The sequence below is a fragment of the Serinus canaria genome, chromosome Z (assembly GCF_022539315.1).
Source record: "Serinus canaria isolate serCan28SL12 chromosome Z, serCan2020, whole genome shotgun sequence".
In the NCBI taxonomy this organism is placed as follows: Eukaryota; Metazoa; Chordata; class Aves; order Passeriformes; family Fringillidae; genus Serinus; species Serinus canaria.
The window spans coordinates 6366169-6508326 of record NC_066343.1 but is presented as its reverse complement, the minus strand read 5'-3'; the positions used below and the strand labels follow the sequence as shown (position 1 = coordinate 6508326).

Below are 142158 nucleotides of genomic sequence, written 5' to 3'. Positions count from 1 at the left end.
AGGAATATTTACTGAACTCTGAGTTAGTACTGCTGTGCAAAGGATGAGGTAACTTTTATCTGAGAAGTACAAGCAGAAAGTTGTGGAAGAAAATGCAGAACTCATATTTTGGGTTCACTGGGGCTGTGTAGACAGGAAGTGAGTCAGCCTACATGGAAAAGGAGCCCCATCATGGCTTCTTTGTAAAAAAATTATTTTCCTGATTTATCTGATTTATTAATACCTCAGTCATGCTGCAAAACTTATTCCTTAGGGGGCAATCTTGGGCAAAAGCTGAAGAACTACAGAGTCCTATTTTTTACTGCCTTCCTGTTAACTAGTAGAAAACCAGTATTTTGGGAAAACAGTGTTAAGAGTTAATGCTGCTTTACAGATTTTTAATTCATAGCTGAGTGCTAAGAAAAGGGCATAAGCACTTCATCAATACAATACTACTGTAAACAAAATAACAGATAAGGTAATAAATCTGGATTGAGGCTGATGATGATAAAGTGCAGTGTTAGCAGTAATTTATTTAAACTGGAGAACAAAATCAAACGGGCATGACTGAGATACAGCATTTGGGGTCTCTTTTTACAAGTTTTTCCTTATATTTCAGGGAAATCCAGCTTTGATGCTGTGATGTCCCTTTGGTTTGAAATAAGTGGAATCTTGCCAGGAGGCAAAACTGAGGTTCAAAAATTTTGTGTAATTATCTGCTCAAGGACTTAGGGTTTGTCACAACAGAACAATAATCACGATTCAAAGTTTATATCCAGTACAGCTCTAATTCTTTTAAAATGTGCCTAGGACTCTTCAGCCAGACAGTACAAATCCATCAAGGAATCACACTTTGCAGTTGTAATATGTAATTTTAATTAGCAGTTCTTCAGTCTAATGAGCTTCCAAATGTTCCTTGCATTTGCTGAGTTTTCATAAAACCATGTGAAGTTTTAAGTACCTTAAATCTCAGGTTTAATCATAACCATGTGCTCTAAGCATGGGTACAGAATGACATCAGGCTTGCAGACATTTTCTTCAGTTGTGAATTAACATTGTCTAAAAAACCAGTCAATTAAATAATTGGAATAACATTTTTCTCACTGTCTTTGCATCTCTGATTACTTTCAAGGGCTGAAATTGTGTGCCCATAGACTCTACAATGAGTTATTATTGCTACATTTGTTATTTTTAGTAGTACTGCTCTTACATTTGCCTACGAGTTTTGGAGGGGCGGGGAATTTTAAAGAATTCTATGGAATTACACTAGAAATACTGTATGTTACTGAATACCAACAAAATCTTTCTTAATGATATTTATGTTAATTTTTTCAGGCAGGTTAGAAGTTCATAAAGAAGGTAATTATGTATTTAAATCGGAATAAGTGCAAGATAAAAATAATTTTATCTGCTTATGCTTTAATTTTTATTCTAGTGTTTGCCACCCCTCAAGTTTTAAATCCCAAATACCACATAGGTGCTTCTCGTATATTTTAACCCAGCTAATCTCACTCTCTTGCACTCCTAGCATCTGTTTTGGAAGTAAATATGGCAGTGTTCTACCCCATAGTAAAGTTACTTGAAAGGTAATTTTTTTTAAATTTAAAAATAAAAAAATGCCACGAGGAGGTGCTGAGGCCGGGTTTCCACTCCTGTTTGAGAACCTCAGTAAAAGTTGTGGGAGGTAGGTTCCAGTTCTTAGCTGAGAAGTGTAAACAATAAAAATTAATAAATCCAAAAAATTTAGGTGAACGGCAGTGAGCTGAGGTAGGACAATCTTCTATTTGTCCAATTTTTACAGCAGGTTATGGAAAAGTAATTGCATTCTCCTCAGCAAGGTAGGTATTTAAAAGCAGGAGAATTTGCTGTTCCTGGAAATTATCACTGCAAGGCATTACAAAATCAGTACAAAGATGAGGAAGCACTTCATCACTTCGGGATGACTACAAGAAACAACTGCAAGGCACCACAATTTTCCTAACTTTGGGGTTTTTATTTGGTTATAAAGTGGTAGAATAAATAATTTCTGTTGACCAAGTAAAAGTCAGTCTCTGCCAAGGCCATTTCAATACAGATTCACTCAGTCAGTGCAGACCAGTTTTTCTTGAAGCAACGCTGAGAAGAGCCATCCTCATCTCTGTCCCAGGTACAGAAGGACAAGGCTGCCAAGAGCATATCAGAAGCTCAGGAATTAGGCAGATTTTAAATTAGGAACTCAGTGCATAACACCAGAACAGGTGGAGCTTCAAGATCTTGGGGGGAATCAACTTCAAAATGTTAGGAGCCTGTCTAAATACAGCACACATTAATTAAACCACAGACTAAAGCATCTGATCAGAATTTTGTTCGGTGTTAAGAGCAGAAAGGAAGAGTTGTTTGGAGCTTGTCTGGCTCTGCCTCTGCGTTTTACTCCCTTCTGTCGTTCTGCTCATGCCGAATTTCACTCCTCATTTTAATCATTTCACTGATTGCACTGAAGCAGCCGTACTACGCCCCGTAATTACTCAAGGAGAGTCATCGGGATGCAAAAATCACTCCTCAGGTCTTCCGAGGTTATCACCGCAACTTTTCCTGTTGTCCCAAATTCACCGGGCAAGTAAAATGCAGGAAATGTTCTTTATTTGGCAGAATAGCGGCACCCTGTGGCTCCTGCTCGACCTTGCCTTGAAATACTTCAAATCTTTCCAACTTCTCTCTTGCATGCTGGTTATTATTATTATACAAGCTAGAAGTTACTTTAGCCCACGAAAGGCAGCAGATTTCTTTTTAGAGACCCTGATGCTCTGCTCTTATATGAGATAAGAAAGAGTGCACTGGGGGCAAGGATAGGATTCTATCTTCAAAATGCTATTAAAATGAAATTTTGGGTGTGTTTATTTTCATTATTCACAGAATGCCACGAAGCCATCTCTGAGGTATTTACAGGCAATTATATGGCCTACAATATGGAGTAAAATTAGTCAAACTGACCTGGACCTCAAGTAGTGCCTTGGGTAGGGCTTTGTGAACTTAATACCCTAATGTTTAGAAACCTAACGTATTATTTCAATTTATTTCTCAAATAAGCCTGCTGCTAATTTCTGCAGGCCTTGTGTTCTGCTGGTGCAAGGGACTCTCAAAAATGAGGCAGCACTCTGACCACCTTCCACTATCACACTCCTGTGCCCCCTGTGACACCTCTGAGTGACACTGTCACTCACAGCATCTTCAAAAACTCCTACAACATCTGCCAAAAAAACTGAGGCACTGACACCAAATAAGCCACAAAAGAAGTTTAAACTCTCACTGCTCAATGGTTTAATTAATTCTTTGTTAACCCTAATAACACTACCATTTGTTCTACCAATGTGCCAATGTGATGATTTTTCTTTAATAAAAAATCTCTGCAGTGGTCAGTGCTATGCTTGGAAAGAAGTGAAAATGTTGATGTGCTTCTGTTTTTTCCTGGGCACCAAATTTTCAGCACTCAGCAGGGCTCAGCAGAAGTCCCAGGTGATGGGTTTTGCTCCAGCAGCACAGACATGTGCCTTGGCCATGCAATAAAAGCAATAATCAGCATTTCTAGAAAAGTAAATCTCAACTAAACCACACAGAGAAGTATAAAGGATTTCTGCTGAGTTTTGGGTGGAATTTCAGCTGTGTAGGTCAAAACAAAGCTTCACTAAAGTCATGCTGCCCAGAACCAGACCAGCCTGTGCATCTCTTCTGCCTGCAGGTTGTTATGTAACTTTATACATGCTTAATTTCATGTGCCCCATCCTGATTTTGCACACGTATTTCAGGGTTTTGGGTTTTGTCTCAGACACTGAAGCAGCAGCTGAACAGCCCCTGCGAGCTGACATTTTTTTCTCAGATATACTGAAATGAGAATCACAATTCCAGAACAGCAATTCACCCTTCACTAGGGGCTGGGGTGCAGGCAACACTATTAAGGCAAGAAATCCCAGAGCAACCTGATAACAAATATAAGAAAACAAGAAAAAAGAGTGCAGAGAGAGTGGCTGGTGGGTGTACAATAGCATAATAAAGAAGAAAGAAGATTCTTTTGTTTTTCTTTTTTGACTGTTTTTCTTTTTTGAATCTGAAGTAAACAGATTATCCCCACCTCTATGCAGAAAAAATGAGAGCAAAACTGAAGATACTTGACTTGCTTTAAAATTACTACATTCATCTGGAGCAGGTGAGATCCAACACTGCAGAGCTCAGGGGGTAATTTGCCCTAATGACAAGTAAATTGGCATGTTTAAATACTAACAGCTGCTGATGTTGCCACCAGTATTTACTCACGGGTTCATATTTTCAATAATCAATGATGCCAATAACACCTTTCAGGTTTGAGATGTTGGATATTCCATCAGAGGCTTAGGAAACAACTCCAAGGCAGGAAATTTACTGAAGAAATCCTGAAAAATAAATTTCATTTTCCTGAATTTTCAAGTGAGGTTGTGAAAGAAGAGACATGATTTTTAAATAAACATCAGGTTCCATACTAACATTTGCAACTATTTATCCACTTAAGATTCTAATGCAGAACAGAAATAATGATTTTGACACATTAGAAGAAAGCAAAGTGAAATCTGAAAACTGAAAATCTGTCAGTATGACATTTCAGTAACTGTGCTCCATCCTGTCTGCAGATAATGTGGGATGGATCATTAGCAGTTCAAAACTCTCTATATTTAGGTCCTCTGAATGTACACCAAAAATCTGAAAAGGGTGCAGAAGATTTTTAGGTCAAATCTGCTTGCATTTAATGTGAAATGTACAAAGGTGATAATGAAATAACAATCAAAAAGAATTCCAAATATTCAAAATACAGTACACAGTATATATATCTTCTGGGTTTCAAAATTAAAAGTTATATTCATGTTAAAATATATTTTACCATTAGCAGTCCTCTAGAGTTTCCTGTGTAGTGCAATATATAAGGGGTAACTAGTAAACAGGCTGGCTGTGTTATTAAAAAAATCATTAGAAATTTAAATGAAGATTCTTATGCTTTCTAACATAAGAATGGAGCTTATTTCTGGGGGGAAAAAAAGAAAAAAATATTAAAACTGATTTATATATGTAAAGGTATCATAGACCTAATAACTGCTTTGCAACCATCAGGCATTTAATAACAGAAAAACCTAACTATAAAGTTACTCTGATTTATATGTTCTGTCTGAAAATTTCCTGAAGAAGTGTTTATTTTTCTTCCTTCATAATCTGGGGTTTGTTTTAAACATGTTATTCCACAGAAAAAATACTGAGGTATGTAAAGTGCCACAACTTCACCAGTTTGGCTGTAAAAATAAATACTGGTATTAGGAGTTATATGCATTATAACTGGAAGAAAACTAATTGTAATCTGTGGAAAGTTGCTCACATTCAAGCCTGGACGTTCAGTTTGAGGAAAGCTAACAATGAGAGATTGATCTTTCATGAGAAACTCAGGTTAGGTAAAGCACAGAAACATTTTAAGCAAAAGCACTTTTTATTTTTGGAAATGAAAAAAATCTCCCTTTATCTCCTCCTTTTCTGAAGGAGGAGAATAAAACCTCCTTAAACTATGGCAGCTTGGAAAATTTTTGTCCTAATTTGAAAAATGACTCCTCAAGAATTTTACTCAGTGGAAGTCTACAGAAATGAATAAATGAATGTAAATAGCTGCTTAACTTAATTTTATCTACAGGTATCTCTGCTTCACTATAACAGTGGTTATTACATTTATATCATTAAAAATTAGTATCTAATAATATCTAATTAATGCACTTACTGATAGTAATATTCTGTTCCTAGACTTTTGCAGAGAACAAAAACTAAAGCTGCAAAAGAATCCTTTTGCTGTAAAAACACTAAGAAATGTCTTTCAAAACAATAACTCTTCCTCTTGAATATCTTTTTTTTTTTTCACCTAGACTTCTCAGTAAGACAGGAATGTCTGCTTTAGAGTGTATTTTGGAAGCCATACTTCTGCTTTAATCCAGAGCCTCTGAACGGTGCACTGCAAACACAGAGAGCAGTTTCAGCACAAAATCTGGCTGCCAGTGAAGCACCTGGAGCTAAAAATCAACATAGAGGTGTACAGGCTGATGTTATTTCCTGTTAGATTTGCTTACTGCAGCCTTGGAGAGGAACAACTGGTAGTTTCTACATAACAGCCTTGACTCCTTTCACCTGGAGAAACCACTCAAAGAGTCCCCCTTGCCCCTAAATGGTTTCCATGAATTTTGATTGCTGTGTGTACTTTTATGTATTACAGCACCTGGAGTGGCTGCAGTCCTTCCTGAGACAGCATATACACAAATACATAAAAAAGTACCAGGCAAGTGTTTCCATTCTGTTTTATCTTTTCTGGTTGCGGATCTGTAAGGCACCACATCAGCTTCTGCATACTTCAGATGCTTCAGTGTAAAAATAATCAGTAATTTCTGCTTTATTATGTGGGAGAAAGCAAAGGTGATAGCCTACTTTCCAGAGTGATGTGAACGTAATACATAATTGGAAAAAATACAGGGTGAAATAAATAAACAAACCCCCATGGTAATAAATAGTTATAAATTAATATTGACCTGCACACACACTCTGTGCCTGATCTATTGCCCCCAAGAGCTCAGTGATTTTGTTATCAAGAATGCATAGCTGTAAATATAATTGCCTTATTGTTTTTTCTCCCCTTAGGTACCAATATGAACAGCAGCAGAGGACAGCTGTGCTAAGCACAGGCACATCTGGCAACACCTCAGAGTTCCAGCACCATCTCCACGTTTTCTCTGCAATCCTATTTCCATGAGCTCTGAGACAAAGCAAAGCTGTGACAGCCAATAATCTGTGGCATCTAATTGAACTTCAGATTACTGAATTATGGTGGAAGCAATGCGGCAGTATTTCCTATTTCTGCTTCTTTAGCCTGGCAGGCATTTCCAGTCTTTCAGACTTTCAGCTCTGCCAGAAAATGCAGCTGCTAATACACACCAGTTGTGTAAAATTGGAAGAACATCCCCTTAAGTGTTTAAGCTGAATTCAAAATGCAAGAAGTAATACCAAACCCCAATTATCTTTTGAAAAAGTAAATAAGAAAGCACTATAAAACCTTGAGGGGATTGATTAAATCCCCCACCCTTTTAAATGCTAAAGGATGTTATATTTAAACTGTGAGCTAAACACACGAGGGACCTCTGATGATTCCCAGTGCAGCTGGCAGGGCATTTGGTGCCAGGTAGGTGTAATAGGGAATGGAGTGCTTTTTTTGTGACAGGTTGGAACACCTTTGTATTTCTTGTAACTTGTTACAACTTCTAAGTTGTAACTGTTCATGCACTTTGGCCAGAATGAGTTTGCCCACTTCAGACATCTCTTCTAGGGAAGCTCATCAATGAGGTCCAGATCTGGATTTTTCAGTCTAGCAGTTTAATTCCTGCTTTTGTGGCTTATTTACTTTCTAGACACCTGAAATGGTGCAATTCAGGTTGAGGAAGAACCAAGTACAATGTGAGACATGCAAATTGTCATAGAGTCATCAAGGGGTAGAGATAAGTTCTGCCAGCAAGCAGGAGCACTGCCCAGGAGGCACAGGAGGGTTTTTCACAATAATTGAGGTGGTAGAGGTTGGCTTTAGGTCTTACCATGAGCCCTGTGTTTTATAGCTTGATAAAAGCCTGATCTTTGCACAAACTCTTTGTCTCCCTTTAGTCTGTACAAAACTGCCAGTTATATGGGAATTGCAAAACTCCACAAATATGGAGTTTGGTTAGAGAATCAGACTGCAATCTGCCCCTTGATATGCAGAAGTTTAGCAAAATTACGCTGCTAGGTAATAAGTGCAAGAACATTTCTCTCAATTCCAAAATAACTCTGCATTTTCTGCCAGCTGTGGAACTGAAGCTAATGAAAAGCTGCTTTTCTGTAATGCTCAATGCTGACTCCAACACCATACACGTAGTTTTTTAGGTAAGAACTGACAGTACTTTCATACTACTCTCACACATTAGAACCAGGTTTAAACTGGTTTAAAAATAATGTTTTAGAATCGTGCTTTTAGCAGACTGGATGTTTTATGAATAGAAACACACTGTATTTAGGTGTTTGTCATGAAAGAAGGAAGAAAGAAAGGAGGAAAGAAGAAAAAAGAAGATAAGACTGTGGCTGTGGTTCCTGCTGCTGCAGCTTGGGACATTGGACTCTTTGCCAGGGAACAACTGCTGCTGCTGTTCCTGCACAGAACCTAGGACTCCATGCCAGGGACTCTATGCCAGAGAGCAGCTGTTGCTCCACGCCAGAAAGTTTTCAGCACGAACTTTTAATATTTAGAACTCTTTCCCTTCGACACTGATGTATTCATGCAATAAGGAACTTTAAAGTAACCAACAACTGCTCTTGCCTCTTTGAAGACCCCAGACCCAAGGAAAGCCTCAAAAGGAAAGTAACAAAGGACATAGCACTTCGAAGACATCTCATGCTTGTTCACAGGACCTCAGATCACTTTTATTGTCATTGCTAATATGTGAGGGTGTGTGAGAGAAAATGATATTCCATTCCCTTTTAGACATCCATGCTAAAGCATCTACAGCTGCCTTGCTGTGCCCTTGAGGGTAGCTTTTTGTCAAGGGTGAGGCATAACTCCCTCTCACAGAGATAAGGAGCTGAAGGCCATTGCTGCAGTTGGTGGCCAGTGTGATTGTGGTGGATGATAGCTGGAACAGCTTTTAGGTGTGGGACAGAAATCACACAATGCTGGAGGCAGCCAGGAAGGGTGCAAAGGACGTTGCAAGAGCGGGAGCTTTGCTGTAGAATCAGTCTGCCACAATTCACGCTATCATTCCATATCACATGGACACTATGCCTGAAACAAATCTTTACTCCTGTTGAGACCCTTCATGTACATCCAGTCTCCATCTCCCACTATGCTACATCTGCATCTCAACTACCACTCTGCCCATCCAGGGCCCCAGCCAGGACACTTCCCATCCCACCTGCAGGTCACATGTGACCTCTGGCACCAGCTGTTGCCCAAACTTGGGGATGCAGCACTTCTCAACACTTCATCTCCAAATGGAGACTTGGAGGCCAGGTCTCCATCTCAGAGCCACTGGGCTCACCAGGCTGCACTGTGTCCTGCTGAACCTCCCTATCCTGACAAGAGCTACCAGTCCTGCAAGAAATCTCAGGCACCCCCAGCACCTTTCACCAGCAGAGCACCCGTAACCTGCCAGCCACAGGGCAGCAGCAGCTGCTGCCCCACCCGCTCATCCTGCAGGTGAGGGTACCCACATCTTGCAGCAAATGAAGCAGCGCTGGAGACATCACAGCAGCCCCTCAGCAGCATGCTCCAGGCTGCGTGGCAACCCCACAGCTCTCAACTGGGGCAGGGATGGGGCATTGAAACTGCACAGCACATGCAAGCCTGGTGCCACAAGGTCTATCTGTGCCATAGCCTCTGTGCAACACAGTATCACTCTGCTCTTCCAAGTGTCCACTCGGAGTGTCCCTGATCTCTCCAGCACACCGGACGGCAGGGGACACTCTTCAGTTCCCTCGCCAGGCCAGGAGGGCAGCTAAGGCTTTCACCTTAGCTGCTGCTGGGGCAGGCCTTTCTCTCCTGGCCTCCAGGAGCAGCTCCTGGCAGCCTCTCCTACAGCAAAGCTCCTGCTCTTGATGCATCCTGCCCACCCTACCTGCCTGTCCCCAGCAAGGGGTGCTTCCAGTCCCACACCAAAAAGCTGCTCCTGCTCTCATCAATTCACATGGGCCAACAACTGCAGGAAAGGTCGGCAGCTCCTTACCTCAATGAGCAATGGTTCACCCTCTATAGAAAAGCTGCAGGAAGTACCATGAGAACTCATCAGCCATGAGGTGTGGACACAGAGCTTGCTCCTCAGGGTTGTGCACACTCATATATCGACAGCCATCCCTCTCCCGACACATCACACAACCTGGAGACACAGAGAAAGTAACAGAGACAATGCCACTGACACAAGCCCTTCTGCAGGGACAGGCAAGTGTCCATGCACCATCAGACCATGGCCCTCCTCTGTCCCTGCCAAGCTGCCTCATGGGCACAGCAACATAGCCCCTGATTCCCTCAGCACCTGCCCATAGACCAGCCTGCCTACAATGGACACATACAGGTGTCTCATGGACCACAAGCCTGGCACCCAGGAAGCCCACACTGCCTGGGGACAGCACCCTCTGCACTTCATGCCCTTCAGGACAACTCGCTATGGGCACTTTATTGGACCACATTTTGCTTCTCTGGGCAACTACAGGGCTCTTGCAGATGTTCCTGCTGGAGATGCTTCCGCCACATGCCCTGCAAGTCCACAACACCTCTCAGCCAGGGCCCAAACCACCAACACACACAAGACCAGAGGCACATCCACAACATCCAACAGGCAGGAACAGCCTCACCGGCTGCCCTGCACACCTCAGCAGCAGCACTACAGCACTTCCCAGGATAAGCACATGAGCAACTGGCTCTGAGCACTCAGTGCCGCAGGCAAGACGTGCCTCAGCTGGGCCATTCTGCTCACACATTGCTCCACAAGCCTGTGGCCGAACACACAGCCTGGGTACAGCCCAGAATTGATGCTCCAGCAGCTCAGCCCTCTCATTCCTTCTGCTTCCTGCCTCCCTGGCACAGGCACATTGCCACCATTGCCCCAACCATGCCTCTGATCTCCCAGTCCCAGTCTCAGCCACTCTCCAAGTTGGGGCTCTGCTGGAATACAAGGGGACACAGCCTTCAGTGCCCAAGTAACGCCCAGAGCCAGGCATTGCCTGCTCCTCTGATCATCCCATTTCCACCTCCTCCTGGGAGCACAGCACGAGAGCCTTGGCACAAAAGGCAACAGGGCCTGGGCTGGCACTGCCCTTGGTCTTGACACCTGAACACTTGGAACAAAACAATCCAGGCTCTTGGAGAATTGGATCCCCATGGTGAGCACTGTCCAAACCAATGGCTCATTCTGCTCCTGACATGGCTGGGAGAAAATGCAACAATGCAGAGCCTGTCCCTGGCTGCATCTCTGATGGTACCAGGCATCACCGTGTGCTGGGCAAACCATGGTTTAGCATGAACTTTCATGCCCACTATCTCCAGGTAGATGATATATCCTGGGCTCACCAGGCTGCACTCTGTGTCCTGCTGAGACTCTCTGTCCTGACAAGAGCTACCAGTTCTGCAAGAAATCTGAGAGACCTTCAGCACCTTTCACCAGTAGAGCACCCATAACCTGCCAGACGCAGGGCAGCAGCAGCTGCCGCCCCACCCACTGATCCTGCAGGTGAGGGGACCCACATCTTGCAGCAAATGAAGCTGCGCTGGAGACATAAAAGCAGCCCCTCAGGAGCATGCTTGGGGCTGCGTGGCCATCCCACGGCTCTGGACTGGGGCAGGGATGGGGTACAGCCACTGCAGAGCACAAGCATGCCTGGTGCACCTGGCTCCTTCTCGACACAAAGCTTCAGGAGTGCCACAGGAACTCACTGGGTAGGATGCGTGCACTCAGAGAGTTGTATTGCCCTAAATAGTTTATGTAGTTATTGCTGTTGCACTGGTGATAGGCAATTTCTACTGAGCGTGTTGGGTCAAGTAGATGGGATTTCTCCTCCTCATTACATGGTCTCCCCCTCACAGCCCCCTCCGTTATACACACCTGGCCTGTCCTATAGGTAATTCGCCCCTCCCCAATGGCATCCCATTGGCTCCGGTCCTCTCTCCCCTACCCCCATCCCTAGGGTGTAAAACCTCCTGTGTGAGAGCTCCAGACCCTCTTTTCCTACCTGGGTGACCCCATCACCAGAGTGTCTTGCCACCAAGCCAATAAACAAGATACTTGCACCCATGTGGAGAAGAGCGCCTCTCGTCTTTTACTTTGGTCTATGTGGGTCCATGTGGGCTAGAGTCTTAAGCTAGCCGGATTGGACTCATACAAGGCCCAGGAAAACCACGGATTACCGCAGGTGGTGCCCCACGTGTTCATCTCCCACAACGGCCACAAAGGAGCTGGTAATTCCACCAGTGGATTACGTTAGCTTTTGGGACTTTCGTCTGCTTCTGACTTCTTCGTCATGTTTTGGTCGGCAAGTAGTCTAGAGGGTGGGATCGAGAACCCGCCATGCCCACGGCAAACCAATTCCAGACGAGGACTTCTATAGAGCTCTCACAGCCAGCCACAGTCCCCAGGCGGGGTGAGTATACCCCGCGAGTGTTAGTGGGACCCTGGGGGAGCCCCTGGAGGATGGGAGTGAGCTCCCGGTGAAGGGAAAACCCGGTCCCGAGGAGGTTTGTGAATTCCGCGCAGTCTGCACGGGTGGAGCGGCTCCGGCGTTGTCCATGTGCTGTCTCGGCGGCAGCGGGGTTCCATCAGCAGGTTTCCATGGCTCGCGGCTCCCAAAAGCGGCGGCATCTCTGCACGTGACGCGATTCTGCAGCGCGGGCGAGTTTGCGGTAAACCCAGTGCTATGGGCAGCTTTCGCCGCGGTGGCGCTAGCAGTGGCAGAGGAGCCGTGGCTTGCGTTTTGCCGTGAGCGGTCGCGCCCGGACAGCGGCAGACCCCAGCAAGCGGCGGCAAACCAGCACGGGTGGCTCCGAGCACCCACGTGGCCATCACGTGGCGCAGAGGAGCCGGCAGCTGGCGCCCACCATTTTAAAAGCCGCGCAGTTTCTATGCAAGCAGTTCATCTCTCCCCTGGAGAGGAGGGGGAGAGAGGCTGCCCGGATTCTTTCCCGGATTGGCTATGGACTCAGTGCTTTCAGTTTTTGTTTGTACTAGCTGTAAAGAAAGTAGATTGAGCGCTGCAGAAAGCAAAAATGGGTGGTAAGCTTTCTGCTACACAAAGAGGCATTTATACCCTAGTTTTAGACACCCTACGTAGTGGAAATGTTACAGTCTCCAAAGCAGTTTTGAAACAGTTCGTTTGGTGGATTTCTTTACATTTCCCTCAGTTTACCCAGCAGAATGTTCATTCTGTCTCTGCCTGGGACAAAATAGGAAACTTGTTAACAGCAAAAGCGGAACAGGGAGATGGGACAGTGTCTCAGTTTTTTCCTGTGTTCCTGGTGATTCGGAAAGCAGTCCTAAAGAGGGATTCTAAAGGATGGCCAGCACAAATCTCCACTCCCGCAGCTCCTCCCACTCCCTCTGCCCCTTGGCAGCCCCTGTTCAATACACAGGTGGTAGGGCTGGTCCTAGAACCCATCAGCCTTTCTCCTATCACACAGAGCGTGAGTTATGTAAAAGTCAATTAGAATTTGGGAGAAATAGTGAAATTTTTAGAAGCATGATGAGAGCTACGTTAACATCCCTTGAATTTGTTCCTACTGATTGATATAGTAGATCTTTTCCGGTGCCTGCTTACCCAGTCAGAGTTTGATCTATGGGAAAGCTCCTGGAAGAAATCTCTGAGAGATCTTGTGGAGGAAATTAAACAAACCCCTCAGGATGCCAAAGACTTAGAAAACAATAACATTACTTATGAACATTTATGCGGCGAGGAGGAGTGGGATAAACCTGAATACCAAGCTCGGGTGTTGTCTGTTGTGGTGCGCGGTCGGTTTCTAGTTATGTTATCTTCCCTGTTTTGTACTGTTCTCCCTATTCTGTAATGTTTCCCCCAGTTGTAACCCTTATTTGATTTGATGGTTCAGTCCTGGTTCCCCCCTTTCCTTCAAATGGTGTCCTCCCTGTCTGGGCTCGCTGCCAAGCCCTTGTCTCCACCCCCGTTCCCCTAGCAACTGCCCCTTTCGTTACATTTTCCCCTCCTCTCAGGCTCTGTCCATCTCCCGGGGCCCTGCCTATTCTTCCAGAGACTTCTCCCTTCCCCAGGGAGTGATTGGGCAGGTGCTCTGGGTCCCTCCCTGGCTTGTGTATCATTTGTTGCCTCCAGTGTCAGTTATGTTCAATGCCCCTCCTCAGTTTTCCCTCATTGGTTAATGCAATGTATCCTTGCCTATGTTCCACCCCCTTTATATGCTGTTCTCTTTCCTTAATCCCTGCCTTTGCCCCATTCGATTTCCCTGGAGACAAATAAACTCTCTGGACTGCACCAATGGGGTGAAGAACCTCTTTTCTTCGACTTCCTCCAGCCTTTGCCGCTCCTCACAACGCTGCTCCAGCCTGCTGAAGGCGCTGCCTAGACGCCCCTGGCTCGTCAGGGTAGTGCACCCCGCTGCTGGCTGCTGCAAGTGCTCACGGCTAGTCGGCGCTCCCTCCTCCCCACCGTGTGGGGAGTCGAGGGTCTTCGACGCAGCAGCGCGGCAGTTGTCCAAATTTATTCTAGATAAGATTTCAAAAGCTGCATACAAGGCTTTTAACCACCTACCAACTGTTGAACCTAGTGGTAGTTTTCTTGACATTAAACAGTCTCCTTCAGAAAGTTTCTTGCAGTTTGTCGACCGACTCCGTGCACAGGTTGAGAGACAAATAGGGGACCCCAAGACACAAATGGAGATAGTGAAAGAGATGTGTCTTGGTTTTGGACTGGGCACAATGCCAGTGCCTCCATGAAAACACATCCACGTAGTGTCTACTGTGAGATGTGACCAGAAACAGAGCAAACACCAATTTAGGAATAAAAGGAAAAAAAAACTTTATTAACACACACACACACACACACACACACACACACACACACACTCACACACACAAAGAACAGAATGGAAATCTTTCAAACACATTTCTCCTCCCCCTCCCAACCCACATTACAACATACAATACGAACTCAAATCTTCCTTCAGTCCCCATCTCCCAGGTGTTAATTCTCAGTCCATTATCCTTCTTCAAACAATCAATACATTCTATTAAAGAGGAAGGAGTCTTCTCCTTGTGCCATTTCTTGACTAACCCCTTTCCATATTCCATGCTCTCACCATGGAAATGGACCAGAAGATTGCTTTTGGGGTTTCTCTTTTTAAGGATACTTTGGTCAGTTCCACAAAACGACAGTCTCTCCATTTTGGGATAACAAAATCCCCCCCATTTCCCCTGGGGCAAAGGCTTCACGACAGAAATCCTCTCATTTCTGATTTCTGCCCACCACTACTCTTCACTGCCTTTCTTGGGTCTGAGCCATTGCTTTCCCCCCAAAACCGCAGTCTCTGTGTTACAATAGAAAGTTAGTCCATCCACAGCCGAAAAAAAAACCTGCTCCTCCGTTTATCTCTTCCCAAGTAAATTCTTCTCATTAACTCCACTACTCCCTACTCACACAAACCTCTCATTTCACTTGTCCATTTCTTCTTTTTCTTATCTCTGTCCTCCGGGAGGATCAACGTCTGGAAGGTTTCCATCGTGAAGGAAAAAAAGTTAAAATCATCTCTAGGTGCCAGACTCTCTTCTCACTCTTGGCCGACTTCCAGGAGCTGCCCGGCGCGTCTTATCTCTTTTCTCTCTTCTCTCTCTCTCTCTCTCTAGGAAGCGGGGTGAGGGTGGGGGGGGGGGGAATTTGCTCGGTGCTTTCACTACTTCCATCCCTCCATCCTTTCACTTCCCCCCCCCGGTCTCTCTCTCTCTCTCCAAGGTCCAAGGCCTCCGGCCCAGCTCACGCCGCCTCGTGGCCTTTTCCCCTCCCCCACCCGGCCTACAGCCGGAGGGGGAGAGAGAACTGACCTGATCCCTTTGCTGACCGACAAGCAAGAGAGTGTCACTTCCTGGGAGTTCTACCTTTATACTCTGTGTTCTCAGAGGCGGAACCACCTCCTCATTGGTCCAAACAGGTGCCAATATTCACACCTGAGCCCCCACTGGGCTAACTACTGTCTCCAAAAAAAAAAAACACTTCCTTTCAAACCAGGACAAGATGGCACAGAGGAATGCCAATGAAGTCTGCACCAGGGTGCTCCTGGGACTGCCTCTCAACCCCCCGCCTACACTGGCAGAGATGATCGAAGCCTGTGCTAGGAAGGCGGAACTGTTTGCTGCACGGGAGGCATGGTCAAGGCCGACAAACCCAGAGATGGTGGCAGCTGTATCTCCAGGAGTCAGGAGGTGACAGATGTCACCAGAACAACTTCAACATGTCATTTGCTTCATATGCAAAAAACCAGGACACTTTTCCCAGGACTGCCCTCAAAGCCAGCAACAAAAGACACCCTTCACACTAAAAAACTCCGAAGCCAGCATGAACCCACCCAGCGCCACGACATAAATGCGGCGGGCTTCCCTAAAGGGAAAACCTCCCTCAAAACAAAAAGGGGGGGATGCAGGAAAACAAAATAGCCATTTACAGGATAAAATCTGGTGGTCTCACAAGCATTTCAAGCTCATGACCACCAAAGCTTTTGCTTTCAGGTCTACCCAGTGGATGGTCATTGGAGTGGGCCTACCTGAGGACTCGCAGAACTTGACAAAAGATTGCACAAAATTGGACAGTGAGTACTTTATTATTGGGGACACTGCACAGACATCCATGGAGATTGAGGTGGCTCCCATGACCATCAAAGGGGGCATACCTAACCTCATTCTCCTGGCGCGCTGTCCACAGCCACCCTCCTATTTGGCCAAGGGGCAAATCATCACCCAGGCCATTCCTGTCCCAGCAGATTTTTCAGTAGATGACAAGGCACCCGGTGTATACCGGGCAGAAGTGGTTGGCGAGGACAAACCCATCATGGGATGCAACCTGATGCGTGGAACAGAACATCTCCACGTGGAAGGGTTGCTTGACACAGGGGCAGATGTGACAATCATACCCGAAAGGTTATGGCCGTCACATTGGGATTTGCAGCCCATGGCTGGCCAAATCCAAGGTGTAGGAGGAGTCACATTGGCAAAGATATCAAAAAGCATCGTGCAAATTGAGGGGCCAGACGGAAAATTGGCCAGTGTCCGTCCATTTGTTACCAATTACAAAGCTCCCTTGTGGGGTAGAGACACCATGTCCCAGTGGGGAGTCAAACTGGTCATTCCTAAGACACCCCAGGATTTTTAAAAGCGGCCGCTGTGGAGCGCCTCGCCCACAAGTTAACATGGCTGAAAGATGACCCCAGTCTGGGTAAAACAGTGGCCACTCAGTAATGAAAAGATAAAGGCGCTCGAGGAGCTAGTGGAAGAACAATTGGCTAAAGGACACATTGAAGAGACATCTAGCTGTTGGAATTCCCCGGTTTTTGTAATAAAAAAGCCAGGGAAGGATAAGTGGCGGCTCCTCCAAGATTTAAGACAAATAAACAAGAGAATTGTGGACATGGGGTCTCTCCAACCAGGGATGCCTTCCCCAACGATGCTTCCCCAAAATTGGCAATTGGCTGTCCTAGACATCAAGGACTGTTTCTTCCATATTTCTCTACACCCGGAAGATGCTCCACAGTTTGCCTTTTCGGTTCCTATCACCAATCAAAAAGCCCCAATGAAGCGCTACCACTGGAAAGTATTGCCACAGGGAATGAAATGCAGTCCATCCATCTGCCAGTGGTGGCTTCATTGCTGTCCCCAGTGCGTGCCCAGAAAAAAGAAGAAATCATCCTACACTACATGGATGATGTGCTTGTGTGTGCCCCCGATGACCTAATACTCCAAGACACACTTGACCTAGTGGTTAAAGTTTTAACCTCTGCTGGATTTCAATTGCAGGAAAACAAGGTTCAGAGGATGCCACCTTGGAACTACCTGGGCTTGCAAATCACTGCGCAGACCATTGTTCCGCAGAAATTGGAAATTAAAAGTAATCCCAAAACCCTAGCAGATCTCCATTCCTTGTGTGGGTCTTTGAGCTGGGTCAGGCCTTGGCTGGGTTTCACTAACAGGGACCTAGCTCCCCTTCTCAATTTACTGAAGGGAGAGAGAGAGCGAGCCTCTCCCAGGGAACTGACCCCAGAGACAAAAACCGCCCTCCAAAAAGTTCAGAAGGCTTTGGCCGAGAGGCAGGCTCATCGTTATAAGCCCGAGCTGCCTTTTGAATTCATTGTTTTGGGGAAGTTACCACACATACACGGATTGATATTCCAGTGGTTTAAAGTACAAAAAGATCCACTTCTAATCATAGATTGGGTTTTTCTCTCCCATCGGAGATCCAAAACCATCACACAGCCACAGGAGCTGATAGCTCAGCTGGTCTGGAAGGCCAGGTTAAGATTGCATGAGCTGGCTGGTTGTGACTTTGAGTGTATTCACCTTCCGGTCCATCTTGCTAAAGAGGGAAAGGGCTCTCCTGAGAAGTTGACAAAGAAAAGGTTCAATGACCTACTCCAGAACAATGCTAGTCTCCAGCTATCCCTGGATAGCTACAGTGGACAGGTATCAGTCCAGGCCCCGTCACACAAGCTGTTCAAAGAGGAATTCCACCTCATTGCTCCTGAGGAGTCGTAGGCCACTCAAAGCGCTTACAGTGTTCACTGATGCATCTGGAGCATCCCACAAGTCGGTGATGACTTGGAGAAATCCCCAGACCCAGCATTGGGAAGCTGATGCTGAGTTTGTGGAGGGGTCGCCCCAGATTGCTGAACTGGCCGCAGTAGTGAGAGCCTTTGATAAGTTTTTGGAGGCAATTAATTTGGTTACTGATTCAGCCTACGTGGTGGGAGTAGTGTTTAGGGCGGAGCAGTTCTCAAGGACATTGAGGATGAGCATCTCCACAGGTTGCTCTCAAAACTAATTTATTTGGTTTCACAGCGGGAGCACCCTTTCTATGTGATGCACGTGAGGTCACACACCCATTTGCCAGGCGAGATCGCAGAAGGCAATCGCAAAGCAGATTCCCTTGCAGCTCCAGCAGAAATGGCATGCCTTCCAGATATCTTTCAACAGGAAAAACTCAGTCACCAACAATACCATCAAAATATTCCAGGTCTAATCCGTCAGTTCCAGCTAACACGAAGTCAGGCTTGAGCCATTGTGGCCACCTGTCCCAACTGCCAGCTTCAGGCAGTGCCATCCCTGCTTGTTTTTGGGGTTAACCCCTGAGGCCTTGGCAGCTGTGAAGTGTGGCAGACAGACATCACACACATTCCCAGTTTCGGTCGCATTAAATACATACACATCAGCATAGATACATACTCAAGTGCAGTTTATGCCTCTGCCCACACAGGGGAAAGGGCTGCGCATGCTAAACAACACTTGCTGCAAGCCTTTTCAGTATTGGGGGTCCCTAGGGAGATTACACCGACAACGGCCCTGCGTATGCATCCAAGGAGTTCCTGGAGTTTGTCCAGAAGTGGGGAGTGAAGCATAAAATGGGCATTCCCCACTCCCCAACAGGTCAAGCTGTGATCGAGCGTGCCCACCATAAACTCAAAGAAGTCCCGGCTAGGCAGGGAAATTCTGCAGTGTGGATGACTTCACAACAAAAGCTCTGTAAAGCCTTGTTTACCATCAATTTTCTGAATTGTTCATTTGAAAACATGAATCCTCCAGTAATACATCATTTCAATAATAACTGGTTTAAGTTGTCACAGCATCCACCAGTTCTCATTAAGGACCCAGAAACCTGGACAACCAAGGGTCCTTACGAGCTCGTCACCTGGGGGGCGTGATTATGTATGTGCATCCACCCCCTCAGGCCCTCAATGGATACCACAAAAGTGGGTAAAACCTTTTCGTCCCTAAAAATCCAGCTCCAGCAGACAGGGATGAGAAGCAAGCAGCTGTAGCCTCCAAGAGAAGACGCCACTGGAAAAAGAAGGAAAAATCATCATAGGGAGAGTTAGCTGCATTCCGGCAGACCCATGAACTTGTATGTGTTTTCTTTAAAAAATTGTCTGCTTTCTTTTGTAGAACAGGAAATCTACCTCCCACTTAACGTCACGAAGAGCCCTGTCCGAGTTGTGATCCTGTTCGCGCTGAGCAGTCTGACAGCTGCGTGGATCGTTCCTCAGCCACGCCAAAACATCTGGGTGACCCTGGCACAGACGCTCCAAGAGGACTGTGCTGCATGAATCTAGTATCAAAATCACCCAACATCCACACAGCCCTCCGAGAAGTAAAAAGCCTCATCAGACAAGTCAAGCAAGAATCCAAGGACTGTTCAAGGACTGGGGACTATCGGGGTGGTGGACAAATTTATAATCAGCAGCAGAAATAGTCCAACACATCTCCTTTCAATTTTAGTTAACAGAAAAGGTGGAGGTGTTGTATTGTTCTTCATGGCTGTGCACCCACAAATACCGACATCCTTTCCCCCACCAATACCTCACACAAACTGGGGACGCAAAGAGAGAAACAGAGCCAGTGTCAGAGGCATGAAGTCCCTCTGCAGGGCTGGGAAAGTGTCCCTGCAGGATCATCCCACAACCTTTCTCTGTCCCTGCCATGCTGCTTAGGGGACAGCAAGGCAGCCATAGATGCCCCAGCAGGTGCCCACAGCCTAGCCTGGCCCCGCTCGTCCCACATAAGAAGCGTACTGACCCCACTTTACTGACTTTACACCTGACACACACAAAAACACCGCCAAACCCTGACATCTTACCCAAATGTAGCAGCAGCCAACCAACCTGCAACTTGTCACTCACCTCTCAAACCCACAAAGTCCCATAAGCCCATCTCTGACACCCACCAGTGCCCAATGGTCTGAAAGAATCACCACTTAGATCCCCAAACCAGAAACAACCAAGAGCCAGCAAGAAAGCAGCAAAAAGCTGCTCAGTGCTTTGCTCCAGGCTAGACTCCCGCACTACTCTGATGCTGAACCCAAAACAGGCCTGGTGAGCACAAAGAAAAGGGAACACGTCACGGACATGTTTTATGAAAGATCCTTTCCTTAGGATTTTTCCCTCCTGAGAAGCTGAGAGGCCTCAGGAACAAACTGTAAACAATTCTTATCTGCTGCTGTGGAATGCACCATGGGGAATCTGTGACTGGTCTCATCTGGTTGTTTCTAATTAATGGCCAATCAGAGTTTCACGTGCCCAGACTGTCTCGGTCAGAGACAAACATTTGTTATTCATTCCTTTTCTATTCTTAGCTTAGCCTTCTGATGAAATACTTTCTTCTATTCTTTTAGTATAGTTTTAATATATTATCTATCATAAAATAATAAATCAAGCTTTCTGATACATGGAGTCAACTTTCTCATCTCTTCCCTCATCCTGGGAACCTTGTGGACAATACCACAGGAACACCCAAACATAGAAGAGCTGCCGGTTACAGTGGGGCCATGGACACAGCAAATGGAGGTGAAGTCCTCAAAGCAGAGAGAGGATCCTTCAAATGCTTGGGGGGGGGGGGGGGTGGAGGGAGGAGGCACACCTGTCACCGTGTCTTTTGTGACTGTCTGGTCACCCCTGATCAGACCTGACACAACAGACAGCAAGAGACACTCTCCAGTGCCCAGGGGGTACAGGAGGGTGGCTACGCTTGCGAGCCCTAAGTCAGAGGTGCTGGCAGACAATGGTGGAGGAGGAAGGAATTGACTCTCCATGGGGTTTAACCCAAGGTTTATTGGGAACTCCACGAGAAGCCCAACACCACAGAGTGACCCAGGGCGAAGAGCGCAGACTGAGCTCCTGCAACAACTTTTAAACGGGGGTGGAAACAAGGGAGGGATTCAGACAACCACCAAGGGGAAGAACTGGGGGTGTGGAAAACAGCAAGATAGATAGGAGGAGACACAAATTGGGAAGAACCTTGAGGGAGGGCCCTGACCTCTGACCAATCACTTGACACCCCTGATGGAAGGTTCTGGAAAGAGGGAATGGGGGGCCAAGTGACTGACAGAGGACCAGGGATGAGACTGGGGAATGAATTCAGCAGAAAATTGTGGGTGGTAGGTGGGGCGTAGAGAGGATTGACATGGGAGGGAAGCAACTTGGGGTAAACCATCTTTGGGAGAGAACAGAGATACATAGATGAAACCATTACAAACTGAAATAAAGGTAATAAAATCACAACACAACACACATCAACAACACTGACTGCCATACAAACCAATGTAATTTAATTAAAGCCTTAAAGGCTGATGCAAAACCATGGTCATAAAAGGTGGAACAATCATTTTCTGGACAAGCCTCTGGTGGTCAGTCACCCTCCCTGCACTGTCCCCCTTTGCTCTGTGGACTTTTTGTTATGAGTAGAACTTTTTTATTTAACTTATTCTCGCTTGGTGTCTGAATCATTTAAAACAGTAATGCTATACAAGGGGTCAGAGTTATCTCAGGAGAAAAACGGGACACTGGGGATGCAGCAGTCACCACTTGATCTGCAAACATGGACTTGGTTGTCAGGTCTCATCTCATGGCCGTTGGACTTACCAGGCTGCCCTGGGACTCATGGTCCCTAACAACATCGGGCCTCAAGAAAAGCTCCAACCTTGCAAGAAATCTGGGAGACTCACAACCCCCTTACACCCGGATGGGACCTACAACCTACTTCGAAACACTTTGCTCAACATCCCTGTGTCCCTGCAATCCTATCAAAGGGAAGACTTCAGTGCCAACTGAACGCCACAGCCATCCCAAACCCACGCAGTCCCTCTGGCCACTTGGTGTCCCCACATCTCTATGGTATAGCTGCCATGATCTCCCTTGACACAACATCAGCTTATTCTGCCTCAGATAAACTCCTGAGAGCTACTGCAGGCTCAGCCCGTTGATTCACAACTTGGCACCAGAAAGGAGCATCCAGCACCTCACCCCCAGCACCAGCCATGGATAGCCCCAGTTCCTGCCAGGCACCCCTGCACTCTGTGAGCTCCCGCCTTGGAGACCGACTCCCACTGCCGGGGTCCCCCTTGTGCAGGCCCGCCGGAGGGCTCAAGAGCCATTTCCGATTCCCGCCTGTGCCTCCTCAGGTGGCAGCACCGCTGCTTCTCCTCCTCATGCCGCTGCGGGCAGCGCCCACCCAGCCCGAAGGGACCGGAGACGGTGAGCGGCAGCCGCGCCCAGGCACCCGCACAGCGGGCACTCACAGCCCGGCGGCAGCGCCCACACGCGCGGGCACTCGGCCTCCCCACAGCCCAGCTGGGGCAAGCCCGGCTCCAAGGAACCCCATAGTGCCTGGGGGACACCACCCTCAGCAGCCCCACGCCTTATGGGCATGGGGAAAAAGCTGTATGGGGTGGCATGGTCGGGTTTAGCATCGTGAGGTCTGGTTTAACTTCTCAGTTTCTCTCCGAAGTTGCTGGAATGTTCCTCCCTGTCCCGCAGAGCCAATGGCGCCGGCTCCAGGACGGGCCCGCCGCTGGCCAAGACTGCGCCCTATAAACGCCTATAAACCCCTATAAACGCCTCTGCAACTATGCTCAAATATGGAAAAAAATAAACTAAAATAAGAAGCAATGCTTCTTGCAGAGTAAAAATCTTCAATTTTCCTGAATATACTGAACTGCAAAAACCACCATGCCCTTCCTCTCCGTAGCAGCTCTGGAGAGGAGCACATGACGTTTCCTTTTCTGTAAAAATGCGTCTCCTGAGGGGGCTGAGGATCAGCCCCTTATTGCTGGTCCTAAGCATTCAGTCGTTTGAAAAGACGATTTCTCTCCTCGATCATCTGCTGGGTAGGTACCTATCATTCACTAGGCCGAACAGAATGACCTCTGAGATCCCTATGTAGCTCGCACTTAGCCCGCGAGTGAGTGCATTGCGACAAGTCCGGCACCGAGGGAAACCACTATCTATTCCCGACCGCGCTCCGAGCGACAGTGGCGCAGGGAACGCGGCTAAGTGGTTAAAAATGTCTGTGGGTCTGCCCGGGGGCGGTCCGGGGCAGGCGGAGGAGGGGCTGATCCCCGCCGGCCCCGCCGCTCACACCGCCCTCACTCAACTCCCGGCGGCAGCGGCGGCTCCCGGCGGCGGCTCCCGGCGGCCGGTCGGACGGGGAGGGCGCCCGCGGGACAGGTAAGCACTGACCGGACCCGTCCCGTCCCGTGCCCTGCCGCAGGTGCCGGGTGCGGCAGCCTCGGGGAGGAAGCGGGGGTGAGGCGGCATCGCTCCCTCCCGGAGCAGAGTTTGCTCTCGGCAGAAGCATCCTCCGGGGAGCGGGTGGGATGTGGGGCCGCCCGCGGTACCTCCGCCTTTGCAGAGCATCCAGGCGTGTTTGTCCCCGCGTTCGTGCGGGGTGACCGGGATAGTGGGGCGGGATTCGGGAGTGTTCCTGCGGTCCTGAGCCCGGGCGATTAGGGTCAGGTTCTTCTCAGAGTACTTCTGTTTATTTATTTATTTATTTTCTGTAAAGTGCCTGTCTTTAAAGAGTATCCTTCGTTTTTCTGGAAGGCTTTTGGCAGTCCTGAGCAGAGAGTGGAGCGAGTGTACACACTGGAATAGAGGGATGCTTGTGTATAGACGTAAATTAGCGTGACCCGCACGTGAAAATGCACATCTGTTTAATACCTTGATTTCGTTCCAGCATATGTCCCTCAGCAGAAGCTGCCTAGAGAAATTCTCAGTTGTGTGGTATCCTGCACAGATTTTCTTTTGGCGACAGTAGTAGTAGCGTAAACATTTCCTACTTTGTCTTTCAGCCAGGGAGTAGGTTCAATCTGGAAATGTAGGCACAAATCAATTAGGAGAAATACGCAGCTGCTTTTCCTAGAATGAGCTGGGAATGGACAACTTTCAGTAATCTTATTAATTACTTAAATGTTGCTGCAAGTCATTGAGTACTGAAACGTAGTCAAAGTGAGCATGCATCTCCTCGAATCACATACAGCTCTGAAGTTTTTCCAAAGTACCAGTTTCTCACTATAGAGCAAGTTTAAAACTTCACTTGGAATGTGTCTTTGGTATAGAAGATGCTTCATAGCTTATTTTATCAAGTTGGTAACTGAGCTTTGGCAGCAGTGTTTTAGAAAGCTGATTAACATAGTGATTCTATATAGGAAAAATGTTTTATTCCAGCATCTTGGAAGAACAAAGGAAAAAATCTAAAAAGACAAGTCTGGAGAGCAGCATTTGTTTCTCAGCAGATAAGCTGCAGACCTTTGTTGAAAAGTCTCAGATTCTTTGATTGAGCAGCATGTCTGATGTGAGACTGAAACTGAAAGCTAGTTTCAGTTGCCTTGTCAACATCCCTAAATGGTATTTGTGCCCAACAGTACAATACTTGGAGGAAAGCATATGTAATTAGGTATGTGTGTTCTTCTTCAAGTGGGTTGCAACCATCTGAGCTGGAGACAGAATTTAGCCAAATAACTATTTAGGCCAAATAACTATTGCTTGCTAGTCACTGGCCCTGCAAATGAAGCAGTATTAGCTTGTCTAGTTTGATTTCCCATCTCAAATCAGAAAAACCAGTGGGGCAGGTGTGCTCCAGATTTTTAATAAACTGGACAAACTCTAATTTAGGACCAGGTTTCTACTTGTTTGCCGATGTAACTCATGCACCTGTGCAGCATCAATATATGGCACCTTATGTAATAAACTTTATTTAAATTTTCTTACAGAGCCAACCATGTGGCCTTGTCATACAATCAAATTTAAGCATGCATTGCTCCCTCAGGGGGTGAATCAGTGGCATCATATTAGTAGTGATTGTTAATATGCTGTGGAGATGCCGTTGCTTTGTGTGTGGTTCCTTGGTGTGTGGTTGAAAGTCAGGAGTGTTACAAGTTTTTGACAGAGCAGTTCACAGTACAGGCTATGAAATTCATGTTCTTGCTTACTGATTATAGTCCAAATCTGGCAAAAAAAATTTCTAAACTGCAGGCAGCTCAGTGACCTGTGTGAATTCAGCTGTATCTACTTAATTTCCCTGGAAACAGTTATCCTTTTCTGGTGTATCAGTTCCCCTTATCTGGTGGTAAAATGGTCCAGAGGTGGCACAGCTCTCCAGGGCAGAGCTGTGCATGCCAGGTTTCAGCTCCAACAGATGGAAATGGAAACTGTATTACTCTTGCATTAGGGGAAGATGCCTTAGCCCTTTATATATAAATTTTACCACTTAGATGTCTACTTAAAACTGGGATAGCTAATGCCATCATTTTGAATGCAGCTGGTAGGGTGGGAGTGGGCACCTGGAGGACCTGTCCAGGGGTTACAGTGTTAAATGAGCTGTTCTGAGATGAGCAGAAGGGTTTAACCAAGTGAACAGTCCTTTGATGACTTGCATAACCATGTTTTCCACAATCAGCTGCTCAGCTGTATGGGTACATGCACTCCCCCCCCCCCCCCCCCCAAGGAAGCAAGTGCAGTTAACAAAAGCAATTAATTCATCTATGCAGAGATCAGGAACTGTGCATTACCATACTTAAGTTTGATTAACATCTAGCAGAGTTTGGAGTGGGTTTTTGACTGCAGCTGGTAAGGATCCCTTGAATTTATATTCAGATTACTTGGCAGGAGTTTTGCATGGTTTCTGTATGTTTCTTTTTTTTGTCTAGGCATTTTCATTTCTTGTTAGGGAAAGCAAGTGGCTTTTGAGGAAGGTGAAAACCAGCTTCTTTGTGTACAAGCCACAGTCTTAGTCTAACCAAAGATGTGTTGGTTTAAAAAACCCAAAGTTACGTAGATAGTACTGTAAGATGGATGTGATCCTATTTTTTTTTTTATTAATTTAGCACAGTGTAGATGAATACTGTTTCTTTAGGTATGGACAGGAATGGTGTAGTGAAATGACAAAGTTCTTACATCTTTACTCCTGTTAAGTGGTGTCTTCCTTGATGAATGATGCCAGTGGAATCAGATTTCAGTATGCTGTAGTTGTGTTACTGACTCACTGCCAGGAATTTGATCCTGATTTTTAATACTAACAGATTAGTTTGTCAGTAATTAGTACTGACTTCATATGCTCCAGTCAGCATAGCATAAACGTAGATATAAGTGCAGTATTTTTTCATCTGTGAGAAAAATCTGTGTCTTGATATTCCAAATGTTGATTTTTTTTGTTTTTTTACTTGTGAAAAGAGTATGTATCATCTAAAGCCATCTGTCAGAAAACTAGGAGAAATATTCTGGGGTGGGATTTGCTTTACTGGAATAGCTTTATTGATTGTGTCAGCATTCATGTTAATTAACCCATTCAAACTGTCTGGTCTATAATTGATGTTTTGCCTGTGTAAGGATTTGTGGTTCATGCCTTTGGATGTACACGTTAAGTTTGTATTAAAATGTGGACAGCCATCTCTTCCAGTTTTATCAGTGTTTTGTATCTGATTGTCAAAGAAATTAGCCTATAGTCAGCAGTGAGATACCAATTCTGAGCTCTTTTGATATGCAAGACAATGAAAACATACAGCAGAAAATACAATTTTAACTTTGACATTGACTTGCTGTGTGACCTCAGGAAAGAAATGTAATAATTTTTCTGTTCCTGTAAAAGAACAGCCTTCTCAGCCTGCCAGATCATTTTTGTTGAACACACAGAGGTGCAAGTGTGTGCAAAATTATTTTTTCAAAGAAACATAAAGACTTCATATTACTGTGTCATTTTGGACTTAGGATCACTGGCACAAAGAGCTGCAGCTTCTATGGCTCAGGTGTCCACTACTGCAGCCACAGGACATGTGCAACAGCACAAGAACAATAGCAAAAAATTATCTTTCCTTTTATAATCTACACCCAGGACAAAAGGCAAGAGGAAGTAAGGAGAGACAATGAAGACAATGAAATAATGAAGACAGGTGTCAAGCTGAAGTCATGTTATTTTTCACCAAAAGTCAACGGAAATTAATACATTTAAAGGAATTAATAATAGCTCCTTTTTAGATGAGAGTCTTCAAATAGAAGACAGTGAAGAACTATTTCACTGTAACACCACTATATTGTCAATGATGGCTGGAACCAAGGCCTCCCAAACAAAGAGTTAACATATTGTAAAATACTGGAAATGCTGAGCATGGGTAGAGACCATCAAAGGCAAGGGGCGTCTCAGAGAAGTCATGACCTTAGGATGATGCAGAGGGTGAATTTGTCAGGCTGGACAAGAGGGGACCAGCAGGGATTTATGGTCTATGTAGAATTGTCCAGGCAAGAGTCAGGGTGGCCATGACCCATCATGGTGGTGTTTCTCTGGGGCTGTGCTCAGCTGGAAGGGTCTGCTCAAAGCAGCAATGGAGAAGGAGGTGAAGAGGAGGAGGAAGGCTGGCTTCAGCTGCTTAATAAAGAAAAATGATCCAGAGGAGGGTAATATGTATTTAGGGCACCTGGCACATTTATGAGCAGTACCAGGGTGGAAAACCAAAGCAGGGCTCAGAAGAAGTTACATTACTTTGATGGACTGAAAAGGAAAGAAGGATGAACTGGACAGAAGATGATACATCAGCTGGTAGTTTGCTGTTCCATGCACAACCCCATTTCTTTTGGGAAGAAGCCACTGCTTCCCAAAGTTTTCTGCACATCACAGGCATTCTGTCATTAATTCTTCCCACAGTGCCTGTTTATTTAGGTGTAAGTCCTGTAAGTCCTCTTCAGAATGCGGAGTGCTGTATTTCAAGAGTAGTATGAGACAAAAATTATTCCAGAGAATGTATGGGCAGGAGAATATTTTTCTTAATATGGTTTGGTCTCAGCCCTGTGAGACTACTTTTCATTAATGAAAACAGAGACATCCGTACAGGGTTTCAATGAGTTCAGCATGTTTAAAGCAACTTTTGAAGTTTCTTCTATGCAGAAGTCTTGTCTATCTATTTTTCAGAATATTTTTTTGGCAGGGGAAGGGCTGGGTGTTCTTGGTGAATTTAAAAGATTTACAGAGCAAGTAGTAAAATAACATTGTCACTTGGCAAGTTGCATGTCTTTGTTCTGTGAAAATGTTTTGATTTTATGTTGCAGACAAATACTCAAGGCGGGGATAGCTTGGACTTGTGATTTTTTTTTCCCATCCCCCACTTTTATTTGGAGCACAATTCTCAGCTGTCGTAGGGTTTAGGAAATGTGATTTAAAGTGATGTAAATAAATGATGGCTATGTTACATTACTTGCCCTGCTCTTCACGTGGCCCATAGAGAAGCTTCATAATCGCTTGATTTGGATGAGAGCTTTTGAATCCTGACTTTTAAAGTTTCAGCAGTGCAGGGCTGATTAACTAAGAGCAGCAAAAGAGTTTCGATGGCAGGGCTCTGCCAAAAGGAGCCCCCAACGTGAGTGTTTTGTGTGAAAGCATGCCTTGCAGTTTGAGCCCAGAGTGACAATGATTGTAACACAATGCTGCTCATGTGACAGTGAGACAAAGAGGCCATTATGCACGGCTGACTGGCATCAGATCCTCCAAAAGCCAATAGTCAGACCAAGCTTGATCACCCTGAGAATGTGAACACACTGGAAGCACTTGCATGTTAAAAAAAAAAATAAAATAAAAGGACATGTGTGTTTGTGTGTGTGAACGCCAAGGCCTGGTTAAGTACAAAATGACATAACTGGTTTGTTTGTTTTTTGGAAGCTGCTGTCAGTAATCAGCAAAAAACATGTAACATAGCATCGAGAGCAGACATAGTGGGAATAAGATGTAGTATGCCAGCAGGCCAAGTGGATCTTCCACTTCCTTTGCTTCTTTGTTCCATTGCTTCCTTCTGTGTGCTTTTGGGCATGTGTAGCTAAGTTTTCATTTCCTCTGAAGTGTTTACAAAATTTTGGACCACATTGGTCTGTCAGTACACACATCTCACGATCACTGGAACTTAAGCACAAATAATGACTATGTGTGTTTGTGGGAAGCATCTGTTTGGTGTCTTATAAACCCTCTTCAAAGGGTTCAAGAGCACTTGATACATGAAGAAATGACCCTGATGACTTGTTAGCTGTGGCAGTCTTGGTCCCAAAGGCAGCAGGGCTGGAAATCTTCTGAGTAAATAGGATACAGCAGCTGGAGTGGAGAGCTCTTCAATTAGAAAGGTATTTGTTTAAAAACAACTTGTTTGCCTTTGCAACCTTAAGGGATGGATTGACTTCTCCAGAACATCCATCACAGGGGAGGTGGCACTTGATGATGGCCAGAGTTACTGGTGATCACACCCTGCAAAGAGGTTTGGCCTTATTCCCTGACTACTGCTGTATGTTACTTTTCCTTTTTACTGTGTTTCTACCATAAGAAGAATTTCACAATCTGCACAGGCTGCCTGAATCCATCACTCTGTCACCACCAAAAATCTGAGGCTGCCTCTTTCATATCCTCTTCTTCCCTGTGGAAACCCCACTTAACTCTCTGGTCACCTTCCTTCCCAACTTCCTCCTGCTTAGACAGTGAAAGTATGAAAGCAGAATGATGATTTGGGCCCCTTTTTCCAGAGATGTGTGTGGGCTCCTCCGGATCTGGAGGAGCCCCCTCGGGATGGAGCACTGGACAGGATATTTACCAGCAGCTCCCCTGTTTAACTCGTGGCTCTGTTTGCTCCGTAATGGAGCTTTCCTGCCTTTTTAATCCGCGCCACATGCGGGTGACCCGAGCAAACCCTGTGGGAAGACAGAAGCCCTGTTGTGTGTTTGTAGAGCAGTTGCTCGGAAGCTGATGTACAGCTGTGGCCGGGCTTGTTTGGAAGTGAAGAGTAACTTGATCTTTTAATCTTTTTTTTTTTCCCCCTTTGTCTTCTTTTTTTTCCTCCCCCCCTCCCCAGACTGATATTGCAGATAACAACTGTTTCTGAAGGGTACCTGCCAGAGAGATCGAAATGTGTATTTTAAATTGGGGGGTAGGGTTCATGGAGATTTTATCAGTCTGCAAAGAATGTCATTTCTGTTTGGGGTATTTTTTTAATAAATTAATTTTAGCTAATTTAATTTCTTTTAAAATAAAAGGCGTAAATGTTGAGAGGCTGAGAGTTCTGTTTTCTTACTTGCATTGAGTAAAGCAGAAGTGACCCAAGTGAGATCAGAGTAGCTGAGGTGAAGTTCATGATGCCAAACCTATTGTTTGTGCATTTTAGGATCTGTGAAGACACGCACATCTGTGTCATCCAAATATACCAAAGCTGCCTCCACCAAAGCCAGAACAACTGACTCTTTTACTAGATAATTAAATTTTCTTTTAGAAAAAGGCGGAACTGCCAGCACTGTGATGGACTCTGCTGAGAGTGCCTACAGTGTTCTTTCTGCTTTGGGATTGGTTTGGATTAAAGGCACTGCACGTTGCAGGTTCTGCTGTGCAGGTATCCACAGGTCTCCATCACCTTAAAAGAGAAGATGATCTTGGAAAAAAAAAAAATCACTACTTCCAGGGAACTTGTTTAATCTCTGAACCCACAAAAGACTATATTTTTAATTATTGAATAGGAAGATCGGGTGAGTAGTTGTTGAAAGAGTAAAATAAAAACACAGCAAGAGAAAAGCTTCCTTGTTTTAAGTATCCCCACTACTTGTCAGTAGAGTTTTCAATCTCCATAACCCATTTCAGGGAGCTGTGAGACTTAATCTCATCTCTGGAGCAATATTGTTCTTCTGCAACTTTAATGCACTTTTAGAAATGCTCCATTCTTTCTTGCTGAACACTAGTTCATGCCAATTTGCATTATGTATGAATAATGACAACCAGGATATGCATTCATGGTAAGTGAACCTCAAAGGATGCAGTGGTTTGGGGTTCTGGTCTGCACCACTAATATGCAAGAAAAGATTTTTTTTTTGTGCTTTTGCAGATTGCTAAACTTTCTGTGCATATTTTGACAGTGTATCAACTTCAGAAAAGAGATTTTTGTTTGGCTTGTTTGCTGAAGTAGTGTGGGGATGCAGGGAGGAAATGCCCTTTCTCATCTAGCAATGAGACAAGTTGTGAAAAAACCCTGAGGTTGCTGCTGCTGCCTCTTGGTCTGCACAAGGGTTTTTTTTGAAATTAATTAGAAATCCATTGCAGTCACTCCAAAAAAGTCTGGTGTCACTGAGTAATGTTTCTGGAGCCTGCCGTCTAGATACACACTTTAAACTTTTATCTTCTCTTGTGGGAGTCTCTCAATAGACTTTTGAAAATTATCCTGCTTCGTGTTTCATGGCCTATCTTCAGGGAAATAGCAAAGCTTTAGTACATGGATGTTTCTTAGCCATATGTGTGTATTTTTTCTTCATTGCTGCTTCCAACAAGACCACCAGTGGGAAAAACAAGCAAAAAACCAGACTGACGGGAGGGCATTATTGGCCTTTTCAGAGATGACCCAAATCTGTAAAAACATTTCTCTCAGTCGTGACATTGGGTGTGGTGGTTCCTTTGTAAATGTTAAGGACCCAGAAATCTGTATTTCATTATTTGCTACACCCGGTTAGTACCATAAGAATGATGCTCATGTCATTGCCATCATGGCTGGATATCAAACTGGAGGCATGGATCCCAAGCGTGGGTTGAAAATGGAGACTAACAGACCTAAATTCTGTTTTCAGCCCTGCTGTTGACTTGTTTTGTGAAACAAGATTAAGCACTTAGACAGACTGGAGCCAAATACTTTCTATGTACAGTGTGGTTATTAAGAGTAGCCTCGTGAATGAAAGGCCAGTGTTAGAAGAAGTGTTGTAGATCTTATAGGGAATTTTGTCAATTAAAATACCGTATGTGAGATTATTACATAATGCGTCTCTTAAATAAATGTGCCAAAGTGAGTGCTATTTTTTGCTGTATTTACTAGGTTGAGGGAAACCAGATATTTGCAAAAGAAAAGAGATCTCAAAGAAGAGTGCCATGTGGAAACTTTCTGTACCTCCATGTGGCATGGAGCAGCCTTGAATTCCTGAGAGTGCAACAAAAACCTTCAAACGTCGACCAAGAGCATCTGCCCTGGCTTGTCTCACCCATTGGGGCAGACTCCTTCCAAAAAACAGTCACTTGCTCTCCTGGAGGGGGAGAATCAGTGTCCCAGTCTGCCCTCCAGAGAGAAGAAATATTTATACATGGATTAGTTCAGTGGGCAGCTGACAGGTTGGGTCAGGCAGAGTGCCCATTGCTTGTCCAGGCCATGGTGGTCAGCTTTACTTCAGCTTCCTTTCAGGAGTGGATGCTGTGGTATTGGTGTAGTTTTTGTTGCTCTTCCACCCATACTTTTACCTTTCTTTGCACTCTGTGGAGCAGCGCAGAAAATTGGTAAGGAAGGTCAAATAATCCCTTGCTCCTTATTGGATGAAGTGGATGAAAAGTAGTTTTCGGCAATACTGCAGCTGGCCTGTCTGTCTTCATGCTTACAATAGCAACATACATTTCTGTGCTCTTGGTAGAAAGCCTGTGTGAAATTGGAAAAAGAAGTTAGCTGAGGGAGAAATTGTCATTTTGCTATGTCAGGACAGTAGATGCTAAGAGTTTGGGTTCTAGAGCAAAAAGAAAATCAGCTGGTCATAAAACCAGTTACTGGGCAGATCAAGATAGCTGGGATTTTCACCAGGTGTTATGATCTGTGGATTTCAGAAAGGCAGTTCCTGAGCTCAGGTTTCATCCTGAGTCTCCATGCAGATCAGAGGAGAGTGTCCATTCCATTTTTGCTCTTCCCTCACTATGATTGTCCAGTCCCTTTTCAAATGCTGTGCTATTTGTCACTGTCCCCTCAGCCCTTTGCTCATCTGCTGGCAAAATAAGGCAGCAGGTGCACCACTGAATGTGAAATTTCATGTGGTGCAATTTCCAAATTCTGGTTTGCTTTCATCCATTAATGAGAGATGACACATTCACACATTCAGGTAACCACTGCTCTTCCTTCTGAAAATAGGGACTGCTTTTAATTTATCTTTAAGAAAGAAAAAAAAAAAGAAAAGAAAAAAGGAGGCACAATTTGCAATCCTTACTTTAATTTTTAATGAATGACTGAACCAAGGCCAATGTTCCTGTAGTTTTAACTGAGAGGCAGCAGAAGCTGTAACAGAGATGCTGCTAGTGCCAGTTGGGCTATAAGTTATAAGTCTACTTTACAAAGTTTGCCTGTTTTCTGGCACAGTGTCTGACACATACACTCCAGTCAATCAAAGTAAAGTGCCTAATAACAGATGTGGCAATTAAGCTGAAGAATTCTGTCTCTCTCGTTTAATTTTTATTACAGAGAATAACAGAGTACCTCATTAAAACCAGCATCATAGAGTTGGGTTTTTTTTTAAATTTGGCATACAAATGTCTGCAAAAATTAAATCTCTGAATAGGGTGCCTTGTTACAAAAGGTGCTTTGTCAGACAATGATATGAACAGATCATTTTTGTATGACAAATATGTGTTTGTGCTACTGCTGTCCTTTTGCACACTGCAGAGGTACAGGCTTAAAGAAGTCAACATGTGTCCTAAAGGATATTTTGTGGGATTTAGGGCCTTGTGTTCAAGTTGATAAGAACATGGTCTTGATTCTTCTGCATTCAAATTGCACTGCCCTCAACTGAAATCAGCAGCAGGCACTTAAAAAGATTTCAGATAATCTGTAATGCAGGTAAATTAACATATTAAAGTAAGAGAAATTTCTTGATGAACAGTATTAATTGCAACCTGAAAAAGTTGTCTTCTGATTGTTGAAGCTTTGAAGTCATTTGCCATCATTAACTTCTTCTACTGATGCATTGGGCAGGCTTTTTAAAAAGGCCTCTGATTCATCATTAGACAAAGTTAATTAAAGAACTTAATGACTTGAGGTGCTCCAAAATTTACAGTTAGAGAAGACTGATACTGATATAAATCAGAACAGGAAGCTTTGTTACAAAATTACTCTGTTAGTATGAAAGGCATAAAATTACAAAGTTTTTTACTTGGTCATTCTTAGAAAGAATCTTCTTTTTTACTGCCTGCCACAAGTGTTGGTAGCAGTTTTATTTCTTGGTGGTTTTATTTATTCACTGAAGCACAGCATCTTGTCCTACAGCTGCAGCTGATTCTCTAGGGGTGTATTGAACCAGTTTGTGCCTGTGTACATTCACCTGCATGTTTAGATATCCTCAGTGTGCAGAAAACTTGCAGACACCACTGGCACCTGGCAAAGTTGAATTTCTCCCCTGGAATTTTTTTTTTTTCTGGCAGATAGGGAGTACTAGAGTATTTAGTATTATTACTAAGTACTAGAATTACACAGCTGCAAGCATGGTTTTAAATTTGTATTAATGTTTACAGAGGATGTAATGTGTTTAAGCCAGTTTACCATGAAAACCACATATTTTGTATGTTGCTCACTCTGTTGACCTCTTGAGGTTGTGTTGTAATCCCCATGAAAGTCCTTCAAGGCAGAAGTTTTTCAAGACTTAAAGATAGGATTTATATCTTTAATTGTGGGTTTGTTAAAAAACTAGAATTAACCAGTCACTTTCAGTTTTGAATTATGTCTTCCATTTTCCCCTTTGAGTGCAGGAGTACTACATCCATTCCAACCTCTGCAAATCACCAGAATAAAAGATGGAACTGAGTGAATGAACTGTCAAAGGAAATGCTTTTGCCTTCCCCATTCTTCTGCTAAAATGTTTTGAATTTCTTTTGTATGGTGGTGGTGGTGGCATGTGAGGCTTTGTGCAGTGAATCACAGATGCTTTAATTGCTGGAGGTGGAAAAACTGATCCGTAATGCATTGAAATGTTTCAGAAGCTGTTAAGGGGAAATGGTTTCAGAATTAATTAATTTTGGTTTTTTAAGCACATCATTTGAAACATTAAGTTTTTAAGCTGGGATAAAGATTTACAGAAGTGTAATGCTTGGTGTAAATCATGAAAACAGGAGCTAGCTGGAAAGTAACTTTATGTTCGTCTGGGTGTTATTACATGCAAAATGGCATTTCACTAGATGATTTACAAGGACAAAGGTACTGAAGCAAATTTTTTCACTATAGCATCTTTTAGCAGCTAGAAGTTGTAAACAAATGCAGGAGTTCATATGTCTGATCTTTATAATGAGGGGGTCCAGTGAAAGGCTGTGACAAGTGCAGGGAGCTGCAGACTGAAGAATTTTACCAGTGATAACAGAGGCTGTGTCTAGAAAAGGAAAGAATCTAATGTATGGTGAAAATGTCTGTGGAAAAATAGAAAGTGCATGTCATGGGGGAGGGAAGGAAACACAGGCTGTCTTTGAAGAGGGCTGAAAAGCAGAAGACTTTTAAAGGAAGGTGGGCACATTTGAAATGATCCTAAATTGCATAGGAAGCTAAAGTAATTATCTGAGTTCTTTGACTGTGCTCTTTTATATCCTGGCAATAAACTGGAAGTGACACGGTGTCTGGAAGACTGGTAATAGGAAAAGAGGGGTCACAGAAACTTTGTTCAAGAGAGGGTAAAACCATGAATGATAATTTCCACAGCAGTGGAACCAGGGCAGTGGTGTATTTAGGCAACCACAGGATTGTCCCAGGCAACTTGTCAGCAACCACAGAGTTTTCACAGTTACATCCACAAGTGCAATGTCCTTTTTTCTATGATTAGCATTATGAAAAAAAATAAAAATTGTCAGAAATCTATATGCTATATGGCTGAGGGACTATGACAAAAGTTTGATACAGATGTCTTTGTCACATAACTCAGTAATAAAGCTTTCATACATGCTAGTAGTACCTTATTTCAGAAATAATTCTCCTTTAACATGTGCATTTAGCCATTTTTACTTAATCCTGTAGTCTTCTAGCCCTGTTCTATTAAAATAGACTTGGTGTTAAAATAAAGAGATGTTTCAGTAAGGAGTACATTATTTGAAAAAAACATTTTTAAATATGTTAATTTAAAAAAAGAAGGGAGAGGGAGTGGGGTGGGATATGATTTTTGTCTTAAGCCTATACTGTATAGACTCTACTAAATTATGTTATTTGCCTTTTCTGCTGAGGATTAACTGTTAACTCCCAATATCCACCCTGGGAAAGATGCCTAGGGCTGAGAGGTGCCATCTGTAGACCTGACATAGTTTTTTATGTTTCACCTGAAATGTCTTGTGTCAAACAAGAAAATCAGTGTTTAGGTTCAAGATGCTGTTTCATCTTCTCAAAGTGTGCTTTTGAGAAACTTTGGTTTGGATTCTGCACAGTTTTAACTGTCTTTATTTGGTAAATTTTCATTTGGGGGGAAAAAAAAAGGCAGCAAATTTAGTCAAAAGATTTTTAACAACTCATCCTGCTGGCTACCTGTGGAAATAATCTTTAAACATACAATACCACGGGCTATATGTAACCTTAATGGTTGAACACCTATACTTGCTATCTGTGTAAAAAAAAAAGGAAATACTTTCAAGTGAAAGGGCCCTAATTTATCAGACAATGACAGCCACAGTGAAGTGACCCCATGTTTGTGATGTTTGGCAGCCTTCCTCTGAGGAATAATAAGTCCATCTGCAAAGTATCTGGCATGCTGGCATTTGTCTTTACCATGCCTCCTTGCCTTGTGCAGACTTGACTTGCACTGAACTGTCTTTTCCTGTCCTTTTAATGCTAATTTGAGGGAGAAGAGGACTGATAAGTGGATATATGGTTCCTGCCAGCTTAGCAGCTTCAGAAACTCTCACTGAATGGCAGCGAGTGAAGTCAGCGGGCTAAAGACAATCTTGCTTTTCAAGAGGACAGTTCCTAGAGGAAACTCTCATGATCTTTTGCATTAAGAACAGGTCTCGTAAAGAATACTGCTGAGTGTTCTGCAGAGAAGGACAGAGTCCTTGAGGACCTTCCTGCAATATTCCTGTGCTTTTGGGACTGTGCTGCAGCATGATCCATGCTATCCAGCCACCTGTTGCATCTGGAACCGTGTGGCATTACTAGGGCAAATCCACATATTTGCTGGGTGGTAAAGTTTCCTGTTTCTTTTCATGTTTGTAGTTATATTACTACAAAACAATGTGCAGTGTGGCAGCTCCCAACCTCTCCAGGTTTCCACCAGAAAATGTTTAAGCAGAAAAAAGAAAAATTAAGTTTAACTCCAAAATTTACTCAACAATTTACTCCAGTTTACAGTTTTAGTATAGTTTGAAGGCTGCTCTCTGTTATTTAAGATCAGGTCATATATTGTTGCATTTCTATTTAGTAGAAATGGTAGAGAGATGCATTCTGTGAAATTATAGCATTACTTAAAAGACTGTGATGATGTAGTTTTCAAAACTGGTAATTTAGGGGTAAATAAAGTCTGGTCTCCTCCACACTTGTGCATAATCACTAGATTCTCTGGAACTCTAGGATTCAAGACTTCTTCCCCTCTCTTTCTTTGAGTGACCGGTAAATTTACAAGTTATTGGGCATGAGGCCAGAACACACAAACACTGTGATTACATAATCCTCATTTTCTTAGAAGCCTCTGATAATTGAAGAGGGATGAAAAATAAAAATGATCTCATCTAATAACCAAAGAGAAATGGTAATTGATTACTGGTTTGTTTTTTTTTTTTTCTTAGCAACATAACTTGAAAAAAGTAGCAGCATATCTGTGTCCATCAAGGAGAGTTGTTCCAGCTCACTCAGCCTTTGATTTGGTTATTCTTCAGACACCAGTCTAAATGAGTTCTTTTCCCCACATCCACACTTAGCCCATCTTCAACATCTTTGGACTCAACAAATGTGTCAGTCTGTTTCACAGTGAGGTTTGGAAGTAAAGCAGCCCAGGTGAAGAGGGTCAGATCTGATTAAGCTGCATCAAGAAGGGCTCTTATAATCTCTGACCCTTGAGGGTGTGAAAGTTTAGGGCACTGTTGGGTTATCCTTTAGCAAACTCTCATGCTGGGTGTGCAGATCCCACACATTTTCTGTCAGGCTTGGTCTGTCCTGAGCTTCCTGTGACAGTGACAATCAGTGCTGCCTTTGGAGTGATATGTTCTGAGGCTTTGGGAAAAGACCAGTCAGTTTCCATTTGCTGTGACTGTACATCTTCAGCCAGCCTAGGGTCTGTGTGATAATGCTCCTAATTCAGGTTGTTTTGTATTTGCTTTATGAGCGAGATTTCATGTGACAAGGTGTCAAACTGATTTACTGATTTCCAAAGGGAAAATGCCTTCTGCTCTTCATCCATTAATTCTCTAATGTAATCGATAAAAGCAATCAGTTGTGGATTATTTTTTTTTCATGGAAGCTAACACAGGATTAATCATCATTGACAAGATTAGGTCAGATTCAAATTTGGCTTTGCCTGACATCAGTCGTGAGAGAGATGTTTTTATAAGCAAATTGTGTCCCTGGTAAAGAGCTGAGCCTCAGAAGTGAAGTGTTTTAAGAAAAAAACTCTCGAGAAAGTGAAAGACCAAACAATTCTTTGCCCAAAAACGCTTACAAAAGCTCTTTTTTCTCATGTGGAGCTGTAATTTCCAGTTGTAGTCACCAAGTCTGTGTGGGGTGCTCTGGAGAGAGTGGGGGCAAGGACACTTGCAAGAGGCTCTGCACAGATGACTGTGGTTTACAATTCTGTCTGAAATTTGAAGAAATCTATGATGAGAAGATTTCCTTTGAAGTAGCCCTTGCTGTACATGCAGGTTGATGCCATGTCAGTGCAATTAAGAATAGCCCATGGGTTTGCGGCGCAGAAAACATTTTGATGTCCCTGTGCCCTATCACTGCAGAAGGGTAGGACTGAGTGCTGTAAAACCTTTGAGATGCCACAACAGAGTATGAAAGGCTCTCACTGCTCCAGAGTTTGTCTTCTAACTCCTGCTGCATTTTTCATTTTTCAATGGTAAAAATGCTTTTGCAACAGTAATGGGAAAGCTGCATCAGCATTTCCCTTGGTCTTGGGTCCATTATGTCATGTTAGCAACTGTGTCGTACTATTCTCTGTTGCTCATGCAGTTCTAATCCTGGGTAATTCTCTGGCAGCACTTGATTTTGCTGACCAAAAAATATTTGTTTGCAGCCTTGAGCAACCTTCACTTCTTTTTCAGTGTCCATCATATCTTCCCCTGCCCCCCCCCAGCTCCACCCGCATTTAACTTTTGTTGCAAGAAATCTGAGGGAGAGCTGTGCACCCTCAGCTTTGCCCGTGGCTCTGCTCTGGGTGGGTGGAGAGATTAATTTGTAAGCATGTTGTAATTTTCACCTCATAAAGAATAATCTTTTTTTTTGCTGCTTTTTTTTTTTTTTTTTTTTTGTGTGTGTGTTAACAGTTCTCTCTTTGGTTTTGAACTCTCCATGGGGAAAAAAACCCCAAACCAAATAAAAACTGTCAACACAGTTACTAGTGGCAGAGAAAGTGCCTAAAAATCTCAGATATTAGATATTAATGGTTAACTGTCTGTGTTTACATAGTGCACATACAGGATTTTACATCAGCTTACTAGTAAGACAAATGCAATTTGTATAGCTGCTCAAGTTTAAATGTATTTTAGGGGAGTATCTGTAATTTATGGGAGTATATTTTGACACTTTTTGTACCATTTTAAAATGAGCTTGTTAGTAGTTAAAATACACCTTGGGGTGATAGGGTTTATTTTTTAAAATGACTGTTATTGATGATCTGATTTTTTAATAAAATAAATACAAAATTAGTTTTATTTCCTTAATTAGCTCACAGAGATTAAGAGAGGTACTCTACAGTTGTTTCATGCAGCTGTACTGCTTTCCTGTTAAAATTTTTAAATCATGGGCATGCATTAAAGTTGAGGGAAACAGAGAAGTCTGACCTGAACAGACATTGGTACTGCCTTAAAGTTCCTGGCTGAAATAGGAATAAAGATAAAGCTTTGTCAATGGGAGATTTTGCCTCAAATGCTGTAGAAAAAAATAACAGGCAATTGGTGGTGAAACACCAAAGATTATCTTAAATTTGTTGGGTTTTTTTTTCCCCTGCCTCATGTATATACTAATTTGCACAGGGAAGGCATTCCTCAAAATGAGCATTTTCAGTACTTAAACTACAGGTTCTGTGTACGTGTAGGTAATTGAAATACTCATGTGTTATTGGGTGAGATAATTTGAGCAATATATGGTATGAAAAGTGAATCTCTGAACAGTTGTTCTTGGTGCAAACCATAGGCAGTAAGAGTTAAATGAGTCATCTACATCTTTTATTGCTAATATCAACACTTCAGCAATGCTAATCAGCTTTACTGATTTTCTGTTTTGATTTTCCTTAATAATTAAGCAAAAGATCTGGAATGCAATCAAGTTTTACTCTAGGGGGTTCATGCAAATTTATTTTTTTCAATTTTAAATTTTGTTAAATGTATCCTGCAAAAGGAAAGTTGCTGAAGTCAAGAATAAAAGAAAGAAAAAAGGGAAATACCATTTACAGTCTGCTTAATCAGAGTGAATATTTTCAATGAAATCACAACTTCACTGCAATTATTAGGTGAAAATACAGCTGCTGCTGAAATAACTGCACATTGACTGCTTTGCTGCATGCAGAGAAATAGTTACAGACCATGAAATACCTTTCAGCAGCCTGATTTTTCAAGAACAGTTCAGCAAAATAGGATCACCTCTGTGTCCTCAGGTACCTTAAATATAATAATTTTGTGTTGTAAGCTTTTTTATGTTGACTTCTGAAGTAAGAGTTAAGTAATACTGTTTTGTCTCTTTTTTCCCCCATGGTCCTGTGGTCGTCTTTCTCATATAATATAGTGATTGATGTAATTTTCTTTATTCTGTTCCATAATATTTAAAGTAAGAAATTGCTATTTCTGGATTAATGTACTGTGTTAAAATATTTTTATTAAATCAAACATATTTATTAGAAATTACTGTCTCATTATATTACTGATTGGACTCAAGAGTCTCATTTTTTTTGTTATCTCTGTAGCCACATAATGTTAGAATCAGTATGAAAGTGAGGAAATAAGGTCAAATGTCACTGAAACAGAAATGTAGCTTAAGTCATTACAAATAAATTACATGTTAATAGCATTCATTCGGGTATTTGTGGATTAATGACCAGTTGGATTAAGAGTGTTTCAGCATGCAAATTAAAATAATTTGCTTAGTAAGAGTGTTAAGATAATCTTTTCAGACCTTCATGTTAATACAACAGCTTTCTTTAGTGAATGTTTATTCTGTTTGGAAACTGTACAGCTGGCTGAGGAGGGGGAATTAAATTCTGGGGACTCTAAAGAGCAGTGACAGTGCAGGGTGACATGTGAGGCTGTGCTGGCCATGGGGAGCACGTGGGGAGGCACAAACCCTTCCTGTAAATGAGGGACATGCAGGGCTCCTGGTGCTGTGCCACAGCTGAGCTTCTCCACTCTTGTGGTCTTGAGCAAGTGCCAGCCTTTATTGCAGATCTCAGCTCTGGCTCTCGGAGTGGGCAGAGCCTGGCTGAGCACACCCAGGCTGATGGCTGCAGCTGGAGGGGACTGCAGGACCTCTGAGATGCAGTCTGTCCACCAGCTGACCTCATGGGAAACGGCTCCCTTTGGGCTCTCCTTCCAAAATGGGCATGGTGTTGCTGCTGCTGGGCAAGCAGTGTGTGTTCCTTGAAGTACCGCTTGCTTCAGATTGATTATAGATGGGTCAGCATTATTAGCTACTTTATATTCTGTATGGTATTACTAATGTACTTTTTTTTTTTTTTTTCCCCCACAGTTATCCCTTTGGAAAGATGGTTCTTCATTTCATCTCCCTCTTTGGCTTCCCTGTCATACTCCTGTACCACTGGATGGGTTCAGCTGTGTCTTTGAACCTGGAAGATCCCAATGTGTGTAGCCACTGGGAAAGGTAATACTTTCCTTTTGGAAAAATAAGTGGCATGAATTCTGATATAATAATTTTGCTTTGTTTTGCTTGGCATGCTTCAAATTACTGAAGGCTTTTAGCTGAGTTTAAAAACAGGGGAAGAGAATTCACTTTACTCCCTGGGCAGGTGAGTTAATGGATAAGTAGAAGACTATTTACTAGTGGGCTGAAATGCATCATTGCATTGGGGTTAGGATGCAAAGAACCACTACAGTGGTACTACAGTGTTACACAACCATCTGGGTACTAGAAGTGAGTAAAAATAGCTCTTTCCCATTTAGGTGAAAAGAAATTTTGCATATGCAAAATACAATTAACCATATTGGAATTTGGCCAAATTTGATTATGCTGATTCCTTCCTATTCAGCACTCACAGGATCGGAATTAAGATTTGTTGTTTAATTATTTTGATGAGGTTCAAAAATTTATAACATGCAAAATGAAATTCATCATCAATGTAGTTGGTCTGTTTGTTCATCCAATTTCATGTGAATTGCAAAAAGCCACAATGAGCTGGGAGAGGTTGAGCCTCAAACATCTGCTGAACTTCTCTCCTTGTGTAAAGGTTATGACAGTGAAAGCAAGACTTCTGGTCTCATTATAACTGTTGTGCCTGTGATTGATCAGCTGGTCCATGAGATAGACTTAATTTTCACAGTTCACTTGAGGACATCAGTATTTCCTACACTTAATGTAAACTGTGTTGTGTGCTTAGTCATGGGGAGTGCTGCTGAGCCACTGTACATTTATTCGTGATTGTTACAGCTGAATCTTTACAAAGGAAATTGAAACTTGTATTTACTTTATTATAAAGTCTCTCTATTAAAAAAAACAAACCCAACACGTTAGAACATCTCTTGGGAATTTACCTCAGCTTCGTGTAAAGTATTTGGCACCTCTGCCTCGTCTGCTGTGTACGGTTCATGCAACAATGTGTATATGAAGTTGTCACCATATTAAATACCTGTTCCTAGTAGCCAGGAATTTGTCTACAGTGTTACTGGGTACTGTCCTATATTTCGTGTGTTTGGTTTACAGTTTTTGTCGGTAGAAGTGGTTTAGGGGGAAGCTACAACATAGTGAAAGCAAAATGGGAAAGAAACTCCGAATATAACTATTTACACTGCATAATATAATTTAAAACTAGCTAATAAAGTCTGCAGAAGGAAAAATACACCAAAAAATGAATTTAGCAAGCATGCCCACTTTGTTGCATGAACTTCTTTTCTTTCTTGTGCTATCTCACAAACAGGGCAGAGCTCCAAATAAACAGTGAAACGTTCATGTTGTTGCCCAAAGCAGGTGACAAAGGGACAGAAGCATGAAAGGGCAAGGCCCCAGACAGAAGCTCTTGACTGCCTCTGTCACTGTTGTATGCTTTAAATAAAAAACAGACCTCAGTCAGTACTAAAATGGTCTTTACAAATGGTGAGAAAGGGTAGAGAGTGCCCTGCCTCAGGGTATGAGCACAGAGCCTCAGGCAAGCGCCAGCATCCCACTGATGTTTTGTTGGGCTGGGACAGCTGGGTGGATTAGGGCTGCTTGCCTTCATGCAGGAAAACAGGGAGTAGGGTGTGTGCATTTAGGGGTGAGTGGCTCTGGAAGTGCTTCCCCTTGGCATAGATGGTGACAGCAGGATGGGGAGACTGTGGCTGTCCCCCTGCAGTGGGGGCTCAGAGCTCAGAGAGGGTGTGAGTGGAAGAGAGGGAGAGCTGGGTGAGCTGTTTAGTGTTTTTGGCTGGTCCTGGGAATCAGTCCTGCTGCAGGAGCTTGCCACGCATTCCTGTATTTTCAAGCTCCCTTGCGCAATCCAGGACTGGCTGCCAGCACAAACAGCCTCTCAAAGAGTTTTCTAGGATGATTCAATATTTTCCCCTTTTGAGACAGGGCTCTGCTCCTCTCGTCCTACTGACAGCTTTGGAGGCTCTCAGCGTGGATTTGTTTCTAGGACACTGTACAATTGTGCAATTTGGCAAAAAGTAATAGTAGGATTTCGTATAGTATTTCTGGGAGTGTGGTGTGGGTGGATCTCTTTTAAAAATTATCCAGTAAGCAAAATAAACTATGGTCTTCAGTATTCATTAATTTCTGATTGCTGAGTAGACTGTTTGGTGGTATGCCTGTAATGTAATTTTTCAGTAATTACTACTCAGGTGTTTTTCTGTGTTAACATTCACTTAGTATATAAGTGCACTGGTTGTCTTCCTGTAGGCCCAGTTTTTTTCTTATAAAAACTTCATCTGTATAGGATCAAGTTTTTACAAGAAATTTCTCAGAATGTCCTTTTTTTTTCTATTTGGAGTGATAATAGAAGAAAACTAATTTTCTGTCTCCTTAATTAGTTGTTCAGTCATCCAGTTCATTAATAAAAATTTCTACAGGAGCACACCTAATACGCATTACTTCCATTTGCTGCCTATTTCAGTTACAGCTGTTTTCATTTTAAAAAAAGTTAGGCTGACATTACATTTCTTTAAATGTCGAGTAGTGGAATTTCATCAAATGTGTTACACAGTATAAACATGATGACTCTCTGCATGTTTATTTTTCTTTGCAAGCTTTCTGTGTCATTTTTTTTAGACAAGAGTATTTTGTTATATTTTTTCCATTCTGTAGCAGGATTCTGTAAAAGACTTCATTAAATGAGGCTGTACTAAAAGGACTTGCTTGATGATCTCCCTTTTTTCTCTCTGTCTCTCCCCAGTTACTCAGTTACAGTGCAAGAGTCATATCCACATCCTTTCGATCAGATTTACTATACCAGTTGTACTGACATCCTAAACTGGTTCAAGTGCACACGACACAGGTGATGTATCAATCCTAATATTGTCAATTTGCTGATATTGTTAAGAATCTTGACTCAAAATCATGCATGATATGTAGGATTTTTTAGCTGTAGTGTCCTGCCTGTCTAACTGCTGTGATCTGTGTCAGCTGGAAAATGCCTGTCCAAGCAATGTCACATAAATTTTATTAGCAGGTTGGGGTGTACCATCCCATGGAGTACTAACAGAAAGCAAAGAGCTTGGGGAAAACTAAATTCTCCAAACCCTGCAAGGTGTATTTGTTCAGAAATATTGCAGGAAACCCTTGTTGCTTGCAGTGCTGTGTTCTGAGGGAAGAAAGTGTATGGTTCTTGAAAGAAAATTAAAAGGATTTGTTAAAGGAAACTTCCTGTGCAAGCAGAAAGCAAGCAAATGTTGAATGATTAAAAACTGGTGACATCTGTAAAGAGCATTTTCCTCAGAGGAATATGCCCATAAGTATGAGCCATCACCAGTGGGAAAAGTCCCCATTCCTTTCCTGCTTTCTGACCACCCATGAACCTAAATCATGTCAGCAAACCCCTTGGACTCTTAAAATTAGCAACAGATAAATCAAGACAACTTGGAGCATTTTTTTTCTTTTCTTATGTTTTTTAAGATGTGTAAGAATACATCCTGTCTTGCTTCTGAACCAAGGTATGTGACAAACACTCCTCCTCTCTTTAGGATCAGTTACCGTACTGCCTACAGACATGGTGAGAAAACGATGTACAGGCGCAAGTCCCAGTGCTGCCCTGGCTTCTATGAGAGCAGGGAAATGTGTGTCCGTAAGTTCAGCTTTTTATTATTATTCTTTTGGCTTTGGAACTCCATCACTGTGCTGGGGTGACTCCTCTGGAATGGGTGGCTTGTGGAGGCTGAGTTGCAGGAACTGAGTTACTCACCGCTGATGCATGTGCAGCTCTTGTTGGAGCCACTTGAGGCTGAGCAGATGCAGGTGACAGGATGGTTGGATTTCAGGTGTCCAAGTGGCCAGCCAGCCTTTGTGTGGTTCTAGCTAATGATTGTGTGGAAAATGCACTCTGCAAGCATCAGTGTTTTAAACACAAGGTTTAAAACCACGAGGGACATAGAAGTCTTCTCCTTGGATCAGACCCCAGCAGGTCCTCATGCTGAGCCTCTCTTGGGCATACAGAGGTCTGTAACAACTCTTTGGAGGTCTCAGCACTTTTTTGGAGGGCACATACCTCTGTCTCCTCATCTAACCCAAAACTGGGAAAATTTGTGGCTGGGGGGATCTGGAGGCAACCTTGGCTCAGTTCTTTCTCTCTCGTTTGGCCTTGTGCAGACCTAGGGAGTTCTTAAAATGATATTTGATAAGAATGTGTTTTACGTCCTGGAATTTGAAAAAAAAAACAAAACTTTGATTCAAAACATTTTCTGCTTATGCAAAAGCAAGGTCAAAATATTTTTTAGAAAACTAATATATCTGATAGCAGATTGGCAATGATTTTAACTTTTTTTTGTAACATGTATATATTAGACTTACAAGAACCAATTTCTGACTACATTGGGTTATTATACAGCATGTGTGAATAATGATATTTAATTTTTTTATTAGGTAGAACACTTTTTGAAGTGTGTTACAGTTTGACTCGTGATGACAGGTGTGATGGTGATTCTTTTATGTGACAATAGCTTTTACATAGCTATAGCATATGTAGTAAATTCATTGTGTTAACACAATGATATTCAGAACCTGAAAAATTCAAATACCATTGGACATACTAATTTTTCCTGTTACTTCATGAAAATATGCTTGATAGTGATACTCAGGACATATCTGCTCCTTCTTCTGAAGTGATAGTGGAATGCCTTAGACTTCAAATTACGTGAAAATACAGATCCTTCAGTGTAGCTGAGTTTGCATTTATTTGACCTTGGAAGAAAGAGAGAGCCCTTCAGTCTTCATGATCTCCAGCTGGAGCATTTCCATTACTGCAATTTTATTTCCATGCCGTGTGGATTATTTTGTTCACCTAGTGGAAAGATGTTGGATGGCTCTAAAAGGCTAAAATCCTTGCGTTGTTGTTGATACTTTGTTGTTTGTTTGTTCCTTTTTTGACTTCTCAATTTAGAAAGGTAAATTAGAAAAGTCTGCTGGTTTGGTTTTGATGTGACTCAGCATTGCGCGAATTGATATTTCATTGCTGCTTCTCAAAAATAATAGGAATCTGTGTCATTTTGTCTTTAGGTGGGTTGACAGGAAATTGTATTTTAATTTTAAATCCCACATTATATGCAGTCAGTACTTGGACTGTTTGTAAGAGTGTAGATATTTTGTTACTAAGTACTAATTCACTTTAACTAAAAAATGTGCTTTTGTGCTATCCTCACGAAACTCCTCTTTATAGAGGATATAAATAATGCACAAATTTCTCACCTCTGTCTTCACTATTGCCAGCACCTCTGGAGAGCAGTAGGTGGACCTCAAGTTTTTATTTTACTCTTATGTTTAGACCTGATGCACTTTCTGAGATAAACTACATGCAGTTTTTATATGCAGATACAAAGGCAGAACAGTAATTCTGTAAAGTTCTATTAAGGAGCTTAGTCCTGGCAGCTCCACCCCAGGACAAGTGATTGACTAAATTTCTTATTTATTCCAAAGAATTTCCTGCCATTTGTCTGCTACTATCAGTGGCAATCCCTGGTAGATTTGGCATATGAATACTAGGCTTAGCTACACACTAGAAACTTTTTCCAAAAGTGCAGTTTTAGGGTTTTTTTAAGCATATTTCTGAAAAGGAAGATTTCAAAGGTTTTAAGACATCTTCTAGCAACTTCTAGTGGCTTTCTTGAATTTGGACTTACAAGCAAAGGTTGATTGTTCCTGGTAGCTAGAACATTTACATCACTTAGTTTCTAACATTGTAGTACATTTCAAAGAACCTTAATGGAGAACTATGCCTGTTTTACCTGCCATGAATTTCCTCAAAACATGAAAGAGAAAATGTACCATCTATCTTAAGGTATAATTGGATATCACTCACTTTACTAGCAAATAGCCATCAAGCACAGGAAAAAAAGGATCAAACAAGGGATATGTTCTAGCATACAATGTAAAAGTTAAGGATTTATTTGAAAAAAACATGTTTATAATGTAGTTTAATAGATAATTTATTTTTTCCCGTGACAAATGCTTGTTTCAATTAATTTGGAGGAAGTTGGAGTTAAATCTTGCAGTCATTTAATTTATGTGCATAATTACATCCTAAGTGTTTCAATTTTATGTTAACTGGTTTATGGCTGGCTTTTCAAAGTGTTAAAGAAACAGATCCTAAAATGCATGCATAAACTTACATGAAAGATAAAAATACATTTTTTCAAGTTTTAACATCAGAAAATGAAGGCAAGAGTGTAGAAAAGATCTTGAAAAAAACAATAAGGCACAAAAAAAAAAGGGCAAATAAGATGTAAAAGCCAACATCAAGAGTAAACCCAGATTGTTTTTCATACAATAACTGAGCTTTTTCTTGAAAAAAAAGAAGACATGGCGATTGGTGCCAGGGAGTTTTTGGTGCTTCTTCACACTGGTCAGTAAAAAAAGAAAACTCTTCATGTTAAGTTTTTCACCTGTACCTGCATACAAGTATTTTTTTTTTTTATGTCTTTTCAGCTTCTTCTAGATTATTTTTATGTTGTCCTCACCTCTTTGTGGCTCTGTGTAGTAAATTTTGGTTCTCTCATCCCTGTGTCCACTGCAATATTTTTTTTTTTTGCATGTGCTGTCTCTTAGAGATGTAGGATTCACTTGCCAAGAATCAGTTAGCCCTGAAGGTGTCTGGAGAATAATTTCTTTTTGGTAGAGAATAGGTTTTTATGTATATCCAGAATGTGGATCCGTGTTCTGAGCGTGGCATGAGGGGCAGTGCAAGGAGGTCGGTCTGGTTTCTTGCAACTTCTTTATTTTTCTGTTCTGCTCCAGCTGCCTCACAGAAGACGTGGTGGAGCGTTGCCTTATTGTACTTTAGGCTCAGTGCTCAGAAATTTGGGCTGAGCATGTTTGCATTCCCTGGGTTATTCCTACAAGTGCTCACACTCCATGTTTACGGTGACCTGCTGTTGCCTCACAGCTTGCTGGCAAGGTTTTTCACACATTTCATTTGTGAAGAGCCTCAGTGCCCAAGGCAGGACTAACTAGGAAGGAATCTTCAAAGATACAAGTGATCCACGTCAAGTTACAAGACTAATGGAAAATTGTGATGTATTATTTAAACTCAGTCTTTCCATAACACATAAATAGGCAACAACGCTCTGTGTTAATGCCTTGCTTCATCAAATGTTTAAAAATTATTATGCTCCCTGTTGATTTCTAATAAATATCATTTTAATGTACATCTGAAAAGTAGCTTGTTAGAAATAGTTGAGAATAAGAACTAAGGGCTGTAAAAATAAGCAGTTAATGGCTGGGATCCCATATAATAAAAAAATTTTTATTTTATTGATCTTCGTGTGCTTTTTCTTTTTCTTGGACCCACTAAATGTAAAGATGACCAATGTGCTTTGTCATCTTTAATTGAGAAAAACCCAGAACATCTGCAAGTGTTTTACCTAAATACCTAATTACTCTTAGAACATTTTCAGTCGTTCAGAACCAGTGATTCACATGTAGCTTCATTAACTTCTTTGTCTTTTTCCCCTTGATAGCTTTATATTCATTTGTATATCAGTCAGATTTAGTTTCTCTGGACATGTTGGTACAAAGAAAAATCTTATTCTGTGCACATTTTCTAATTTTCTTGTTGTTTAGAGTAGAAGGAAATTATTACAGCGCATATATTTTGGAAAATTAGGGGTACTTTGTGATTAATATGATGACCGCAAATTGTTGCTGGTCAGAGGTTTTTCCTCTTGGGTGTATTATAGTCATTGATATTCTGGATATCAAAGTCATTTCAGTTTTTTCTTAGATGTTTCAAACAAAAGGTCTGTTTCAAAGTAAGACTTACCTTAGAAACATGTTTGCAAATCATAAAAAAAAAAAAATTAATTTTTTTAAGTAAAAAAATTTAATTTTTTTTAAGTAAATTTAAGTGCACCCTGTTTAGCACTTAGAATAAAGGTTGCAGTGATTCATAAGGTTTATATGTCATGCTTTACTTGAATCACTGTCACAGTTTTTGTTCTTCAATTAAACTGTTCAATCATTTGGTGAAGTTGATACTAAAATATTGGTGTGTTGCAAATCATATTTTATCCATGCTGTTGCAAAAGAGCATTTCTTAGGATGCCTGCTGAAGTTCCCCTCTTTTTTCTTGGCATGAGGGTTTGCTGCGAAGAGTCACAGGATGGTTGAGGTTGGAAGGGACCTGTGGAAGTCATCCCATCCAAGTTTCAGGCAGGGCCAGCCAGAGCCTCTTGCCCAGGACCATGGTCAGATGGGTTTCCAGCCTGTATCATATTTTTGACTCTTTTTTCATTAAATGTGGACAATTTCCTCTGAAGTATTTGAGTAATACTAACACATTTTTAGCTGGATTCTTCAAACTTAGGAGAAATGGAAGACATTGAAGTGAAATATAATTTTAATAGGTGCCACCAAATACACTGGTATTTATTTTGCTTTTAAGAGGTACTTGAGTCACTAAGAACTGGGTTAGGGCTATTTATTTATTTATTTATTTTTATTTATATTTAGAGTATTTTAAAGAATATTTTTCCTAGTGGTAGGAGTTCTGTAATTGTTCTTTTTGTTCCCTTCTCTGACAGCTCACTGTGCTGATAAATGTGTCCATGGCCGTTGTATTGCTCCCAACACCTGTCAGTGTGAGCCTGGCTGGGGAGGACCCAACTGCTCCAGTGGTGAGTTTTCACCTGCTTCTGCCTGTCTTGTACTCTTTCCATGGTATTGTCCTCTCTTTTGGACAGATAATCATCAGTTCTGTGCTTGGGCTTCTGCTCTCTGATCAGGGCTTTTTTCTCAGTTATCAGGTTACTCTGTGTAACCTGATTTTTCTTCATTTACTTGCAAACACTGTTCCCACATAGCAGCACTAATGAGCTTTTTTTTCTTTTTTTTTTTTTTTTTTTTTGTGCTCAGAGACATGCAGATTGCACAGTATCTGGAGTAAAGACATAATTTTATTTTACATGTAAGAAAATCTCACCGGTTTTATTTTACTAATGTGTGAAGCTTGATGGTGCCAGGTCACATTTGAAAGCTATGAGGAAAGCCTTCCTAGCAACTCTGTCCTCCTTATTCACTCTGACACTGACTCAACCATTTTTCCCTTCATTCTTCACTCCCTGAACTCTCAATGTCTTTCCATTGTTCTCTGGTCAAATTTTTCCCACTTTCTTCTCCTTTCCCTTTGCATGTACAGGAGATGAGGAAAGTAGAATTGTGCAGAACACAAATAATTATCTTTTCTTCCCTTTGGCTGAAGTACAGTTTCTCAGAGTAATTTTCCAATTTATTATAATTCTTTATTTATTCCAGCCTTGTGGCTATCTTTTTAAAGTCTTTAAAAATGTATTTTTGATGCTAATATAAAACCACATATTTTGGTGGTTTTATATTAGCACATATATATTGTTACACTCAAGTTCAAGGTGGATCTCTGCTAGTGAATGTCCAGTTGAAAGAAATGTATTTTAGCCAACAATAAAAACAACTGTATTTACAAGTTAAAGTACCTTGTAAATCTCTAACAAACAAATTGCAAAGATATTACAGTGCTAATTTACTTAGTACGTGATTCCTATAAAATTAACAACTCCCATGATCTTTCTTTAAAATAAACGGAAATGTTCCTAAATTTTCAAACATGTTGCTATCATAATTCATCTGGAACTGATCTGTTGTTCCAGCAGCATATTTGTTGGCATGAGGAAGAATTTAACTATTTTAAAACTAACTACTACGTTTGTTGTGTAGTTTTTGTGTATGCTTACATGGGATTCATACATAGCTCCAAAGAAACACCCAAGTTTTGCATAAGGCATAAAACTGAAAGAGCCATTGTTCTTTCACAACAGAGTGTTGCTGCAAGACTGGTCTTAATCTAATGTACTGAATTGTCAAAATAAATTGTCAAAACATGCTATCTTTCTTTCTGAAAACCTTATGCATTAAGCTCTTCTGTAACTAATCAAACATGCAGAAGAAATGTGAATCATTAGACAGCACAGATTGCAAAAATACTGTTATTTACTGAGATTTTTCAAGCCTGAAAGTGTGCTTTAGATGAGACAGGAATCTCTAAATCTGCCTTTGGAAATAATCCTTCCTCTCACAGGATTTCTGTCTGGTATAATTCATTGTGAGTACACATGCAGCTCTGTTCCTCTCCTTCTTCCTCAGCTGGTTCCCTTTTGTGTATCTTTGAACAGTGACCTCTGGAGAGGCTGGTGAGCCTCTAAAGGCTCCTGGGTGACCTTAGGGCTACCTGGAACTGGCAGAATTTGTTTGGGATTACTGGTGTAGCCATAGGAGAAGAGGGGTAGGCTGAGGAGGGGGATATTTCTGTGCATGTGCTACAGGAGCATTTTTTCTGGGATTTATCCCCTTCTGCACGGACAAACCTCAGAAAGTTGCTGATTTCACTCATTTGTCCTTCTGAGCTTGAGAGCTGACATTTGCTGCTCTCTGTCCATGATTTCCTTATCTGAAGAGCAGCAGCACAGGTCAAACTGAATTGAGGAATAGTGGATGGTGTTGGAAGTAACAGAAAGTGAGAGGGGCTTGGCTTTGTGAGCTTTCTTATTGCATGCCCTACGTAAAAGATTTTGATGCTCTGTCTTCAGTTGTGTTTTCTGCATGATCCCCAACTTGGTTTTAGTTTTAGTCACAGAAAGGTACCATGATACAAAATAAAGATCTGCGCTTTTTTAAATAATATTTTTATAGCAAGTTATTAATTCAGTAGGAATATATGCATATTGCCCTACTGTAATAATGTCCATCAAATAATCATTTTCATTACTTAACTGAATGGTGGAACCATATTTGAAAGACAGGCCACTGTCTTTGTAAAGCAGAGGTTCAGGGATTTTATGGCTGCTGATGACCAGATAAAAATGCCCTGACTCAAAAGTAGATATTTTCCTCAAAGGATGAGGTATTAGGCCAACTTCCAGATGGAGTTGTCTGTTCATTTTCATGGATTCACACATATGGGAAGGAACTGTTCCACCTCGGGACCAAACATTTTGTAAAACTGCAGAACTAAACATTTTCTTCCAAATTGCTGTCCTATCTCTATTGGAATTGTTTATTCTCCTTACAAAGGAATTTTATCTGCAGGTATCTGAGAACAGATTTAGTCCTGTTACAGCATCTGCCAGCCCCCAAACTGATTTTTATCTGTTGTTTCTCAGGAGGGAATAAATTTTTTGGGTGACTCCCATTTCCTTTTGTAGCAAATATTACCTCCTTGCCAATTCCTGCATGGTTTAGGTTAGTGGCTGCCCTCAGTTTAGGGAAAGGAGGCCTAAGATTTCACCAGAGTGCTGAGACTGTCTTTTTTCAGTGCTTAATTCTAACTCAGACTATAACTCTGCTCCTCACCACATCCTCTGCTTTTCTGAAAAAATTACATCCCAGCTGAGTGGGAAACAGGATTGGATCTAGTCTTTAGCAAGGAAAATCTGAGTTGTGGCTTAGCAGTTTTGTTACTTAAATAATATTTCCTAGGGGAACATTTCCTGCACAATGTGTAATTTTTCTTCAGGTGTTTTCTTTTTGTTAAATTGAATAGAGTGTACTAGGCAGTGTTTGCTTGCAGTGAAAGTCAGTGTGAGGTGGGTCAAGAAAGTGATGATAATGTGGATGTATCTGAGAGGAAACACCCTTTGAATCAAGAGATCACTCCTTTGCAGAACATTGCATTCTGGTGGGAGAGATGGCAGTCATGCAAAACAATTTATTCTAATAAAGATTTATTGACTGAACACAATAGTCAGGACAAGGGAGTGGACAGAAGATGTGTTGAGTGAGAGAAGCAAGTGAATCAGCTATAATCCATAAGCTGTCAGTTCCCCTTTGAAGAAATACTTTGGAATTCTAGGAATATAAATTGGACAGTTCTTGGCTAGGGATAAGTGCAATATTAATAAAAGTGCACAGAGTGCTAAATATAGGTTAAACAAACAGATTTTATTGAAGAACAAACAAACTGACACAATTTTTCCCTCCCAAACTAAATTACTGTTTTATCAAATTTTTAACTGGCATGTGTCAGATTAGGTTGTTTTTAAAAGTGCTTTTGAGTACAGGTTGAGAATAGTCTTCTCTAGAACTTGTGCTAATAGTTCAATTATTGCTAATGTCTGTGTAGATGATCAAACCCTATTGTACTTTTGTAATTTATGTTTTCTGCTCACACTCCTACAACACTACTTTATCTCTATTTATAAATGATATTTATTTATATTATTTCTTTATGCTATTATTTATATTTATATTATTATCTATATTATAATGGATAATACATGGACCTGACTGTCAGTTTTGATTGAGTGTGCAGTTCAGTGGGTGTCCTGTCCACAACCAGGACATTCACGTTGTTTTACTTCTCGTGCCTAGCAGTCCGCAGATAATTCCTTTAAAATCAATAGGACACTTTCTGGATAAGCTGGAGCAGAGGCAAAAATCAATATTGCACTGACTAGTCTGAAATGGTTATATCCTTGTGATCCCCCACAGCTGGCATGAGTGGTAAAGCAAAAAAGGGAGTGACATGTCTTTGGTTTATTCACCAAACAATGTTGGTGAATATGGGAGTGGGATTCTTCCGTTTTTATTGTGCTGAAGTAATCTTGATATTTGTTTGAATCACTGGGTTTTAATTTGTAATTTGATTCTGTTGGTGATTAGCAGAGCTTTATTGGGACTATAGTCTGAAGTCATGGGAGTAGAAAAAGAGGCATGAAGACATAATTTGTCTCCAGGGTTTTGTAAAGCATGAGAAGAAAATTGGATTTCTCCTTAATACATTAAGCTGCAGGTCTGAGGCTTGCACCTCAGAGAAACCTTTACCTTTAAATGGGTGTTATTAAGGTGACTTTTAAACTACAGTAGCTCTGCTACTATCAGATTTCCTTCACAGCTGTGGGTGTTTTGTAAAGTTCACAAATTCTGTGAAAATCTCGCTGTTTTCTTCATGGGACTTGGCAGATGCAGGCCATGGCAGAAACTGGATCCCTTGGCACTGCTTTGTGTGAGACACTCACGTGAGCCACGGGCAGTGCCAGTTTCCCAGTGCAGCCCTGGATTTCCTTTAACCCTGCAGAGGTGGAAGTGTGACTTTCCCAGTGAGACAGCCCCCATGGAACCTGCCTGGAAACACCTTGCACACTTTGATGGCACAGAGTCCTCCTAAACTGAGTTTTTTCTGGGCCAGGGCATTGTTTCCCTTTCTTTTTTCTTCTTCTTCTTTTTTTTTTTTTTTTTTTGAATAATGCAGCTTGCAAGATATGCTTAGGGGGTTAGCTGATCCCTGAGTTTTCCAGTCCATCCAGCAGGCTGCAGAAATAAGTTCTGGTTTTAACCACATCCTTGCGTTAGGAAGGCTTGGTTCCCAGAACTGGGGAGCTGGTAAACACACAGGCAAAACTGCAGAGTGTGCTGGCAGACAGCTATTTTACTTTTATGGAAAATGTAGAGATATAGCTTGTTCAAGTAATGCAGAACTGCTCCCAGCCCAGCTCCCAAACAAAAGAGCCAGCAGGTCTTAAACAATCTTAAATTTAACCTGTTCGTATTTAATGGGTCTTCCTGATGTTCACTGCCCGTAATTCTTCTATAATTATTGCTGCTGTAACTTCCCTGACTGACTTCTCCTCAGTTTTTCCAGCTGAACACTTCATTTTCCCCTTTAAGGAGGCTGAATGTCTTTGAGTTGAGAAACTAACCCACGAGCAAGTCAGACGAGGTGCAAATAGGAAAAACAGATATTAATGGAAGTTGCCATCACCTTCATTCTTAAGTCACTGCAGTGTCACTGTGGTAGGTGGCATCAAAATTTCCAGGTCTACATAGCACCTCTGCTTGTCTTGAGGTTTACTACAACTATGCAGTTGAAATAATAAATTCTTGTGGTTAATATATCTTTGGTGCTTTGAATCATTTCGGTTTGGAAGTCCTATGGAAATTAATAGATTTTATGGCCATGTGTCAGAATGTTGCTTAATTACAGCAACAAGCAAAAGTAGAAACAAAAAAATTGCTTTATACAGAGTTATTACATTTACTTATATTGAGATTTACTTAAAGGAGGGCATTCCAGTAAATGGTGATAGTTTTATTGCTTTATAAATTTTTTTTGGACTAGAGAAACTTTTCATTCCTGCTTTTCACCGTTTTGGAAACCCGGTCATTTGTACTGTTTGCCTAAGCTGATTTTTTGAAAGACTAAGGTCTGTGCTGCTTTTTTTTTTTTTCCCCGACTAACAGTGCCTAAATATTTTTAGTGCTGATTTCATTTCAATCTGCCTTATATATTGGCGGGCTTATATATTTTCAGTGGCTCACTTAGTAGGTTTTCAAAGATGTGAGGGATACCATTTGTAGCCAATTAAAAAGAAAAATTAAGATGACCTTCAAGTCCTTAAAAAAAAAAAAAAAAAAAAGGAAAAAAAAACGTAACTTGTGGTTCTACAAGGATGTCTGTGAAAAATCAGGTCATGGGAAGGATGTAGTAAAAGCAGATTCTTAAAATTTTTCCTATAATAACAATTATTTTTAACAGGTTTTATCTCAGTAACATGATAAAATGAACACCAGCAACCATCTGTGTGTGTTTTCCTTATCAATTATCCATCCTTGTGTTCTGCTGTCCGAAGCACTTTAAAGAGTCTTGAAAATTTATGGCATGTGAAAGGCATATAGTTCCAGTCTTTCATAAGATCTAAAAAACACATTTTCATTGTTCTTCCAGTTCACGGATCAAAAGGCTTTTATAAAGTAAACAAGAAAAAACCCTGAATTAAGTTTAAGCTTAGCGTTTTGAATAAAAATCCTTTCTTATACACAAAACAAAAAGTAACAATGAAAAATGTGCCACAGGCTAAAAGGCCTACAGTATAACAAATGCAATCAGAGAGAAACAAAGGACTGAAAGAAAATTCCAGATCCAATAGAAATGGCATTCTGAGGGGAAAAAAAAATTCCATGCATTTTTGTGTCTGGGATGTAGGTAAAGTAAGTCTTTTACTAAAAGACATTGCTATTTTATAATTATTATGAGTGATTCTCTGAAGGAAGAAAGAGGTTTTTTTATTAATATGCATGTGCCACTTTGAGATGACTAGAGCAGAGCAAAACAAAAACTACATGGAGAATAATCCATGGTTTTATGAAATAACACATTGAGGGTTTTCTACAGGATGTTTTTATTCTAGTTTTCAGAGTAGCTGGCTTTGTTTCCTGGCTTTTTTGACTCATCTCTGAAGTTTCTGTTTGCCATGTTCCACATTTGCTGTCCAGGCTGACAGACAGGCTGATGTCACCAGGGCCTTAATACATCTTGTCAAATTTAAAACACACTTTGAGTATTTATAGCTTTCAAAATCAGCAGAAATTTACTTTTACTTGGATTAAATTCCAGTTGGGGGAATTATTACCTGTTTCCTACCCTGCAAAATTATCCTAAGGGAAACAAGTGCAATCCATTTAGATCTGCAGATGGAAAGAGCAGAGAGTAGTTCCAAAAACACTCTCCAAACTTCCCTGTAGGTGTGATGTGAGTATAGATCAGTGATAATATCCATATTTTTGTCATTTTTTTGCTTAGAAAATCGACGGATTTCCCTTCTGTTGACTCTTGGAAGTCATACCTTGGGACATGTCCAGGGATTAGCCATCTTGTTTGTAGTAACAGCAGTCAGTGGAGTACTCCTTTGGATAAATCAAAGTTTTCTCAATATTGTCCTTTTTTTACTTGCACTGTCTATGGTTGGCCATAGGGAAGGAAAGGGAAAGGGAAAGGAAAGGAAAGACGGGGAAAGATATTGAAGCTATGGGCAGCTTCACTTTCTTTTACTTGCTGAAGCAAGGGAAATCACCTTTCACTTACTAAAGGCTGTAATTGCTTGAAACTTTCTTAGAAACTGTGTTGGGAGTTTTGAGGGCAGGGAGATATGTATATATGCTAGTGTTAGGTTATTTTAAATTTATACTTCACAATATTGCATTGCAAGGGAGGGAGTATTTACTCCCTGCTGTCTGTGGTAGGGAGTTTTGTTTTCAGTTTTTTTAAAAGACCATAAAAATACATAAGCCTAATGAAGTGATAAGAATCTCCTCTGTTTTCAAACAGTGGTATGTATTTCCAGGAACACACTGCAATGTGTCTTGCAGAAAGATGGGTAAGATAGACTAAAATCTCATTTAGTTGTCTTGGTACTACATATGAGACACCTGCAAGAAACTGACAGCAAGGACTGTAAATCTTAGTTTTGCTGTAGTTCTTCTCCCTCCCCAATGGCACAAAAAGAAGTAATCTTTAAAATAGCATTGCAATAAACATTGTCTGACTTGAGTATGAAGTTATAAGGGAAATTGTGGCATAGTTAAAAGGTAGTTGCAAGTTAGAGTTTCTAAGGAGGTCTTCTGAACTGCTCTTTGTCTTGTTCTGATAGCCTTATTTGTTTATTATAGGTCAGCCTTTAGAGAAGTGCAGAGTTTTAGGTGATCAAGGTGGGTTTGCCAGGAATGAACTGGGAATTGTTTGCAATTTTTTTTCTTGCCCTTTAATGAAATAAACATTTTTAAAAACGCAGGAAAAAAACTTACATGCATGTGACCATATTTAGTTAAAAGTGCTTTTTGTTTATGGAGAACAATAAAGTAGTTGCCAAATTCTACCCATGTGTTCCAGATTGTTAGAAAAAATCATTAAAAAGATAAATTAAAATATCAGAGCTCCCACCACCCCAGTTTGTAAATTACAAAACCTGTTTGCACAAAACCAATTTAGCCCAGCACAATAACCATGTGCATTACAGTTATTTTACAAGGAAATCATATGCTATACAGGAAAACTTTACATCTTCAAGGATGCTACAAAAGGCCCCAAATTGGTAGCAGTTTCCATCACAGTTTTCAATTTCTTCTCAAAGGTGGTTCTTTTACCATTGACTCCTTAAGCTTCTCCCTGTTTCTCGAGTCATTTGGCCCTCAGTGTCAGCAAGAATTTTTATTATGGGAGACATGCATAGTCTTAGAGATTCTTACCACAGTGCTCATGTTAAATAGAGTTTATGCAATGCTGTTATTCCAATTCCTGCTTTTGCTCAACAAAGCAGAGAGCAAAGTTCTCCTTCCTGTGTCAGTGGCATTGTGTGATGAGCACAGTGCATACTGTGGTGACAAAAAAGATATTCCCAGATGAGTAATAAAAGGAAAAGATTATAGGAAGATGTGACATTAATACCACAGTGTTAAAAGTGGTGTTTATGTGTATTTTGTTTTTTCCCCTAGAGCAAAAGGTGAAGGCAGAAAAGACCCTGTGAATCTGATACAACAGCTGACAGGGAGATTTACTAATTCATTTGTTTAAAATGTAAGAAAACCTGAGGGTGAATATAATGTGTGAAAGGCAAAGAGGGCCTTTTGTAAAGAAGGTGTTCTAAGACAGAGCAACAATAAGCCAATTCTCTAGGATCAACAGAGAAAATTAATACTGGTTTCCTGGCTGGGTTTGGCACCTCTGAGTGGTTCAGACTTTGATTGGGGCTGAGATGCACCATCCTTGTGCTGAAACCATTCTGAACATTCTCTTGTCTCTGTGCATTGCTCCCCCTTCCCATTGTGCTGAGAGAGATGGTATCACAGCTCTGGATCTGTGCAGAAAATCAGTGTTTGAGGATTTTGCAGGTGCCTGCTTGTGGTGTGTGCCCTGTGCATGTGTGCCTGTGACCTGGGTGCAGACAGCACAGCAGCTCATTAAACTCCTGCTGACACTCTGTAATGTGGCAGTAGTCATTAACTAACTCCAAGGATATCCCATTCCACCAAATTAGCAGGTATGTGTGACTTCCAGCCTAGTTTTCTCAGTGTTTGAATCCTAGAACTAGTCGGATGTAATAATTGTATAAAAGTAATCCAAACTCACCACAGGAAATATTTCTACCCTTTGCCTTCTTTTCTAGTAGCAAACTGAGCATCAGTTTCTGACAAATCACTCTGATTTCCTATGGAGATTTTTATTGATGATCAGTCAGGGGAAATAGATGTAAAATACATGATTTATCCATCTTGCTCAGTATTATTATTTATTCCCCTTAATCCTGCACATTTCTCCACAGTTCTGCCCATAATTAAAAGGTGGATGGAAGGCTGGTGACAGACCTTGTGTGAAGGGCTGTGGCAAAACTACACCATGCTGGGGCCACCACTGGAATGTAATGAAAGGTTGCAAAGTCAGTATTTGTTATTCACCTGATCATTGTTGAGAGAATGGTCCTGAGGTTGAGTGTCATCAGCCATAGGATGTGCTTTTATTTTAATGATTTCCTGCAAACATAATGAGAAGGTCGTGCCAGGAAACTAATTAATGGTTATGCACTGGGCAGTGCATCCTGCCCAAGTGAGGCTGGGTGCTGGATGAAGGGGCAGATGCTTGGTAGGAGCAATTTCTGGGCCCTGTGGCTCTCAGACTCATTGCACTTAGTCTTCAGGAAGCTGCAGGAATATTGCTGGCTGCACCAAATACCCCATTCCCAGCAGCTGGTAAAAGAACACAACCACTCACTTGCCAGCCAAGAATAAATCTCTTGCCAGTCCCGTCTTTGTGGCAAGGGCATGTTCTGGCTGCCTCCATCCTTGCCTGAGCTTTGTGCTGGAAGAGTTGTGACGTGGCAATCAGTCTCAATTCTCCTGTTTATCAGACACATCTGGACAGGGCTTTTTGGGTTTTGGTTGGTTTTTAAAAGTAGTAGTAGTTGTTGTTGTTATTATTAATATTGTTATTACTATTATTAGTTTGGTTCATTAATTAATATTTCCATGGGGAATGGCAACTTTGACATTTTGTCTGAAACAAAGACTTTCATCTGAATGTAGACTGAAGTGTTAAAAAATATATATCTAAAAATGTAGGGGTTTCTGCTCTGTCGTGATAGAACACGTGACTGTCTCAGGCATCTTGACAGCCATACATGTATTTTTTTTACCCAAAATAGCTAGTTTCCTGCCTGGTTGAGCAGGAGGATTACACATTCTACTCTGTGCAGACATGTTGAAAATGTTTAAAGTTATCATGGCAAAAGGCAATTTGAGAGATGCACTAGGCAGCAGTGTGTTACAGAACTGTTGTAGGCCTGTTGTTTTGTCTATGGCAAAACCCACACATCTTTAAAGACAGAGGCCAATAATAAGATGGGCAGTTGTTCTTACAGCCCAGCAGCATTGCTGGTGTTTATAATACATAACACTACTTTCTGTTGCTCTCTGTTTTATTGTATGTAAGTCCTCACAGTATCTCCATTTATGGATGCATGTTCTAGTGACCTATACTGTGGAAAAGAAAAAAAAAAACAACCTTAAGGAGTAGATTCTTGAAAAGACCCTAATTCCTTTTTATTAGTGTAGCCTGGGTGAACAGCTCTTACAGCTGAATAATTCCTACCCTGAGGAGCATTCTTGAATTACTTTGCATTAGTCTAGGAAAGTGTGGCTGTTCTCTGCCTGGCTTTTTTGCCCCAGGAGAAGACTGGGAGAACAATGGTTGTCAGTCTCCAAGAGGAGAGCCTGGGCTTACAGTCACTGCAATTGAAGCTTTCCCATTGTGCTTCTGTTATCAACAGAACATAAAAATAAAATCAGATCATTTGACCATATGATTAACACATTCCTGTTGAACTCCAGGTGACCCTAATCTTCTGGCTCTTTACAGAACCTCCTGTGTTTCTTAGGATAAAATTTCTTCCTTAACATTGAATTCTTCTTTTGATGCTGAAATACCCTCTGAATGGTTTGCTTATAGTGCTTTAATAGGATGCATTGGGGCAGACAAGAAAAGAAGGATTTGAATGATTGTAAAGACACATTGGATAATCAAATTTGTAACATCCAGATGAAGTTTAACCACGTAGTTGTTAATTTCCTATTGCTTGTGAAGTGCTTCTTGTGGTTTTTTTTGCCCTGTCAGTATATTTGAAGATTGCAAAGGAAATATTTGCAATTACATGAACAAGTAGGAATTCTTTAATGTGCCCAAAATCACAAGTCTACACTGAGCAAGCTTTGCAACTTACTTGTGGGATTAAGAGAGTTGTGGGTGGATATAGACTACATTTCTTACATTAGCAAGACTTCCCTCTGTAAAGGGAAGCTCATGGCTTGATGGTGGAGAGTTATAATGAAGAGTTTTGAGAATTAAGAGATTTGAATTCGTGTTTAGTTTTCAGCCTCGTGTTTATAATGTTTGCTTTTCTCAAGAAGACTCAATTACATAAATCGCGTAAACGAAGTCTGATCTGCCTGCCACAATCCTTAAGGACCAAGAAGGAATAACTATTTCCCTGCCATAACTTCTTTCTTGTTGCCGCACTGCCAACTGACAGCACCTCCAGTATTGCAACCACAAAAACTCCTCTAAAACTTTTCTTCTTCTGCCCGTCCAGCGTGCGACAGCGACCACTGGGGACCGCACTGCAGCAGCCGCTGCCAGTGCAAGAATGGTGCCCTGTGCAACCCCATCACTGGGGCCTGCCACTGCTCTGCAGGCTTCAAGGGCTGGCGCTGCGAGGAGCGCTGCGACCCCGGCTCCTACGGCAACGACTGCCACCAGAAGTGCCAGTGCCAGAACAGAGCCACCTGCGACCACGTCACCGGGGAGTGCAGGTGTCCCCCCGGATACACCGGCGCCTTGTAAGCAGTGACCGTGTTGTGTTTTTGGGGTGGCAGGGTGTTGGAGAGTTTAGGTTCCATTTAGATTGCAGGGCCTCAATCCTGAGCTAGCAGGTTTGAGCAAAGCCATGTTGGAGGTTGCATTCAGATGTGCAGCCAAGAGGAAAAAAAGCCTTGACCCAGATGGGTAAAAACGCGCGAAAAGGAGCAGCAGAGGGTTCTTCGTGGCCGTTACAGTCTGGGCACAGGTTTGGGAAATGGCATTGAAACATGGAGTTGTTTGGCCTTGGTCATTCCAGAGCTGTGTGAGCAGCAGGGAATGAGTGCCAAACTGCTGTAAAGACATGCCTTGGGAAGGAGTAGGATGCCTGGTCTGTTTCCTTCAATCCGTTGTGTGGGTGCCACACAACACTTGGGGCACATCTCTCTGCGTCACACTGCTCTGTGCTCCACGCTTTTGCCTGGAAGAGCTGATGATGATAGCACGGGAAACAAAGCTGGGGCCTGTGGTAACGGGTGTCTGTGCTGTCCCCACCCTGTGCACAGCTGTGAGGACCTGTGTCCCCCCGGGAAGCATGGCCCACAGTGCGAGGAGAGGTGCCCGTGCCAGAACGGAGGCGTCTGTCACCACATCACTGGGGAGTGCTCCTGCCCGCCGGGATGGATGGTAAAAAATGCTCTCTGAAACCCCCACAACCCCCCTAAAACTTCCATATTTGTACATCTCGACAGGGGGAGAAAAACAGGGTAGCAAACGAGGATAGCAAATGTGGTCTGCTTGTAGCCAGGAGTAATGAGAAACATATTTTAGCATAGGGTACTGAAATAAAATGCTTGCGAAACCATCTGTTACTGAAAATGCTCCAGTTCTGCACTGCCTTTTTAACTGTATCAGATTCTGGGAAGCAAAAGACATGAGTTGTGCTGTGACAAGGCAATATCCTTTAGATCTTGCCTGGGAGTCACTGGTTTCTGCATGGAGGTTGATATTACAGGGAGATAACACCATTGTGTTTATTAATAGTGGGGTTTGTGCCTGTTTTTGTATGTCTAGTATGCATGGAAAAAAGCCCAAAACCTTTGCCTAGTGTGTTCACTGTTGGAGAGGAGATGGGACATCAGATCTTTGACATTATCTTTAGGCTTCCTTCCCTTTCATCAGAGGGTAGGGTATTAAGACCTGACCTTGCAGCTGCAAATTACCTTCCCTTGCTATTAGGCTGCCTGCTATAAGTTAGAAAATAGTGCAACTGGAAGGTGATCAAGGCCCAAATAAATTCTTTAAGTGCATTTGCTGATAATACTTATCATGAGCATTTAATAATATTTTCCATTTAAATGTTTCTTTTGTGTGAAAATTCACATTTACTGATCATTTAATTACATATTATACTGAGAATAAGCTGTGGCAGAGGCCAGTTTTTCACCAACTAGAGAGCATGCTTTAAAATACAATCTCTGGTTGTGAGATTTTAGAGTACGCCTGACTACCCACCTTGGAATATGCCCATTTTTGCTTTCTTATTGCATTTCATGCTAGAAGAGCAGAATTGTTGGTCGTGGAATACAGATGTTTGCATAAATTCTTGACTCCCTTTATCTGCTACTAAAAATTAGATATAGCACATGAAGCACTGAGGAAAACTTTATGCTACTAGTGTGTGTGTTAATTAATGACTATTTAGACCTTTGACTACTTTTCCATTCCAAGTAATTATTTAAGTATAAGTTTTAATTTTAGAATTTTGAGTTTTGTGAAACACTATTTTGTATTTTGTCAGTGTAACCTTTTCTTGCTTTTTTTTTTTTTTTTGTAAGGGAGGTTTAAGGTAGTCAGGTGCAAATTCTGCAGTGTCTTCCATTAGATGAAATAACTGGATGTCTTTTGTCTGATGAAATGCCTGTAAATACCTTTTTCTTGAAATGGCTTCTTAAAAGTCTTAGTTTCTGTTGTTTCCCTCACCACCCAGGTGCAATTAATTCCAAGGATGTAAAAGGCAGTGCAGAAATTCAAAACCCATTGAAAGGAGCAATCATGCTACTTAAGCTTTTAGGATGTGCTGCTTTAAGTGAAATTGCAAACAGCTTTTTCATTCATCAAAAAAAAAAAAAATAAACCCAACTTACCATAAGGTAGAATAATTGGGGCATTGGAGCAGCTGCTGCTTCTTACACCTCTGTTCACTGGAGGGCATTCCTGGGTATATTGATATATAGTACTGGTAAATAAATTGGGAAGAGATTGACATCAGTTAGTGTAAGTGTTTTCACAGGTGCTTAGAGAGAGTGTTTTTCATGAGTGTTTAACTTCCAACATGCAAATCCTAGAAGATTATTCCTCCAGTGCTGGAACATGCCTAGTGTTTAAAGCTGGAGAAGGGTCTGGCATTTCCAGGATCAGCACTGGGAGACTAACACAGCATGTTCTTGATCTTTCCTCATTTCTCCCTTGTCCATTCAAGCTGCAGTCCCAACTCTTAAGATTTCTCTCCTGCACTCCCAGGGCATGGTCTGTGGTCAGCCTTGTCCTGAGGGTCGTTATGGGAAGAACTGCTCCCAGGAGTGCCAGTGCCACAATGGAGGCACCTGCGACTCAGCGACGGGCCACTGCCACTGCAGCCCAGGCTACACAGGGGAACGGTAAGGAAAACCCATTCCTGCCAGGCTGCTGAGCCTGGAGGGCTCTGCTACAGCAGGGCAACTTCAGAAGCTGGTAGGAGGAGCAGTGGAAGCATCTGAGATATGATTGAAAGTGGTGATTTCGGTGATGAAATGTTTGCCGCGTCACTCAGCTGATGCCGGGTTGCAAGTTGAAAGTCCATGTGAAAGAACACATGTCCTGTGAAGGAGCTGTTGGGTTTCACTGTTTGCCTGCTGTGCTCTGGCACTTCTTGTGAGTCTTCCTCCCTTGGAGTGTCGTGCAGAATGGTGCAGCCTGGGCTGTGGTGGAGGGATGAGGAGGGAGGCTCATGGGTTTGTGCAGATGTCTGGCACTCACACCAGCGAGGGAGGCTCATTCAATCCCTCTTCAAAGGCTGCAGGCTGGAGAGTTGTCTCCTAAAAATGCTCTGCTCAAATGAAATGAAACATTTCATTTTCTGATGGCTGTTAAGTCAGCTTTGGCAGATTGGAAAGATAGTAGAGTGAGACATCACTTTTGAAGGCAGTGGAAAGCAATGAAAGAATGTTTTCCTGCATGTACTTTAAGCAGCTCACAACTAATTTTCAGGAGTCAGCAGCAGCCTGATCACTGGGGTCAGTCCAGGGGATCCCTGCCAGCAGCTGTGGGTTTTGTAACCATGTGCACTCCCCACACCAGCGTTCACAGGACGTGGGAAGTGTCCTGCCAGACATAATGCGGAAAAAGACCTCAAGAAGAAGAGAAATAATTAGCCCAGAGCCATTTGCATGCCAAAGTTATATTTGTGTCTGTGAAGAAACAGTGCAGAAGGTGGTGTATGCATTTAGGCTGACATAGACAGGGGCTCCAGGGAAAATCAGAGTAACCACACAAGTGTCTACACACTGCTCTGCACTGGTGTTTTTAAAAGTAATTAAAGTTTTGCATTGTAATAATTTAAATCTTTCCTCTGAAATGCCTCTAAGACTTTCATCTGAAATGCCTTACATTTTGCAGCACTGAGATCACTTTCGCAGATCTGAGCCTCCTTTTCTTGCAAAAGAGGCTGTATTTTCAATTCTTTCATTTTTCAAGGTGGTGCCAAGGGCAGGAAGGAGTCAGTGGCAAGGTTGTAGACCTGGTCCTTATTTCATGTCAGAGAACTGTGTGGGCACTGTCTGAGGTAGCCCATACACACCTCCTTGAAAGAGATGGTTTTTACAAGTTAAATTTAAAAAAAAAAAAAAGGCTTAAATTTTGGCTCCTTTGGCTGAGGTTCCTGGTTTCCATTTGAAGAAAATTCTTTCACAGCTTTATTTGTATAAGTTCATCAGGACACATTGATACAAGGTAATTACCTCTCTTATTATGCTGTTAGTTCTACTGTTATGCTACACCTCAGGAGAAAAGAAGATTTTATTGATAAAAAAGAGTTACAAATACCTTGAAACTTTTGGGTATCAGGATCAGAGATCAGAGAAAAATACTGCATGTCTACCCATTTCACTTCAGTCAAAGGGCTTTGCTAATTTTTGTTACATTTTGCAGTTCCTTGTATTGTGTATCATTGAAATTTTCATGCAATGAGCCACTAGTCATACCTGAAAACAAACCAAAACAAAAAAGCCAAATCTATAAGAAAGACAGAAGAAGAAGAAAAAAAAAAAAAGCAGGAAAAAAATAAAAAGAAATAAAACCATTAAGAATGTGTTATATTATCAAGTAGTATTTTTCTACAACCTGTAACTTGACTGGCATTCAGAATTTAACAGTTCCTATTTTAGAACACAGGAAAGACAAAGCTGAAAACATCAAACTCATAAGACACAGACAAATGAAATTGCTATCCAGAAAATCATCAGTTTATGAGTTGCAAATTTGAGAAGCAGGATGCTGAAATTTTATTTTCTAGTAGTCAGATAAAAGATACAGACTAATCTTTAGGTTAAACAATGTGTTCCATCTGTGAAAAACTAAGGAAATTAATCCGTTGGCTAAACAGATTAATTTATACCTGTTGTCTATCTTCTCAAAACTCTGTGAATAAGAAAGGAAAAGTTTGGTGAAGTCTCTTTCTTAAGATGTATTTCCTTAAGCAGCAACAAAAATCATTGCTACTTCCCCATGTGTGTTAAACTCAAATCTTTACTGATTCTCATTTTCATCTGTCAGAAAAATGAGATGAAAAGAAGGGTGTTGATCCCCTGAAGGTTTCTCCAAGTTAAACAGATTTTTGCTCTTATTTAAGTGGCATTTTTAACCAGTAGAAGACATTCCTCATAAACCAGATATCCTTTGAACCTCCAGAAGCTGTCATTTATGGGAAATATAACAGTTTTTTTGTTTGTTTATTGGTTGGTTGTTTGGTTTTTTTACCTCACAGGTGCCAGGATGAGTGCCCAGTGGGGAGCTACGGGCTGCTTTGTGCTGAGACCTGCAAGTGTGTGAATGGTGGGAAGTGCTACCACATCAGTGGTGCCTGCCTCTGTGAGCCAGGCTACACTGGGCAGCACTGTGAGACCAGGCTCTGCCCCGAGGGCATTTATGGCCTCAAGTGTGATAAAAAGTGCCCCTGCCACATGCCCAACACCTGGAGGTAGGCTTTGCACCCTCTACCCTGCTTTGTTTTTTCTTAAACAGAACACAGAAATCCAAATATAACTTGAAAAGAGGTATTTCCTGATTTTTCTAATACTTTCATGCAGACTGAAGCAGCTAAAGACTTGTAAGTATTTGGTATTCTCTGACTACAGTGAGAAAGAAAATACCATCCCAAAAGATGCTTTGAATTTTTACTTGCAAGCATGTTTGATTGTCATATTCACTGCTGTGTTTGGTCTCTGACCCATTAAATAAATATTAAGACAAAGCATGACCTTTATCTGTGTTTGCTACCTGAATAAATCATTCTGTTTTTCACTGTGACTGAATAAAGTCAGTACACAAGGGCTGCCTCTTACATACTCTGGTTTACTGTAGATGAGAAATAATTGAATTGAAATCAATAGATGTTTAAAGTCTTCTGATTAGGGCATGAGAAGCTTGGACATTTCTCTCAGTCTCTTTCTATAAGAATTTCTGTGGGTGACTGAATTTAGTACAAAATTTCAAAAGCCTTACCTACTGTATAACTGGGAAAAGTACATTTATTGTCATTTAAGAGCTTTTTTGAGTGAGCAGGTAAAATCCAATCTGTGGAAATCAAATGAAAATAATTTTCCCATTAGTTAGCTTTTACACATCTCTCCTCATTCAGGAAATGATGAGCCCTGGTTTTTGAGGTTTTTGTGCATTTTGACAGCATTTGAGCATATTGTTAGGAAAATATAAAAACTAGTTATTTGCAGACACAGTTTCAGCTGTGAGGGAGGGATGTCAGATGTCAGTTGAGGCGAATCAGAATATTTATAGAACAATTGTGGACAGCTTTCTCTTGTTACAAAACAGTTCTTCTAATTAGATACTGTGGTCATTGTGCATTCACTTACACCTAATTGCATTACTAATAACAGTACCTTGGAGAAGGGTCGTGAGCACAATTTAAATTTTTGCTATTGAAAGTAGCTGTGAGGGTAATTTGCAGGAGCTACTGAGTGTCACATAGAATGCTGCTCTACATTAATAGAAGAGGCACTTTTTCTCATAGACAAAATAAAAGCCTTTAGTCAGAATTTAGCAGTGATGTTAAATCCATGCATGGAAATAGCCACTCTGTTAATTGTTTGTGAAAAATTATTTTGTGCTTTGTTGCAGTTGTCCAACACACCTTTTGTTGACAAACTGTGTGACAACAAACTGAATAATTTTCCCCTTCCAATCATATACTTTTACAGTTGTGTACTTGTGCTTTTGCTCATCCCATTTGCCTGAAAAACCCTGAAAAAATAGAGAAGAGTTTTGATGTAAAATCAAGCAGTTTATTATTTGGGCAGTGTGTTCAGGAATAAATGGCATTATAATGCAGGGCCCTCCAGCTCTCAGATTAGGCTAGCACACCACACACTATTGTGTTATGAATTATAGTTAGCTACTTCCCTACAGAAAATCTGTCTGCAGACTGTTGCAGCAGCCTGGTTTGACAGGAATGCATTGCACTGTATACCATTTCTAATATTACAGGGATTACTTCTGATTCATGTCCCACACAGCTGTTCCTTCATTTATACCACTGGAAGAGACAGCTCGTGGTCAAATCAGATCACAAATGTTCACAAGTAAACAACAGCATTTGGCTGGTCTTTTTTTTTTTTTTTACATTTCTCCCCCTGAATGACAAATCCCAGCCCTGAAGGTGCTGGAACATATTTGACAGAGCATCATGATGTGTGAGAAAAATATTTTCATTGCTTCACAAGTATATTTTACATTTGTGTTAAGTTGGTTCTCCTTGGGTCAGGATGTGCCCAAGACCATAAATATCAGGAATCAGGGTAGTGATGTAGAAGACAAAACTCTCTGTGGGCACTTGAGGCTTTTGAGTATCTTTTGAAAATCTTTTTAGAAGCCAGTTGTGCCTGGTTGTCCTCACTTCTTGATGTCAGTCAGCCATGAAGCAACTCTTTAATCATGTCAGGGAATATCCTCAACCCTCTCTTGCCCTCCACAAGCACTGCACTAATTCATTTAGCAGAAAAGTAATCTCAGGGCATGCAAAAAAAAAAAAAAAAAAAAAAAAAAAAGGGGGGAGGGGGGGGGAATGCCTTCTGCAAATAAACTTTGTGTGTCTATAGGTCTGGGGTTCTGTTTTGGGGGCCCTTGATTCTATAACAGCTTTTTTCATCTGGGTGTGATCACTGGTTTAGATATCCTCAAAGAGGAGCTTTTGGTAGGCTTAGAGCTCTAGGTTATTGGTATTAATCAATACAGAAATGAACAGAAAGGTTAATTGAAAAAAAGTGCTTAGCTCTAAAAAATACTGCTCTAAAGAAAGTATATGTAAGTTCCAGAATACAGCTATGTTTTCTTCACATACTTCTCCACATACATAGTTGAAAAATGCACATTCTTTGGTTTTTACTCCTGTTTTATTTGATTAACAAAAATTGCATCAAAACAGCTCTGACATTTATTCATTATTTGCATTTTGGGTAGGCTGAGCTACAGGGATTTTGCTGCTGCTGTTGGTTGATGGCAGCTCCTGGAGATGAAAGGCAAGCCCTTCCTTGCTCTTGGTTTTACCAGCAGCCTTTATTAAATGCTCTGTAGAGCATAAAAATAGCTATACTTGAGAGATTTTAATCTGTTTGAGGGCCCCAGAGGACAGCAACAGGTAAAGTCCTTCTTGTACCAACACCCTTGGTGCAGTTCAGCCTGCAATTAAGATTTATTCATGACATGAACACTATGGGTTGTTTTTTTTTTCTTGTCTCATGCCCTTTCTGAGACACCCATGTAGTTTTATTGGTGGAATTCATTTTTGGTTCATGTAGTTTGGCTCTGTTTTAAAAGTAAAGATTAGGGCTTTTTAAATTTCCATTTTTCTAATGGGCCTGTATGTACAGGTGCAAGAACTTTTAATGGAAATTTTGTATTTATTCATATTATGTTTATATTTATTTTTTAGGGTGCTGCACAATTTGGTTGGGTACTTTAAAAGCAAATAAGTAAATGAAGCATATAAAGATAATTATTTTCACTTAAATCCTTCAAATACATAATATGAACTACCCACAGTAATTTATTTTTGTCTCTGTTCAGAGTAGGGTTGCATTTCCAGCAAGTGTGAACAGACAGCCAGAAATAAAAGAGGATATACTGCCAGTATCTCCCAGCATCTCTTTATATCCCTACCTTAATATTTAAACATTATTGCCAATTAAGATAACTGCGTGAGAACCCATCAGAAACCTCCAGAAGTGCTTTGGCTTCCTACATCTAATTACAAATCATGGAATACTAATTTCAGCACCAATCAATACGTGGGCAAGGGCGCCTCAGTGACACTCACTGGGGCCACAGAATTATCAATGCCTCTGCCTCATATCCAGTGCTTCCTCATGCGTGTGGGCTCCCCTTCTCCTGGAAGGGGAAAAAAGATAAAAAGCCCACAACAAGCAACACTTCCAATCGGGAATTTACAGGATTCCGTGATTTCTGGGATTTTTATCATAAGGTGCCACTGAATTTATGTTATGAATATATTCTGGTTCTTATCCTAGCAACTATCTAGTTGTGGATTGATTTTTTTTTTTTTTTTAATTTTCTCTGCTCTGTATTCCTGCACTAGTGAGAGCTCCAGGGTCCTACAGGAATTTAGGATAGGAGACAAACCTGATTATCTTGCTGCATCATGTGTCTTAATAATTTTGCCCATGTTTTATATGAGAATATCTCCATTTCATCTTGTTTCATGGCTGGCATGCAGGTCACTAACAAATAATCAGGGCTGTTCAGTATGAGCATCATGAGTTTTGAACAATTTCTGCAGGAAAAGGCCTTTCCTCTCACTTTATATCAACACCATCAAAGGTATTTTAATATCCTGAAGACCCACACATTTTTATGGTGCCATATTGTTTGCATTAAATATGCAGAAAGCAGAACACATAGTGATGTTCCAACTTTCACAATCCTTGCCTTCCCTGATTAGCAATGGTTATTTTCAGCAATTTTAAACTCTTACTTGGACAAGAGCAGCCCTCAGGTCTAAAAGCAGTTGTAACTAATGTTGTGTTCCCATGTTACACTGCAGCTCTTTCAAAGATTGTTGTTGTAATGTTATAAATGTGCAGCAGGTATTCTTTCAGACATTCAAATGCTCACAAAAATACTCAGTTTCCAAAACACCCCACACACAAAGTCAGCAAGTCTTGCAAAACCAGGCTCTTCTCATGGGTCATTTAATTTGTCTGAAGAAAGGATTTTTTTTTTTTTTTGGTCCTTCCAGCACTCTTAAAGGAGCTTCACTTCAATCAGTGGGAGGCAAATATCTCCAAACAGTCTTCCCATTGTAAATATATTGGATTTGGATACTAAGGCCTTCCTTTGGTGAGAATTAAGCAAATGCTTTGTCTGCCAGAGTGCTACAGAGCTCCCCATTGTGTCCCCTCTCCCAGCCTATATATCCTTGCACAGCTGATGATGTCCATTTGTTACGAGGCAGCAGCTGCCTGCGTGGCCCTTCAATGAAACTGCTGTTCCAGGTATAGAGGCAGCTGCTGTGCCACCAGGTATGGCCAGCAGAGAGGGCAGATATTCCCCAAAAGGTCACTGCTCTCATGCTATAGCTGGCTTCTGCCCAGGGCTGAAGGTTTTTTACCATTCTCAGTTGTCCTCTTCCAGACTAGTTTAATGAAGAGAACGTTCTTGCTTTGCTGATGGGGTGCTGTGTTTTTATTTCCTGTTGGATGCCATGCTATTTTTCTTGATCATGTTTCTCAGACAATATGCTGCTGAGCTTCTGTAGGGTTACAGAAAATGATCCTGATAGAGTGGGAATCTAACAACAAATGTTGGGGAATTTAATGGTTTCATCCTCATAGTATTTGTATCCGGGGATATTTGTCTTATGGTAAAAACTGTATTTCAGCAAGGTTTCTGTTCAAATAGAGAAAATTATACCCTTCATTTCTTTCCATGTCCTCCCAGAATGTCTGTGTGTTGTATGTTGCATTTCCTATCACAATTGGCACATATTTTTATGTAAATACACCAAATTGTGTTGTGGGAAGTAAAATCATCTCACGCAAGGCCCTTCACGCAACCCATCTGCAGCAGGGGGGATTTTGGGGTGTTTTTGGTTTTTTTGTTTGTTTGTTTGGGCTTTTGGTGGGGGGGGGTGGTTGTTTGGGGGTTTTTTGTTGGGTTTTTTTTTTTTTTTTATATTTTAGGGGGTTTTTTGTGTCCAGTGCAAAGAAAACAATACTTATGCCACATTTAGTCCTGAATTACCAAGTTAACCTTTCATCCCCCTGCCGTGGCAGCTGTCACCCCATGTCTGGGGAATGCTCCTGCAAGCCAGGCTGGTCTGGGCTGTACTGCAACGAGACGTGTTCGCCGGGCTTCTACGGGGAGTCGTGTCAGCAGATCTGCAGCTGCCAGAACGGGGCTGACTGCGACAGCGTCACTGGGACCTGCACCTGTGCCCCTGGATTTAAGGTAAAAGAGGTCTCACTTTCACAGTTTCGCTGTTTTCAGCCCCAGTTGTGCAACAAATTCTTCAGGGTGCCACCTTGCCCTTTCTCCTCCGCTGTGGTAAAAGGGAAATGAGGGTGTTTGGGTAGCACTGCTTGTGCTGTAGGACCCTGAAAAATCAGCATTTCTGGTGGGTTCTCACTGCTGAAATGAAGGCATTTTTAGAAAGAGAAGTTAATTCCTTTATGAGATGTTGGTAAGAATGAGGGCGTGCTGTTGAGGTGTAAGTAAAGGGAGGAATGGTGGGTTTCAGTCATCAGCTCCTCACACTCCATCCACAGAAACCCCAGCCAAAAGCACTGCTTTTTATACTTCAGGACAGATTATTCTGCAACTTTTACACACATTTCCTGTTACATGTGCTTTGGATGCTAATCCTAACATTTTACAGTATGACTGTTCTTGTGAAAGTAATAACTGAAAACGTCAGCCAGATTAGCTCTTAAAAATATTTTACATACCCACATAATTTACTATTACACTACTTTCTTACAGTGTTTTGACTTCATAAAGAGCTTCTTTATTACTGTCCCCTGATCCACCTGATCTAACCAGGTGCTATGTGACCTGAGCTCTCAGAGCAAATCATAGAAAACTAATACTTACTCAAATAGACTTTAAAATACTTCAAAAGCTTGAAAAGTGTCCCTCTCCCCTAAATTAAAGATAATTTATTGACAGCCTAGGACTTGCATGGGCTATATTCTTTTCTAGCTTTTGTGTCACTTCAGTCAGTTGTATTGTCTGACCCTCCTCAGGTGGTTTTTAGACTCTATTGTTTTTATAATTCAGGGTGCGTCTTGTGGTACCCCTTGTCTCCCTGGGACGTATGGAGTGAACTGCTCCTCTGAGTGCAGCTGCAAAAACGGGGCCACCTGTTCACCTGTGGATGGCTCTTGTGCCTGCAAAGCAGGTAAGTGTCTCCTCAGATGGATTTCGTTTCCCTGTAACTGTAAAATGAAATTGGGTTTTTGAAGTAGAGAAGGGGAAACTTAATGAGAAGCGGACACCTGATGCTTCTGTTACTCTGGGAGGTGAAAACAAGGAAAATGTATTCTCAGGGAAGAAAACTTGTTCTCTGCTCTTTCAGGACATCTGTGGGGTGTACCCTTTATCTGATGTCAGTATTCCTAATCAAAATCATACAAAATCCCAGAATGGTTTTGCTCCATAATTATGGAATTACATAACTTTTCTAACTTTTTTTTAATTGATGGTTTTCATTAAATTTTAATAATTTGTTTTTAATTAATCATAACCCCTATGTTGACTATAAGCAGTGTGTTAGGTTTGAAACATTTTTAGCCACAATTTAGCAGTTTGTCATAAGCAGCTGTTGTGGGAATACTTGGGAAAAGTTATGAAACTTCAAGTTTTCCTTAGCTAATTTTGATGTGCTTCAATGAACAAAGCCTGGGGGAGGGAGAGAGAGAGAGAGAAAGAGAGATGTGTTGTTTAAAATTAATACAAGAAAAGCAGAATTTATGGGCTACAAAGACATTTTGCAGAAACTAGAAGATGAGGAAGACAAGATAACTAAGACTCCATATATGTGTGTTGGAAGCTCCCTACCTGTAACAGATAATAAAAGAGTAAAAAATACAGATTAATTAGCCTGAGAAGTGAGAAATCTATTACTAATAGAGGAAAGAATGCTATGTAATGAAAGAGAATTATGTCATTTAGAACCAATGAATAATAATTTCTTTGTTTGCTAAATATGGATAAATAAGTGAAAAAGTTTAGTGTCTGCATCTGTGTGGAGCACAGAATTTTGTCAGCCACACACACATAGACCCTGACCAGGGATAAACTAATGCCTGACTTGCTGACACAGAAAAAACAGTGTTAGTGGGGTTTATTTATACCAAGGATTTTGGAGGATTTGGTAACAGTTTGGGTTGGAAGGAACCTTAAAGATCATTTTGTTCCATCCCCTGCCATGCCAGGGACACCTCCCACTATCCCAGGCTGCTCCAAGCCCCAATGTCCAGCCTGGCCTTGGGCACTGCCAGGGATCCAGGGGCAGCCCCAGCTGCTCTGGGCACCCTGTGCCAGGGCCTGCCCACCCTGCATGGGAACAATTCCTAATTCCCAATATCCCACCTAAACAGAATTTGCTAGACAAATAGCCACTAAATTTTTCAGGCACTGACACTGTTAAATCAGTTATGCAGCAAATGTGGAACTTCTGCTCTTTTCAGAGACAGTATGGCTAATTTAACCCTGTTCAGGCTGATACTGCAAAGCAGCTAGGTCATGAGAATAAAAATATTCCTTGGGCAATGCAGAGTCCTATCTTCCTGTATTCCATGCAGTTTTAATCATGCTACAGTGAAAGAGGACAGCAAAAAGTAAAATTAAACTGAAACTAGGTACTTGTCATGTAAACAAAGGAAAAGAATAAATCCTGGGAAGACAGCTGAGAGAGAGTGTCTCAATTTCCTAGTCAAATTACAAAAATTACATTTTTTCCTGAAATGACCCCTGAATTTGAAGTTATCAATGAAGCACGAGGCAGCCTGATTGCTGTGCATGTGTTTTGCATAGCCTATTGATCAGTCTCAGGGCAGAATTATTTTTCCCTCCACTTACTGTAAACAAGGTACAAAATTAGAAACTTGGCCTGTGTCACTGGTGATGGTAATATGTGACTGACTGCCTCACACTGTTCCTCTTGAATCTGATGGGAGATCACATTTTAAAAAATCTATTCACATCCCAGTCTATCCAGTCTGCAAACCATTGTTACTGGGCATGATCAGTGGTGAATGCTGCATTTTACAGCTATTTTCCATTACATTTCTTTTTTTATTTGGAGAAAAGTACAGAAATCATCTAAAACATCTACTGTGTTCCCTCAAAGGATCTAGTTTATACAACACTTTAATATTTTCCTCTTTTTTTTTTTTTTTTTTTTTTTTTTTTTTTTTTTTTTTTTTTTTTTTTTTTTTTTTTTTTTTTTTTTGTTGTTAAATACATGTTAAACCATATTACAGGACTGCCTGACTTGAATGCTGGTGGAACAATTACAAAAGCAGCAGCATGAGCCTAGGGAAAATATTCCTAATTGGTTTTAGGCTACACCTTAACATTCTCAGTGTAGTTTTGAGCTTCTCAGTGAAATGTCAAGGTGCCTCTATTTCCATTTCAGATCTTCCATCAGTCTCTTTTGCTTGTTGGCACCCATCTGCAGATGTGTGCTGTGCACAGATGTTACAAGGTGCCCTTGAGCACCTCTGTTCCAACCTGGACAGGCCCTCAGCTGAAGCAGCTGATAAATCCTGCAGTGAATTTTACCCCAGTATTGCCCATCTCAGAGACATGAAACACCCTCTGAGAAGAATGGGGGGAAACCTGAATAATTTCTGACTTTAATCCCTTCTTTTTTTTTTTTTTTTTTTTTTTAATTTCTTTTGGCAGGTTGGCATGGTGTGGATTGCTCCATAAATTGCCCCAGTGGCACGTGGGGACTGGGCTGTAACCTGACCTGCCAGTGTCTTAATGGAGGGGCTTGCAATGCTCTGGATGGAACCTGTACCTGTGCCCCAGGATGGAGGGGAGAGAAATGTGAACTCCCTTGCCAGGTAGTTTAATAATTTCACTGAATTTTGAGGTTTTTGTAGGAGAATATTCGGCAGGGTGGGGCATCTGTCATTCTTTGTCTCCATGGGAATGAGTCCCTTTGGAGCACACAGGATGGGGTGCAGGGTCAGGGATAGGCACTAAAAATTCTTGTAGTATTTCTCCATCAAATGCTATCAAACTGGTACTTTTAAGTGTAAATAATGAGAGAAAAAATACAAAAAATACACCCCAAATCAAATTATGACATTTTGTTACAGTATGAATAAAGAATTTTCATTCCCTCTCTGTCAAAAGTGAGAAATTGCTCTTACCACCCAGTTCCATGATGGGTCTTTGCTTTTCTCCTGGGGCTTTGGCTTCTACTCTCTCCCAGACTTTGGAAAATCAGAAATCATTGTGAGGGCAATGGCATGCTCCTTATCAGTTCTGTTCCACCTTGTAATCTGCAGCTTTGGGAAAATAAAATACATAAATTCAAATAACGTAATTTCAGAAGTTTTTAAATTGTAAAATTGCAAGTGGATTTTTTTTATTGTGTAACTGTTTGGTATCAATTATATTTTATACACTGAAAAGAAATATTTTATAAAAAGTGGGTTTTTCCAGGGTCCACTGTTTTCAGTGATGGGTGTCAATTTTCTGGAAAACTTTTTAACAAAAATAATTATTAAAATAAATGCTCTGTGCCCTTCTTTTCCCTTCCCCTGACAGTTGTTAACTTTTGCAATGTATCTGCAGAGTAGGTTGTTGGTTTGTTCTAACTGCAAAGGAATCACCTGAAGGGAACACACACCCTGTAAATAACACACTTAAGCTTCTTTCAGTTTGGACAAGCTCTACTGAGCAGTGACATGATGAGAGTAGCTGAACTGCAGCAGAAAACTGGAAATCACCTCATTTTCAATGAAAATGTTTTCTGCTGAACTGCACTAGGAACTCTCAGGAGTGATTATTTGTGTCGTTGCTTTTGGTTTTAAGATGAAGCACTCCTGCAGTGAGTAAAGTGGCAAAGAAAATTGAATATATTCTGGAAAGCTGATGGCAGTACCACCTGTGCAGTGTTTCCAGCAATGCATCTCCATCAGAAGACTGATTTTTCTGTTTCCTCAGGCAGCTTTGTTTATCACTTAGTGCCTGAGTCTGAAGAGTGATGAGACCTCCCAAGCTGCATTAGCTCTTCCAAAATGGACATTTAAAAAAGATATGTATCATTTCAGAGCGACTGCATCTCTATCCCAAACTTAGTAACATAAAGCTTAAAACTATTTCTGTATCAGATAATTCAGCATGCCCAAGCTCATTGTCTTCTTCTCCCTCTCTCCATCTGTATCAAACAATGTCCATAAGCATTTACCTATTTCAAATGCAAATTCTGCTTCAAAATTCCAGAGCAGGGGAATAAACAGAAATTGTTTCTTCAAATAATAATAAATATAATAATTTATTAAAAAATAGTTCAAATACTTCCAGTTGTCTGAAATGTTTTTCACGTCTGAGCAGAGACTTTATTTAAATCAATGTATTTCAATTTGTTTCAGTAACTTCAGAACATTATTATCACTGCTCAGATTGTTGTTCAAGATTTGAACTACAGTTTGGACTACAGTTGTCATGGTTTAAGCCTGGCACAATACCAGTGCCCCCATGAGAACACCTACTTCCCTGGCACCTACTGTGAGATATGATCAGAGACAGAGCAAAGCAGGCTCCAACTTAAGGTTAAAAAGAAAAAAAAAAAAAGCATTTATTAACCTACAACTACAAAGGAAGACACACAAAACACAATAGAACATAAGATGAAAACCTTCCAAAATTCTTCCTCCTCCCCCCACCAAATTTCCAATTTCATTGCCACCCTTCAGACAATCGATTCTCAGTCTCTTGAGGAGAGAGAAGTCCCTCTTGCGCCACACGCCTTCCATGTCCAGTGCTCTCACCACTGCACATGGATCAGAGCTGCTTCTGGGGTTTTTCATTTTAAGGATACTTTGACCAGTTCCAAAGGGAGCACAGTCCTTCTCTTTTTGGGACACCTGTCCCCCCCAAATTTCACCCCCTGGGGCCGAGGGGTCTCTTGAACAGAGATCGTCTTCTTCTCTTCTTCGAGACGGAGGGCACCACCACACCCTCCTCACCCGTCGTCTCTGTTCACTCCTCCACATCACTGCACTCTCTTGGCTCTGAGCCATCGCCTCCCCCTAGAACGCAGTCTCTGTGGCACAGAAACACCCGTGGTTCTGCTGTGGCTACACAAGAAAAGTCCAGCCCAAAGCCACTTCATCATCTCCTCCCACCTAGAATTTTCCTCAACATCTTCTCAATCTCAACATCTTCTAAATCTCATCAACTTCAGGAGGACTCAGCTTTTGCAAGGTTCTCATCTTCCTCAAAGGGGTTAAAAGTCCCGAGCTCTCTCTCTCTGCCGGTTTACTTCGTCAACTCCCACGCCTGTCTGCCCTGCTGGGCACCCCCCCCTTCTCCTTCACGCCGGGCCATTATCACAGGCACCACAGGCACCGGCTCTGTCTCTCTCTCTCTCGCAGGGGGGGGTGGGGGAATGGAGGACGGCTGCCCGAAGCCCTTGCAATGTTCTCCTCCACCCTTGGGCCCAGGCCTGTCCTACCTCTCTCTCTGGCCACATGGCTCCCCTCCCCCCCTGCCCAGCCAAAGGAGCTGGGCAGGGGGGTCTACTCACTCTCCAGCGGGACTCCAAGAGGAAGTTCCCCTGGGAGATCACAGCTTTTAACCCCTGTGTTCTCAGAGGCGTATCCTGCCCTCAGTGGACAAACCAGGTGCCAATATTAAATCTGAACACTGATTGGATTGCCCACACCATCACAAAAAACTTCATTTCCTTTCAAACCACGACATTCCACCCTTCGCCTCTGAGAACACATTTTCTAAAATTATCATCCAAATTACAATAGACAAACTCTACTTAAACAATAAAACCTCTATTAATCTATCATCTTAACCAAAAATACATTACATGCTTTGCTCTTATTCTTCTTGATCACATCTCACAGTTCACCTTATCACTCATCCAAAAATCGATTTCCCGGTCAGGGAACCAAAAATGTCATGGTTTAAGCCTGGCACAATACCAGTGCCCCCATGAGAACACCTACTTCCCTGGCACCTACTGTGAGATATGATCAGAGACAGAGCAAAGCAGGCTCCAACTTAAGGTTAAAAAGAAAAAAAAAAAAAGCATTTATTAACCTACAACTACAAAGGAAGACACACAAAACACAATAGAACATAAGATGAAAACCTTCCAAAATTCTTCCTCCTCCCCCCACCAAATTTCCAATTTCATTGCCACCCTTCAGACAATCGATTCTCAGTCTCTTGAGGAGAGAGAAGTCCCTCTTGCGCCACACGCCTTCCATGTCCAGTGCTCTCACCACTGCACATGGATCAGAGCTGCTTCTGGGGTTTTTCATTTTAAGGATACTTTGACCAGTTCCAAAGGGAGCACAGTCCTTCTCTTTTTGGGACACCTGTCCCCCCCAAATTTCACCCCCTGGGGCCGAGGGGTCTCTTGAACAGAGATCGTCTTCTTCTCTTCTTCGAGACGGAGGGCACCACCACACCCTCCTCACCCGTCGTCTCTGTTCACTCCTCCACATCACTGCACTCTCTTGGCTCTGAGCCATCGCCTCCCCCTAGAACGCAGTCTCTGTGGCACAGAAACACCCGTGGTTCTGCTGTGGCTACACAAGAAAAGTCCAGCCCAAAGCCACTTCATCATCTCCTCCCACCTAGAATTTTCCTCAACATCTTCTCAATCTCAACATCTTCTAAATCTCATCAACTTCAGGAGGACTCAGCTTTTGCAAGGTTCTCATCTTCCTCAAAGGGGTTAAAAGTCCCGAGCTCTCTCTCTCTGCCGGTTTACTTCGTCAACTCCCACGCCTGTCTGCCCTGCTGGGCACCCCCCCCTTCTCCTTCACGCCGGGCCATTATCACAGGCACCACAGGCACCGGCTCTGTCTCTCTCTCTCTCGCAGGGGGGGGTGGGGGAATGGAGGACGGCTGCCCGAAGCCCTTGCAATGTTCTCCTCCACCCTTGGGCCCAGGCCTGTCCTACCTCTCTCTCTGGCCACATGGCTCCCCTCCCCCCCTGCCCAGCCAAAGGAGCTGGGCAGGGGGGTCTACTCACTCTCCAGCGGGACTCCAAGAGGAAGTTCCCCTGGGAGATCACAGCTTTTAACCCCTGTGTTCTCAGAGGCGTATCCTGCCCTCAGTGGACAAACCAGGTGCCAATATTAAATCTGAACACTGATTGGATTGCCCACACCATCACAAAAAACTTCATTTCCTTTCAAACCACGACAACAGTCCAAGTACATAGCAAGCTAAAAATACTGCTTTTCAACAGCATATTTGAGGATTTCCTTTCATTCCAAATCTGATTATATGCAAAGGAAATGCTTAATTTTTTTCTTTTTCTGTATATAAAAATGTATTGTTGAGATGAGTGAAAGGCTCCTTACACTGAAGTAATGTATGATTTTGTTCTGCTTTAGACTTGAAAGACTGGCAGCTGAATAGCTAAATCCTGTGGCACTTAGTTGGAATGTATGCATGAACATCAAAGAACAGCAGATTAATTTTCATACAGGTTTTATGCAGATTTTTAATGTGACTGACACCAATTTTTAGCTTTGAATGTAAATTATTGGGGTTTAAACCTGACATGATTTTTTTCCTTTTTCCTGCCTTTGCTGTGGGCAACCCTGAAATATTACTGTAAATTATACTGGCCTTTTTTCCATGCTCTCTCTTTTTTTTTAATTTGGCTGTGACACTTTTTATTCAAGATCAGTTGACTGTTATACTTTGCCTTGTTTGGAGATTGTAAAAAATCTGCTCTTCTCAGTTTCTTGGGTTGATTTTGTGTGAAATTATCCACCAATCTGTGTGCCAGCTTCTATGGAGACAGCAGGAAAAGCAAATTCAAATGCTTAAATGTTTCCCATGAAAAAATAAATACACCAACAGGGTGATTCAACTTGTGAAATCTCCTGTTGATTCAAAAAATGTTGCATAGGTAAAAATAAAAGTTTTGCTTTGTGCACTGCTCCATAGCCAAAGATTATCTCTTTTTGATGGAGTATGTGTTGTAATGCAGAGAGAAATGTTTTTAATCAAGAGAAATGTTTCTAATCAAAAGAAAGTGATAGTTTGCTTTTTTTATGCAGTGAACCTCACACTGAAGGTATCTTGTAATTTAACAGGTTTCACTCATTTTCTTTAAAGTTATACCTCTGTGTGGTACCCATTTTGACCTATAAACAGAGATCTCAGAGTTTGATGCAGAAAGGATACTTAATTGCTTTAGTCTGGGATTTTTCAAGAGAGCATAATTTATTCTTTATCTTCCCCCTTTAATGAAAGAACGAAAGTGTAGGATGCTGACACGTTCCAAACGCCACAAGTATTTTACATTCATAGCAGCCTGGAGATCCAGGAGAGGTCTGTGTCTGCTTTTTGAGGCTGGGCTGACCCTAACCTGTCTCTCCTCTAACTCCCAGCTGCCATCATCTCCGGGGTGTTGTGTTTTTTGTTGCCACAGGATGGTACCTACGGCCTGGACTGCGCCGAGCGCTGTGACTGCAGCCACGCGGACGGCTGCCACCCCACCACGGGCTACTGCCGCTGCCTCCCAGGATGGTCAGGTACAGGACACACCCTTGGGAAGCACTAAAACAGAGTTTCCCCCCCAGGGGGACTTGGTTTTGTGGGCAAAGGAAGAGTTTGTGAGGTTGGATGTGGAAAGGGCCCCTGTTCTGTGGCCGTTGTGTCCCTCCGGTGACTCATGGGTGGGGAAGTTTTGTCCAGTGTGACCTGCAGAAAAACTGGGAATGGAAAAGGAAACTTTAAAGCTTGGGCACCTCCTCTACACAATTCCTTACAAAAGTGGTGATGAGCTGTAAATATCCAAGGTTGTTCTGGCAGCTCTAGGGTAAAGCATCCTGTACAGGAACTCAAGAAACTTCGTTCAGGCAGCCAAGAAGAGGATGAACCATTATCCTAACTTGTCAGCCTCCTAACTTGTCTCAAACCAAGACAACTGTGCTGTCATTTCAGTGTCTCAGCCTTTTTTAAGTTTCTCTGCAGATATTTGTCCTCTACAAAAATTATCTCACAACTTTTCTTTTTCTTTTTTTTTTTTTTTTTTTTTTTTTTTTAACATTGTTATTTTAAGGACTACGTCAGTTGAATCATTCACCAAAATTTTTGTTGGGCACTGTTATTGCACCCTCTTGCTAGTGAAGAGCAAGATTTTTTTTTTTTGAAGACATGATGGAACTCTGCAGAAAGGCAGCTATCATGAAATGTTCCCTTTATGTCTAGAAGGGAGTTTTCGGTCTCACTAATCTCTCTCTAGGATTTTTGAGCTTTAAATTTGGAAGAGCTCTTTGATCTTCTGTAAAGTTTAATTAACACTGTAAGTTTTCCCCCCTTGGAGTGTTCCAGCTCCCTCTCTGTGATGCTGCAGTGTTGCAAGGATCACACAGATCTCACATCACCTGTCTGTGTGGGCTCCTTCCATTTAATAATGTGGAGTCAGAATGAAAAACAAATCTTAAATGAGCAAAGCATGTTTGTGCTCTGAAAATCAGTGATCTGTGTTTTATTTGTGATTTTAGACATAATCCACTCTTCTGTGAACTAATGTTTAGCCTAACTGATTTGTAGGTTCATGATAGAATTGTTTTCTTTTTTTCTGTGGTGCTTTTAGACAAAGTAGGTGGAGGTGAGCTTATAACCTCCTCAGATAGGTACAGTCTTGCTCTTGTTTTTTTCCCAAACCTTATTTTTGTATGCTCTTTCTTCCTAGCTCTCTGGATGGATTGCCAGCATCTTGTTTGAAGTACATAATACTCAGTGTCTACAATTCAGGTTGATTAACTGTAGCTGATTACAGCTTACCTGCTGTTTTTTCTACTTTCTGTTCAGATGAACATGACTTTTATGATTACTGGGGGTAGGATGTGGAAATCTCTAGGGGATACAGATACACAGGCACACAAAGAGCTCCTGCTTTGCTCTGGAAGACCAAACCTCTCTGTTATTTACTAATTTTTCTGTTTATTATCTCTTTGAGAAGGCCTGTCTCACCATTTCCTCTCAGTGTGAGGGAGAGGAGCTTTAAGAGCCAGCACTCACCTAACTGAGGCAGGACTTCTTTTGGTTCAACTCTCTTCCCACAAGCTGTGGGACTTGTGGAAGTGTGACTTGTCATCAGCCACTCAGATGCCTCAGGAGTACAGAAATTAGTAGAAGCTACCTGAGTGAATTACAAAAAAAATACTATTAGCCTTATACCAGCTATTGCTGTTTTTCCTGACACTACTTTGTGTTTGTTTTGTTACGATGTCAATGTCCTTAACTTTCAGGTAGTTTTCAGGTAATTTTGTGTGTGTGTGTTTGGACACTTTTCCACAGACTTACATTTGAATCTGCTCAAAATGGGATCTCATGAATTACTAAATGTATTATTTAAAGAATACCCACCATAGAAACGTGTGAAGAGTTGCTGATCTTAATGGTGCAGGTAGTAGAGCTGTTCACAAGTCCTAAGGGCACAGCTTCAAGTACATCCTGGGAGTCTTCTAAAACTGAGACACACAATCAGGGTCAAAATTAATAGATCCAGGTTAAAATAGGCAGTTTTGAAAGGCCAGATTAAAAGTCTAGCAGCATTTCTTAAAACACATAAAAATTACCTGGCCAGTGTGATATAACTAACCCAGGGTGTGACAGAGGCTTCAAGTGCAGCACAGACCTTGACTGTGCTTGGATTCAGGTATGGGAAAGGATAATATATGTCAATAATATAGATTATATAATATATATTAAGATAAAGACATAATGTTGTAGTTTTGTATAGTGAAATCTTACTTCGCCTTTGTTCTTAAAAGGAAAAATACTTCACAAGAAAGAGACTTGAGGCCTAATTACTGATAAAGTGGAGCCCCCCATCCCTGGATGATGTTACCAGGACAGCATGTGTCTGACAGACTAGTTTTGACATGTTAGTGATGTCTAGACACACTTTACAACATCCACAGCATAGCTCACTTTATACTCAGTGTCTGGAAAAAAAATCCTCCTCCCACACTTTGCATGTCAGAGCAATACCCAGAGAGGAATCCAGGCTTTGTGCAGATGCTTATATTTGGAATGATTTTAAAAAAAGGAGGGAATACTTCAGGAAAGGGCTCCCAAATAGCTGTGCTGTAACAGTGCATTGCAGGAATAGCAGAAGATTGTAGGATTAAGGAGGGAGGTTTTGTGGAGAAGCAGGTGGAGGATGTGTGGAAAATACAGGAGCTTCTAAAATGAATGAAATTATGTGGCTTGGCCTTTGTTTTGTTTTTGATGTTGGATTTATGAAAGTACCCATCAGGCCTGCAGACATAATAGTTTTGCGTGGGTAGTGTTACCTACCTAGCTGAAAAACAAAGAGAGGGAAAACCAGATTTTGGATCAGTTTAACGCTTATCTAACACAAATGAAGAATTTAGTTGCTTAAAACCCTTGGTGTTAAACCAATTTTAACCAGTGTTGAATACATTTTGAGGAAGCTTCAAAATGTGAACTTTTATTTCTTGGTTTTAAGCACAAATAAATCCGTGACGCCAAGGTGGACTTCCCAAAATGGTTTGATGCCATCAAAACAACACAGACTTTCCAAGAAGGTATTTTAAGTGCAGCATTTTTCTCAGCCCTGTGAACAGAACAGCTATCTGCACTTCCCCCAGGGAATTTCATCAGAGGGAATGGTTTATGTAACTTTTCAGAAGCACATGAAGGAGTGACACAGTTGTCCCACAAGGCTGGGGAGCAGGAAACGCTGCATGGGGAGGGTGGGTCAGTGACCTTGGGGTGTGAGGGAGTTCTGGGCTGCTGACGTGGGCACGAGGGCTTGGCCTCAGCCTCCAGACAGTGCTCAGCTCCCCACTGGGTCAGCAGTGAGATGCTCTAAGGTTTAGTTTTGTTAAGTAGTTTTTAGTTTGTTTTTGAGCATGCCCAGGGTGTTCTCTTCTCCTTTTTAGGTTCTGCTTAGGAGTAAAAGTTCAGTTTTTCACACAACTATTGTGTTAAAAGAGTCAAGAAACAGTTAAAATTAACTTTAATTACATCTCTGTTTTTATTTGGGGCTGCTGGTTTTCATTTGGGCTCTGTTTCATGCTAAACAGAAGTGACCTATGTTTACAGGAGCTCTCTTAGAAATGCTGTGCTCTTTTGTAGTTTGCAAAATACTTTCCCTCTGCAGCAGCTTAATTCTGTTTAGGGAAGGAGGAGTTAAGGGTGATGTTTTTTTCCTGGCAGTCGGACCATTCCGTCACGTTCCAGGAGCCACATGACAGGATGGCACAAATGAGAAACATCCGCCCACACAGAGGATGATGTCTGCCCCAAACTCCCTCATCCCTTGACATTTTCACTGTATCTTATAAATAACTTCTTGTTCATTTGGAGGGAGAATACTTTTTCATTTCTCACTAGCCTGAGAGTGGAGAAGAGTAGGAACTATTAAAATAGAAAACAGAAGAAACACACAGAAAATATACTCTCCTGATAGGTAATGATAATTCTCCTATTAAATTATGCCAAAACTTTTGGTTAACTTCCATTATAAAGGTATATCTGACATTTCTCTCAGCAAGCAAACCAACAGGCACCATGATAGTTTCACCCCTTAATCTTATCTGTTCTGCAAGCAGCTGTCAAAATAAATTTCTCCCAAATTTCCTGGAAGATTAGGGAACCCATATTTTTGCAAACAGAGTTTTCGCATTAAAGCATTAATCAATTAAATTAAGTAAAGCAATATGATTAATTAATTAAAGTGGCAAAAGCTTTTTCCCTCCAGACAGTTTATTAGTGTAATTGCAGTGATGTGGGTGTTCCTGATCAGACATCACTGCTCTGCTTCCCCCGGTGCAGCTCTGCTGTACCTTTGCATTTGTGAGGAGATGTCACGTCAGGGTGGCGCGACATTTGTTACTCTCAAAATCGATTTAAAGGCTATGTGATGCCAGGGATTATGAAATACCACCAGTCTGCTATCTGTACCAAAACAATGGCAGTGGTTTGTGGAAAAGACAGATGCAGTAATACCAGCCCACATTTCACCAGCAGGCTGAGCGTTCACCCACAGGCTGCAGGAGGAGGGGTGTCAGTGACTTTTTCTGTGCTGGACACCTGCTGGCATTTCTCAGCTCACCCATCACCAGATGTGTTGTTTCTGTGTCCTTCCATGTGCCTCTGACAGTATTTCTGAGAGGCACATTTGTTGATGGATTATAAAGGGGAGGTCTGCCATCTGACACCCACTCTGGTGGTGGAAACACCCAGGTCTGCTGGGAGGCTGCAGCTCTGCCTTCATCCTCAGCTTTCCATGAGTATGCATTTTTCCCTGTCCTGCAAAGCAAAAAAAAAAACAGAATTGAAAGGGTTCTGTCTCACCTTTGGAGCAAAAATGAGCTGCTGCTGCAGCACCAGTGCACCCAAGATAAGATTCTCTTGTAAAAACATAGTTTTCCCTCCACTGCCACCAGTTCCACCTGGCCTCCTGAAGGATGAAGCCCCATTGGAAGGAATACTCAGTGAGCTGTAAAATGAAATTATTTCTGAGCACTCTCTCGTGATAAATGACAAATTTGCTTTTCAAGCTTGGGGAGAAGAATTCTCCAGTGAGAAGTTTGGTCCCACCCTACATCTGGGTTTCGCTGTGTCCGTAGGTCTGTTCTTTGTGTGCTGTGGTGGATTTTTATGTGGGAGAAATACCCCCCTTTTAGAAAAAAAAAAATTGCTTTAAATCAGTGATTAGGTGTACCTGTTTTCTGCCTACAAGTTGTAAAAAATGAGAATTCTTATTTCCTGGTGGCTGTCTAGGGGACTGAGAGATGAAAAGAAGAGCACCTGTGGAGTGGATAACAGTGTGTAGTAAGAGTATGGCCTTCAGAAGGATACCCCAAACACCTCAAAAGGGATTCTACCACTAGAATTGGCAGATAAGGATTTCTGCCTTCAAACTCAGATGTCCTTGTTGACAGCCTTTTCTAGCTAGCTTCTGACCAAAATTTCCAGTCATGACTCTGCTGCTGCTGCTGCAGGGAAGCAGCTGAAATCTGGACTTCGACAGAAAAATCTCTGATCCTCTCATTAGCTCCTCAGTTTGGGACTCTTAAATTATTTCCTCTTGCTACCTTCAGCAGTGGAATAAGGTACCACCCTCCCTCAAAGACAGTGAAGGTACTTGAAAATAGTTCCTGTGACATTTTTCACCACCTCCCTTTCTTTGGGCTGCCTGTAATTTGACAGAGAAATTAGGAAAGTAATTCTCACCATCAGAAATTGCAGCTGCCTTGAATAGAAATGCTAGTTTTCCTCAAATATAAAGGGCAAGCTCTTGGACCATAATGAGAAAGCATCATTAGCTTTAATGACACCAGGATTCCTCCAGCCTTTGAAGGTCTTGTTCCTTCTTTAGTTTGGGCTATAACATATCCAGTTTTGCACTGACACATGGGAAATACACCAGTATATAAATAGTTTTTAATTTTTTAATACTGGAAAGTTCCATGTGTGTTAATATAAATTGCACAGCAAATAAAAAAGATATTATTTACAAAAAAAAAAATTCTTCCTAAAGTTTGGATAACCTTTTATCAGACTAATGGAAATATAATAAGGTGTAAAACAGCACTTACTCCTATAGTGAATTTGCCTGTGAAGATAGTAAGAAATAATTGTTAAATTTTTTTCCCCCGCTTCAAGTGCTAAAACAAATCAGCTCTTTGTTGATCGGAGTCGGGTGGGTCACTGAGTCTCAACTTAAAAATACAGGATAGGGAGTGTGCAAATGCTCTGCTAGCATGGGCAGAAGGAGTGGTATCCCTGAAGAATTCTTCACTTCATTCATGCAATTACGAATGCTGGGGGAATGCTGATTTGGATGTGAGGCCCCCAGCATAAAGCACTGGGCATTAAATGCACGAGCATTTCTTCAGAGCAGCTTAGCCGAAGTTTATCATGACCATTCAGCTATTGCCTAGCAACTTGTGAGGGCCATCAAAGAGCTCTTTGTCCATAGCTCTGGCAAAAACATTTTCTCGCAGATATCCTTATCAGTATCAGAACCAACATGAAAACTTAATAAAAACAATTTTATTGTGCAAGAGATTATTACTTGCACGAAAGTGTGGCAGTCATCAACCAGTTGGTAACACTGTTATAAAAGCTGAGTCTAATCTTGCTTTGCAAGGTCTAGTAAAAATGCTTTTTCTCCCTGAATAATTTCTGTATTTTCTATCAAAGCATGGCTTTCCTTTGCTGAAATTTCATGAAAACCAACACTCTGGAAATTAATTTTTAAATTTGTTTTAATTCCTTTAATCTTTTTAAACCAGTTCTTTCTCAAAAATACACATTTGATATTTACAACCAGAAGATACAAAACTCAACTTCTGAACTTACCAAAATAAATAAATAGTGAGTGAGACTGAAAACTATTTTAATAAGTAGATATGAAGTAAATAACTAAATGATTTCAGCCTTGCTGCATTTGTTCTTCACACTCTTAGGACTAAAATTGATTTTCCTAATGATCAAGAGTGAATATAATAAAATTAAAGTGAAACAGAATTGTATTCAGCAGTCTTTCAGTGTGTTATGTTGTCATCACTGTTACTCAGTGACATTTAGTGCACACTGTTTATTTGCTGAGTAGAATGATGCCATTCTCTACCTCCTCATAAGGGATGAGAGTGGGAGATAAAAAGCAGGTTTTTTCAGTTTCCCTAAGGGATGGTTTTCCCTGATGTGTACTGAAGGAGCCCTTTTCCCCCTTTTTTTCATTTTTTGTGGTAGTTTCTGTCTGTTTTAAGCCCTGTGGCTCTGTGCAGCATAGGATCCATTGTCTTCCCCATCCCAGTGTGCCCGCATCACCCTCGGACACTCTGCTGTCATAAAGCATCCTCTGTGCACAGATCAAGGCAGTATAATTGAGCCTGGTGTTATTGTATGTCACTGGTCTACATAATCTCAGATAATGCACTTTGGTAGCTCTTGGCAACCACTGGCTTGTTAATAGTGACCATTATACACTGAGCACCGCTGACACCCATTGAGGCTGTGAAAAATGTCTTTTCTGCAGCAGGGTGCACCGAGTGCAGCTATGTGTGATATGGCAGATAACCCTCTGAGGGGCTCTGCCTGTGTTTTCACAGACTTACAGACCCAAACTCTCAAGTTTGGGAATACCAGAAAAAAAGCAGCAGCTGGAAGAAGTGGTCTTGTTTCTGGGGAAAAAAAAAAATTAATTTAATGCAGTGATGTCATAACTGCTCTTGTGCACCAGCATCTATCAAAATCAAACCTCTCTCTTTAATTTGCTTAAATGAGCTAATGAAAAGTTTGAACTAGACTGCTGAGAACCAAGTCAGCACTGCCTCTCAAATATAGATGGAGACAGGAGAACGACACTGTCTAGGCAGGCGGAAAGTGAAAAAGGAGTGATGTAAGCAGCCTTTCATTTTCTGACAATAGGTTTGTTTTAGGTCAGTACTGGTGATCATTGTGCAATTAGGGCTTTGAGGTGGCCTGGGTACTGTCTGTCAGTATCTGGATTTTTAAAGTCAGGTGTTCTTCTGTAGTGCTGGCACAGGTTGGTGCAATCTGTTGAAACACGTATTTGATTCTTCAGTCTGTTGATTGTCCTGCAGAGAAAAACAGTTCAAGAGTCTGGAGTTCTACCTTTCCTCTAATTAGAGAGTTGGTTTTTAGGTACGGGCAGCTTTGCAAGGCACATGCTGGGGGTGTTGAGGAATCACCTCTTATCAGCAAACCGTGTAATTATTTCTTACAGTTTTTACAAGCAGTGTAAAAATCCTAAGCAATAATTGTATGGCGTTCCTAAGAAGAAGTGTATGGCATTCAAGATTAAAAGATTTTTTTTTTTTTCTTGTCACATGTAAAACTTCTTTGCTTTTTTTAGGACCCTGGCAGCCACCAAACCTGTGGCATATTTTGCTGGAAATACTTACAAAGCAAGACATGCTTGTGGTTGGATCCAGTCCACTTTTCCCTTAGTGGAGGGTTCATTCAGTAGAGGCGTTACAATAAAACTTGATTGTTAATGCAAAGTGCTGCAGACACAATAGGGTCTGAGTTCCATGGTGGTGCCTGCTGGCATTTAAGATGCACAGTGCTTCTTAAAAAGCAGGGAAATTATATTTAATGCTGCTGCATTGTGAAGAAAAATGACAAGCAAACAAACAAAAGAACCCAGCAAACAAACTGTGATTGGATGGTTGTAATGGGTGGTGTGTGTTAGGATCTATGTGTAAAGATTCAGGTTGTGGCCATTTTACAATCAGTTTTAAACTGAAACAGGTTAAACAAAGCACTGACTGACCAGCATCCTTAACACAGTGGCAGCTCAGCATTTTGGAATGCTCACATGGTGTGTTTGGAAACCCTTTGTGTGCACTACATTTTTCCGTTCAGTACGAGGCTGAGCAGTAATCAGCTCACCACTAATTAGAAATCATTCCATGTCCTGCACCCCATTATTATACACAAGTTATATCAGACACAAAGAATGCTCAGAGGGAAAAGTTCCTGCAGTACCTTCTGTCATGCATTTCCCAAACACAAAATCTGAAACCAAAACCCTTCTGCTATTTTGAAACAGGCATTATGGAGGAAGCAAAAGGCATTTATGTGCCTCTCACCAAAACTGGAAAATGAGGGAAATTTCACTGTTCTGGGGAAGGCAGGAACAGAGATGCAGGTTTATCTTGTTGTACTTTCCTGGTGTTAGTGATGTTTTCATAAACAGGGTGTGTGAGCTGTGTTTTAAATTTCAGAAAAGGTTTAACCTAGCTGTTCACAAGAGCTCTTCACAGATATTTTGTTTGTTTGTGGTTGCAGGTATTCACTGTGACAGTGTGTGTGCTGAGGGCCAGTGGGGTCCAAATTGCTCCTTGCCTTGTTACTGCAAAAATGGAGCATCCTGCTCTCCAGATGATGGGATCTGTGAGTGTGCACCAGGATACAGAGGCACCACTTGCCAGAGAAGTAAGGACAACGTAACTGCTCTAAAAATCTCTGTCCCTCCCTCAGTTGCTTGGAAAACATATCATACAACATCCTAATGCTTTGCTAATTGCAGTCTGAAAGACTAGGAAACACTCCTTGACTGGACATTTTGTCAAAACACATGAATATTCAGAAAAAAAAGGGTTACCTGAAATGAACAAATGTGTCCATCTAGTAGTGCTTTCCTTGTTATGGTACAGCTTTCCTTTTATATTCACTTTCTGTCCTGTGGCACTGTTAAGAGCATGACTTTCCAAGACATGTCATAAGGGATTCCAATCTAAAGCATTTCCAAACATTATTGATGAGTGTTGAGTTTGTAATACAGGTAAATAAAACATACTTGAGTTTCACAAACTAAAAGCTTTCCCATTGTCTGCTAGGGACCATTAACTTAGTTAATATTTGGGGCTTTAACACTTGTTTTGTAAGAATAGTCAGTGGGATCAGGCCCCACAGTCAGCAGAGGATGTCAAATGTGCCCATGGCTCCTTTTGGAAAACTTGTCTGGGTAAAATACAAATTTCACAAAGAGAGATACAGATGAACTAAGGAAAATCATGGCAGAATCAGGGAGGTAAATAATAAGTCTGCCCTCCCAAGATTTGTCACATTTTGCCAGTAGTCCAGCTGTCTTCAGTTTGAACCACTGAAGCTGTGAGGGAAAAGTGTTCAGGGAAGAGAAATGTGATTTGTCTGGAACTGGAGGGAAGCCTAGTTTCCAGAGTAGATCTCCCAGAAACAGGATCCAGGAGCAGGTGGTTTAAGGACAAGCAAAGATGCTCCTGGCCCTTCCAAAAGAGGCTTAAAGGGCAGGAGATGACCTGAAATGGTCACTGTCAGGAGAAGGAGAACTTCCACCTTCAGAGGAAGGTGAAGTTCTGTCAGTCCAGGAATGGCAACATTTCCAGCTGAAGTCTGTGTCATGGCACTGCTAAATCCCCCATCAGTGTGGCATTAGTATTCCTTGAGCATTTCTGACTGTGAGCACTAATTATTCTCACTATCTAATCTCTAAGGGCCCTGCAGTCAATCAGTGCATCCAAAGTTAACACTGCCATGTAAAAATGTTCCCTGGTGTTTTGGAACTGTGCCTATAACCTGGACAAGGCGCTCCCAGTCCAGTGCCCCTCTGAGGCATGGTCTGCAGCCTGGGAAGACAAAGGTCATAGGAATAATTTGGATCCTGGTCAGAAACTGCCTTTTCAGTAAACAGGAAGACCCTTTGGCACTGTTTCACTTGGAGAAGTTAATCTCTCTGGAGAGATCCTGGCCATATAACTTGTATCAAGTGTGTAATTAAAAGACTGAATTTTGAATGAATTTGAAATATTGAAAAGATTCCAAGGTAGTTTAGTCAGTGCTAATTGAAGCTGTTCAGGTATTTCTCTTGATCTCTTACCTAATATTCTAATTTATCAGGAAATAAATGCCAGAAGGGATTAGATCAACAAAGAAGGAGAAGCAGCCTTTTTTTCCTCCTCTTTTTTTCTTTTTCTTCTTCAGAAACTCGTGCTTTTAGCATCACAATTAACTGCACAACTCTGTATTTCTGGTCTCAGATTCCCTGAAAGTTAAGAGTGACTCTGTACCATGTAAAAGAAAGGGTGATTGGAAAACAGTTGTGCTTTTTATCCAGTGAAGTTGTGGCTATTTGAATTCCAAGTTAGAAAACACATCAGGAATCAAGGTCTAAGATGACCTTACTCATCTAGAGATAAAACTGTTCTCTCTGTTACTTCAGATGTGCTTCAAAAGATGTCCTTGTTTAGCCAAAAAAAAAAAAAAGTATGCATGCATTCCAAATGTTGTCCAAGTTCAGGGTGGCTTGACATGTACTGGAATGTCAACAAACTTGTGATGAACCAGAATTACACCAAATCCTTGAGGAGAGGGAGCAGCTCTTCTTTTGGGAGTGTAAATCACTGAGCTGCACAGATAACAACGACCACCTCTGGGGCTGGAAAGCAGAGCCAGCTGCAGGCCAGGGGCAGGTGGCCTGCAAGGGTGGCTGATGGCAGGACAGCAGCAGTGACAGCTCGTCCTCTCTGGTTTTCCAGTCTGCTCGCCGGGGTTCTACGGCCACCGCTGCAGCCAGACCTGCCCCCAGTGCGTGCACAGCAGTGGCCCCTGCCACCACATCACTGGCCTGTGTGACTGCCTGCCTGGATTCACAGGAGCCCTCTGCAATGAAGGTACAGCTGGCCATAAAGACCCCATGGGATGATTTCCGTTCCATCTCTTGGGAGGTGTGAAAACAAAGATACTTTCTGTTGCGGAATGTTCAGTTTATAAATCTGAAGTCTTAGGTTGTTTCATCCTTCAGTGTGAAAGCCTCTGTACTCTTAATTGCATTGTTTGTGTAGAGAGTATGGATATTTGCTCACTGTAATTTATAAAACCTCACTTTACCCTTACATTAAGCAATACCTCTCTCAATCCAAATGTTAGTTGTTTTCTCCTGAAATGAAGATAATGAAATCTTGTTCTGATCACTAAGGAGTTCTAATTCTGACAATGTCTTCTCAGTATGTCCCAGTGGCAGATTTGGGAAGAACTGTGCTGGAATCTGCACCTGCACCAATAATGGGACTTGTAATCCTATTGATAGATCCTGTCAGTGCTACCCTGGATGGATTGGTAGTGACTGCTCTCAGCGTAAGTACCTGGATTTTTTTCACCTTTAATTTTAGAGCAAATAATCAGGATGCAGCTACTTAAAATACCTTTTTTTTTTTTTTTTTTTTTGGGGGGGTAAAGAAACACTGTCTTAAGTCATAAATTAGAACTTCATGGTAAATAATGGAGAGATAAATAATCCCAAACTTCTCTGGCCAGGCCAAGAACAAAGCTGAAATTTTCTCAGGCATAGGTTAGTGCTCTGGCTACACAACCATCCTTGTCATCACTAAGCATTTGAAGATTTTGTTAAGAAATTTTTCACTATGCCTTTTTTTTTTTACGTGCTTGTAACTCTGTGATGGATTTTCCTCTTTCTTCCTTTTATAAGAAGGAACAGATAGACATGTTTTCACAAATAGACATTTTTAGTGTCATTCTGCCTCACTCAGTGAGTATTGTCTTCCTGTGCTGAACTCACTGGATTCTTCATTACTGCCTAAAATAGGAAAAGGGAAGGTCCTAATTCTACTATTTTTTGTAAAGTTACTTTATTAAGTAGTCACTCCCCATATTCCTGGATGGGTCTATGAGATTTACTAATTAGAGGAAAGAATTGTTTTAAGGAAGACTCTCACAAGAAGCATATCCAATCTCATAAGGTGCTAAAATCCACACAGTCTGAAACATACGCATGCCAAAATTTCACTCAACCCACTTTTGTGAATAAAAGAAGCTGCACCATACCCTGAAATGTCAGACATTGTGCTGGGATTTCCAGGGAAGTGCATTTTTTAACAACATGGCTCATTGGTTTATATCATTTATGGTTTGACTAGCCCAGGCTCTGCACAAGTGCAGGGTAACATCTGGTCAGTTTGGGAAAAGAACCCGAAAAACAACTTTCCAGGCTAAATTCTGTGAAGTGATTAGCATGCACAGCCCAGTATGATACCAAAATAAATCTTAGGCCCATTCCTGTGAAAGCCAGTGGCTACAAAGATCCCTGTTTTTATGGTAAAATAAGTAGGTAGTTGGGAGAGTAGCAGAATAGGGGTATTTAGGAAGAGGAGGGACTTACTCACTGCATCAATATCAAGAAAATGGTGCCAGCAATATGAATGGAAGTGTTTATTGAGGCTGTGCTCACAGACCATAACAGAGGAAGTTTATTTGCTTTGTATAAAGGCCTTTCGTTCACATGGAAAATAATGATTCCATTAATTTCTTTCAGAACCAGTGACCTTTTTTAAACTTCTAACCTTTTGCCTGTATGTGATTTACATCCCTTCCTAGCTGGCTACTAATTTCAAACACAAAATAATAACAAAAAATAATTACAAGGCACAACTGGAGTGAAAGTAATAAAAAAACAAACTTAGTGGGTTTTTTTAATTCATCATAATATAATTTTTAATGAACTGAAATCTGGGGAAAAAAGGTGATACTTTGGAAAAGTACAGTCCACTTATACATTAATTATTATGCAAGTGTTTCAAGGATTCAGGAGTTTTATTGGTCTCAGGCAGCCAGATCAGTACAAAACAATAAGGAGTTACCCTTTTAAATTTACACAGGAATAAAACCAAGGCTTCAGTGTCTGACATCTTGCTTCTCTCCTACAAAATACAGACACTGTACTTCCATAAAATGGTTTTTAAAGTACTAAAGAATTATTTCTTTTACTATTTCTTTTTAAAAGTACTGCTTTCTTTACTAAAGGAAAAAACTCCTCAAGATGAAAATCCTACTCAACAGAAAGGGTCTATTCTTAGAGTACCCTCTTCACTTAGTGATACTCTACCATGAAGAAAATTATCTTTTGCTGTCTCTGAATAGTAATTAGTATTTTGGAACCACTTCACAGTTCTAGTGGCAGCACATAGCATCAGATTCATCCATCATGACATTTCCAAAGCAGCCAGTAAATTCTGTCTCATAATGAATCTACATGATTGTGCACAAAATAATCTCCATTCTGTGGATAACTACTTGGTGTTTAGAAATATTATATTGATTATTGGATAATTACTTGATTTAGAAATAATATATTGATTACTGGACCCACGGAAGTAACTGAGTTAACCAGATTAAGATACAGACCTGATTATCTTCACCACATTTGGGCAAATACATGAAATTTAACAGCAGAAGCACAAGAAGCAGGCTCAAAATTGGATCTAAAGCTCTAGGCTATATAGGAGTTTCCACTTTCTCTGTTTTCCTTCACTTTTTGAGGTTTAAAAGCTTTATCACCTTGAATGTTTGCAGAGTAAAAAATAAGCGAAGAAAGGAAACCTAATGGCTTTCTCTGTGAGAAAGCTGCTGTGAGTGGCTTATTTACTGAGTATTGAGTATACATTTCTCATGCATTTAATATTTTTAAGCACTTTTTACCTGGAGTAAAATGATGCCTTAGCTGAAATAAGTGAATAAATCTATGGCTGTTTGCTCAGAACAGAGCAGCCCAAACCATGAACTCGGGAGAAAAACAGCGAACAGCAAACAAAGCAGTGCTCTTGTGTGAATGGAAGCAGCTCTATTCATGTGCATCAAGGAACCTTTGTCATTTGAGGTTAATTAATTGCTCTGGGTTGTTCCAGCTTGCCCACCTTCCCACTGGGGACCAAACTGCATCCACACGTGCAACTGCCACAATGGAGCTTTCTGCAGTGCCTACGATGGGGAGTGCAAGTGCACCCCGGGCTGGACTGGCCTTTACTGTACACAGAGTAAGTGAATTTTGTGCTCATCCTTAGTCTGAACACCAGTGACACAATTATCCTCCAGAACAGCTTGAACCTGGAATTCAAGTACTGATACAGAAGCAGTTTTTATTTAGAACGTTGAAAGATTATTTCACTAGACTGTAACATCATAATTTCTTCTGGAATTTTCTTCATGTAACAATAGATTAGTACTGATTCCCCCCACTCACCTCCAAGAGTTTTTTGTTAAGGTGAAATAGCTGTGCAGTGACTGGGTATGGGTATTCATTACCTGCAGGCTAAGAGTTCATTTGAAGTTTGAGAAATAAGATTTTAGAAATAAATATAAGTAAAGCTGACTTCTTATCTTTTTTGTATTACACTTTCAGTTCAGGTTGCCTCACTGACTGTGATCCTGGCCAGAACTCCTGTATTCAACCTCAAGAAAAATAGGACTGCTGACTGTATTTTGCATTCAGTGTTCAAATACGTGTTTTTCATAAAATCAGAACTTTGCTGTTTCAAATGAGTAATGTCATAGTGGCAGGAAATAACAGATACATAACAGGACCATATGGATGCAGTTCTGGGAGACATTCACTATGCTGGTTCAGCTGTCAGCTATCAGGGGTTTTTTGCTTCCTGCCGGTGAATAATGATCTCTTTGCAGTGAAGTGTCTTCTTCATACTGAAATGGTTTCTTTGTGAGTAGCTCAGGTACAATATGTTGTTGTTTTGGCTTTTTAATGCTTTAGTACAAACCACGAAGGAAATATGGCCAGAGAGTCACTGACTGATGGGCAGACTCCCAAGGTGCCCCCAAATCTCTTTGAAAGCCCATTTCTTCAAGGAGCTGTCTTTTCAGAACCTCTGCTGCCAGCACCATTTCCCAACCTCATTTTTGCCTGATGTGTGTTTTAAACCATTCCACACGAGGCAGGTCTTGGTCCCTTGTGCTGACAGAACTCTTCATTTCAGGAGCTGCAGGAGCAACCCTCAGTAACACACCAAACCAGAATGTTTGTTTTCCACGCCCAGAGCAGCTGTTTCACCCCTCTCCCCCCTCCCTCTGCTTGTGTTGCAGGGTGTCCCCTGGGGTTTTTTGGGAAGGACTGTGCCTTGATCTGCCAGTGCCAGAACGGAGCCGACTGCGACCACATCAGCGGGCAGTGCACGTGCCGGACGGGCTTCATGGGGCGGCACTGCGAGCACAGTGAGCACTCCCCTCCCTCTGCCTTGAGACACAGCCTCTGGCCTCCAGGGCCACTTCTGATGGGCACACAGCTGTCCACAGGCTTTTCCAAACAGTTTAAAACCCATCAGAATTAAGCTGTCACAATTGTGGTTTCTGTTTTCTTGCACTGCGTTTTAGCCGCTTTGGGCATAACGCTAAAGGAACACCCAGTCACTCTGTCATGTAAAAGCAACAAAATGAATCCAAGGAATTGTCATTAGAATCCTGTGAAAGTAATGAAATGTATCCATTAGTACAAACCACAGTGACAGCTAATAGCTGGAAAACTGGAGGCAAGAACTAAAGCATCAGTGCTGGTGGATGAAATTATCCTTCGCAATGTGGTTTTACAGCGCAGCTGGTTTGTAAAAGTGTTGTAGGTGGTGTTTTGTTTTCATGTTTTCACACACACATATGTGGTTCTCTCTCCTCAGGAAGATCAGGGATAACACCATTGACATCACTGTTGTGCAACATTAAAAGAATAATCAGGCCCATGAGCACAGGACTGTTTGTCCAACCTTTGCTGACTTTTCAGGGCTCTGCTCCCAAAATTGTTCACTGGGATGATGTCTGTGTTCCTCCTCAAAACATCACTAATGTTCAGGAAAAGATAACATTTTAAGACAGTCTCTTGATGTCAAAACATCACTCTGAATAATTTGGCAAATCTAACTCTGTTACAGATTTTGTATTTTATCCTACAAGTTGATAATAGTGATTTAGCAGCTTTGAGCTACATGTTTTGGTATGCATTCTAATTCAGATCTTGAAATGCAAAAATATATTATGACATGATGGGTTTTGGCCACCCATTTACCTCAGTATTTATAATCTTGTTTTGTTGAGTGTAATCAAGAGAAGGAGGAAGTATATAAACATGAATTTTTTCACTGGAGTTGGGATTTGAAATGACTGCAAGACTATTCTCTGGCATGCTTTGTGTTACTTTATTTTTTAAATTATTCCAAATTAGAAATGCATGAAAGATGAGTTAGATTCTTTTAAAAAGACAAAAGGCAGTTAATATAGTTGCAGGACTCTCAAGAAATTTCAGAAAAAGTGAAGAAACACTACGCTTGTTAAAACCATCAGAACTACTGTAATGTGCCAGATCACATAGTACCAAGAGGTGGCAGTATAAAAGAAATTAGTTTTAGCAGTATAGGGTAATTCTCTACCAGGACACTTACATGAGGTAGGAGATACATTGATCAGTAATTAGGTATTATATTCAAGTAATTCAAATAATTAAGTATAACTTCCCCAGTTACTTTATTTTCCATAATTTAGCATTTTTCTCCTATCAGTAGTTTCTCAGTATCAGAGGATACAATGAACAGCAGTTGTATTTCTCTGTAAATGTGTGGTGCATTTCAGATTCACTGTTAGGGCCCTTTCCTTTTTCTGCTTTACACCAGCACACCTGTCACACTACAGGACACCATCCAGGTGTCTGGCTCCACCTGTATCATAATGAGATTTTTCAGGCACTGGGATCTGAGTCTTTTCTGGCTCTTTATTCACACCTTGCACCATTTCTTCACTGCCTTCTAATTTCTAAAAAATAATCTTTTTTTGCCTTGTTTTTTTTTTTCCCTTGATTCCTCTCTGCACTGCCTTAGTGGCATTGCAGGCGAAGCACAAGTACACATCTGAGCACAAATTCTCTCTCTCCTGCACACCGAGGAGAATGCTCCTCTTAGGAGCATTTCCAGGAGAGATTTGCTGCTGATGACGCATTGCCACCTGCTGCCCACGGACAGGAACGTGTGGGGTTGGACTCCTGTGGTGCTGCAGACCTGTAACTCCAAACTTTAACGAGATTTTGCTTGCTTTTTGTCCTGTGCAGAGTGTCCCCAGGGCACATATGGGTACGGATGCCGCCAGATCTGTGACTGCCTGAACAACTCCACCTGTGACCACATCACAGGGACCTGCTACTGCAGCCCAGGCTGGAAAGGGGCCAGGTGTGACCAAGGTAAAGCCCAGATAGAATCAAATTTAATTTCACACAGAAACTGGCTTCACCTATCTCTGTGTCATTCATTAAATATAGCTGACAGGTGTTTGTTTTTTTTTTTTTAAATAGCCCATTCTGTCAATTCCGTAAGTTTTTGAGGCTTTAAATTAGATTAGTGATAATTAACTGGAACAAAGTAACTGGAGTGTGGATTTGCATGAAATTCCAGGGCAGTGCTGCTCTAAGGTGCTGATGGAACATGGGCTTTACCAACTCTGTTCTTCTGCCCAAAGAATGTTCTTACTTTTTCAAATTCATGAAAACATCTCTTTTCTGTGAAAATTCTGAGTGTTTTTCCTTAAATTTAGGAGTGATTTCTGTGAGAGTTCTATTCTCTCCTTACTAAATACAGTTAGATTTAGAAGTGAAATTTTGTCTCCTGCTCTTAACACTCCCTCTGAGTTTATGCCATTTATTTTCACTTCTTCTTCTATTCCAGCTGGTGTGATTATAGTGGGAAACCTGAACAGCCTGAGCCGTACCAGCACTGCCCTCCCTGCTGACTCCTACCAGATAGGAGCCATAGCTGGCATCATCATTCTTGTCCTAGTTGTGCTCTTCCTGCTGGTGCTGTTCATCATTTACAGGCAGAAGCAGAAAGGGAAGGAGACACACATGCCCACCGTGACCTACACCCCTGCTATGAGGGTCATCAATGCAGATTACACCATTTCAGGTATGTCATGTTTGGAATACTTGTTTTTCCCCTCCATCTCTTGGCTTTGTGCTCAGATCTGCCCCTAACAGGGCTTGAATTCACATATTTCTGCTCCTTGATACCATGAAGGTGGCACACCCTGGCAAAATGTCTTACTTGTAAAGAAAAGTGACAATGTACCTCACTTTCCCGTGCAACATTTTACATCCTCAGACTTTTTTTCTGCATTAAACATGGACATTTCTGTCCTCTGTGCCTGCTTTTATATGTTTGGAATGTGGCAAAATCTGGTTTGTACAAGGGACTTTAAATTCAGTGCCAACAGCTTGAATAGAGGAAGAGTGTAGAAAATCAAGATTTCATGCTATCTGTGGCAAGATTCTGTAGAGAAACAGTCAGCAAAAGGTTTGTAGGGAAGGAGCAATGGAACAAACACGAGTTTTTGACCTATTATAGTGCCTGGGAGTTGGGATTCAATGGGTACATGAAACTCGAGGCAATGTTTCCTTGTCAAGGAAAGCAGCAGCTGAAGAAAGCACCAGAACGACTTGTCAGAGTTAAGAAAAAGCAAATCAGCAAAGGCCCTGGTGTTCTTGAAGCAGCAGAAAATGTTGGTGCAGACTTGATGGACAAGTGACTGCAGTGATGGCTAGAAAGGAAAAACAGAGCAAGGGACCACAGCAGAGAGAGGAGTTAAATTGTGAATGCTCCTTGCTAAAAGCAAGGACATGACTTGTCACTTACTGCCCTGCATCTCTCATTTCTTGGAATGAATGAAAGATATTTAGTTTTGTGTTTGCTGTTTTGTTGGTTTTTTTAAAGAAACTCTAGGTCACATTTGGAAATCAGAGCAGCACTCTCAAAAAATGAATCTTAAGAAAGAAATTGCATGTTTTTTATCATTTTCCTTTCTTTTTCTTTCCAGAAACCATCCCTCATACCAATGGTGGAAATGTCAACAGCCACTATTTCTCTAACCCCAGTTACCACACTCTGACTCAGTGCTCCAGCCCACCTCATGTCACCAACATGGAGAGACTGACCTTGGCAAAGGTAAAGCAGGAAAACATGGAAATTTCTGGCAGTCTTTAGTTTATTTTACATTGTTCCCTAATCTCTCCTATTTGGCTTAGTTTTGCTCTTCCTGATTACCACCTGGAAATTCAGCATCTTCCCTGCAATTTCAGGATTTTATTACCTCTCTTTCTTTGAAACAGGCAAAAACCAGCCAGCTGTTTGTGAACCTGAAAAATATGGAGCCTGGAAAACGAAGTGCTGTCATGGACTACACAGGAACACTGCCAGCAGACTGGAAACACGGTGGCTACCTCAATGAGCTTGGTAAAAATAAAAAAAAGAAAGGAGGAGAATGGGAATGTTATCCACTGTATGTGGGATGCATCCCTTAAGGCAGGAAGAGATTAAAAAGTGACCCCTTGTGAGGAAGGGTGGAAGAGGTTTTGATGCCCACTGCAGACATGACATGTAAAATATCTCATTTTTATTAAAAGATTTGCTTATTCACTAGTTTCATAGAACAGTGGGGTTTTTACAGTAAGGGTCTGCTTGGACAAAATTACAAATTCTTATCAAATAAAGGAAAGGCTGCATATATTCTTTTTTTTTTTTTAATATCACCACCAGATGCAATCAGTGGTTTAAAAAGTATTTTTTCATTACCTGAGCCATTTCAGGTGTAAATAGTGGATCTTCCCAACTAAGCCTCCTGTTTGCTAAAAGAGCATTGTCTTTAAGAAGAGAAATTCCCAAGAAATGGTGAGAGTTGCTGTATCCTGCTTTATGCTCTTTTCACCCTCTTCCACTCTCATGCATTCCAAAAAGGCTGGACTGCACTGCCCAGTGAAAGCCTTAAAAACGATTTTCAGTGGCAGTATAAATCAGAAAATTTAATTACCTTCATTTCTGGTACTTACATGTATCAGACCCTGGGATTCAGAACAACAGTATGCACCACTGTTTGTTTTTTTTTCCTGCTCTTCCCCAGCCTTGGTCAAACCACAATTTAGGCTCAGATCTGTTGTGTTTGCTTTGGGATTTGTTTTTTTTGGATTGATTTTTTTTTTTCCCCCCAGGAAATTATTTCAGTCATAATGCTCAACATTCAGTTTTATATTTTCTTAGAGCATTTGAACTTGCACTAAATGCTCCTGAGACACACTTGCTGTGGTTAAGCCAAGGCAGGAGATCTTGAGCAACAGGGAGGTTCCAAAGGACTGGATGAATGCTGATAGTGTGTCTGTTTGCTAGAAAATAAAATAGAATTACTTGGGTAACTCAAGGCTGGTGACCAGAGCATTAAACTTGTGAAAACAGCAGCACAGGTGACATGAGATCTAGTAAATAAAGATGGGGTAGGAATAAAATTAATTATGTGTAGGTCTCCTTAAAACAGTATCACTTTCCTCTTGAAAACCACTCATTTTGTTTACATAGTGCATGGATATAAAAGCCATTTTAGGCTTTTATAAAGCTTCCAGCATAGTCCCACAATACAGCCTAATTAAAAATGAGCTCTCCACAATATCAATGAAAGCTATTTGAATAGATCAGTAACCAGGAAAGTGCCAGGTCTCTGAAGACAGCTGTTGGGCTCTGCTGTTTACTTTTATTGAGAGAAATCAGTGAGTAACAGGTAATTGCAGAGGTGTAGATTGAGGTGCAAGGTGTTCAGGCCACTGGGGGTGGAACGGGGTGACCCTGATTCGGGAGTGATTAAATTTGGAAGTAGAGAAATGAGAACTGGAGAAAGCTCTGCACACCCTGACATTTTCAGGTGAAGGTGGGATGCCTCTTTGGTAGGTAGGGTTTATCCAGATCAAAAAAAAAAACAAAAAAAAAAACTTAAGTCCAACAGTACTTTGCTAGGATTGTTCAAGAATGAGTAACTGGCATTATGTGAGGTCAAATTTTAGATAATGTAAAGGGGTTCTTATGACCCACCTCCCCTGTTCCTGTTGGAAAATGTAGAAACAAATAGTACAAGTTCTTCTGCACCCCATCCTGGGCATTTCCACAGGATTCTTGTGAAGGAATTATTCAGCTAGGGCAGAAATGAGTCCCAAGGCAATTCTTAAACATTTACAAGCTGTTGTCTAATCACTTTTGTTTTCTTTGGTTTTAAAACTACTCCATTTTTTTGTATCATTTTCTCCTCAGGTGCTTTTGGACTTGATAGGGGATATGTGGGGAAGTCCCTAAAAGGTGAGGTTGTTTTCTGATGTATTTAGATGAAACTATATAGACATGCTTTTTATTCTTCCCAATTACCTTTGGTTTCTAGGTGAAGAGAATATCAAAAAATATTCTGGAACTAAATTTTTCCTAGACACTGAATCAATGCATGATTGGTTGGATTGCTGGTGTGGGTTTTTTTTTGTTTTTTTTTTTTTTTTTGAAGGGAGGTTGTTGGATTTTTATTTTTTTTTCACACCAACAAAACCACAAACCAAGCCATTTTAAGTCCCCTGTGTGTCACCTACATAAGTGGTTTTTATCATTCCTGAGTCACCACACAGCTCAATTCTAGACTGGAGAACACATGCTGCATCTGCTGAAAGGCTTTAAAAGTCAGTTCCACCTGCAGCTGGCATGGTCTGCATGACCACAAACCTTTACCACATCCACTGCAGTCCCTTGGAAAGGATATCAAAAACAGAGACACAGACAGGAATGAAAAGCTTCCAAAATTCAGGGTGGTTATCTGGTATTTTGATCTTCTGAATTATCCAATTTCCTCACAAGACTTTACACTGTACCACCCTGCTGTGTGTCACCATTTGTGGTACCTGATCAGGGCATGCCAAGGGTGCCTGGATATCCAAGCAATGGAAAAGGTGTGGCAAAGTCCATGTGAATGATGAGTTAAACACACTGACAGAAAGCAGATGGTTTGTCCCCTTGTGTACAACAGGGCATAATTAAACTGACATAGTGATTTACTACACCTCGTTTTTCCTGCCCTTGGGTCACAACAACCCCATGGAGCTCCAGGCTGGGGGAAGGGGGCTGGAAAAGGCCCTGGGGGGGCTGTGCCAGCCGTGGGTGGCAGCAGGAGCAGGGCAGTGACCATCCCTGTGATGGCCCTGAGGCCACACCTCAGATTCTGGGGGCAGCTTTGGGACCCTCACATCAAGACAAACCTTGAGACATTGCATATCAGGAAAAAATCCTTCCTGAAAGGGTTGTCAAGCATTGCCACGGGCTGCCAAGGGAAGTGGTGGAGTCACCACACCCAGGGGGATTTAAAAGATGTGAAGATTTGGCACTTAGGAATGTGGTTAAGTGATGGATTTGGCAGCGTTGCAGAAATGGTTGGACTCAATGACCTAAAAGGTCTTTTATAATGTAAACAGTTCTACACTTCAGTGATTACAGAAAGTCCAATTCAGGTGAGTCACAAAATGATGAGCACCCATCCACTGACAGGTCCACCAAGGTCAGTCTCATCTTGGATATGGAAGAAGGAATGAGCTAAGAAGTCTCATGTTAAATAACACATTATATCACAAAGCAAAACAAAGCAACACAAACACCACAAAATCACTTCCCAGCACAAGCAAATACATCTCTGAAAGCAGTGATTCATCCTTCAGTCAAATCCTGACATCACAAGCCACCTGATGTTTCCTTACCTCTTCTCCTGCATGTGCCTAACAGAAGCTTAGAAGAAGCTGGTTATTCTTTTTGTGTACTCAGATACTCAAACTTTGCACCACCCACCCTAGAAATAAATCATGCCATTTGCCCAGACACTGCTCTTGGGAACAGTCTCCAGTCAGTTCTTTTAAGTGTCCTCAGTTCAACACCTGGAGGGGCACAAAGTGTTCTGAAGTGTTGTTAAAAACTGATTCTACAGCTTATCTCTACCATTATCCCTAAATAATGCTAGGCACCATTTTAACCAGAATTGAAGATGCTTGCATTTTGCAGCAGTAATGAAGTCCATTAAAGAGCATAGCAGCTGAGATGCTTCCACTGATTGTTGCAAATAATTTTGAGGTGTAACAACTGGTTTCCATTTAAATATTCACTTCTGAGTGACTTTTTAGAACCCGACATGAAACAAAACCCCTTTATTTTTTTTGGTGGCAGTCTCCATAGCACACAGCATGCTCAAGACAGTCGCATGTTTTTCTTTTTGTAGATCTGGTGAAGAACTCGGAGTACAATTTAAGTAATTGCTCACTGAGCAGCTCTGAGAACCCCTATGCTACTATCAAAGATCCACCAGCTCTGGTGCCAAAGAGTTCAGAATGTGGCTACGTGGAAATGAAGTCCCCGGCGCGTCGTGACTCGCCCTACGCCGAGATCGCCGGCTCTGCCACAGCCAGCAAGAACGTGTATGAAGTTGGTGAGTACAAAATCCACCTCTGGATGCTGGGGGTAAGGAACAAAGAGCACAGGGCTTTTTAATCTTTGATTCAGTTTTCATCAAAACATGTGAAAACCACTGGAAAAACAAAATTACGTCTTCAGATCCTGTGTTCTGCCCAAAAACTGTAACAACAGCGTTTTTAATAATTTGGTGTAATTCAGAGAAACGGGGTTTGAAGTACCTTCAGCTCTGCTCTGTCACCTACAGGTACCTCTGAACTACTCTGGTGTGAAAGCTTTCTGTTAACCAACAGCATAGGAAAAGTTTAGCATTTGATTGCAACGTAGTTCAGCTCTAGGTTAGACTGAATGCAGCTGGAGTTACGTATGGGAGGGTTGAAATTCTGTTTCCTTCTTTTGATCAGAATAAAACAGCATCTTCACCCACAGACATAGTGTTCCACTAATATGGACCCTACCTAGTTGCCATATTTATTTAGTTACAGGGAACTTTGGGGTCCTGTGGAGTGGTAGCTATCCCAGTCATCCCTGGGCTGTAATAAATTGGGTCCACTGTCACAGGATATATTTTCCTTTTCTGCATGCAATTAGAGGTCACTGAAATCCATCGATATACCCATTCTGCTTTTAAGGACTGTTACAAAGTCTTGATTAAAACCCTCAGATCCAGGCTGTTGTTTGGTTTGGTTTTTTTAAATTTGCTGAAATTAAAGACACATAAAGAAGAGATGCCGTCTTGTTTCTGTCAGTAAAGACACTCACGGCAGGGCCCTGCTGCAAGTGTGAAGCAAAAACACCAAGCAGAGTTTCTACAGCTGCATTTCAGGACTTAGGGCGATGAGCAATCTGAAACTGAAATAAAGTATCAGTGTTTTCCCCAGAGTTGAGTGCCTGCTCTCTCTCCTCACAGAGCCCACGGTGAGCGTTGTCCAGGGCGCGTTCGGCAGCGGCGGCGGGCGCCTCGGCCAGGATCCCTACGACCTCCCAAAAAACAGCCACATTCCCTGCCACTATGACCTGCTCCCCGTCAGAGAGAGCCCCACGCCCTCCACAGAGGGGGTCAGCAGCAAATGACCTCGCAAGGAGCTGATGCCTGCAACCCTGGGACTCTCAAGGGGTAGAGTGGCACGGTCGTGCTCCTTCCTCTCTCGTTTACCATCTCTCTTGGCTCCTCATCTGTCCTGCAGATAATTGCTGTACCTTAAGCAGAATCTCAGCACGAGGTCTGTATTGCTTATACAAGTGACAGATGGACAAATGCCACACTCTGGGGATCCTGATTATTCTTTTTTTTTTTTTTTTCATGGCAGTAAATTTTATAGAAACAGGTATGCAACACATTTATACTGTAATATACTGGCTTAAAAAAAATAGTAGTTAGCAGATTAGTATTGATAACATCACATTTTAGCAACTTCAAATAGAGGTTTCATGTCTGTCATGTTCCAGAGTAGTAATACTCCCAGGACAGTGCAATTTACCAAATACCACTTTGTACAGGTGATCTGATTCACCAGTTACTCACTAGTAGAAGGAAAACTGCCTTGCCAAATTTTACCTTCCATTCTCATCTTTAGTCAAGACATATTACAAGAAACAAGATCTGATGGGGATAAGGAAGCACAATGTTGCAGTTGTTTGGGAAATCTACCATCAGGCTTTGCTGTCCATGGCAGGTGGTGGATGTACTTGGCTTGAATAGTTCTGGAGATAAAATAATTGCATACATCAATATTTACATGATGCTTCAAGATCTCTTAGTACTGTAGACCCAGCACCAGTCTTCAACAAGTATTTTGCTACAGTTCAGCTTCATATGTTGCAGTTCTGACCACTGTTTCTGCCACACACAAACTAATAATCCACAACATATCAGTTATTACTTCAAAAAAGACGTAAATTGAATCAGTTTATTTTTGTCACCACGGACTGATTATGTAAGGAGTGGACAAAGGTGATGACTTCTGTAAATCTTAACTGCAAGGAAGGGTTTACATTTTATAAAAAGGTAGTAATAATGACTGTAATATAGGATAAAGATAGTCAAGTGTTCTTTTTTCTTCGAAATAACTAAGCAAACTCTGTGCATACTTGCTAAAAAGGCACCTTTTCTTTTTTTATAGTTGATGTAGAGAAACACATGCTTAAGCTGGTCTTTTGCATTGCTAATAATGTGACACATGTACCCCCCCTCACCTTCATTAACTTCTCTCTCCATTTTTATGCTGTGTGTCTGTGTTTTTAGTGAACTAGCTTGTAACTGAAAAAATATTCGTGTGTGTGTGTGTGTGTGTGTGTGTCCATTTCTTTTGCATTTTTGCCAACTGGCCTTTTGTTTGTCCGGTTCAAGGGACCTCTGGGCAGAGCAAGAGGGTCAAAGTAAGAATTCACAGTGATGTCAATCAGGGGTGATTAAAAAATACCTGACAGTTCAGGCTGATTCATTAATTCAGGGGAAGAAAATCAAGGTGTTTTTTTGTTGAGAATTACAAGAAGAACGCAGAAGAAAAGTAAAAAACAGTTCCTCCTTAAACTTTACCTTATTCTGTTGATCATGTGGATGGAGACCATCCTCCCAAAACAGCCCCTTTTTCCCAAAAGAGGCTTTCAGTCCTTCCAGAATAGTCTGTTACAAGCTGCACGATTCAGTGGAAATTGAATTCACCAAGGGATCCGTCCATTGGACAGAATTTTCCCCAAACATGTCAACCTGAAGATAACATGGTTGTTATAGATTAGATACCCTCTATCAGTGAAAAGATATTTTTAGGAAGCTAAGACTGAGGTGCCAGCATTTAATGTGACCTGGCAGTGCCTCTGCTGCACCTGGTCCTGAGGGTTGGTGTGTCACTGATGGATGGGGAGAAGGATCCTGGCTGTTCTGCAGTTCCCTGGGCAGTTCTGGGATATCCTTGGAATAAAGCATTCCATTACCATTGGATTTGGAAAGTAAAGATATTAGCTAGGAGATTTCTAAGGCTCCTTGCCATTTAATCCCTGTCTGAAATGAAGTATTGATTGGGTTTGTATGCATCCAGATAAAATGTAGAGCTACTGGTATATACATTTTTTTTGTACTGTGTGAAGCAGACTTTAAAATAAAACCTTTCTTCTCTAAAGCCATGAATACAAAATGCTGCATTTAACAACTGGGAGTTCACTAAAACTTCTTGCTCTTTTTGAAGACAATTAGGTAAATTACCTTCATCATACAACCAATCTTTTTACATGGAAAAGGGAAGAGCTGAATAAACGTTGGGAGGTTTTTAAAATTTCCAGCATATCACATATCCTCAAGTGAAATACTCAGTCAAATATTCATGAAAATAGATTGAGTTTACTGTCATTTTGCTTATTGTGTGTGTTCTAAATGTACAACACATGACTGAGGTCTGAATGTGGGTGCAACTCCTGCTGTGTAGTCATCAGCACCAATGTCTGCATAAATCTGAGCTGGATCTGCGGTACATTCAGGGCAGGCAAATGGTTTGTGAATTAACTTCAGAGGATGATGCCTGGTGGGGTGCTCAGAACACTCATTTCCTGGAGTGCACTCTGCTCTCAGCTCCAGAGACCCCCACCTCAATCCTGGTGACTGCCAGACAGCTCTAGATCCCCCTGTGCTCTTCACACAATTCAGACACTTCTGCTGAAGGTGCATTCTGTACCGTGGTGGAGCCTGAATGGCTCAGGGATGGAGCAGTTTTAGCCAGCACTCCGAGAACTGGCTTCACTTCACCACAGACAGGGATGGAAAGGGATTCTTTGCCTCGATATATTCACCTTGCAATAGTGACAAAATGTAGCATTGAAGATGGAGGTGGCTCTCCCCTAGCAACGTGTCACCATTTTAATAAAAGGCTGCACCAAGTTAATAGCTGACTTTAAAGTAGTGAGTATAAACTTTAGGCTTTAAATGCTGTAGGCATTATTAATTTAGGCCACTCAGAAGCATAACAAACCCCAGGGCTTTCTGCTATGTCCAAGATTTTAAGCACAACAGACTGGTACACATAAAATCTGTCCTTATCTTGATCTACCCAGAGAACTTCCAGTAACTTTAATTGGAGATCCACATGCAGATTACAGGAAGGAAGATTTCATTGTGCTCACACTTTCTGCTGAGACAATCTGCAAGTTCATACTAACGTGAAGTTAGGATAAAATCAAAAGCAAGGCATGTGTTACTCTAAATATATTGGATTTTCAAGCACACTAACAACAATTTTTTATCCAATATGTGTCCAAATAGTAATTCTTACACCGAAGCTCCAAAGTCCAGACTGAAGATCACAGAGCTAGTTTTGACAAAAAAATGCTTTATATTAAAGATTGTACATACAGTATCTGAAATTACTGAAAACAAATGAGTGTATGTTTATCAATTACTTAGAGAAAACCTTGTCATTTGATACACTCATCCCAGTGCTAGAGCACTGAACATAACTTTTCAGTCTTTTAGCCCACAAGACTTCACTTTGATATGATTGAACTGTATTATATTTTTAAAGAAAACCTATCAAGTATGCCTGGCTTTTTTTTTTTCTTCCTTAGTTGTAACAAAAAAAGGTGTTTTGTTGTGAAAACATATATATCTTTTCCAAAGATGACTGATGTTCATCATTCTCCCTTTCACTACCATATATTTCACTTCACTTCACATCCCTGTAGGTTAATACAATAAAGTTTCTAATGAAAGATGAGAAGTGCTTTGATTTTTTTTACTTTGTTTTTCATTTGCCTACAGGAGCTCTTGAAATAGCACAGGAAATGTATGAAGTGTCATTTTTGCTCTCATGGTTTAATCCCAGCTGGCAGCTGGGTACCATGTGGATACTCCAGGGAGGAGTAGAGGAAACAAAACTCTGTGGCTTGAAATAAGAACAGTTTAATACCTGGAAGAAAATAAAGTAAATTACTAGCACTGATTGTAATACTGAAACAGAAAAATTCATAATATAGATCTAATGTTTCAGATTTTAAAAGCTACAATCCAGTGTTGTAAAAGTATAGTTCCACTTTCCAGGCTTATCTGTGCAAATCTGAAAATCTCAGTATTCCTTCAACACTGTTGAAAAGAGGCTTGATCCTAAGTGATTGACTTGTTTTACAGTCAAATGGCCATGTTATTAATAAAAAAAGTAACAAAGACTGATCCTGATTAACTACATAGGGTAAATGATCATTGGTTATAAATTAGTATTCTCCACAGAGAGTTATAAAAGTTATAAATTAGTATATTAGTTTATAAAGCTATAAAGGTTATAAATTAGTATTCTCCATAAAGGTTATAAATTAGTATTCTCCATAAAGGTTATAAATTAGTATTCTCCATAAAGAGAATCTCCATGATTCCACATAAGGAAAAAAAAGGGTTGGGACATTTCACAGAATCACAGAATCAATCAGGTTGGGAAAGACCTTGGAGATCAACTCCCAGGCTGTGACCTAGCACCACCTTATCAACTAAATGATCTTTACCCTAAATTGAGGGGCCAGAGCTGGACACAGCACTCGAGGTGCAGCCTCACCAGTGCTGAGCACAGGGGAAGAATCACTGCCCTGCTCCTGCTGGCCACTCCATTCCTGATCCAGGCCAGGAGCCATTGGCCTTCTTGGCCACCTGGGCACACTGCTGGCTCCTGTCCAGCCTGCTGTCCACCAGTGCCCCCAGGTCCCTTTTGTGCCTAGGAACTGTCCAGCCACACCACCCCCAGCCCAGGGGATGGCGGTTATTGTGACCAAATAACAGGGAGTTGTTGTGGCCAAAATGCAGGACTCAGCATTGAGATTTATTAAACTTCATCTTTTTGGACACTGCCCATCCATCCATTCCAGGTCTCTCTGCAGAGCCCTCCTGCCTTCCAACAGATGGACACACTCTTCCAGCTCACTGTTGTCTGCAGATTTACTGATGAAAGCCTCAATCCCCTCATCCATGTGGTCAGTGCAAACACTGAACAGAGCTGGCCCCAGCACAGACCCCTGAGGGACACCCCTGCTGCCTGGCTGGATGCAGCACCATCCCCACCACTCTCTGCGCCATTCAGCCAGCTCTGAGCCCAGCACAGAGTGTGCTTCTCTCCCAGCCCTGGGCTGCAGCTTTTCCAGGAGGGAGCTGTGGGAGACAGTGCCAAAGGCCTTGCTGGAGTCCAAACAGACACATCCACACCTTTCCTGCACCCACCAGAAAAGTCACCTGGTCATGAAAGGAGACCAGGTTGGTCAGACAGGTGCCCCTCCTAAATCCAGGCTGGCTGCCTCTGATCCCTGGGCCATCCTGGGGGTGCCCTGTGATGGCAGTCCAGCTGCTCTGTTCCACTTCTTTGGAACAGGCACCCAGGTCAGGCTGACAGGCCTGGGGATCCCCAGATCCTCCTTCCAGCCCTTCTTGGGGATGGGGTCACACTGGCACCTCCAATGCTCTGGGACCTCCCCGCTGAGCCAGGACTGATGGTAAATAATGGAGAGCAGCTTGGGGAGCTCATCCGCCAGCTCCCTCATCCCCCTAGGATGGATCCCACCTGATACCATACATCTCTGAGTACCTAAGTGGCTCAACAGGTCTCTGACTGGCTCCTCCTGAATTACAGGGGGGTTGTTCTTGGGTTGTTCTGTTCCCCGTCCCCACCACCAGCCCAGGAGGACACCTGGCCTAAGCCTGACCTGTCTTACTGTTGAAAATTAAGGCAAAGAAGGTGTTAAAGTACCTCTGCCTTTTCCCCATCTTTGGTTACCAAATTCCCTCCCACAGGAAATGAAGAATGGCTGTTGTCCTTACCCATTTGTTGTGTTGTGTTAAATTGTTCCCCATCGGTTGTGAGTTGGACTGTTCTGTTTTCCCCTCGGATTTGTTATGGTTCAGCCTTGGCTCACTCCGCTCTCCTCCTCACTGCCCATCATCACCGCTCCTCCCATCCCTCAATGTATCCTTCCCGGACTCCTCCCTGGTGCCCTGCCTGTCACTCGGTGCCCCCTCCCTTCCCTCTAGAAAGTTCTAGCTGGGGCATCGGGTGATTGGCTCAGGGGCCAGGGTTCCGCCCCCCATGTTCCCTTATTGGTTGTTCTTCATTGTCACTCCCTCAGATGCCAAACCCCTCCCCACTACCTACTGGTCCAACGATTGTCTCCACCCTCATTTCTGATGCCCCTTATAAGTTGGTGTAAGCTGGGTTTTACCTTGTCTTCAGCTCTGGGTTTGTTCTCTGCACTGGGACTTCCCCAGTATTAAAGATTGCTTCAACCCTCAGCTGGAGTCCCTCTCTTCCCTTGCTGGATTGCTGCCGCGAGTCTCCCGTCCTACACAGGGAGCTGTGTCCACCACAGAGTGGAGCAGCCATCCCTAGGTGCTCTCTAGGGTACCCAAGCCTAAGGGAGTGCCCCCTACTGCAAGCAGCGTGCTGTGTGCTTGCTGGGCGGCTGAGAGGGTGACCTCTCCTGACCACTCGCTGCTTCAGTTTGGCGCCCAACTTGAGGCCCTGGGCGTGCTCCTGGACCCTGTGGACGGAACTCGTGGAGCCTTAGGTTACACCCCTTGGATTTCCATCTGTAGTTCCTGTGGCCGTCAAGCTACCTCCTGGTGAGCAGACCCCTTTTGGGTGGGTGGCGCTCCCGGAGGATCGGGGACGGTAGCTCCAGGCACCCGTGGAGTCGTCTCCCCCAGCAGGACCACCAGCTCCAGCTTCCTTTCTACCCCTCGCTGGACCTTTGTTGTTTTTTGCCCTGCCTTTTTAGTCATTTCATAGCCGACCCTGATGTAGTCTTCCCTATTGTGCCTGTTGGCATTTTGCTGCGCAGCTTCTCCTATCCTGACAGGGCTTGGCGTGGGATTTCTACTTTCCTCCCTTTTTTGTCTTTTCCTGAGGCGGTGGTCATTTTGTGGGAGGAGACCCTGGGGACTGCAGGGAGGAGATGCCGTGGGAAGGCACTCCCCTGTAGGTGCCTGTCATCCGAGGCTCCCTCCCCAAATTCTAGAAAGCTCTGTTGTCCCTTTTCCCCCACTGGCCTGCGCGCCACCTCCGCCCTTCTCCCCTCTCCCCATTCGTTCTCCCCCAATCACCCCACATTTGTTCCTCCCCTTGTCCCTCTCCCTATTGGACCGCTGCGCCCTGACCCCTCCTCTCCACCAGTCCCTCATAAGCCTTGTTCCCGCCCCTCTCAGGGCTTCTGCAGCCAGTCGACCCTCCAAGCAGGTTGTCTCCCTACTTCTCTCCATCCCTTCCCGCCTCTTTCCCTTTGCCTTCCACCAATAAACCTCTTTGGAATGTGACTGTGTCTGTGGAGCCCTCCTTCTCAACTGGTGTGCCAGAGTTAGCTGGGACTGGGAATCGCCTGCAGAGCAGCTCGAGGGAACTTCTCTCCCAGGGAGTTGGATCCACCCGACTGCCGAGGAACAGAACCCGAGCGGGACCCCCATACCATCAGGGGACCCCAGTTCCCACAGCTGGCGCCTGAACGTGGGGCCTGGGCAGTCTTCGGACTGGTCCAGGCCCTGAAGAGCGACCCCTTGGTGCGAACCCTCTGAGAGCGGCAGTGTCAGGGCAGAAGCACCCATTCGATCCAGCTCCAGGGAGAGCAACCCCCTCGATTGTTACGAGGACTGCTCTGCCTGGGACTGTCGGCACCCCTCCGAGCCCCGCTGAAACATCATTACCTCGAGGAGGAACAGCAACCGGAGGAGTCAACAGGAGGCACTCAGCTCCCGCAGGACAATCCCAGCTTACTCAGGTGAGTCAGAAGCACCCCACCCGAGCCTCCCGTCCTCTTTACCCTAGTCTTGTTGTGGGGAATTAATCGGGGAAATGGGCATTAAGCTGTCCTGCCCCGAGAAGGAGTTCTATCACCAAGTTCAGTCCACCCTTGTTCTAGGGAACATTTCTTTTCATAAGAGGGATCTTAAAGCATTTGTTAAGTTTGTGTTTAAGCATTTTCCCGAAGTCTCTCGGGAAGATGCCATTTCCAATTCATTTTGGGGGAAAGTTGGGAGGTTTATTTATCAAGAACAGGTTAAGGGAAATTTTAAAGCGGGGAAGTTTAATCCTTTGTTTGATTCAATTATTAAGTTGGTGAAGGAACAGGAGAAAGTTGGGGTCCTCAGTTCTCCTCACCCGTGTTCCTCCCCTCTTGTTCCTAAACCATCTTCCCTGGTGGGTGGGACAGGCTCCTGCCCCACTCACTCCCCTTGCCGTCCTGGGACTGGCCACCCCAGGTTGGACCCTACCCTAGCCCACAACCCTGGTACCCTCGTCCCCAGTTCACAGTCCAAGTTATCCCCCAGTTCTAACGTTCAAGATGGCGACCACACCGTGGCACCTCAACATGGCTCTGACACTACCCCCCATGGTCTTCGCGCCCTTCCACCGGCACCTCCCTCCTCGTGGCTCCCCTCCGCTCCCTCCACCGCGTTGTGCTCCGCCCCTCCGTCGGGTCCCGTCCTGCCCACAGCGTCGATTACGCAAGCATCGGGTTCCGTCCCTCCCACTCCTCTCGCGCCTCCCCTGGGTGGGTCTTCAGCGGGTGGAGTTACTCCCCCTGAGGGCTCTGCCCCCGGGCATGACTCAGGCCTACCATCCGGCCACGCCCTATCGGGTCACGCCCCCTGGTCTCCCCCCACTTCCAGTTCCCACAACACCGGGACCGGAAATGAGCCTGACCGGAAGGCAGCCATCTTGGCCTGCTGAAGTCCCAGTCACCGGGACCCGCCAGTCAGCTGGAGGCCCCGCATCCTAGCTTGCGCGGTCTCCTCCTCCGATGCAGGGGGGGCCTGCAGTGCTCCTGGCCATACCACCGGACCAGGTAGCAATTGGGTGTGGATGCTGGAGGAGGCAATGAGGGATGGGGGCCCTCGACCTTGCCCGGGACCTCAACTGGCTGGTGGCTCCTGTCATGCTGAGCCGGAATGGAAACGCGCGGTGGGAGCCAATCCAATATGCGGAGACAAAGGAGTTGAGGAAGACAGCTAAGGACTATGGGCAGGGATCACCTTATTTTAAGTCTCTATTAGATTTGACATTTTCAGGGCATGTGCTGGTACCGCACGACTTGCGATATATAATGATAGCGTTGTTGTCCCCCACTGAGTTCCTCCTTTGGGAGGACCAGTGGAAAAAGCTCTTGAGACCTCTTGTAGACAAGCACGGGGCTGATGGACTTGGAGGCGACGCTCTGGAGGCATTTTCGGGAAGTGGCGTGTTCGATCGGCCAGAGGACCAAGCCGCACTACCAGTGAAGGTCCTCAATGACATCAAGCAGGCCGCCCGGACCGCCCTCCTGAAGTTGCCGGACACCGCAACACCCCTCCAGAGCTTCTCCTCGATCCACCAAGGGGTCAAGGAGTCGTTTATCCAGTTTGTCGATTGCCTGCGCAAGGCAATCGAGAAGCAGATCGACAACGTGGAGGCCAGGGACGAGCTTTTGCGCAAGATGGCCATGACCAACGCCAACCCCAACACCAAGAAGGTGCTCAGGGCCCTTCCACAGGACCCTGAGCCCACCATCACCCAGATGGTGACTGCCTGTGCCAAAGCTCATTCCATCGAGCACACAGTGGCAGAGGAGGTGAGTAAGGGTGTCGGGGAGGTGATGCTGGCAGTGCAAAACATGCAGTGCTGTAACTGCAAGCAGTTTGGCCACTTGTGTGTGGCTTGTCCCTACCCCTTGTCCCACGCCAGGATCTCCGCCTCGCAGCCTGCCCCTTCGGCGCGCCCTCCTTACCACGAGCCCTCTCCCGCCCCGGGGTTTCGTCATCCACCTTGGAGGTTGGGAAACGAGTGGCTGAGCGCGCCGAGGCCCCGCGCGATGATCAAGTGGCAGGCCGGCTCTTCCCCCAAACCAGGAGAGCCACCCCAGCAACAAACCATCTCGGACCAGCAGAGTCCCAAGGACGGAGCCAACCTCTTCCGGCGGACAAGGGCATTAGACTGCAGCCTCTGCCAGACCCTCTTCAGCACCATCACAGTGATGTTCCATGATGAGGACATCACGAGGGTCCCGGCTGGGTTCTTGCCTCCACCGTTCAACAGCCAAGCTGTCGAGGTCCTCGTGCTCGGGGACAACAACACCACGCCTCATGAACTTACCATCTATCCAGAAGTTGTGTTGGTACAGCCAGGCTCTGAGATCACGGTGACTGTTGCTTGCACCACACCACCATACACATTGTGCAAGCACACACCGCTGGCACAAATGTACATTTTACCCAGACAGGACTTGGACACCACTGATTATGACATATGTTATACCAGAGTCCTTACGAGGGAGAGACCCAACATCACCGCCCTGCTTTCCCTAAAGGGAACTCACCTGGAAATGAAGATGATGGCAGACACAGGTGCAGATGTTACCATCGTCCCCAAGGCAAAGTGGCCCCGCGACTGGGAGCTGGTGCCGCCCTGCGGCACCGTCTCGGGGATTGGCGGGTATGTCAACTCTATGAGGAGCCGGCACCTCATCACCATCGAGGGGCCAGAGGGGCAGGTGGCCACAGTAAGGCCCTTTGTCACGCAGTCTAACATCGCCTTACTTGGCCGGGATGTCCTGGCACAATGGGGAGCCCGCCTCGATATTCCCAACACCACCTAGGATTTTTAGCTTGGGCCGCTGCTGAGTGCACCTCCCCACTGCTCGCCTGGACATCGCACAAGCCGGTGTGGGTGGAGCAGTGGCCCCTTCCGGAAGAGAAGCTACATGCGCTCAACAATCTGGTCGAGGAGCAGCTGCGCTTGGGCCACATCATCCCTTCGCAGAGCCGCTGGAACACCCCAGTCTTTGTCATAAAGAAGACCGGCAAAGACAAGTGGCGCCTGCTCCAAGACCTTCGCCAAGTCAACGCGATCATCGAGGACATGGGTCCTCTCCAGCCAGGACTGCCCTCCCCCTCCATGCTCCCTAGAGATTGGCCTATAGCGGTTCTCGACATCAAGGACTGCTTTTTCACCATCCCGCTGAATCCCGCAGATGCTCCCAGGTTCGCCTTTTCTGTTCCATCCATCAACAGAAGGGAACCGTACCAGCGGTACCACTGGACCACTTTGCCACAGGGAATGAAGAACAGCCCCGTGCTCTGCCAAACTTACATCTCCAGGGTCCTCTCTCCAATAAGGAAGCTCCATCCCGATGCCCTGATGTTACATTATATGGATGATATACTCATTTGTGCACGGACCAAACCTTACCTGAAGGACATCGTACGCGAAACCATCACCGCGCTCAAAGAAGCAGGCTTCCAGATCGCCACAGAGAAGATCCAACTTTCTCGGCCCCGGAAGTACCTCGGCTTCACAATCACCACGAGGACCATCACCCTCCAAGCACTCACCATCCAGAAGGATCCACGCACGCTCCATGATTTACAGCAGCTGTGCAGCACCATCACTTGGATCCGGCCATACCTGGGGCTCACCATGGAGGAGCTGTCGCCGCTCTTCGATCTACTGCAAGGCGACCGAGACCTTGCCTCTCCCCGTGTGTTGACCTCAGAGGCCAGACAAGTGCTGGAAAGAGTCGCCGCAGCGATCGCGTCGTGCCAGTCCCACCGGGTGGATCGGTCCCTCCCGCTTGAAGCCATCGTCCTCGGTAAGCCCCCTCGGTACCATGCACTTCTTTTCCAATGGGACAAGAACTCCAAAGACCCACTCCTAATCATCGAGTGGCTGTTCTTCCCCATCAACCCCATAAAACGATTTCCACACCACAAGAGCTCAGCTCATCACAAAAGCTAGAGGTCGCCTCAAGACCCTCGCGGGCTGTGAGCCGGCGTGCATTTATGTGCCCTTTACATTGGATCATTTAGATTCACTAATGCAGACCAACGAACATCTCCAGGTCACATTAGACAGCTATCCCGGCCGACTTTCAACACATTATCCCAAGCATAGGCTCTTCAAGGATTCACTGACATTGGCTCTGCATCCATTCAGGAGGATGACACCCATCAAGAATGCTCTCACTGTGTTCACTGACGGGTCTGGAAAATCCGGCAAGTCAGTGGTCCCCTGGAGGAATGACAACACTGGAGAGTTGGAATCCAATATTAGAACTGTTGAAGGATCTCTCCAGATCGCAGAACTTGCTGCGGTCGTGAGAGCATTCTGCAAATTTCAACAACCCCTTAATCTGGTTACAGATTTGGCCTATGTAGCCAGGATAGCAGAGAGGGCAGAACATGCCCTCCTCAAACACGTAAAAAACAAAAAGTTGTTTGACTTGCTCTCTGAGTTGATTTGGCTGTTGTCCCACCGAGAGCAACCATACCACATAACGCACGTCCGGTCTCACACAGACCTGCCTGGCCCCATCTCTGAGGGAAACCAGATGGCTGACCATCTAGGCATGGCAACTTCCGCGAGCCACGAGATGCCTCGGCTACGTTCTCAGTCCCAAGAGCATCCCGAGGACTCGTCCAGTCCCAAGGCTGAGAGCCAAGTGTACGGTCTTGCCATACAAACTCTTCCCGATACTTTTCAACAGGCTCAGCTGACCACAAATTCTATCACCAAAATGCCCCCTCCTTATGGCGGCAATTCAAGATTTCAGTCGAGCAAGCCAGAGCCATAGTGGCCACTTGCCCAAACTGCCAAGCCTTCTCCCTCCCCTCGATGCCAGTGGGCGTCAATCCTAGAGGCTTGGGAGCTATAGGACTCTGGAAAACTGATGTTACCCACTATGCCCCCTTCGGGAGGCTCAAGTACATTCATGTCTCAGTGGATACCTTTTCTGGCGCTGTCTTTGCATCCACCCACGCGGGCAAGAAGGCCCGAGACGTAATCAAACACTTCTACATGGCGTTTGCCACCCTAGGGGTCCCGAAGGGTATAAAAACGGACAATGGGCCGGCCTTCACTTCAAAAACACTCAAGGAATTCACCCAGCAATGGGGGATCACACATACAACAGGCATTCCTCATAACCCCACAGGACAATCAATCGTGGAGCGAGCACAAAGGAAAATTAAAAAGCTGCTGGAGCAGCAGCATGACCCCACCTCCAAGTCCACCCCATCTGAGCGATTGTGCAAGGCACTTTTTGTCATTATGAACTGCTCCCAGAAGGAGCCAAACCCGCCAGTCCTCAGACATTTCTACAACAATACCACATCCCAGCTCAAAGAAAGACCCCCAGTGCTCGTCCGCGATCCAGAATCAAAAATTACTGAAGGACCCTTTCCGCTCATTATGTGGGGGAGAGGATTTGCTTGTATTTCCACAGGTGCCGGACCCAAGTGGATCCCTGGGAGATACGTTAAACCCTACCTAGACAGCCCAGAGGAGAAGGATCAGACGAACCAAGCCACCGAACCCGATGAATGCCAATCAAACAGCCCATCCACCGCCTGGAAGAGGAGGAAGCGGAAGGGAACATTGCCTAACCTTGTTGCGCGAGTCCTCATCACGCGTCGCTATGTCCCCTCCGACCAAACACACGTACCATAGCCGACCAAACACACGTCCTACCATGACGTTATTCCTCCCTTCCCGAAACACTGCTTTCTGTGAAAGCTATCACCACCCCGTTACATAACCCCTCCTTCCCTCAACGTCTTCCCGCATGTCCCCATTCTCCTTTCTTTCTTCGTTTAATTTAAAGAAGGGGGAGGCAAACAGAGGCTTGCACACGAGAAAAAAGATCCATACATCATTTCTATTACAGAGACAGAACCCATGGCTATCCCCACGATGAACCAGAGGAACCTCACCAACAACCACCGTCCCGTCGAGGATGCTGTCACGATCACGGCCCTTCTCCATCTGTTGCTGGCCGTCCAGGTGACCCATGGCTGGATTCTACCACAGCCGAAGGAGAATGTATGGGTCTTGGAGAAGTCTCTCCAACAGGAAAGCCTCTGCATAGCCATGGGAAGAGTGGACAATCCACTCTCAACGTGCCTGGTGGGAATCCCCCTGTCGCCAAATGACTACCCATATACAGGTAAGAAACCAAACCCGGCAGACACCTGGGACGACTGGACGAGGATTCTTCCACATGCAGCACAGGAGCCCCAGGAATTAGATCTACAGGGCTCTACCCAGGCTAGCTATTGCGTGACCTTTGAATAAAAGGCGAGACAAAATTGGCTACATTCTACCAAACCAAAAGATAATGCTCCCATGGATGTCTCGCCCCATGACAACCAATATGATGTGGCCAATTGGTGCAATTACACCAGCACCACACCGTCCGAGTCCTTGTCATTGCCCAGAGTGCTCCCAAGGGGGGTGTTTCTTATCTGCGGCGACAGGGTCTGGGCAGGGATCCCCTCAAACATCAAAGGGGGCCCCTGCAGTCTTAGCCAGCTTACTACCCTCACCCCAAATTCCACCCTGATTGGCAGTTGGAAAAAAAACCAATTGGCTCGCCAAAAAAGATCTTTTGAAGAATTTGACGAAAATTGTGACAGTCAAATTTACAATTTGGGAACAACAAAGAGGGTCACGGTATCCATCTTTCTACCTGGGGTCGCCGCAGCCAAGGCCCTTGGTGAGCTTTCTCACCTTGGGTGCTGGCTTAGTAAGCAGTCCAATGCCACGTCCGCCGCCTTATCCGATCTTCTGGCAGACGAAGAGACCACCAGGCATGCCACACTTCAGAATCGAGCAGCCATCGACTGACTCCCTATTGCTTGCCCATGGCCATGGCTGTGAGGACTTTGAGGGACTTTGCTGTTTTAATTTATCATCGCACAGCACCTCAATCCAGTTGAACATTCGTGGACTCAGGGACCAAGTCCTGAACATCAAGACGGAAAAGAAGAGTGTCAACTGGATGGATAAACTTTTCGAACATTGGGGTGTCCCGGGTGGCTGAGTTCCATCTTAAGGGGATTGCTATGGGTCATGATAATAATCATCATTGTTTGCACAGCCCTAAAGTGTTTCTCCAAGGCCCTCCAGAGGAGCCTCGAAGAGGCTTTTTTAATAAGTAAAAAAGGGGGAGATGTGGGAGGAGACCCTGGGGACTGCAGGGAGGAGATGCCGTGGGAAGGCACTCCCCTGTAGGTGTCTGTCATACAAGGCTCCCTCCCCAAATTCTAGAAAGCTCTGTTGTCCCTTTTCCCCCACTCCCGGAGGATCGGGGATGGTAGCTCCAGGCACCTGTGGAGTCGTCTCCCCCATCAGGACCACCAGCTCCAGCTTCCTTTCCACCCCTCGCTGGACCTTTGTTGTTTTTTGCCCTGCCTTTTTAGTCATTTCATAGCCGACCCTGACGTGGTCTTCCCTATTGTGCCTGTTGGCATTTTGCTGCGCAGCTTCTCCTATCCTGACAGGGCTTGGTGTGAGGTTTCTACTTTCCTCCCTTTTTTGTCTTTTCCTGGGGCGGTGGTGATTTGAGTCGCATTCCATCAATTTTACATTATGGGTGCTTCCTTGTCTGCGGCTCAAAAGAGAGTTTACATCCAAGTTGCAGGTATCCTTATGGGGGGGAATGTTGAATTTAGGAAAAAAGATTTGGAAAGGTTAGTGAGGTGGTTGTTTTCTTGGTTCCCTGAGGTCTCTCTTGACCAGGTTTCTGATCCAGAGTTTTGGACTGTTGTTACACATAGATTGCAGAGCCTGGTCAAGTCAGGAGAGACTTCCCTCCTTTTAAACACCTATTTGGCTTCCCAAATCAAAATTATTTTACAATCTGGCCCTAAATTGAAAAAGCAACCATCCTCACACAGTTTAGTCCCCAGTTCTACCCGTACCCCTTGTCCTAGCCCTCATCCCTCCCCTGCTTGTCTTAAAGGTGGGATTTTGAGAGGAGCAGCTCGCTCCAGCACGGCGCAGGGTGTTCACCATTCCCCCCTGGCTCCCCTAAAATTGCCCCTTCCCCCCGCCCGAGTAGTCCTTTCCAGACTCTTCAGGATTCATCTCCTTCTCCCTCTTCCCCAGTTAGAAAATCCCCACTTAGAAGACCCTCTGTTAAGTTTTGCCTGCCTCCACAAGATGGCTCCCATGGAGCCCAAGATGGAGTCAAGCACATGGCTGTTCCTGCCTTTTCTGTTTCTTTTCCCCACAATCCCTTTTGCCCTTCAAAAGACTCCTTCCTGTCCCTTGACTCCTCCCAATTTCCCTCAGACGTCCCTCCCTCGGCCCCTCCTCTAGCTCCACCCTCAGCTCCTCTTTCGACTCTACCCTCAGCCCCTCCTTCCACTCTACCCTCAGCTCCTCCCATTCCTCCACCCTCAACTCCTCCCATTCCTCCACCCTCAGCTCCCCCCATTCCTCCTCCCCCTTCCCAAGCTCCGCCTCCCCAAGCTCCGCCCTCTTACCACTCCCTTGAGGTGGAGTCAAAAGTCGGGAAAGTCTCCTCCCCTTTTCCCAGCCACTCCCCCTCCTCTCTCAGTTCCGGTTCCCATGCTCTGGGTTCCAGGGTGGGGGGAGTGGAGGCCCGGGAACCGGTGCCAGCTTCCATCCCCACGGTGGCTCCGGTCACGTACCATCCTGAGAGGGAGGTGGGGGCCTAGGTTCAGTGGACCCCGTTCCCACACCACTCCATTAAGGAGTTATGCAAGGCTCAAAAGGAGTTGTCCCGGGAGAGTGAGTACTTCTGGGGGATCCTGAGGGCCACTCTTACAGAGTCCACTGTAACCCCTGCAGACCTGCGACGGCTTTTCTCCTGCCTCCTCAACCCCACTGAATTCCTCATGTGGGAGGCTGCATGGAGAAAGGAGGTCGTAGCAATGCTTCCCTTGTTATGGGACAACCCCAGGCTTGCCTTTGATACGGCCAGAGATACAATCTCCACGGAACACTTGTGTGGGTTGGGGAATTGGGCTGATGGCTGGTCTCAAGCGCGTTCCATCCCAGCAGAGGTATTGCAGGAGGCAGCTAAGGCAGCAGAAAGGGCGTTCCTTACCTTAAAACCAATGGTGCCCCAATTAACCTATTCTAAGATTTTTCAGCTCCTAGACGAGCCATTTGTGACCTGCGTCGAGCACCTCCGAAAAGCCGTAGATTTACAGGCGCGGAGAGGAGAATCCAGGGTTGAGATCTTGACTGAAGTAGCTTTAGCGAATGCCAATCCGGCATGCCGGGCTGCCATTCTCAGCCTGCCATTAGAGCCTCCACCCACCCTACAACACATGCTAGAGGTGTGCGCTCGGAAGGTCACTGCTTCCTCATTGGACACCGATCCAAGGAACCGCCATCCACCCCGGAGAGCTGCCGCCACTGCTGCTGTCGACACCCTGCCTGCTGCTGAAGCGCTGCCTTTGGAGTCAGCCCCATCGGCCGACCATCAGCTGCACCCCCGCATCCCAGGACCACCCCAAAAGAGAGCCGCCACCACTCCTTGTTATCTTTGCGGGAAGCTGGGGCATTGGATGCCTGACTGCCCTCTCAAGCGTCAGTTTTTTGAATTTCGGAAAGCACAGATAGGGCAAAAGGACACACAGCCAAAAAACTAGGTGGCGAGCGCAGTCCCTCCCTGTGCCAGGATACAAATAAGGCGGGACTTTTAACATCATGCAGGGAGGGTACAGGAGGAGAAGAGCCGAGCCCGCCTGTGACCACCAACGGACTTGACAGAACTATACTGGATTTGCCCTGTCTTTATTGCATTCAGCCAAAGCCAATCCTAACCACCTTTTCTAAAACTGTCCCTTTCAGGTTGCAGCTGACCGAGCCCCTCCACCTTCGGGACACCAACTTCCATCTTGTCTCCGTGAGTCCAGAGTGTCCAGGTACTTGGGCTGAAGTTGGCTTTAAGTATGTTGTCGTTGGAGACACAAAATTTACACCATCGGACATAAACATAGTTTGCCGGGTCTGCTGACATCTGACCCAAGCAAATTCATGGTAGGACTGTACTGTGTCCACTCACCTGTGTTCTACCTAGAGGGCAGATTCTCGCTCAGGCCACACCAGTTGCCTGAGCTGACCTGGTACCTCTGGTACCTAGAGCATCTGCATACCACCAACTCCAGTGCCCACACAGTTGCCTGGGCCCAGGTCCTTGGCTGGGAAAAGCCAAGTCTGACCTGCTCTCTTTCCCGGGGTAGAGTCTCGAAAACGATGCGGGGGTTGCTGGACACAGTGGCAGATATGACGATCATTCCCTCTCGGGAACGGCCATCGCATTGGGAATTGCAAGACGTGTCAGGACAGATTCGGGGTGTTGGAGGCATTCAATTGGCGCGTCAATCGAAGAGCGTCATACAAATTAAGGGGCCGGATGGGCAATTGGCATCATTACGCCCATTCGTTTTGGACTATATGAACCCCTGTGGGGGAGGGACCTCCTTGTCCAATGGGGAGCCAAAACTGACTTTCCTACGACTCCTCAGGTTTTTTGGACAGCGGTCATTGAAGAGCGCCCTATCCATAAACTGAATTGGAAGACCGATAAACCGTGTGGCTAGAACAGTGGCCGCTAAAGAAACAAAAATTGAAGTTGCTCAGTGAGCTTGTCCAGGAGCAACTACTTAAGGGCAATCTGGTGGATACCATGTCTGAGTGGAACTCCCCAGTTTTTGTCATCAAGAAGCCCAATAAAGACAAGTGGCGAGTCCTGCACGACCTCCGTCAAATTAATAACATCATACAAGATCTGGGTTCCCTCCAACCAGAGATGCTGTCCCCCACGATGCTCCCTTGAGATTGGAATCTGGCCGTGGCAGATATAAAGGATTGTTTCCTCCAAATTCCGCTTCACCCTGATGATGCCCCACGTTTTGCCTTCACATTTCCCACCATCAACCGTGAAGTGCCAAAGAAGCGCTACCATTGGCATGTTCTTCCCCAAGGGATGAAGAACAGTCCTGTCATCTGCCAATGGTATGTAGCTTCCTTGCTGTCCCCAGTTAGGCAAGGAGCCAAGATTCAATAATCTATCACTACAGGAACGACATTCTAGTTTGTGCTCCAACTGACAATGTACTTACTCATGTGCTTTGCCGCGCTGCTGCGTCGAATTGCTCTCGACTCCCCACGCGGTGGGGAGGAGGCTGCGCCGGCTAGCTGAGAGCACTGCAGCAGCTAGCAGTGGGGGGCACTGCCTTGATGTGCCAGGGGCGTCAGGCAGCACCTTCGACAGGAGAAGCAGCTTAAAGAGGAGCGGTGAAGGTTTGGAGAAGCTAGAAGAAAAGAGGTCCTTCACTCCGATAGTGCAGTCCAGAGAGTTTATTGTCTCCAGGGGAAAACTAAAGGAACAAAGGCGGGGAGCAACGAAAAACAGCAGTATATGAAGGGGGTGGAACACAAGCAAAGATACAATACATTGTATTGAGGGAATGAGGGAAAACTGAGGAGGGGCATTGGACATGACTGACGGGGGTGGCAACAAATGATACATGAGTCAGGGAGGGGCCCGGGACTCCTGCCCAATCATCCCCAGGGAAAGAGAGAAGTCTCTGGAAGGACGGGCAGGGTTCCAGGAGATTGGCAGAGCTTGGGAGGAGGGGAGAAAGTAACGATAGGGGCGGTTGTCAAGGAAACAGGGGTGGAGACAAGGGTTTGGCAGCGTGCCCAGACAGGGAGGGTACCATTTGAGGGAGAGGAGAAACCAGGACTGAACCATTCAAGTAAGTATAAGATTACAACTGGGGGAAACATTACAAAATGGGGAGAACAATACAAACAGGGGAGATAACATAACTGGAAACCGAACGCGCACCACAACATCTCACCCTTTTTTGTTTAGAAAAACAAAATTTAAAATTTAGTCTTTAAAGGTCGGTCTCAGAGTTTGTTGATGTTTGGTCGCTGGTATCTTCTGAGACTGTATACTATTGAGGAGAAGTTGAGACGGGGAGAGATTGCATCTCTTCATAGCGTGAGTTTCGTTGAAGATCAGCAGAAGGGGAGATCGCTGCATGATTGACTTGCGGCGTGGTGGCGAACAGAATGCAGAGTAAATAAATAATTGAAAACCCCAGGATAATACACAGGAGGATAAAATATGCTTAGAATTAAAAGTCGGGGTCCAACTGAAACAGACGACGAAAATACGTTAGGACTGACGGCTCTGGGGGGGATGGTTCAGCCTGGGGGACACCGGACACGACATGGACTTTCCGTTTTTGCCTCAGGGCGGATTGGGTCACTTGGGGCGAGGTGTTGGATTTGTGTGCTTTCCCTGGAAGAAAGGGTCTGACCCACTTTGAAGGGACCCATTTGAGCCCAGTGGGGGTGGACACGCAAGCGTACCCACGACCCCATGTAACTAGGTCAAAGGGCCCCTCAGTCTTCCAGGTTTCTGGGTCTTTAATTAGGACGGGTGGTTTGTCCTTAAATTGGGTTGCTGTCTGGGTGTTAAAATGCCTCGTGATGGGCGGGTTCAGGCACTCAAAGCTGCAGTTGAGGAAACTGATTGTAAACAAGGCCCTGGCAAGTCGGATCTGAGGGGACTCCACCTTCACTGCCCCATTTTGGTGTTCTAGAGTTCGTTTGAGGCTCTGGTGGGCCCGCTCAACCACGGCTTGCCCTGTCGGGAAGTAAGGGATGCCAGTCTTATGACTCCAGACTCCTGCAGAAAGCTTCGAAACTCCCTGGAGGTGTACCCTGGCCCGTTGTCTGTTTTGATCTCTTTAGGGATGCCCAACACAGAGAAGGCATGCAACAGATGTTTTTTGACATCTGCAGTCCTCTCTCCTGTGTGGGCAGAAGCGTACACGGCCCCAGAAAAGGTATCCACAGAGACATGCACGTATTTGAATTTGCTGAAGGACGGGATGTGGGTAACGTCCATTTGCCAAAGCTCGCAGCTTTTGAGCCCTCTAGGTTTGGCACCGGAGTTTACAGCAGGCAGTTGGAAAGCCTGACATTGTGGGCATGTGGCTACAATTGCCTTTGCTTGGTCCCTCGTCAGATGGAATTGGCGGACCAGGCCAGGTGCGTTCTGGTGGAACCGCTGATGACTGAGTTTTGCCTGTTGGAAAGCATCAGGGAGTGGGGCCATCTCAACAGGGGCAGCTAGGGCATGGGCACGCCGATTCCCCTCTGCGATGAACCCCGGGAGATCGGTGTGAGACCTCACATGCAGCACATAAAATGGTTGCTTTCTATGGGAGACCAACTCTACAAGTCTCAAGAGCAATTTGAAAAGAGTCATGTTAGAAACCTCCTGGAGAACTGCGTTCTCCGCTCTGGACACCACACCGGCTACATATGCCGAATCGGTTACCAAACTGAAGGGCTCGGAGAACTTCTTGAAGACTCTGACGACTGCGGCCAACTCAGCAATTTGAGGTGATCCCTCAACTGTGGTAACGTCGGTCTCCCATTACTGAGTTTGAGGATCCCTCCAAGTCACCACTGACTTGTGGGATGCTCCGGACGCGTCAGTAAATATTGTCAAAGCCTTTAAGGGCTTCCGGCTCTGAATTCTTTTTAAAGATAATTTAAATTGATTGTCCTGATTAAATAATTTGTGTTTTGGTTTATGAATTGAAATTTGTTCGGTGTAGGAATCGAGAGCAAATTGGAGGGCTTCATTCTCCATGAGGAGATGTTCTAACATGGCCTTGGTTAATTGGCCTGATTTCAATTGAATAGGAATGTGTATACATGTGAAGTTGACACCGGCCAACTCCCGGATCCGGAAGCGAGCCTTCCGGATCAACTCAGCCATCAGCTCTTGTGGCCGTGTCATTCTTTTGGACCTGTGATGGCTGAGGAACACCCACTCTATAATTAAGAGGGGGTCTCTCGAGCCAGGGTCCTCAGATGTCTTTGCTGTCTTGTCCCACTGGAAAACCAACCCATGGAGGTGTGGCAAACTCCCTAGGATGATGAATTTGAACGGCAAGTCTGGGTTGTATCTGTGTGCTTGTCTCTGTGTGATGGTTTTCTGTACCTTTTCTAAGGCTGCAGCAGCTTCTGGGGTAAGGGTCCTTAGAGAACCAAGCTCTTCTCCCCCTTTCAAAAGATTGAAAAGGGGGGGCTAGGTCTTCCGTGGGGATGCCTAGCCAAGGTCTTACCCAGTTCAGAGCCCCACACAGTTGCTGAGCTTCTACTAAAGAAGACACTTTGGTGTTAATTGCCAATTTCTGCGGAACAATGGTCCGCTTGGAGATTTCAAGACCAAAGTACTTCCAGGGTGGCATCTTTTGGATTTTACTTTCTTGAAGCTCGAACCCTGCAGAAGTCAACGCATCGGTTGTCAGGGCAAGAGCGTGGGTAGGTGCATCGTCGTCAGGAGCACAAATTAGGATGTCATCTATGTAATGTAAAATGATCTAATTTTTTGCTGCCTCACGGACAGGGGACAGCAGGGAAGAGACATACCGCTGGCAAATCACTGGTGAATTTTTCATGCCTTGAGGCAAGACTCGCCAGTGGTACCTCTTCCCCGGGGCTTCATGGTTGATGGCAGGAACCATGAAGGCGAAGCGCCAAGCATAATCTGGGTGCAGAGGAATTTGAAAAAAGCAATCTTTGATATCTAAAACGGCCAAATTCCAATTTTGGGGGAGCATGGTTGGGGACGGCATCCCTGGTTGGAGAGCGCCCATATCTTGAATTATATTATTAATTTGGCGGAGGTCGTGGAGAAGCCGCCATTTGTCTTTGTTTGGTTTTTTGATTACAAAGACAGGGGAGTTCCACGGAGACATGGACTCCACGATGTTACCTTTTTTCAGCTGCTCTTCCACTGATCTCCGAGAGCGCCTTTAGTTTTTGTTTGTTGAGCGGCCACTGCTCTACCCAAATAGGTTCGTCTGATCCAGGTCAATTTGTGGGTAGGGCGCTCTTCAGTGGCCGCTACTGAAAAACCTGGGGAGCTTTAGGCAGGTCAATTGTGGCTCCCCATTGGGCTAAAACGTCTCTCCCCCACAGGGGTTCCGCACAGTCTAAAACAAATGGGCGGACTGAAGCTAATTGCCCATTTGGCCCCATAATTTGTACCACACTCTTTAACTGTTTTGCCAATTGGAAGCCCCCTACACCTTGGATTCGCCCAGCGGCACTTTGCAATTCCCATTGTGACGGCCATTCCCTCGCGGGAATGATCGTCACATCTGCCCCCGTGTCAGACATCCCATTTATTTTGGTCGTTTCTCCATTCTTTGAGAGTTTGCATGTGAGTCGAGGCTTTTTATGGCCCAGAACTTGAGACCAGTGGGCCTCAAACAAAGGGGCTAAGGTGTTAATGTGTGGCTCGATCTCACACTGTTGTGACTCAGGTGGAAAAATTGGGATGGCTTGGGCAATGATTTGGCCTTTGGGCAAGATTTGTGGAGGATGCACACAAATAACAGTTATAGCAAATTTGTTAGTGAGTGATGGCAGCACCCCCGGAATGATGGAAATTTCCGGGGGAGTGTATTTTGCGTCTCCTACAATGATACACTTACATCTGCACTGGTACCAGGTACTTGGTGCCTCAAACTCGACCATGGCTGACGTGTGCAAGGAGTTCGCGATGGTGAGGGTGTCAGTGAGGCGCAACCTGAAAGGAAAGGCACACAATGAGGATGTTAGAGTCGGCAAAATCTTGTCAGGGGAAATTGTTGTGTCCGCTGAGTATGGAAAGGTAGAAGTGCGGGATAGGGGTCCCCTCCCTGAATTCTCCCCATTTTGATGTTGTCACCCACCACACTTGTATCAGCGTGCATGGAGGGGTTGCGCTCGGAATTTAGTTTTTTGGCTCATTTTCGTCTCTGGATGCTGATTGCCTTTTGCGGAACTCGAAAAACTGGGTCCGCAGCGGGCAATCAGGTATCCAGTGGCTCACATCACCACACAGGTGGCACTGTCCTTGAGCCGGCTTCCGCTTTTGAGTTGGAGTGGTCATTTGTTGAGCAGCCATCGCGGTGTTGTCCCACTCTGCAGCTTCTGCGAAAGAAACTCGACGGTTAGGTGGTTTTGTTCCGGGGTCTTCTCTGATGATAGCGGGAACTTTTCGTTGTCATCATTTGGATCGTAGGTGGGGGATCCAATGGAAAGCTGAGGATTGCTGCTTTGCAGGCAGAGTTGGCATTGGCGTTGGCTAGTTCTGTCAGGATCTGGAGTCGAGCGCTCTCCGCTTGGACTTGTTGGTCGATGGCCCTACGGAGACGCTCGACAAAAACAATGAAGGGTTCCCCTGACCCCTGTTGGATCTTGGAGAAAGTGGGTTCCTGGGCAGTAGGGCAGAGTGGTAAGAATGCTTGTTCGGCCATCTTTGCACTCTCCCTAAGCGCTTGACGGGGGATACTTGTAGCTTGAACGGCCCCGTCGGCCCAATTCCCTAGACCGACCAACAGGTCGGTACAAACCGTTTCACCATTAAGTGTAGTGGCTGTTTGGGGATTCTCCCACAGTTGTGGGAGAATGTCCCTGATTCCCTTTTTCCACGTCTCCTCCCACACCAAAAATTCGGTGGGGTTGAGGAGGCATGAAAAAAGCATCCGCAAGTCAGCGGGCACAACGTCGGTTTCTAGTAAAGAGGCTCGAAGGAGTCCCCGGAAGTACTCTCCCGGGAAAACTCTCTTTGGGCCTTGCACAATTCCTTAATGGTGGAATGGGGGAATAGGGTCCATTGCGCTCGGGAGGGCCCTACGCTTTCTCAATTATAGGAGACAGGAGCAGCGGTTATTACAGGTGGTAAAGCTGAATTCAAACTGTCTTGATCCCCACTCTCGGAAGCTGGGGCGTGGGAACCCGGAAGCCAAGAGAGGGGCCAGGTGTGGGAACCGGGGCGGAGCTGGGAGGTGGCGCTGACGGAACCAGCTCCGCCCGAGGGGCGTGCAAAGAGGGCGGGGTTTGGGGAGTGGGAGGGGAAAGGGTTGGCGGGAGAAAGGAAAGGATTGTGGGAGGAAGGAGGGTTGGTGGTGGGAAAAATCATGAGGCTGCCGCCATTTTGGACTCCATGGGAGCCATTTTGAGGGAAAGCCTGGGGGCTGCCACCCTCAGGAACTGCAAATCTAACTTTGGGTCTTACAACTGGGGACTTAGGGGGAAAGGAATCGGGGAATTGGGAAGGACTCCCCGAAGTCTGGCCAGGACTTTGGAGGCGGGGGGTCTGAGAACCTTGAGGAGAGCCCGGTGGAGGTGGAAGGCTGGCGCGGTGCTCTCGCGGGCTGCTCCCCTCAAGGTCTTTTTATTTTTAGGGAAAGAAGGGGTGGAAAGTGGGACGGGGACTCGGGGACAGGGGGAACGTGAACTGGGGGGTGGTTGTTCTCTTAGTTTCTGACTTTCACTTAATTTTTGTTTCTTTTTTAAAGCAGTGACAATTTTGAAACTCATTAGACTAATCTTTTATTTCTCCATCCTTCTTTTGGTCCTAACTGTAATAATTTCTCTCCGACTAAATTCCAGAAATTTATGTCATTGACCGAATCTGGGGAAACCTCTGGAAATTGAGTGAACAACCAAATTATCAACTCTTTTAAGTCCCTTTTAACTATTTTAACTTCCCTCCCCCCAAGGGTGCCCACAACTTAGTAAAAGACTCTTTTCTGGGGAACGGAGAGTTTAACACCCATCTCCGTTCCCTGAAGCAAACCCACGGAGTAAAACTAAAGAAAAACGTTAACTAAAAATCTCCACCCACCAGCCCCAACCTCACCGGGCCCAGGGCGGAACCTACGACCCGACCAGGTGAAACTGGGAGATCGGGCAGGGGGCAGCTCACGAAGGTGGTGAGCTAGAGCTACTCACCCTTGACCGGTGGGATGCGGGGAAAAACTCCGTAGATCGCAGCTTTCTCCTGGAACAGCTCCCAGGTGTAGGAGGTGGTGTTCCAATCCCCGCCTGGAGCGCCACCCCTAAAACGGGGTCTGCTCAACAGGACAGGGTAGCTTGACGGCCACGGAGCTAATGGCAGTCGACGGGACAGAGACAAAACTCCACTCGACGCTGCTGACTCCTGCCGCGGGGCAAGGGGGTCTTCTCTTGCCTCACGTTGGGCGCCAAGCTGCCGCGCTGCTGCGTCGAATTGCTCTCGACTCCCCATGCGGTGGGGAGGAGGCTGCGCCGGCTAGCTGAGAGCACTGCAGCAGCTAGCAGCAGGGGGCGCTGCCTTGATGTGCCAGGGGCGTCAGGCAGCACCTTCGACAGGAGAAGCAGCTTAAAGAGGAGCAGCGAAGGTTTGGAGAAGCTAGAAGAAAAGAGGTCCTTCACTCCGATAGTGCAGTCCAGAGAGTTTATTGTCTCCAGGGGAAAACTAAAGGAGCAAAGGCGGGGAGCAACGAAAAACAGCAGTATATGAAGGGGGTGGAACACAAGCAAAGATACAATACATTGACCAATGAGGGAAAACTGAGGAGGGGCATTGGACATGACTGACGCGGGTGGCAACAAATGATACATGAGTCAGGGAGGGGCCCGGGACTCCTGCCCAATCATCCCCAGGGAAAGAGAAAAGTCTCTGGAAGGACGGGCAGGGTTCCAGGAGATTGGCAGAGCTTGGGAGGAGGGGAGAAAGTAGCGAGAGGGGCGGTTGTCAAGGAAACAGGGGTGGAGACAAGGGCTTGGCAGCGTGCCCAGACAGGGAGGGTACCATTTGAGGGAGAGGGGAAACCAGGACTGAACCATTCAAGTAAGTATAAGATTACAACTGGGGGAAACATTACAAAATGGGGAGAACAATACAAACAGGGGAGATAACATAACTGGAAACCGAACGCGCACCACAACAGCGCTTGACCTGACAATCAATGCATTGATTGCTGCAGGGTTCGAGCTCCAGGAAGACAAAATTCAACGGATGCCACCCTGGAAGTACCTGGGTCTGGACATTAGCAAGCGGACCATTGTTCCGCAAAATCGGCCAAAAAGACCAACATCCAGACCTTGGCGGATGTCCACCAACTGTGTGGATCTTTGAACTGGGTAAGGCCTTGGCTAGGCATTCCAACTGACAACCATGCCCCTCTTTTCAATTTATTGAAAGGGGGAGAGGAGCTTAGTTCTCCTAGGTCCCTTACCCCAGAGGCACAGGCTGCGTTGGAGAAGGTCCAAAATTTGATTTCCACCAGGCAGGCCCACAAGTGTCAGCCAGGCCTGCCCTTCAAGTTTATTATTCTTGGTAAATTGCCACACCTCTATGGTTTGATTTATCAATGGGATGAGGCTGTTAAAGGTAAGGACCAAGGCTCAAGAGATCCTCTCTTAATCATAGAGTGGGTCTTCCTCAGCCATCATCAGTCCAAAAGAATGACATTGCCACAAGAACTCGTGGTGGAACTGATCCGCAAAGCAAGATCGTGGATCAGGGAGTTTGCAGGGTGTGACTTTGGATGCATTCACATTCCAATTCAATTGAGATCAGGCCAGTTTAAATTGGACACCTTTGAGAAACTGCTCAGCAAAAATGAAAGCTTGCAATTTGCCTTGGACAGCTACACCGGCCAAATTGCTGTCGATTGGCCGGCCCACAAAATTTTTAATCAGGAAAATCAATTTGCTCTCTCATTAAAAAGTGTTCAAGTCGAACTCCTCTCAAGGCTTTGACTGTGTTCACAGACGCATCTGGGGCATCCCACAAGTCAATTATGACTTGGAAGGATCCTCAGACTCAGCGGTGGGAGGCTGACATCACTGAGGTAGAGGGATCTCCTCAAGTAGCTGAGTTAGATGTAGTCATCAGAGCCTTTGAGAAGTTCTCTGAACCATTTAATTTAGCTACTGATTCGTCTTATGTAGCTGGTGTAGTGTCCAGAGCAGAAAATACCATCCTTCAAGAGGTGTCAATGCTGCCTTGTTCAGGTTGCTCTCAAAACTAGTTACATTATTCTCCCACCGAGAGCAACCCTTCTTTGTGATGCACGTCAGGTCACACATGACCTGCTGGGGTTTATTGCAGAGGGCAATTGGAGAGCCAATGCTCTTGCCGTGCCCGCTCAAATGACCCCACTCCTGGATGTGTTCCAGCAAGCTAAGATCAGCCACCAGGAGTTCGACCAGAATGCCCCTGGTCTGGTTCGCCAATTCCAGCTGACCCACGAACAGGCCAAGACGATCGTGGCAACATATCCCCAGTGCCAGCTACTCCAGGCACCATCCACCAGTGTTGGCATCAACCCTAGAGGTCTCTCCACTTGTGAGGTGCGGCAGATGGACGTAACTCTTGGAAAATTAAGTTACGTCCATGTCTCAGTGGACACCTTTCTCCGGTGCAGTTTGTGCTTCTGCCCACACAGGGGAGAAAGCCTTGGACTCGAAAAAACATCTTGTGCAGGCTTTCTCTATGCTGTGTATCCCTAAGGTAAGTAATGTGGGAGAAGACCCCAGGGACTGTGGGGAGGAGATGCCCTGGGAAGGCACTCCCCTGTAAGTGCCCGTCATCTGGGGCTCCCTCCCTAAGATCTAGAAAGTTCTGTTATCCCCCCCTCCCCATTGGCCTGCGTGCCGACTCCTCCTTCCTTCCCTCTCCCCATTTGTTCTCCCCCAATCACCCCACCTCAGCTCCTCCCCTGATCCCCTACCCGATTGGATTGTTTCTAAACCCCTCCTACTCACCAGCCCCTTATAAGCCTTGTCCCCGCCCTGCTCGAGGCTTCCACAGCCAGCCTCCCTTCAAGCTTGGTTGTCTCCCTGCACCTCTCCTGCCCGCCCCGCCTCCTACCCTTCATCTACCTTCAATAAACCTTCTTGGATCTTGACTGCATCTGTGGAGCCCTCCTTCCTCCTGGTGTGGTTTTTTTGTTCGAGCTAGTCGGGATTGAGACACGACCGAGAGCAGCCTGAGGAGACCTCTCCCCAGGGAGCTGGACCACCCTCGTCTACCCAGGGACGACACCCGCATCCTGCAGCTGGCGCCCAACGTGAGGCCTGGGCAGTCTTTGGATTCGTCCAGGTTCTGAAGAGTGACCCCTCGGCGTGAGCCCTCTGCAAGCGGCAACATCAGGGAAAAAGCACCCGTCGGGATCCAGCTCTAGGGAGAGCAACCTCCTCAATTGTATCGAGGACTGCTCTGCCTGGAACTGTCAGCACCCCTCTGAGACCTGCTGCAACATCATAGCTCCGAGGGAGAAACAGCAACCAGAGGGACCGGCAGGAGCCACCCAGCCCCCGCAAGGCAACCCCAGCTTGCCCGGTGAGTAAACCAAGTGCCGAGAGGCCCTCTACCTGGGCTTCCCTTCTACTTTTACCCTTAGCCTTGTTGAGGGGAGTGAACCGGGGAAATGGGAGCTAAGCTGTCCTGCCCCAAGAGGGAGTTTTATATCCAGGTTAAAGCGACCCTTGTTTTGGGGAATGTTTCTTTCAATAAGAGAGATTTAAAAGCTTTTGTTAAATTTTTGTTTGGACACTTCCCCGAGGTTTCTCGGGAAGATGCCGTTTCTGTTTCGTTTTGGGGAAAAGTTGGGAGACGTATTTATTCTGAACAAGTTAAGGGAAGTTTAAAGTGGGGAAATACAATGCTTTATTTGATCCAATCATTAAGTTGCTGAAAGACAGGGAAAAAGTTGGGGTCCCCAGTTCTCCTCTCCCGTGTTCCTTCCCTCATCCTAAACCCTCTTCCCCAGTGAGTGGGACAGGACCCAGATCCTGCCAAAAGGCACAGGGTTGCCACCTGCTCCCTGCTGCTTCCTGCCCCACTCAGTCCCTCTGCTGATCTGGGATGGCCACCCCAGTTCGGACCCTATCCTAGCCCACAGTCCCAACACCCTCGTCCCCGGTTCACAACCCAGTTCAGCCCCCAGTTCTAGTTCTGTTCAAGATGGTGTCCACCTCGTGGCGCCACAAAATGGCTGTGTCTCAACCCCCCATAGTTTTCGTGCCCTTCCACCGGCGCCTCCCCCCTCGTGGCTCTCCTCAGCTCCCCCCACTACGTCGTGTTCTGCCCGTCCGTCGGGTCCCGCCCTTTCCACCACGTCGAATATGCAAGCGTCGGGTCCCATCCCTCCCACTTCTCTTGCGCCTCCCCTCAGTGGGTCTTCGGTGGGTGGTGTCACTCCCACTGAGGGGTCCACCCCCGCGCGTGACTCAGGCTGCCCATCTGGCCACGCCCCATCGGGTCACGCCCCCAGGCCTCCTGTCCCTTCCGGTTCTCACGAGACCGGAACCAGAAGTGGGCCTGACCGGAAGGCAGCCATCTTGGACTGCGGGGGTCCTAGTCACCGGGACCCATCGGTCAGCCGGAGGCCCCGCGTCCTAACTTGTGCGGTCTCCTCCTCCGATGAGGGGGGGGGCCTGTGGTGCTCCTGACCATACCACCAGGCCGGGTAGCAGCTGGGCGGGGATCAGAGAGCAAGCGATGAGGGAGGGGGACCTAGACTTTGCAAGGGACCTCGACCAGTTTGTGGCTCCGGTCATCGTGAGCTGGGACGGGAACGCGCGGTGGGAGCAAATACAATACACTGAAATAAAAGAACTACGGAAGGCCGCGAAAGACTATGGGAGGGGTTCTCCTTACTTTAAGTCATTGCTGGACTTGACTTTTTCGCGCCACAAATTAATACCTCACGACCTCAGGTATATAATGACGGCATTGTTGTCACCGAGTTTCTCCTCTGGGAGAACGAGCGAAGAAACTTTTAAGACCATTGACAGAAAAGCACTAGATCGATGGACTAGGCGGTGACGCTCTGGATGCGTTTTCGGGGGATGGCGTGTCCAACCGGCCAGAGGACCAAGCCGCGTTTCCGGTGGACGTCCTCAATGATATCAAGCAGGCCACCCAGACCGCCCTCCTGAAGTTGCTGGACACCGCAACACCGCTCCAGAGCTTCTCCTCGATCCACCAGGGGGTCGAGGAGTCGTTCATCAAATTTGTCGATCGTCTGCGCGAAGCCATCGAGCGCCAGATCGACAACGTGGAGGCCAGGGATGAGTTGCTGCGCAAGATAGCCATGACGAACACTAACCCCGACACAAAAAAGGTACTCAGGGCCCTTCCCCAGGGCCCTGAGCCCACCACAACCCAGACGGTCACCACCTGCGCCAAGGCTGCATCTATTGCGCACGCGGTTGCAGCGGCGGTGAGCAAGGGTGTCGGGGAAGCGATGCTATCCATCCAGAACATGCAGTGCTACAACTGCAAATATGGCCACTTGTGTGCAAATTGTCCCTACTCTCTGTCTGACACCCGGACCTCCTCCTCCCTGCCTGCGCCCTCGGCAAGCCCGCCTCTCCACGCGTCATCTCCTGCCCCGGGGCCTCACCATCCGCCTCGGAGGTCGGGAAACAAATGGCTGAGTGCGCCGAGGCCCCGCACAATGACACCAAATGGCAGGCCGGCTCTCCTCTCCATCTAGGAGAGCCAATCCAACACTGAACCATCTCAGAGGAGCAGAGTCCCAAGGATGGACTCAAGCTCTTCCGACGGACAGGGGCGTTAGACCAGAGCCTCCGCCGGACCCTCCACAGCACTGTCACCTTGCTGTTCCATGACGAGGAGATCACAAGGGTCCCGGCTGGTTATCTGCCTCCACTGTTCCATCGCCAGGCCATCGAAATTCTCATGCTTGGGGACAACAAAACAACGCCGTACGAACTCGCCATCATCCCAGAGGTTGTGACGGTTCAGCCTGGGTGTGAGGTGATGGTAACAGTGACTTGCACTTCTCCACCCTTCACTTTGTGCAAGCACTCGCCCTTCGCCCAGATGTATGTGTTGCCCGGACAAGACTTGGACTCCACCAGCTATGACGTTTGTTACTCTAAGGTTCTCACTAGAGAGAGGCCGAACATTGCAACTTTGATCTCTTTAAGGGACAAACACTTAGAACTGGAGATGATGGCAGACACGGGTGCAGATGTCACCATCATCCCTAAGGCAAGGTGGCCCCGCGACTGGGAGCTGGTGCCCTCCTGCAGCACTGTTTCCGGGATAGGCGGAGCGGTCAACTCTCAGCGGAGCCAGCACCTCATCACAATCGAGGGGCCGGAGGAGCAACTGGCCACGGTAAAGCCTTTCATTACACCTTCAAACATTGCCTTGCTGGGTCGGGACGTCCTGTCCCAGTGGGGGGCCCGCCTCGATATCCCTAATGCCACCTGGGATTTTTAGCATGGGCCACTGCTGAGCACACCGCCCCACCGCTTGCCTGGACATCGCACAAGCCGGTGTGGGTGGAGCAGTGGCCCCTTCCTGAGGAAAAGTTAAAAGCGCTCAATGAGCTTGTCGAGGAGCACCTGCGCTTGGGGCATATTGTCCCATCGCAGAGCCACTGGAACACCCCTGTCTTTGTGATCAAAAAACCTGGCAAAGACAAGTGGCGCCTGCTCCCAGACCTCAGGAAAGTCAACGAGCTTATCGAGGATATGGGTCCCCTCCAGCCAGGCCTGCCTTCCCCCTCCATGCTCCCAAGGGACTGGCCGCTCGCGATCCTAGATATTAAGGACTGCTTCTTTACCATTCCGCTAAATCCCACGGACACTCCCAGATTCACCTTCTCCGTGCCGTCCATCAACCGCAAGGAGCCTTACAGCCGGTTCCACTGGGTCACTTTGCCACAGGGGATGAAAAACAGCCCCATGCTCTGCCAAACGTACGTCTCCCGAGTCTTCTCTCCAGTGAGGAAACTCCATCCAGACACTATGATTCTCCATTATATGGACGACATTCTTGTATGCGCAAGGACAGAGACTTACCTAAGGAAAGTTGTGGACGATACCATCTCGGCAGTGGAACAAGCAGGGTTCCAGATTGCTGCCGACAAGATCCAGCTGTCTCATCCCTGGAAATACCTTGGCTTCACCATCACAGAAAGGACCGTCGTTCCTCAGAACCTGACCATCCGGAATGATCCCCTCATGCTCCACGACCTGCAACAGCTGTGCGGAACTATCACTGGATCCGGCCGTACCTGGGGCTCACCACCGAGGAGTTGTCGCCACTCTTCAACCTGCTACAAGGCGACCGAGACCTCGCCTCTCCTCGTGCACTGACCCCAGAAGCCCGACAAGTGCTGGACAAGGTCGCTGCTGCGATTGAGTCCCGCCAGGCCCACCGGGTGGACCGGTCCCTCCCTTTAGAAGCCATCATCTTAGGTAAGCCCCCTCAGTACCACGCGCTCATCTTTCAATGGGACAAACACTCAAAATACCCACTCCTTATAATCTAGTGGCTGTTTTTACCACATCAACCACACAAAACAATTACCACCCCGCAGGAGCTGGTGGCACAGCTTATCACCAGAGCTAGGAGTCGCCTCCGGACCCTTGCGGGCTGTGAGCCGGCGTGCATTTATGTTTCATTAACGCTTGACCGCCTTGACATGCTATTGCAGACCAATGAACACCTTCAGGTTGCGCTAGACAGCTATCCCAGCCAGCTTTCCACTCAATACCCAAAACATAGGCTTTTTAAGGACTCGCTGCAATTGGCACCTCGCCCCATCAGGAGCGGTAAGCCCATCTCACAGTGTTCACTGACAGGTCTGGGAAATCCGGCAAGTCAGTGATCACTTGGAGAAACATCGACACTGCAGAGTGGAGTCCAATGTTAGAACAGTTGAAGGATCTCCCCAGATCGCAGAGCTTGCTGCGGTCGTGAGAGCATTCCGAAAATTCAAATAACCGCTTAATCTGGTCACAGATTCGGCCTATGTAGCTGGGATAGCAGAAAGGGCAGAACACGCTCTCCTCAAAGAAGTCAAAAACAAGAAATTGTTTGACTTGCTCTCTGAATTAATCTAGCTTTTATCCCACCGAGAGCAACCCTACCACATCACGCACGTCCGGTCTTACACAGACCTGCCCGGTCCCATCACTGAGGGTAACCGGATGGCTGATCACCTGGCCATGACAGCCACCACGAACCAAAAGGTGCCCCAACAATCCTCAGTCCCAAGAGCGTCCCAAGGACCCTTTCGGTCCCAAGACCGCGAGCCAAGTGCACAGTATTGCCATTCACACCCTCCCAGACATCTTTCAGCAGGCTCAACCTGCTGAGCCACAGATTCTACCATCAAAATGCTCCCGCCCTAAGGCAGCAATTCAAGATTTCTGTGGAGCAAGCTAGAGCCATTGTGACAACATGCCCTAACTGCCAAATTTCCTCCCTGCCCTCGATGCCAGTAGGTGTTTATCCTAGGGGCCTGGGAGCCTTAGAGCTTTGGCAAACTGATATTACGCACTATGCCCCCTTCGGGAGGCTCAAATACATACATGTATCAATCGACACCTTCTCTGGCGCTGTTTTTGCATCCACCCACGCGGGCGAGAAAGCCCGTGATGTACCCAAACATTTCTATATGGCATTCTCCACCCTAGGGGTCCCCAAGGCAATAAAAACTGACAACGGTCCGGCATTCACCTCAAAAATACTCAAAGAATTCACCCAGCAGTGGGGAATTTCACACACAACAGGCATTCCTCACAA

The 142158-nt window shown here is 44.0% G+C and overlaps 1 protein-coding gene across 2 annotated transcripts; it reads left to right on the top strand.

Annotated features, from left to right (window-relative positions):
- The first annotated feature begins 23309 nt into the window (after positions 1-23309).
- Positions 23310-111863, top strand: MEGF10 (multiple EGF like domains 10). Of its 2 annotated transcripts, none has more exons than XM_050986887.1 (25): positions 23310-23388; positions 42151-42282; positions 45005-45106; positions 45792-45892; positions 50838-50930; positions 62697-62943; positions 63469-63589; positions 65426-65562; positions 67926-68138; positions 73465-73639; positions 74468-74588; positions 77099-77262; positions 82845-82947; positions 92222-92368; positions 94450-94584; positions 94919-95047; positions 97612-97740; positions 98801-98929; positions 100803-100931; positions 101413-101649; positions 102557-102684; positions 102849-102972; positions 104809-104853; positions 106796-107002; positions 107897-111863. In XM_050986887.1, exons 2-25 carry the CDS (start codon positions 42167-42169, stop codon positions 108058-108060), a joined length of 3396 nt encoding a protein of 1131 aa, XP_050842844.1. In that variant the 5' UTR covers positions 23310-23388; positions 42151-42166; the 3' UTR covers positions 108061-111863. The 2 variants fall into 2 exon arrangements, with proteins under 2 accessions (XP_050842844.1, XP_050842843.1); XM_050986886.1 differs by lacking the exon at positions 23310-23388 and adding an exon at positions 23669-23728.
- Positions 111864-142158: the final 30295 nt, after the last annotated feature.

Coding starts and splice junctions, on each gene's coding strand:
- MEGF10 (XM_050986887.1), top strand. CDS start 42,167: ATGGTTCTTCATTTCATCTCCCTCTTTGGCTTCCCTGTCATACTCCTG. Junction 50,931..62,696: donor AGGACCCAACTGCTCCAGTG/GTGAGTTTTCAC, acceptor CTGCCCGTCCAG/CGTGCGACAGCGACCACTGG. Junction 92,369..94,449: donor AGGCACCACTTGCCAGAGAA/GTAAGGACAACG, acceptor CTGGTTTTCCAG/TCTGCTCGCCGGGGTTCTAC.